Source organism: Euphorbia lathyris, chromosome 7 (assembly GCF_963576675.1).
Source record: "Euphorbia lathyris chromosome 7, ddEupLath1.1, whole genome shotgun sequence".
Classification (NCBI taxonomy): Eukaryota; Viridiplantae; Streptophyta; class Magnoliopsida; order Malpighiales; family Euphorbiaceae; genus Euphorbia; species Euphorbia lathyris.
In genome coordinates this window covers 44,436,689-44,580,867 of record NC_088916.1, presented here as the reverse complement: position 1 = coordinate 44,580,867, position 144,179 = coordinate 44,436,689, and the positions used below count along the sequence as shown (strand labels likewise).

Here is a 144,179-nt window from a genome sequence, read left to right as displayed (position 1 = left end):
CCGCCTACGTCCAGTCCGCGGAAGTCGTCCGAGCTTTTTGAATTCTCTACTGAGCTCTTTAAAGGTAGAGCATGAAACCTTTTACAATAGAAGCTGAGTATACAAGAGTACCTTCCTCTATACCTCTACTCACTCCTATATCTACCGCTGAGTACTATAATCGAGTACTCAGCCTCTCCTTTCTATTCTTCTAGAAATGATAAAGTGTTTGTCCTAAACAACAATTGCTAAGACACTTTAGATGATTGAAAATCACTCTAGACTTTTACACAATGATTGGAAATTGGTGTAAGGTTTTTGCTTTGCTTTTCTCACAGAACTTCGAGTATGAATTTGGATAGCGTTTTGGCTAATTGAAGATCTGCATCGAATGAAGCAAATGAGAGGCCTATTTATAGTGACACTTGAGGCACCGGTAATTTCGAATTTCGAAATAACCATTGGAGGGAAACGGCTTCCTGTCGTTGTCACTCAGCACGTGCTCAGTGTTGTTGGCCAATGAGATTCTTGCATCTTCTATCCACGGCAGTGCTCGGCAGCTTTTCGTCTGCGCCTTCTGAACTTTACCCAAAGTAGAAATACTTTGTCTAGAAGTTAGTTCTTGTCTGCCGCTGTCTTGTACTTCTTGTCGTTCCACTCAGCAGCTTCATCTGGAAGCAATTGAGAGAAGGCTTCTCGATCCTTCTTCATGCTGAGCTTGTGCTTTGTACAAAACGACCGCGTTTTGAAATCTTGGGCCGTAAGCTCTTGATGTGTTGACTTGGGCTTGACTTCCACTTATGGGCTTTTGGACTTTTAATCTTAATGTTTTATAAATCAATAAACTCAACATTGAACAAACACATTAGTATGAATAAATCAAAACATTTAAATTTAATGTGTTAGAATATTTTTTATCAATTTACTTAAATAATTTTGTCAAATCAAAATCACGTGGAAAGGTGTTTCAACAAACTCCCCCATTTTGATGTTGGCAAAAATATTCAGTTGAAGAACTCATTGTTGAGCTCCCCCATGATAGTTGACCTTATATTACTCAGTATACTCCCCCGTAAGGGTTGAGCCACTGACTTAGTTTTACTTTAAACACTTCAAGGTTTAATCAAGTAAGTCTAAGGTCAGTTTTTAGAAATAGGTCCGCTCATGGAACATATTCTATTTAACTCAGTTTATGCGGAAGATTTAGATATCAGAGAGCGCTGAGTATTTCTTTGTTCAATGTGTTTAAGAAGACATATAAAAGAGGTCAACATATTGATCAACACAACATACGGACATAGACAATTGATTTAATGAAGATGCGTTAACTATTCAGTACAAAACATAAGTAAGCATCACATAAGATTGGTCAAATTTGGAAAAGGATAGATGCATGCATAGTTTTGTATTCAGGGTCAGCATAACAAAAATACATAAGGGAAAGACTACAAGTTTAACAAAATTGAATCTAGTCAATCCTAGTCAAGCTATTTCTTCTTGTAGTTGAGTTGAGCTTCATGCTCTTTAGCTTTACCCTTTTCCTTGAATTTTTGCTGACTACCTGAAGCTTCCTCTGAATGGTGAGTTCTTTGAACTTGTTCTTTCTCCCCCGTTTTTCCACCATCGGCAGGAGGAGGAATGAAGGTGTCTTCAGTGGCATCTTGAGTTAGGCGTTTAGAGAATGCCTTTAGCTTTCGTGTGCTTTCATTTATGCCGTCCAAAATTGGAACACCATCATCCAAAATAGCTCGTGGAATCCTGATAGCTGTGGCACTCAGCATACTCAAAATATATGCTTGAGACTTACCAACCTAGTGTATACTGTCAGTAAGTATGGCAAATGCTTGATGAAACATCTTCAGCAAGGACGTGTCAAAATACTGACGTTGAGCATTTGAGTGGCGCACGTGGTTGAAAGTAACTCTAGAGTACTTCAGGATTTCATTTGTCTTAAGCTGGTCAGTTTCCATCTCTTCCTTGCTTAAGTTCAGCAGACGGACAGCCTCACTAATTTGCTCAATGGAGCATTGGGAGGAGGAAAAGAGTTGGTGATTGGTTTTCTCTTGCTCAGTGTGAGGCTGGTGGAAGAGTTGATGAACTTCGGCAGAAGTTGCATACATTGTGTTCGCAGCTGACAATTGATGAAGTTGACCCTGTAGAGAGTTCATGTGATTAACCATGGTCAGCTGGAGTTCGGCCAGCTTCATTATTGATTCCTGCCTAGGCTGTTGAGATTGTAATGAAGTCATGACACTCAGAAGATCCTTAAGACCTTTGATCTCTGTAAGAAGCTGAGTGACAGATGAAAGCTGAGTGGGCTCAACATTAATAGACCCAGCAGCATCGGCGTTTGTTTGATGAAGGTCCTGGAGAAGGGCTTGAGCTGAGTCAATGATTCTTCGACCAGACTCAGAGACAGTAAGATAACTGAAGGATTCATCATTTGTTGGCCCAGATGCCGGAAGAGGAGTAGAACCGAATGGAGGCGGTGTTTGGTTCTGCTCAACATTAGAAGTGCCAGCATGATCAGTGGCTGGTCTTGAGTTCACATTTCCAGTTGAGGCTGACTGGATTAGATTCTGTACTTGGATTTGTGGAAGACGATGATCGACAGAATGTGTTACTTGCTCAGAGTCAGGCTGAAGTTGACTGGATTTGGGAAGCTGAGAAGGTTCCGTACTGACCTGAGCAGGCATTTCCTTAGCTTGCTCAACATGTTGAGGAGCAGGATCTTCGAGCACTTGCTCGGCATCATTTTGGCTGGGGGAAGCAGCTAAGTCGGCATGTTCCTTCGGCTGAGAAACAGAGGCTTGATTTTCTTGTTGCTTTGGTGGATACTCAATAGGATTAGAGAAGAACTTAAGGTGTATATGTGTTAGGTCAGTGATCTCATCCCTCAGAGGTGAGTCACCCATGAGGTCAATGACGGGGGATCGATATGCCTTCTTCTTAAGTCTTCTTAGTCTCTTTATCTTTGGAGGAGTAGGGTCAGCAGGAATGGACTCAATAGAGTCAATAGGTGAAGTTTCCCTTTGAACAGCGGGATGATTTGTTGTTGGCTCATCATATTCTTCGTCAACCAGCTCAGTGTTGGTTGGTTCATATTGCTCATCATCAGCTGTCTCCTCAGTGTCAACCTGACCACCCAGTTCTTCTTCTTTTTCAAACTGACCACCCAATTGGTCTTGTTCTTCCTCTTCTTCAAACTGGCCACCCAATTGGTCTTGTTCTTCCTCTTCTTCTGACTGTTGTTCAGTGTCAATGTCTTGACTCTGTACATATTGTGAGTTAGGAGGAATGACAACGTCAGTTGGAAGGGCATCGATAGGACTTAATTCAGAAGAGGTCTTTTTCTTCTTTCTTAATGGTTGTTCATCAATATCCTCTCTTTCTTCTACCTCAGGCTCAGCTTGCCTTGGTCTTTTCTCAGCTGACCTAGATCCATCCTGACCTTGTTGAGGTTGAGGCTTAGTTCCTCTGGATACAAATTTAAGCTTCTTTGGTGCAGAGACAGCTTCTTTAGAGGTGCTTTGAACAGCTTTCCTCTTTCTTTCCGTCCTTCCCTTTCGAGTCACCATCCCCTCAGTTTCCTAGACAGCGACAACTTTCCCTTTCTTAGGCACAATAGGTTGATCGTAGAATAGACCAAACAGTGCAGCTGCAGTTATCTCTGTGCCTATAGTGTGGATTTCCTCAACTAAGCTCACCTTGTGGTCTTTGAGGATTCTGGTAATTATGGAGCCTAACCTAAGGGTTCCAGTGCTTCTTTGAAACCCACTGATTATGAAGACAGACATGTTTATCGACGTGTAGGTCAGCATGTGCCAGATGAAGCACTGCTCAAAATTTGTCGTTGAGTTGGTGCAGTTGATCTTGGGAAAGATGAAATTGGTCAGTATGTAGTGGGCCATCTTCTGATTCTGGCCCATGGAGGTACTCGAAATTTCTCCTACATGACCAGGAGGTTTACAGAATTCAGCGGAGTAGTTGGTTTTATCTTGGTCACCAGATTTACGAAGTATTGCTCCTTCATTTTTTAGCTTGAGTAGTGAGGCAAGATAAGCGGGGTTGATGAAGATATCCTTCCCTCGAACCTGGGTGACCATATAGTCCCGATTATCATCCGCAACTTTTAGGTTAGCGTAGAATTCCTTCACTAACTCAGGATAGGTATGTTCGCGAACTGAGAACAGCTCGGTCCAACCGTTGTTTTTGATCCACTCGCAGAAGGGTTGCTCAGCTTCCACAAAACCCTTTGCAAACCATCTAGAGTGGTCAACCTTATACCCCCTCACACTCTCGTAGACCGGAGAGTAGGTGCGTTCAACGGGTTTCTTCGCCTTATTTTGCTTTTGCTTTCCTCTTGAAGAGGCGTCTTGGTCAGCCTGGGCTTTCGTTCTTGGGGTAGTGACCTTTGAATGGTCATGTTGACTTGGTTCTTGAGACTTGGTGGGAGTCTCACCGTGTTTCTTCTGAGCAGGGAATTGAGGGTTTTCATCGGAGCGATTAACGGTGTAACCGACACCGGAGACCTTCTGAGAATCTTTTGCCATGATTCTTAGAGAAGTTTTGAGAAGTTTGGGAGATTTTAAAGAAAAGTATTTGAATACCAGAGATTTCTAAGCGTAAAGAGGTAAGAGTGGGAAATCATCCACTATTTATAGAGGTCTCGAATTGATCCTAAGCGTTGAGGTGGCCGTTTGACCTCGAGATACTCAATCGAAAAGGATTCTGGCATTTATGACACATTCGGCGCATGTATATTCTAATTATTGCGCTTACGTCATCCTAGGTGGCTATTTAATTCGCGTGTTTTACATTAAGTTTTACAACGGATTTTTACTCAGTGTTAAGAATTTCAAACGCTTAAAGTTCTGAGCAGTCAGTGTTACGCAAAGGAATAATTCTTATGCTTAGTAGCTCAGCTTAAGATAAACACTCAGCATGTATATCTACTCAGCATGTGATAGTTATTGATTTAGCATAAATCATTCAGCATGGTAATTCACTCAACATGCATATATCACATATTATACTTGGAATTTATTGAAGATGATTAAACATACCAATGGCTTCTCTAAGTATGTCGAATTGCTCACGAGCCAGTGGCTTTGTGAAGATATCAGCAAGCTGCTCATCCGTTGGGACATAGGTCAGCTTGATCTCTTTCTTGAGTACATGATCTCTGATGAAGTGATGTCTTATGCTGACATGCTTCATCCTACTGTGCTGGATTGGGTATTTGATAAGTCAATGGCACTCTTGTTGTCACATTTGACTTCAATTGTTTTAGTCTGAACGCCATAATCTTCAAGCTGTTGCTTAATCCATAGGACTTGAGCAACACAGCTTCCAGCAGCAATGTACTCAGCTTCAGTGGTTGATAGGGCTACTGACGCCTGCTTCTTGCTGAACCAGGACACAAGACAGCTTCCAAGGAAGTGGCATCCTCCCGAGGTGCTTTTTTGTTCAAGCTTGTCTCGTCCGTAGTCAGCGTCAGTGTATCCAATAAGTGTGAAATCATGAGTATTGGGATACCACAAACCTGCATTCACTGAGCCTTGCAAATATCTAAGGATTTTTTTACAGCTATGTAATGGGATTCCTTAGGGTTAGATTGATATCTAGCACAATAACATACTGAGAACTGAATGTCCGGCCTACTAGCAGTCAAGTAAAGTAGAGAACCAATCATACCTCAGTACAATCTGCTGTCTACTGACTTACCACTTTCGTCAGCGCAAAGGACAGTGTCAGTGCCCATAGGGGTAGATATTGGCTTGCAATTTTCAAGTTCATACTTCTTCAATATCTCCTTAGCATACTTAGTTTGACTGATGAAGATGCAATTTTTCCCTTGTTTTATTTGAAGTCCAAGGAAGAAGGTGAGTTCTCCCATCATTGACATTTCAAACTCAGTTTGCATCTGCTTACTAAATTCCTTGCACATTGACTCGTTAGTGACACCAAAAATAATGTCATCAACATATATCTGAGCCAATAGGGTATCTTTACCCTTTCTCTTAATGAATAAGGTTGTATCAGATTTACCTCTGACATAATTTCTAGTCAGCAGGAAACTGGTTAGCCTCTCATACCAAGCGCGTGGTGCTTGCTTAAGACCATACAGAGCCTTTTTGAGTTTATAAACGTGGTTTGGGAACTTGGGATCCTCAAACCCTAGAGGCTGATTAACATAGACTTCCTCGTTTATAACTCCATTAAGGAATGCACTCTTAACATCCATTTGAAACAATTTAAAATTCATAAAACTTGCATAAGCACATAAAATTCTTATAGCCTCTAGCCTTGCTACTGGGGCGAAGGTCTCACCGTAGTCAATACCTTCTTGCTGACTGTAGCCCTGAGCTACAAGTCTTGCTTTGTTTCTGACCACGTTCCCTTGTTCATCCATCTTGTTGTGAAAGACCCATCTTGTTCCTATGGTCTTCTGGCTTTTTGGTTTTGGCACTAAGTCCCATACTTCATTTCTTCTAAACTGATCAAGTTCTTCTTGCATTGCATTCATCCAGAACTCATCATACTCAGCCTCAGCGAAGTTCTTTAGTTCCTGAATTGAGACGAATGCTACATTGCTGAGGTATCTCCTGAGTTGATTTCTTGTCATCAGGGTGTTCTCAGCGGCATCAAGAATGGCACTCTCTGAGTGTCCTCTTGGTATTCTGATCTCTTTTGGTAGATTGATGTCTTGTGCTGGTTGTGTTTCAACAATCTCTGCAGGTGTAGATTGGTCAGTGAAAACAATTTGAGTTTCGCTTTTACCTTTGGCCAGCCCTTGAGGCAATGACTCAGCGGCTGTTTCTTGGTCAGCGGGAGCTGAGTGGGGATCATCCTTAGTCAGGTGCATGTCTCTTCCTGTAGGGTTAGTTTCATCGAAAACGTGTACTGACTCTTCTAAGACCTGAGTTCGTTTATTGAAAACTCTGTATGCTTTGTTGTTTGTTGAGTAGCCTAAAAAGATAGCTTCATCAGCTTTTGAGTCAAACTTAGCTAGGCTGTCTTTGGTATTTAGAATAAAACATTTGCAACCAAAGGCACGAAAGTATCCAATGTTAGGCTTTCGTCCTTTCCAAAGTTCGTAGGGAGTCTTCTTTAATATGGGTCTAACTAGAGCCCTATTAAGTATGTAACACACTGTGTTGATAGCTTCTCCCCAAAAGTACTTTGGAAGCCTATGCTCACTCAGCATTGTCCTGGCTATTTCAACCAAGGTTCTGTTTTTCCTTTCAACAACCCCATTTTGTTGAGGCGTTCTAGGAGCAGAAAAATTATTGTCAATGCCATTGGCTTCACAGAATTCAACAAACTGTTGGTTCTTGAACTCTCCACCATTATCACTTCGGATGTGAGCTAACTTAAGGTCTTTATCATTTTCAAGTTTTCTTACTAAAGTTGAAAACGTCTCAAAGGTTTCATCCTTGCTACTCAGCAAGATGATCCAAGTGTACCGAGAAAAGTCATCTACAATGACCAAGGAAAATCTTCTACCACCCAAGCTCAGCGGCTGGACTGGACCGAAGAGATCCAAGTGTAGCAACTCTAATGGACGCTTAGTTGAGACAATGTTTTTACTATGAAAAGATTGTTTGGTTTGTTTTCCAGCTTGACAAGCGTGGCATAGTTGATCTTTTTCAAACTTAAGTTCTGGCAGTCCCTCAACTAATTGCTTTCTTGCTAATTTAGCCAGGAGGTCCATGCTTACATGACCAAGTCTCTTATGCCATAGCCAGGAATTTTCTTCCTTTGACACTAAGCATACAGTTTTTGAAAACTTCTTTTCTAAGTTCAGCATAAAGACATTATCAATACGAGGGGCAGTTAAAATCAACTCAGTTGTTTTACCCTCGAATATTTTACATCTAGTGTTATCAAATATAACTTTTCTCCCATTGTCACATAGCTGAGCTACGCTGAGTAAGTTATATTTGAGTCCGCTGACTAGGGAGACTGACTCAATAGTAGGATTACCACCAACGGTTCCTGACCCTACTATCTTACCCTTTTTGTTGTCTCCAAAACTTACACTTCCACCTCGTTTACACACAAATGTGATGAACTGAGTTTCATCACCAGTCATATGCCTCGAGCATGCGCTGTCAATGTACCATATCTTTGACTTCTCAGCACACCTCAGGCTTACCTGCAATATAGCTAGTTGCTTTTAGGTACCCAATTCTTTTTGGGTCCTTGTTTGTTAGGTTCAACAGGTAAAGCATCATATTTCATTTTATGACGACACACTTGGACAGTGTGTCCATTTTTCCCATAGAAGTCGCAGCTGACCTTCCGTTTAGGATATCTCATTGACTGGTCAGCACCCCAGTGCTGAGCGTGCCAGCACACCTTAGTGGTGTGTCCTTTCTTCCAACAGAAGTCACACTGGACATTCCGCTGAGGATTCCATCTCTGTTGACTAGTACTTCGGTACTGAGTGTTTAGAGGAATATTTCTTTTATTCGGAACCTTAAGTTGGTTCTGAATAGATGTGACATCCTTCTTCAGTTTCTTAGAATCTGATTGGACCTCAGAGACAAACTTTTGCATAATTTCTACGTTACTATGCAAAGTTGAGTTGTCTTGGAGAAGATACCGAAGGTCACTCAGCTTGACCTCCTTAATCTCATCACATCGCCTGCTGAGTGCTCTAACCTTTTTGTTACACTTTTTGACAAGTGTGTAGAGGTCACTCAAGGCATTAACCATTTCATTTCTGAGCAAGGGTAGTGATATTACCTCAGTTGAGTGTTCCTCATCGTCAGATGCAATGGAGGGGTCAGCATGCTCAGAAACACACGGCTCAGCAAACTCATCTGCCATGAAGCAGATCTTTGCTGACTCAGTGGCATCGTCTCCTGATGATGATGACTCATCACTATCACTCCAGGTTGCCACCATTGCCTTCTTGCCGTTCTTCCTTTCCTTCCTCAAGGTAGGACAGCTTGATTTGATATGGCCAGTTTGATGACATTCAAAGCATGTAATGGGCTTTGAGTTGTCCTTCTTGTACTTGTTGTCGCTTGACTCAGCTTTGTACTTATCAAACTTCTTGTAAGGCTTCTTGGAATATTTATCATTCTTTCTGAACAGCCTTTTCATCTTTCTAGTGAACATTGCCATTTCTTCATCATCTGTTGAGTTCCCATCAGTAGAGTCAGCTTTCATGACAAGAGACTTTTGCTTCTTGTCTTCAGACTTCTCCTTCACCTCAAAGTTCTTAATTGAGATCTCATGGGTCAGCAGCGAGCCAATGATTTCATCATACTTGTAGGTGGTTAAGTCTTGAGCTTCCTCAACATCAGTTTTCTTGGCTTGCCAGCTTTTAGGAAGACTCCTCAGTATCTTCTTGACTTGCTCTTCCTCAGTAAAGATCTTGCTAAGTCTCTTGAGCTCGTTGATAATGTTTGTGAACCTTGCGTTCATCTCAGAGATTCCTTCATCATCATTCATTTCAAACAGCTCGTACAACCTCATGTGCTGGTTCACCTTGGACTCCTTAACTTTGTTGGTTCCTTCGTAGGTGACCTCCAGTTTCTTCCAGATCTCCTGCGCTGACTCACAACCTAAAATTTTGTTGTACTCTGCAGCATCTAATGCACAGTGAAGCATGTTTATAGCCGAAGCATCATTTTGTAGCTTCTTGAGATCATCTTCTGTCCATTTAGTCTCAGCTTTAACAACCGTTTGGCCATCAATAGTTTCAACAAGAACAAATGGGCCTTGGACTATAGAAAGCCATGCACTCATATTTGTTGCCTGAATGAAATTTTTCATTTTGTTCTTCCAAAAGGTATAGTTAGACCCGAAGAACAGAGGAGGCTGAGTAATGGACAATCCCTCAGGTAAAATCTGAGTTGTCTGATTTCCTGGGAGGAAACGAGTGCTGTTCTCAGCCATTGTGGGGATCAGCTCAAGATAGTTATATCTTGCTCGGTGAGCTGTTAAGCTCTGATACCACTTGTTGGACCCTTATAACGTGACAAGTTTAGTTCCAAGGGGGGGGGGGGGATAGGAACTACTTAAAATTTTGTCCGTTTAGGCTGACTTCTTTTCTTAAGAAAAGGTTTACACATCGGCGCTAAGTAATTCCAAGACACAAGCTTAGTCAACTTGTGACTAAGTCTGTTTCTTTCCTTGAGTCAGGAGATAGCACTTAGAGTCTATTCCTGAACTCAGCTTCTTAGTGCACTCAACTCAGCGTGAGTTCGTTACTTAGTCAGTTTTATAGCAAGCAATATATAAAGGAGTTTAAGGGTTAGAAATATGTTACTCAGCAGACATATCCTGGTTCGGCCTCTCCGCCTACGTCCAGTCCGCGGAACTCATCCGAACTTTTTGAATTCTCTACTGAGCTCTTTAAAGGTAGAGCACGAAACCTTTTACAATAGAAGCTGAGTATACAAGAGTACCTTCCTCTATACCTCTACTCACTCCTATATCTACCGTTGAGTACTATAACCGAATACTCAGCCTCTCCTTTCTATTCTTCTAGAAATGATAAAGTGTTTGTCCTAAACAACAATTGCTAAGACACTTTAGATGATTGAAAATCACTCTAGACTTTTACACAATGATTGGAAATTGGTGTAAGGTTTTTGCTTTGCTTTTCTCACAGAACTTCGAGTATGAATTTGGACCGCGTTTTGGCTAATTGAAGATCTGCATCAAATGAAGCAAATGAGAGGCCTATTTATAGTGACACTTGAGGCACCGGTAATTTCGAATTTCAAAATAACCGTTAGAGGGAAACAGCTTCCTGTCGTTGTCACTCAGTACGCGCTCAGTGTCGTTGGCCAATGAGATTCTTGCATCTTCTGTCCATGGCAGTGCTCGGCAGCTTTTCGTCTGGCAAACAGAATGTTTCGACATATTTGGCAAAGTCTTCCAGACAGCTTCCTGCGCCTTCTGAACTTTACCCAAAGTAGAAATACTTTGTCTAGAAGTTGGTTCTTGTCTGCCGCTGTCTTGTACTTCTTGTCGTTCCACTCAACAGCTTCATCTTGAAGCAATTGAGAGAAGGCTTCTCGATCCTTCTTCATGCTGAGCTTGTGCTTTGTACAAAACGACCGCGTTTTGAAATCTTGTGCCGTAAGCTCTTGATGTGTTGACTTGGGCTTGACTTCCACTTATGGGCTTTTGGACTTTTAATCTTAATGTTTTATAAATCAATAAACTCAACATTGAACAAACACATTAGTATGAATAAATCAAAGCATTTAAATTTAATGTGTTAGAATATTTTTTATCAATTTACTTAAATAATTTTGTCAAATCAAAATCATGTGGAAAGGTATTTCAACATACACCTCTTTATTTATAACTCCATTAAGAAATGCACTCTTGACATCCATTTGGAACAACTTAAAATTTATAAAGCTAGCATATGCACATAATATTCTTATAACTTCTAATCAAGCTGTTGAAACATCTTTCCACATAATTTTGATTTGACAAAATTGTTTAAGTGTAATTAAAAAATATTCTAAACACACTAAGTCTAAATGCTTTGATTTATTCTACTAATGTGTTTGTTCAATGTTGAGTTAAATTGTTTATAAGACACAAAGATTAAAAAGCCCAAAGACCAATACGGAAGTCAAAGCCCAAGTCAAACAGTTTAAGGCAACTCGGCCCACGTATGTCAAAACACTGTCGTTATGTACAAAACGCAGCTCAGCGGAAGAAGGATCTAGAAGACCTTCGTGGAACAACATCGGGACGAAGCTGTTGAGTTGATTCGACAAAGAGTACAAGACAGCAGCTGGCCAAGAACAACCTCCAGACAAAGTGTTTCCACTTTGGGTAAAGTTCAGAAGACACAGAATGCTGTCTAGTTGACCTTACCATAAATGGAGAGACATTTTGCCGAGCTGACCAAAAGCTGACCGAGGACAGAAGATACTCAAATCTGATTGGCCGAGAGCTCTGAGCAAGACAGGATGACAACGACAGAAAGCCGTTTCCCTCCAACGGTTATTTCGAAATTCGAAATGATCGATGTCTCAGACGTCTCTATAAATAGTTCCCTTCAGTTTCTTCATTCAACACAGAACTTGATCAAGCCATTACGCTGACCAAATTTCTACGCAAAGTTCTGCAAGAAAAAGCAAAGCAATCTTACACTAAATTTCATATCTTTTGTGTAAAAGTCTAGAGTGATTATTCAATCATCTAAGATGTCTTAGCAATCGTTGTTTAGGACAAACACTTATCATTTCTAGAATTAGAAAGGAGAGGCTGAGTACTCGGTTATAGTACTCAGGGAGAGATTAGGATTGAGTAGAGGTATAGAGGAAGGTACTTTTGTTATACTCAGTTGCTAAGATTGTAAAAGGTTTGATGCTCTACCGTTAAAGAGCTCAGTAGAGAATTTGAAATCTCAAAACGTGTTTCGGGGACAGGACGTAGGCTTGGAGGCCGAACCTGGATAAATCTGCTGAGTAATATCTTTCTAACCTTAAACTCTTTTATTTATATATTGCTTGCTTAAACAAAAACTGACCAAGTAAAGAGTTCAAGCTGAGTTGTGCGCATTAGATATTTGAGCTCAGGAATAGACTCTAAGTGCTATCTCCTGACTCAAGTAAAGAAACTGACCTAGTCACCAGCTGACTAAGCCAGTATCTTGCTATTCACTCAGCGCCGCTATTAAAACCTTTTTCTCACGAAAAAGAAGTCTGCCCTAACTTAAAATTTTTAAATAGTTCCTAACCCCCCCCTTGGAACTATACTTGTAACGTTATAAGGGACCAACAAGTGGTATCAGAGCCTAAAAGCTCACTGTAAAAGGTTTAACCACTTTGAGCTGATCCCCACTATGGGCGAAAACAGCACTCGGTTTCTCCCAGGAAACCAAACAACTCAGATCTTACCTGAGGGGCTGTCGATTACTCGGCCTCCCCTATTCTTCGGGTCTAACTATACCTTTTGGAAGAATAAGATGAAAAATTTCATTCAGGCTACAAATATGAGTGCCTGGCTATCCATAGTCCAAGGCCCATTTGTACCTGTCGAAGTTGTGGCTGGCCAAACAGTTGTTAAAGCTGAGGCCAAATGGACAGAGGATGATCTCAAGAAGCTACAAAATCATGCTTCGGCTATAAACATGCTTCACTGTGCGCTCGATGCTGCAGAATATAATAAAATCTCAGGTTGTGAGTCGGCGCAAGAGATCTGGAAGAAGCTGGAGGTCACCTACGAAGGAACCAATAAAGTAAAGGAGTCCAAGGTGAACCAGCAGATGAGACTGTACGAGCTGTTCGAAATGAACAATGATGAGGGAATATCTGACATGAATGCAAGGTTTACAAACATCATAAATGAGCTCAAGAGACTTGGGAAGATCTTCACTCAGGAAGAACAAGTCAAGAAAATTCTCAGGAGTCTTCCTAAAGACTGGCAAGCAAAGAAGACCGATGTTGAGGAAGCTCAGGACTTAACCACCTACAAATATGATGAGCTCATCGGCTCGCTGCTGACCCATGAGATATCAATGAAAAACTTCGAGGTGAAGGAAAAGTCTGAAGACAAGAAGCAGAAGTCTCTTGTCATGAAATCTGACTCCACTGATGGGAACTTAACAGATGATGAAGAGATGGCTATGTTCACAAGGAAGATGAAAAGGTTGTTCAGAAATAATGACAAATATTCTAAAAAGCCTTACAGAAAGTTTGATAAGTATAAAGCTGAGTCCAGCAACAGCAAATACAAGAAGGACAACTCAAAGCTCATTACATGCTTTGAATGTCATCAAACTGGCCATATCAAGTCTAGATGCCCCACAATGAGGAAAGAAAAGAAGAACGGCAAAAAGGCAATGGTGGCAACATGGAGCGACAGTGATGAGTCTTCATCAACAGAAGCTGAGGCCACCGAGTCAGCGAAGATATACTTCATGGCTGACGAACTTGCTGAGCCGTGCATCTCTGAGCGTGCTGACCCCTCCATTGCATCTGATGATGAGGAGCAATCAAATGAGGTAATATCACTTTCCCAGCTCAGAAACGAAATGGGTAATGCCCTGAGTGACCTCTATACACTTGTCAAAAAGTGTAATAAGAAAATTAGAGCACTCAGCAGGCGCTGTGACGAGGTTGAAGAGGTCAAGCTAAGTGACCTCAGATTCCTTCTTCAGGACAACTCAACTTTGCATGATAACATGGAGATCATACATAAGTCTGTCTCTGAAGTCCAATCAGATTCAAAGAAACTGAGAAAGGACATCACAAATATCCAGAACCAACTAAAGGTTCAAAACAAAAGAAATATTCCTCTGAACGTTCAGTACCGAAGTACTGGTCAGCAGAGATGGAATCCCCAGCGGAATGTCCAGTGTGACTTCTGTGGGAAGAAAGGACACACCATAAAAGTGTGCTGGCATGCTCAGCACTGGGGTGCTGACCAGTCAGTGAGAAATCCTAAACGGAAAGTCAGTTGTGACTTCTGTGGAAAGAATGGCCATATTGTTCAAGTATGTCGCCATAAAATAAAATAGGATGCTTTACCTGTTGAACCTAACAAGCAAGGACCCAAAAAGAATTGGGTACCTAAAAGTAACTAGCTACAATGCAGGTAAGCCTGAGGTGTGCTGAGAAGTCAAAGATGTGGTATATTGACAGCGCATGCTCGAGGCACATGACTGGTGATGAAACTCAGTTCATCACGTTTGAGCGTAAACGAGGAGGAAGCGTAAGTTTTGGAGACAACAAAAAGGGTAAGATAGTAGGGTCAGGAACCATCGGAGGTAATCCTACTATTGAGTCAGTCTCCCTAGTCAGCGGACTCAAATATAACTTACTCAGTGTAGCTCAGCTATGTGACAATGGGAGAAAAGTTATATTTGATGCTACTGGATGTAAAATATACGAGGGAAAAACAAATGAGTTAATTTTAACTGCCCCTCGGATTGATAATGTCTTTATGCTAGACTTAGAGAAAAAGTTTTCAAAAACTGTATGCTTAGTTTCAAAGGAAGAAAATTCCTGGCTATGGCACAGGAGACTTGGTCATGTAAGCATGGACCTCCTGGCCAAATTAGCAAGAAAGCAATTGGATGAGGGACTGCCTGAACTTAGATTTGAAAAAGATCAATTATGCCACGCTTGCCAAGCTGGAAAACAAACCAAACAATCTTTTCATAGCAAAAACATTGTCTCAACTAAGCGTCTGTTAGAGTTACTACACTTGGATCTCTTCGGTCCAGTCCAGCCGCTGAGTCTGGGTGGAAGAAGATTTTCCTTGGTCATTGTAGATGACTTCTCTCGGTACACTTGGGTCATCTTGCTCAGTATCAAGGATGAGACCTTTGAGACATTTTCAAATTTGGTTAGAAAACTTGAAAGTGATAAAGACCTAAAACTGGCTCACATCCAAAGTGATAATGGTGGAGAATTCAAAAACCAATAGTTTGTTGAATTATGTGAAGCCAACGACATTGACCATAACTTTTCTGCTCCTAGAACGCCTCAACAAAATGGGGTTATTGAAAGGAAAAACAGAACACTGGTTGAAATAGCCAGGACAATGCTGAGTGAGCATAGGCTTCCAAAGTACTTTTGGGGAGAAGCTGTTAACACAACGTGCTATATTCTTAATAGGGCTCTTGTTAGACCTATACTAAAGAAAACCCCCTACGAGCTTTGGAAAGGACGAAAGCCCAATATTGGATACTTTCGTGCCTTTGGCTGTAAATGTTTTATTTTAAACACTAAGGATAGCCTATCTAAGTTTGACTCAAAAGCTGATGAAGCTATCTTTTTAAGCTACTCAACAAACAGCAAAGCATACAAAGTTTTTAATAAACGAACTCAAGTTTTAGAAGAGTCAGTACATGTTGAGTTCGACGAAACTAACCCTGCAGGAAGATATCTGCCGCTGACCGAGGATGATCCACACTCAGCACCCGCTGATCAAGATACAGCCGCTGAGTCATTCCCTCAAGGGCTGACCAAAGGTCAAAGTGAACCAAATATTGTTTTCACTGACCATACTTCACCTGCAGAGATTGTTGAAACACAGACAGCACAAGACATCAATCTACCCAAGGAGATAAGGATTCCAAGAGGGCACTCAGAGAGTGCAATCCTTGATGCCGCTGAGAATACCCTGATGACAAGAAACCAACTCAGGAGGTACCTCAGCAATGTAGCCTTCGTCTCAGTTCAGGAACCTAAGAACTTTGCTGATGCTGAGGAAGATGAATTCTGGATGAGCGCAATGCAAGAGGAACTTGACCAATTCAGAATAAACGATCTATGGGAGCTAGTGCCACATCCAAGGAGTCAGAAGACCATTGGAACAAGATGGGTCTTCCGCAACAAGCTGGATGAGCAAGGAAACGTGGTCAGAAACAAAGCAAGACTTGTAGCTCAGGGCTACAGTCAGCAAGAAGGTATTGACTACGGTGAGACCTTTGCCCCAGTGGCAAGGCTAGAGGCAATTAGAATTTTATGTGCATATGCATCTTACATAAACTTTAAATTATTCCAAATGGATGTTAAGAGTGCATTTCTTAATGGAGTTATAAACGAGGAAGTTTATGTTAATCAACCTCCAGGGTTTGAGGATCCTAAATTCCCAAACCACGTTTATAAACTCAAAAAGGCTCTGTACGGCCTCAAGCAAGCACCAAGTGCTTGGTATGAGAGGCTGACCAGTTTCCTGCTGACTAGAAATTATGTCAGAGGCAAAGCTGATACAACCTTATCCATTAAGAGGAAGGGTAAAGATACTCTGCTGGCTCAAATATATGTTGATGATATTATTTTCGGTGCTACTAATGAATCAATGTGCAAGGAATTTAGCAAGCAAATGCAGACTGAGTTTGAAATGTCGATGATGGGAGAACTCAACTTCTTCCTTGGACTTCAAATTAAACAAGGGAAAAATGGCATCTTCATCAGTCAAGCTAAATATGCCAAGGAGATATTGAAGAAATATGATATTGAAAATTGCAAGCCAATATCCACTCCTATGGGCACTGACACTGTCCTCTGCGCTGACGAGAATGGTAAGTCGGTAGACAGCAAATTGTATCGAGGTATGATAGGCTCTCTACTTTACTTAACAGCAAGTAGACCGGACATTCAGTTCTCAGTATGCTACTGTGCTAGATATCAATCTAACCCTAAGGAATCACATTACATAGCTGTAAAAAGAATCCTTAGATATTTGCAAAGCTCAGTGAACGCAGGTTTATGGTATCCCAACACTCATGGTTTTACACTCGTTGGATACACTGACGCTGACTATGGTCGAGACAAGCTAGAACGGAAAAGCACCTCTGGAGGATGTCATTTCTTAGGAAGCTGTCTTGTATCCTGGTTCAGCAAGAAGCAGGCGTCAGTAGCCTTGTCTACCACTGAAGCTGAGTACATTACTGCTGGTCACTGTGTTGCTCAAGTCCTATGGATTAAGCAACAACTTGAAGACTATGGTGTTCAAACAAAGACAATTGAGGTCAAATGCGACAATAAAAGTGCAATTGATCTATCAAAGAACCCAATTCAACATAGCAGAATGAAGCATGTCAGCATAAGACATCACTTCATTAGAGACCATGTACTCAAGGGTGAGATAAAGCTGACCTACATCCCAACGGATGAGCAGCTTGCGGATATCTTCACAAAGCCACTGGCTCGTGAACAGTTCAGCATACTGAGAGAAGCCATTGGTATGTTTAATCCTCTTCAATAAATTCCTGTTCTAAATGTAAATTTATGCTGAGTGAATTACTACGCTGAATGATTTATGCAAATGCATGCTGAGTGATTGTTATGCTGAGTACTTAACGCAAAATATATATCAATACTGAGTAAATGTGCACACCGAGTAGCTACCTCAAACTGAGAAATCATCCTTTTATATACTACTGACCACTCAGAATATAAAACGCTTAGTATTCTAAACGCTGAGTGTTAGATCCGTTGCATTAAATGCAAAAGCACGTGAATAGCCACCTAGGATGACGTATGCGCCGAATGTGTCATAAAAGCCAGGATCTTTATCGGTTGACAATCCCAAGGCAAAACTGACACATGGATTCGATAAGATCCACTCCTCACCGCTATAAATAATGGGTAAATCCCCATTTTTATTTTTTTTACACTTAACGAAATCTCTAGCAAAGCATTCTCTCTCTCTAAGATTCTAAAAGCTTCCCAACCTTTTTCGGAAACAATGACTAGAGTTTCCGTCAACATCTCCGGTGCCGGTCACCCTAAGACCAGTTCCGATGAACCCTCCAGGCAAACTACTTTACCTGAAACCACCAAGGTCACTACGCCGAGCAAAGGCAAAGCTGGCCAAGCTACCTCCTCTAAGGGTAAGCCGACCAAGGTCAGATCCTATACTAAGGTATTCGAAGACGTTAGGGAATGGAAAGTAGACTTCTCACGATGGGTCTCAGAAGCCTTCGTAAAAACTGAGCAACCCTTCTGCGAATGGATATCGAAGAATGGATGGGCCGAGCTGTTCTCCATTTGAGATCACACCTACCCTGACCTAGTAAGGGAGTTCTACCACAACCTCCGAGTTGCCAATGATAACCAGGACTATCTGGTAACTGTGGTAAAGGAAAAGACCATTTTTATAAACCCTACCTATCTTGCTAACTTGCTAAAGTTAAAGAATGAGGGAACAAAACTGAGGAGATCTGGGGATCACGAAGGAACTGGGTACGATACCACCTTCTGCAAGCCCGCTGGCCACTCTGGAGAAATCTCCAGCACCTCAATGGGTCAGCACCAAAAGATGGCCCACTATCTGCTGACCTACTTCATTTACCCCAAGATCAACTGCACCACCTCAGCAACGAATTTTGAGCAATGCTTCATATGGCATATGCTGACATATAAGTCGATCAACATGCCAGTATTCTTGATTGCTGGCTTCCAAAGGAGCACTGGAACTCTCAGGCTGGGATCGCTCATCACCAGAATCCTCCTAGATCATCAAATTGATCTATTTGAGGAAACTAAGGTTAGAGGATCTGAGATAACCGCTGCTTGGCTGAGGGCTTTGAAGTTCAATCAGCCAATAAAGAAAGGAAAAGCTGCTGCTGAACAACAAGCTGAGGAAACAGCTCCAAAGCAAGGCAAAAGGACAAAGGCTCCAGCTGCCCGCAAGAGGAAAGCTGTCGGGACTCCTTCAAAGAAGGCTGAGCCTATGACTAAGAAGCACAAGTCAGCTGCTGATCAAGGTCAGGAAAGACCTAAGTCAGCTGAAAAGAAGAGCAGGCAAGATGAGCCTGAAACAGAAGAGCATCCCCTGAAGAAGAATAAGTCTTCAGAGCTGACCCCTATTGATGCTATCCCCACTGACATCATCGTTCCTAGTGATTCTCACTACACTCAGTGTGAAGGAACTGAAGCTGGACATCAAGAAGATGATGTGCATCTGGATGATCAGTTCATTGCACAAGTTGAGGAAGAGTTAGATGGCGATAGTGAAGAAGATGATGAACAAGAAGAAGCAAGCGGTCAGGATGACGCTGAGGATGCTGAGGAGATAGCCAGTGAGGTTGAAGCTGAGCCAACCAATACTGAGTTGGCTGCTGGAGAAGAACAAGAACCTTACCAACCCAATGTTGATCAAGAACAAGAACAAGCTGACCAGCTTAATGTTAATCAAGAAGAAACTTCTCCCTCTCACTCAGGAGAGTCTATTCAAGCTGACACTCCTCCTTGCAGAAGAAGATTAGTCAAGGCAAGTCAGAAGTCTGTTATTGACCTTCCTGTTCAAAAACCAACTGTCCCTGACTTTGTTATTCAGAAGCTGACCAAGGATCCTTCTGCACTCAAGCTGAAATTTTTCAGAAAACAACCATCTTCTACTCCATCGGCTTCTCTTGAAAAGCAAGCCTCTGTTTCTTCACCAAAGGAACACGCCGACTTGAATGCTTCTGCTAACTCTACAAGCCAAATGGAGCAAATTCCCATCAATGTTGCTACTACAAGCATTGTGCTGACTCAGGACATTCCTGCTCCAGTCAGCACAGACAGCATTCGAATTACTTCTTCTCCAATCAACACTTCTGCCGATCAATCAGCTCTACCCGAGACTCAAGTGCAGATTGTAAACACACTTCCAGTCACTGACCATGTTATTCCTCTGACTCCTCCTCCAACCGGTCATACTGAGGAAACTAGGCAAGTTTATAAAGGCTCTCTCAGTTACCTGCATGCCACCGAGTCTGGTAAAAGAATCATCGACTCGGTGCAAACATTAATTAAAGACCTTCATCAAACCACTCCACCTGCTGCTGGGTCTTCTACTGTTGAGACAACTCAGCTCTCCCATGTAACTCAGCTTCTCAATGAAGTTAAGGGATTCAAGGATTTGCTGAGTGTCATAGTCTCCATTCAAGCACAACAACCTAAGCAGGATTCCATCACAAAGCTGGCTGAGCTCCAGCTGAAAATAGTTCAACATCTCAACACTCTTCAAGGTCAAGTTCAGACCTTGTCAGCTGCGAACACGCGATATGCAACTTCTGATGAAGTCAAAATGCTCTTTGCTCAGCTTCACACTGAGCAAATCAAGACCAATGAGCAAATGGTCTCCTATTCTCAATGCTCAGTGGAGCAAATTGGAGAGGCTGTTCGATTGTTGAATTTGAACAAACAAGAGATGGACACTGACGTCATGAAGCAAAATGAGATATTGTCTGTCACAAGACAAACCTTCAACCATGTACGACACAACAACATTAAGCGTCAATACTACGACACATCCTTACTGAAGACATTTCATCAAGTCGTTGCTGGTCTGTCCGATGCACTTACCTGGATAGGTAAATCTCAAGCTTTCATAGTAAGCATGATCAGCGCTACTGAACTCAATATACCCACCGAGGTCTCAGATGATGGAGTTGATATCTTTGACGGCGTCAATGAAAGCGCCGATAGACTTAAAGCGCTGTCTACGGAACTAACCAGAGCCATCTTAACCAACGCCTTTAGGATTCCTCCTCCCGATGCTGACAAAACGGGGGAGAAAGAACAAGCTAGAACACAGCATGAGCCTAAGAAAAAGAAATATAAATTAGGCTAGCTCAGTTATGCTAAGTTTGTAGTCACTATGTTTTTTACTTATCTTTTGTTGTATACGCTGACTACTTCTATTAATATCAATACTTGCATCTTCTTATCCAAAACCTGAGTTATTTTCTACGATGTTGTGTATTAAGTTATTATGTATCTTCAATTACATCAACGCTGATAACATGTTTGACATTGACTTGTATGTTTATAAAACATTGTCTTATAAGACTCATTGAACAAAAAATTACTCAGCGCCCTCTGAATGTTAAAACTTCCGCTTAAACACTGAGTAAAATAGAATATGTTTCATGAGCTGACCTATATCTGAAAACTGACCTTAGACTTACTCGATTAAACCCTTAAATGTTTAGAGTAAAACTAAGTCAGTAGCTCAACCCTGACGGGGGAGTTTGCTAAGTTATATTAGGTCAACTATCATGGGGGAGCTCAATACTGAGTTCTTCGCTGAATAGTTTTGCCAATATCAAAATGGGGGAGTTTGTTGAAACACCTTTCCACATAATTTTGATTTGATAAAATTGTTTAAGTGTAATTAAAAAATATTCTAAACACACTAAGTTTAAATGCTTTGATTTATTCTACTAATGTGTTTGTTCAATGTTGAGTTAAATTGTTTATAAGACACAAAGATTAAAAAGTCCAAAGCCCAATATGGAAGTCAAAGCCCAAGTCAAACAGTTTAAGGCAACTCGGCCCGCGTATGTCAAAACGCTGTCGTTATGTACAAAACGCAGCTCAGCGGAAGAAGGATCTAAAAGACCTTCATGGAACAACTTCGGGATGAAGCTGCTGAGTTGATTCGACAAAGAGTACAAGACAGCAGCTGGCCAAGAACAACCTCCAGACAAAGTGTTTCCACTTTGGGTAAAGTTCAGAAGACACAGAATGCTGTCTAGTTGACCTTACCATAAATGGAGAGACATTCTGCCGAGCTGACCAAAAGCTGACCGAGGACAGAAGATACTCAAATCTGATTGGCCGAGAGCTCTGAGCAAGACAGGATGACAACGACAGAAAGCCGTTTCCCTCCAACGGTTATTTCGAAATTCGAAATGACCGATGTCTCAGACGTCTCTATAAATAGTGCCCTTCAGTTGCTTCATTCAACACAGAACTTGATCAAGCCATTACGCTGACCAAATTTCTACGCAAAGTTCTGCAAGAAAAAGCAAAGCAATCTTACACTAAATTTCATATCTTTTGTGTAAAAGTCTAGAGTGATTATTCAATCATCTAAGGTGTCTTAGCAATCGTTGTTTAGGACAAACACTTATCATTTCTAGAATTAGAAAGGAGAGGCTGAGTACTCGGTTATAGTACTCAGCAAGAGATTAGGATTGAGTAGAGGTATAGAGGAAGGTACTCTTGTTATACTCAGTTGCTAAGCCAGTATCTTGCTATTCACTCAGCGCCGCTGTTAAAACCTTTTTCTCACAAAAAAAAGTCTGCCCTAACTTAAAATTTTTAAATAGTTCCTAACCCCCCCCCCCCCTTGGAACTATACTTGTAACATTATAAGGGACCAACACAAGCTACAGGAGCAAAGGTCTCACCATAGTCAATACCTTCCTGCTGACTGTAACCTTGAGCAATAAGTCTTGCTTTGTTCCTGATTACGCTCCCTTGTTCATCTAACTTATTACGAAATACCCATTTTGTTCCTATGGTCTTTTGGTTTATTGGTTTAGGCACTAAATCCCATACTTCATTTCTTTTGAATTGATCGAGTTCCTCTTGCATCGCATTTATCGAGAATTTATTGTTCTCAGCTTCTGAGAAGTTTCTTGGTTCAAGAGCTGACATGAAAGCTACATTGCTGAGATATCTCCTGAGTTGATTTCTGGTCATCAGGGTGTTCTCAGCGGCATCAAGAATGCTACTTTCAGAGTGTCCTCTTGGAACCTTGATCTCTTTCGGCAATGTAGTGTCTTCAGGGGTAGGTGTTTCAACAATCTCTACAGGATTATATTGGTCAGCAAAGATAATTTAAGGTTCGTTTTTACCTTTGGTCAGCCCTTGAGGTAGTGACTCAGCGGCTCTATTTTGGTCAGTGGAAGCTGAGCATGGGTCCTCTTCGACAGGCCGACTTATCTTCGCTGCATGGTCAGTTTCATCGAACTTAATATGTACAGACTCTTCTAAGACCTGAGTTCGTTTATTGAACACCCTATATGCTTTACTGTTTGTTGAGTAGCCTAAGAATATGGCTTCGTCAGCTTTTGAATCAAACTTAGCAAGGTTGTCTTTAGTATTTAGAATAAAACATTTGAAACCAAAGGCACGAAAATATCCAATGTTGGGTTTTCGTCCTTTCCAAAGTTCATAGGGGGTTTTCTTAAGTATAGGTCTGACTAGAGCCCTATTGAGTATATAGCAAGCTGTGTTGACAGCTTCACCCCCGAAATACTTTGGAAGCCTATTCTCACTCAGCATTGTCCTAGCTATTTCGACTAAGGTTCTGTTCTTCCTCTCAACTACCCAATTTTGTTGAGGAGTTCTAAGAGCAGAAAAATTGTGGTCAATGCCGCTGACTTCGCAGAATTCATCAAATTGTTGATTTTTGAATTCTCCGCCATTATCACTTCGGATGTGAGCTAATTTTAGGTCTTTATCATTTTCAAGTTTTCTAACCAATGTTGAGAACATCTCAAAAGCTTCATCCTTGCTACTCAGCAGGATGACCCAAGTGTATCGAGAAAAGTCGTCTACAATGACCAGGGAAAATTTCTTACCACCCAAGCTCAGCGGCTGGACTGGTCCGAAAAGATCCAAGTGTAGTAACTCTAATGGACGCTTGGTTGAGGCTACATTTTTACTTTGAAAATATTTCTTAGTTTGTTTTCCTTGCTGACAAGCATTGCATAATTTATCCTTTTCAAACCTGAGTTTGGGCAATCCCTCAACTAATTGCTTTCTTGCTAATTTGGTAAGGAGGTCCATGCTTACATGACCAAGTCTCCTATGCCATAGCCAGGAATTATCTTCCTTTGACACTAAGCATATATTCTTTGAAAACTTCTTTTCTACGTTTAGCATGAAAACGTTGTCAACACGAGGTGCAGTTAAAATCAACTCGTTTGTTTTACCCTCGAGTATTTTGCACTCAGTGGCATCGAATACAACATTTCTACCGCTGTCACACAGTTGAGCTACACTCAATAGGTTATATTCAAGTCCTCTGACTAGGGAGACTGACTCAATAGTAGGATTACCACCAATAGTACCTGACCCTACTATCTTACCGTTTTTGTTGTCTCCAAAACTTACATTTCCTCCTCGTTTATGCACAAGTGTGATGAACTGAGTTTCATCACCAGTCATATGACTTGAGCATGCGCTGTCAATGTACCATAGCTTTGACTTCTCAGTACACCTCAGGCTCACCTGTAATGTAACTAGTTATCTTTAGGTACCCAAGTCTTTTTGGGTCCTCGTTGGTTAGAGTCAACAGTGTTGGTCCCTTATAACGTTACAAGTATAGTTCCAAAGGGGGGGGGGGGTTAGGAACTATTTAAAAATTTTAAGTTAGGGCAGACTTCTTTTTCGTGAGAAAAAGGTTTTAACAGCGGCGCTGAGTGAATAGCAAGATACTGGCTTAGTCAGCTGGTGACTAGGTCAGTTTCTTTACTTGAGTCAGGAGATAGCACTTAGAGTCTATTCCTGAGCTCAGATATCCAATGCGCACAACTCAGCTTGACCTCTTTACTTGGTCAGTTTTTGTTTAAGCAAGCAATATATAAATAAAGGAGTTTAAGGTTAGAAAGATATTACTCAGCAGATTTATCCAGGTTCGGCCTCCAAGCCTACGTCCTGTCCCCGGAACACGTTCCGAGATTTCGAATTCTCTACTGAGCTCTTTAACGGTAGAGCATCAAACCTTTTACAATCTTAGCAACTGAGTATAACAAGAGTACCTTCCTCTATACCTCTACTCAATCCTAATCTCTCGCTGAGTACTATAATCGAGTACTCAGCCTCTCCTTTCTAATTCTAGAAATGATAAGTGTTTGTCCTAAACAACGATTGCTAAGACACCTTAGATGATTGAATAATCACTCTAGACTTTTACACAAAAGATATGAAATTTAGTGTAAGATTGCTTTGCTTTTTCTTGCAGAACTTTGCGTAGAAATTTGGTCAGCGTAATGGCTTGATCAAGTTCTGTGTTGAATGAAGCAACTGAAGGGCACTATTTATAGAGACGTCTGAGACATCGGTCATTTCGAATTTCGAAATAACCGTTGGAGGGAAACAGCTTTCTGTCGTTGTCATCCTGTCTTGCTCAGAGCTCTCGGCCAATCAGATTTGAGTATCTTCTGTCCTCGGTCAGCTTTTGGTCAGCTCGGCAGAATGTCTCTCCATTTATGGTAAGGTCAACTAGACAGCATTCTGTGTCTTCTGAACTTTACCCAAAGTGGAAACACTTTGTTTGGAGGTTGTTCTTGGCCAGCTGCTGTCTTGTACTCTTTGTCGAATCAACTCAGCAGCTTCGTCCCGAAGTTGTTCCACGAAGGTCTTCTAGATCCTTCTTCCGCTGAGCTGCGTTTTGTACATAACGACAGCATTTTGACATACGCGGGCCGAGTTGCCTTAAACTGTTTGACTTGGGCTTTGACTTCCGTATTGGGCTTTGGGCTTTTTAATCTTTGTGTCTTATAAACAATTTAACTCAACATTGAACAAACACATTAGTAGAATAAATCAAAGCATTTAAACTTAGTGTGTTTAGAATATTTTTTAATTACACTTAAACAATTTTGTCAAATCAAAATTATGTGGAAAGGTGTTTCAACAAACAGGTGATGCATCATACTGAATTTTGTGACGACATACATTTATAGTGTGGCAATTTTTCCCATAAAAGTCACAATACACTTCCCTTTGGGGGTATTTCCATTTTTGGTCAGCACGTTGGTGCTGAGCATAACAACACACCTTTGTGGTGTGTCCTTTCTTTCCACAACAGTGACATTTACCATAATGCTGAGTATTCCATCTTTGCTAACTAGTACTTGAGTACTCAGCTTTTTGATAGAACTTTTTCTTTGCCGATGAACTCAGCTGGTTCTGTATGGATGTGATGTCCTTTCTCAGTTTCTTAGAATCTGATTGGACTTCAGAGACAAAATTATGCATGATTTTTAAATTTTCATCTTGCCTGGTATTGTCCTGGAGAAGATGTCGGAGGTCACTGAGTTTGACCTCTTCAATCTCATCACATCGCCTGCTGAGTGCTCGTATTTTCTTGTTACACTTTTTGATAAGTGTATAGAGATCACTCAGGACATTTATCATTTCATTTCTGAGCAAAGGTAGGGACATTACCTCAGTTGAGCGTTCCTCATGGTCAGACCCACCAGAGAGGTCAGCTTGCTCAGAGTGGCAGGGGTCAGCAGATTCGTCAGCCATGAAACAGATATTTGCCGACTCGATGGCATCAGCTTCTGATGAGGTTGACTCATCACTATCACTCCACGTGTCCACCATTGCCTTTATACTGCCCTTCTTGTCTTTCTTCAGGGTAGGACAACTTGACTTGATGTGACCAGCTTGATGGCATTCAAAGCAAGTAACGGGCTTTGTGATGTCTTTCCTGTGTCTGCTGTCGCTCAACTCAGCTTTGTATTTATCATTTTTCTTAAATGACTTCCTGCTGTATTTTTCATTCTTTCGAAACAGCTTTTTCATTTTTCTGGTGAACATGGCCATTTCCTCATCATCTGATGAGTCAGCATCAGTTGAGTCAGCTTTCATGACAAGAGATTTTTGCTTCTTGTCTTCAGACTTTTCTTTTACTTCGAAATTCTTCATTGAAATCTCGTGGGTCAGCAGAGATCCAATGAGTTCATCATATTTGTAGGTAGTCAGGTCCTGAGCTTCTTCGACAGCTGTCTTCTTAGCCTGCCAACTTTTGGGAAGACTTCTTAGAATCTTCTTCACTTGTTCTTCTTCAGTGAAGTTCTTGCCGAGTCTCTTAGGCTCGTTGATTATGTTAGTGAATCTTGCATTCATCTCAAAGATGTCTTCATTGTCATTCATCTCAAACAGCTCGTACAGCCGCATATGTTGATTCACCTTGGACTCTTTAACCTTGCTGGTTCCTTCATAGGTTACCTCCAGCTTTTTCCAGATTTCTTGTGCTGACTCACAACCTGAAATCTTATTGTATTTTGCAGCATCTAAAGCACAGTGAAGCATGTTTATAGCCGAAGCATTATTTTGCAGTTTATTAAGGTCATCCTCTGACCATTTAGCCTCGCTTTTGACAGTTTTTACTCCGTCAATGATTTCATAGGGAACAAAAGGGCCTTGGACTATAGCTAGCCATGCACTCATATTTGTTGCCTGAATGAAGTTTTTCATCCTGTTCTTCCAAAACGTATAATTTGACCCGAAGAACAGCGGAGGCCGGCTAATAAATAATCTCTCAGGGAGTATCTGAGTTGTTTGATTTCCTGAAAGGAAACGAGTGCTGTTCTCAGCCATTATAGGGATCAGCTCAAGATAGTTTTATCTTGGATAGTGAGGTGTTAGGCTCTGATACCACTTGTTGGTCCCGTGTAACGTAGTAGAGTTAGTTCTAAAGGGGGGGGGGGGGGTTAGGAACTATTATAACTTTTTGATAATTAATGCTGACTTAATTTAAGATTTTATGCTTTAACTCAGTTTTAGGTCAGCACGGCTGAGTATGGTGTGAGACAGATTTAGACAGACACTGACTAGAGCTGTTTTAATCGTGAGTTGGGAAGTAACACTTAAGTCGGTTTCCAACTCAGCACTCAGATTACTCAATTTCAGTGTGTACAGATTATTTTACTGAGTGATGTTAAGCAAGCAATACATACATATATATATCAAGAGAAAGGGTTAGAAGTTACTCAGCAGACTTATCCTGGTTCGGCCTCTCTGCCTACGTCCAGTCCCCAGAATCCTTCCGAGCTTTTTCAATCCTCTACTGAGCTCTTTAAAGGTAGAGCACAAACCGTTTACAATAGCAACTGAGTATGCAAGAGTACCGTCCTCTATTCCTCTACTCAATCCTATCTACCACTGAGTACTATAACCGAGTACTCAGCTTCTCTCTACCACTGAGTAATATAACCGAGTACTCAGCTTTTCTAAACTTTTACAAATGATACAAAGCTTGTTCTCACTGAGTGAAGAACACTTTAGATGAATAAAATCACTCTAAACTTTTACACAATGATTGGAGTTGGTGTAAGAACTTGCTTTTCTTTTTGACAGAGCTTCTAATTTGTATTCACTCAATAGTTTGACTTCATGAAGATCTGCTCGTCTGTCTTGTTTTTCTTATTTGATTCAAGTGATGGATTGGTCTTTTTATAGTGATCTTTGGGGTGCCAATGATTTGAATCCCGATATAGCCGTTGTGGGGAAACGGTCTTCATTCATCATCACTTGGTCAGCATTCAGTGCTGCATGCCAATCCTGTCTTCTGTATTCATCAGGGGCCAAGTTTGTCTTCTTACGCCAGGTTTGTCTTTTAGTAAATGTCAGATGGTCCATGCTCTTTCTCGAAAAAATCTTCCAGACAGATTTCTGAGACTTCTGATTGTTTCAGAAAATTGTCAGACCTTGTCTTCCAAGTTGACGGATCATTGACGCTGACCTGACGACTACTCAGCTTGATTCAGCGGCTTCGCCTTCAAGCTTTTCTGAAGAAGACATTTCTTTTCTCAAAGCTGAGTTGCATTCTACTCAGCTCCAGCTGTGTGACTCGCATCTGCTGACTTTTGGTTTTCTCTTATAGATAATCAATTCATGTTCTTGTTAATTAACTTACTCAACATTGAACAAACACATTAGTACAATTAAATCAAAGCACTTAAATTTAATTGTTGGGATATTTTAATCATGGGATTAACTTAAATAATTTTGTCAAATCAAAATCATGTGGAAAGGTGTTTCAACACAATTCCACTCTGCCTGCTCTCCCTAGCCACCGCCCCATCTGTTCTTCGAAGCACGGTTTTAGTTCGTGGATCAACGGTGATTGTTCTTCTGATGTAGCAGTCTCGTGGATTGGTGATACGGAGCCAACGCCAATTTCTTCCGCTGCTATTCAATAGATCTGCGCTATAAGAAGTAATCTTAAATCTGTTGTTTGTTTATTGATTGTTCCAGGTTTATTACCCGTCCCTTTGAAGTTAGAGATAATACATAACGACTATTAGAACCTTCAGTTATATTAATTGAAAAGATTCAACCAATGTTAAATTAATAATATCCTTTTGGATTGACTTAAATATGACCTAACCTTTATCTTGATGAAGGGATTGAAGGTTTGGGGCTTAGAATTAAGGTTGAATTGATAGGCACATTTGATATAAGAGAGGTAAATAAAGAGAAGGTTGTACAATATATGTATGATTTAAGAAATAGGAGAAGAATGGAAATGTAGTTATAAGAATGGAGTGGTTGCAGCAGGAATTACGGATATGATGGACTGGCAAAGGGCCATAAGCTAACAAAGAGAGCATGTGCACATATTTGTAAATGGGACCATATATATTGATTCAGAACAAGATCCTAATATGGCCCCCATCTTCGATCTTTTCTTTTCACTTCACTATTAATTTAACTATTTTTCTTTCTATATAATCCTCCTCTTCATTTCATCTACTAACTATCCATGCATATGCCTTCATTTATTTGGATATTCAATCTATACCATGCATTTTGATTTTTTTTTTTTAAGAATGCATTTTGATTTCTAATAAATAAAATCTTCTTATCATATGAATAAATTCCCTAGCAACTCTATACTAGGACAGCTCCAACATTTTTCGACCCTAGTTTTTATACTCTAGTTTTCTTATAAATTAAAATTTAATTTTTTTACAAAACCAAAAAAAATAAAAATTAAATATTTGGGAAAATTTGTAAAAAACGAAGCGCTATAGTTATATTATTGTTAGGGTCAAGTATACAAAAAAAAAATATGTGATTTGGTTTTTATTTTTCACAAACGCAGTCATGTGCATAGTATATGCAGTTTGGAAACCCAAATATTCTGTCAAAATTTATCATCGTGATTTGGAGAAATTAAAAAGGTCTAATTTTACAAATTACTCCATAAATATGGCTCGATTTTACAAATTAACTAAATCACAAATATTTTTTACCGAAAATTTGACTCACAAATCTTTAGCTACAAACTGCATAAACTTTTAGTGTTTTAAGGATTGAATCCCTAAACATTTCTTTTTCTACATAACTCCCCCTAAATGTTAATTTTTATACCATTGATTCATTCACTAACAGTTCCGCCAACTAAACTCTTAGTGAGAGAGCTCAATATGTGTGACAATTAAAATTTAGAGACTAGATCCTTAAAATTTAAAACTTTCAAGGGTTTAATCATGTTTTTTTTTGTTATTATAGATATGAATCATATTTAAATTTCTGTTTTTTTTATTTAAAAATTTTATTAAGTTGTTGATCTTTATAATTTTTCTTGATTAAACTTATGGTCTTTATAATCGACGTGGTTGAATTCTGTAAGTTCACTTATAAATCTGCAATTGCACATAAACAATGTCAAAGGGGGGCCGAAGTCACGCTAACCTACTCCGAGCGAAGTCAGTTTTGAGGGAAGACTTGCGGATAAATACAATAATGAATCAAAGTTATGATATACCTTAATGAATGAATGAATGAAGTATCATACATTGAATTGTCTTTACTCTGTTTATACTGTGATCGAGTTGTAGAAGGCAGTTATAAGCTTAGGAGTGGGATGTGCCACATGTCACTATTGCCAGATGAATGAGCGGCCGTATATCGGGTTCTGATATCCCTTAAACCCACTAGATCTGTGATTTACATGATGGAGCACGATTGTTGTAACTAGTGGATCTTTGACGAAGTCGCTAGAACTTCTTGGGTCAAAACTTTCAAGACGGGGTCATATCGAGCAGCTTTGCTATGGTGACTCCACGAGTTATCTTTCCTGGGTGATGGTCTGGGCTTCGTAAATACCATGTGGGCGAGTCTATATTCACTTGATATCATATATCCCCTGGGTCTAATTTATCGTTTTTTATGATGAGAAAGTATCGGCCTCAGGAAGGCATTGTGCTTGTTGATTCCTGATAAGTTGAAATAGGAGAATTAATCTTGATAATTTTGTGATTTTTTTTAAAAAAAATGAGGGACAGATAAGGAGGTCATACAGAATCTTAACGGTTGATTTTCACATCGCTTGGTCTACTATTAAATGCAGCTGTTAGAGTATGTTTTTTCTGTGTTTTAGGCGTCTTTTAAGTTGATGGTGGTTCGTCTCTGTTCACCATGTGTTGCAGTTCGTGCTCTTTGAGGGGGCATGTTAAGAGTAGTTAATTCTCTCTAATCATTAGTTGTTAGTAATGATGATGTCCGTCGTTTCACTTGCTTCTCGAATAGTATAAAAGGAGGAAAGTATTAGATGAGTTTTTTTCACTCTTTGCTTTCTACTTTCTTGTTGCTTCTCGTTTTTCTTCTCTTTTATGGTGAATTTGTTTTAAAAGTAAGTACTCTTGATCTTTTCTTTCTTTTTTTAGTTTTTCTTTTTCTGATTATGGATCCTAAGAAACCAAATCCTAAGAAGCCTTCTAAGACTGATAAGTCTGCTGGGAAGAAGAAGGTTTATCCATCTGCTTTAGCGATCAACTTTTGAGCTTATCCAAATTCTTTTTATATTGCATCAAACTTAGCCTCGGAATCCTCGCCCTTTCCACGAAGGTTCCTTTCCTTGGGCACCAATCGATCCCGAGTCTTAGGCTCGACCACCTTTTCCTGGCTGGAACATTGGGACTCAGATTTGTGTCAGGTCATTCTGCAATTTGAGTCCATGGTCCTCCTCTTTAGGGAGGGTCGTGTTTCTTCTTTTACTCGAGTGGGTCCCTCGAGGGATTTCTCATTGGCCTTCCTTACATTTCGCATAGGGGGAGTTCTTGATATGTGGCGCCTTATTGGGGAGTCTTCTCTTCCCCTTAACTGGGTTATAGATCCCCTTAGTCGATTTCTCGGTGATCCACCCCGATGATGACGATAGCTTTAAATAGTGTGGTGTCCGGTAGTGCAAGCTATATATATTCTCAAATTTGTTCATATATTTCATAGTTTCTTCTACTATCTCCAACTTCTCTTTAACTTCTACTATTTGGATGGTGTGTTCTTATCGCATTATGTTGACAACGTCACAAACAGATCCAAGGTTTTATGCCAACAGTTGAGAGATTGCGCATAAGAGCCTTTGTTGTTGCAGATCTAAGGCTTCAGTATCCTCCTCCATTTCTAGAGCTAGGTCATGATCATCTTGAAATTGTTGGTGTGTTTCCTTTTCCATCGCTCTTTGGACTCCTATGCATTGATTACACTGGATGATGGGAGTTTGATGGAACGCATTAAGCGAGACATTGTTCTATTTGTCCACGCTCATCGCATAAATTTGATGTGGTTGAATCCTGTAAGTCCACTTGTAAACCTGTAATTGGACATATATAATATCAAGGGGGACAGATCGCCTAACCCGGTCTGATGCCTAAGTTAGTTTTGAGGGAAGACTTGAGGATGAATACGATAGTAAATCAAAGATGTGATGTAAGCTTAATGAATTAATGAAGTACTAGATCTTGATTTGTGCTTACTTTATTTGTATTGTAATCGAGCTAAAGAAAATGGTTATAAGTTTAAGAGCGAGATGTTCCACGTGTCACCTGTTAATAGGTAATGTGCGCATGTATATCAGGGTTTGATATCTTTAAGCCCACTAGGTTTGTGATATACGAGATGAGGTGTGATTGTTGTAACAAGCAGATCCTTGATGAGGTCGTTGGGACTTCATGAACCAAGACTTTCAAGACAGGGTCATATTGAACATCTTTGATATGGTGACTCCATGTGTCTTCTTTCTCAGATGATGGTTCGGACTTCGTAAATGTCACAAGAGCGAGTTCATATCTGCCTGATATCAATAAGTTTTCTTGATTATCACATATTTTTAATTTTCATATGTATTGAAACTTTCACTAACTATTCAACTAAAAGAACAATCAAGTTACAAGTTATTTGTGAGACACACATTTAGATATTTGTATTGTGGTTCCTAATACTTGGAATTTATATCTAGTATTGGCATGAAGATTGACTTTATATATAAAAATATATATATTTAATTTTGATTAAACACATGCATAGAAAGAGGTGGTCGGAGTTGATGATATTTGTTGAGAATGAGAATTAATGATTTATTGAAAAGTAAATAAAAGAGAGAGTAAGTAAAGAATTGAGAGAAATATATTTCCGAAAGTGAAAGGATCTGAACAGAAGTTAATTTGTCTTCATTGCTAAATGGTAGTTTAGATTGATATATGGGTATGGCATCATTAATATAATAAGAAAAAGAATCCACCAACATTATTGGAAAAGGGAGGGTCCCTTAAACAGCTATATTGGATGTACGAGGCTCCTTTTCTACCTTAAAATAGGAAACTCTTTTGTCCACTAACCCTATTACCCTTTCTCATGCTTTCCTTTTTTTAACACAAACAACAAACACCCATCTATCTTCTCTAATTCTAATTATTTCTTTAACACAAATACAAACATAAACCCATCAGACTATAGAGTTAAAATGGGTACGATATTTTATATTCTAAGGATAAGGGTGGAATGATTATCAGTAAGAACGAATTTAGTCTCAACGCATAACTAAATTGTATAATTTCAAAATTTATTAACGAAAAATTAGTTTTTTCCTTTATTAACAATGTACGTGTAATTTTAGATTTTATTGGGGGAAGAAACAATGAAACTAAGTTATAGAGGTGTTTGATTGCCATTTTTATTTTATCATTTGTCTTTCCATTTTAAAAATTAGAGTTTTAAGTGTTTGATTAGACACGTTCAGTTTGTTTTTTATAACTAAAAGGTAGATTTTTACAAAGCACAAAATCTTTATAATAACTTGTAACAACAAACAATAAAACAAATGGGTGAGAATAAAAATAAAGTTATATATATTTGAGTGTAAACTGAAAAAAAAAAAAAAAAAAAAGTGAGAGGCGTAGGAAGACCCAAGTCTCCCCATCAGAAAGAAAGAGGAGTCAAACACTTGGTGGTGGTGGATAAGTGTTGAAAAGCAAAGCACACGTAATTTATTCAGTGGGGTCGCCCAGGGAAAACTATAATATTATTAAACAAAATAAAATAGTAATAGAATTTGTTGTGTGTACTCATTGAAATCTGGGAAGGAATGATGAGTAAGTATTCTCAAAAATTAACTACTAGTAATGAATTATAGGCTACTGTTGAATTTTGCTTCAAATATATTACTCTCTGTTCCGTAATACATGTCTAACACACTGATTAAGAAATATAATTAATTTTAAATAAAAGACTTTGTTATCCTTATATTAATTATATCCACTAGTAATTTTATCTATTTTTAAGACAAAAAGTCAACTTAAGGGGGTGTTTAGTTCACAAGGGGTAAGGGAAAATGAATCAAGAAAGGGAAACTAAAGGAAAGGAAAGGAATGAGCATTCATACCCCTATGTGTTTGGATATGTTTAGGAAAGAGAATGCAATTCCACCTCATTCTCTTTGTGGATGTTTGGTTCAAATATGGAATCAAAACTATTTTTTTTAATTTCATATATAATCAAAAAAAAATTCAACTCTTTTACTATAGTTTTCATAAAACGTGAAATAACTTCATATATAATCCCAAACAATCCAAAATGTCACTCACTTGCTACCTTTATTGATAATAATATAAATTTCATAAAAGTTAAAATTAATCAAAGAAAATACATAAATATTATATTTAAAAAGAAAATAATTATTTTAAAATAATTAAAAATAAATATTAAAACTGAATAATATGATAAAAGAAAAAAATTTGGTCAAAATTATTTTTCAAGGTAAAAAGGTAAAAATAAATAATTATAAGGATTAAAAGTGAAATTAATCTAGTGATAAAAAAATATAAGGATTAAACAAAAATAAAAAAAAAAGTAAAATTTAGTCAAAAAATATTTTTTGAGTAAAAAAATAACAAAAATGAAATTATATTTAATTTTATGACGACACACTTGGATAGTGTGTCCATTTTTCCCACAGAAGTCACAGCTGACCTTCCGTTTGGGATATCTTACTGACTGGTCAGCACCCCAGTGCTGAGCATGCCAGCACACCTTTGTGGTGTGTCCCTTCTTCCCACAGAAGTCACACTAGACATTTCGCTGAGGATTCCATCTCTGCTGACTAGTACTTCGGTACTGAGTGTTCAGAGGAATATTTCTTTTATTCGGAACCTTGAATTGATTCTGAATAGATGTGACATCCTTTCTCAATTTCTTAGAATCTGATTGGACCTCAGAGACAAACTTATGCATAGTTTCCAAAAATAAAGAAATGTAAAAATAAAAAAATATAGAGACCAAAATAAAAATAAAAAATAAAATAGGGAGTAAAGTAGAATTTTATAAGGATTGTAGGTTAGAAAGAGAGGAGAAAAGGAATAGAAAACCTTAGAGGGAAGTGGGGAATGAGTTAGATGAGTTAGGGGGTAAACCCAAAACTAAAAAAGGGCAAAGAGAATCATTTAATTAGCAAAACAAACACCAACAAAGGGAATGAAGCCTCCCATTTTCCTTACCCTTCCCTGAAACCCCCAAACCAAACGCCCCCTAAAGTAAAATGTCATGTATTGTAAAAAAAAAAAACTTCTCTAGAAAGACATGTATTGTAGAACGGAAGGAGTATCTTTTTCTTTTTTTCCTTTTGTTGCATGCATCGTAGTTGGGGAGAAGCATTCCAAACATGAAAACAAGAAGCATATTATATACAGTGGCGAAGACTGAATTGTTCAGTTGGAGAGGCCGATTTTACACGTTGCGTGTAAAAAAAAAATTTTGCTGAATTGAACTTGTTCAAATTTTTTTCGTATATATACGTGTTATAGTTAGAGAAGTCAAGAACCAATTTTTAAATAATAATGTAAAACTTTTTAAAACTAAGCTATGTGTATAAAAATTTAACATGTAACAAAATTTGTGTCTAACAGAAAAAATCGGATTTAGGGGCCTAATAGGTAAAAAAAAAATAGAAATTTGGATTTAAGAAATGCCTAGCAGGACCTGAGCCAATTTTGGGGTGTCAATTCAACACCCGAACATTATTTCTTCGAAAGAGGAGGCCGGAACCACCACAACCTCAAATTTCGTGGAGACAAAGAGCCGAAACTATTCGTGGTCATGATGGTTTCGGCGGCCGGAGGGGCCCGGGCCCCCTCGGGCCCTCCCTTGTCTCCGTCCCTGATTATATATACACACACCAAGACTAAATTTTACACTAATGTTTTAAGAGAATAAAGATTTAATCTCAATGTACGAAATTGTATAATTTACAAATTTGTTTGGAAAGTCCAATTCGACAATTAAAAAACAATTAAATAAGTCTTTTTAAATTTTTGGTAACACAAAGCTAAAATTTTAAATTTACACAATTTCATATATTATGACTAAATTTGCATTTTTGAAACGTTACACTTAAATTTTACACTTATCTATTATATATATACTGGGTGCCTTTTATGATTATTTTGTTTTTGGCAAAGTAAAGTTTACTTTGTTTTTTTTCACTATTAGATGAGGTAGACTTTAACAAAGTAAGTGCATCAATGGTGGTAAAAATAAATAATACTTACTTTGTCAAAAATAAAGTAAGCATAGCCTAGCCCATATATACTAGCCAAAGAAAAAGAGTTTATTAATCATGATTAATTAATAATATGAAGTTTATTTCTGCTTGATTAGCTGTAGGGTTCACTTTCTTACCCGGTCAAATTTTAGATTTATAATTAGTATAAAATCTTCAAAGCGACATATCTTGTGTATAAGAATCAGTTTATCTATATCAAATTTGTTATTTTTCAAATACTATAATTATTTTCTTAGACTTTTATATATATATTTCATCATCAAAATATCAATTGTTTTGTCTTTTTCTTTGATAGGTGGAGGGAGAGAGGTGCAATGTGATCATTCATATAGGTAGTTAAGAGAATATCATTAGCAAAGCCATTCTTAAGAATTTCAGGTTGGTTGCGGAGGTCCATCACAGCCCATATATATAGTGTGGGGGTGGATCAAGAGTGTAGTTGAGTTGAGGGTGAACCAACGATGCAAGGGGCCGATTGCCACTAGGGATTACCAATATGAGGTTTATTGTAATGTCTTGGACATGGATGCATGTCATTTACTCTTGGGGCAACCTTGGAAATATGATCAAGGTGCTACTCATGCCGGGAGGAGAAACACTTATCAGTTCGTGAAAGTAGGGGTGAAGTACGTCCTCACCGCCATGTTGAGGGAGCCGAACCCGAAGAAGAAGACGACTTTGATTATATGCCCAACTCATAAGTCATTTATCAATGAGTGTGAGGAAAGCCAACTCATCTATGTAGTGATGGTGAAAGCGAGTGGAGGAATGAAGAGCAAAGAGGAGAGAGAAATGTTGGGGGAAGTTAGTCCAATGCTTAAAGAATATAAAGATTTGTTTCCTGAAGAACTTCCATACGGATTATCGCCATTGAGGAAAATCCAACATCATATTATTTTGGTGCCCGAGGCCAGCTTGCCAAGCCTTCCATATTACCGTATGAGTCTGAAGGAAAGCGATATCATGCAAGAGAAGATAGATGAGTTAGTGGAGATGGGGTACATTCAAGAAAGTATGAGTCTGTGTGCGGTTTCGACCCTAATCACACCAAAGAAAGACAACTCATGGCATATGTGTGTTCATAGTCGGGCTATCAATAAAATTACTACCCGATATAGGTTTTCGATATCGCGGCTTGATGATATGTTGGACCAACTTAGTGGGTCGAAAGTCTTCTCCACGATTGATTTACATAGCGGTTATTATAACATTTGAATTAGATGCGGGGATGAGTGAAAGACGGCATTCAAGATGAGAGACGGGTTATATGAGTGGCTAGTGATGCCATTCAGGATGACAAACGCTCTGGGTACCTTTATGAGGTTGATGAACCAAGTGTTACGTCTAGTGATCTAGAATTTCGTTGTGTTCTACTTCGAAGATGTCCTCATCCGTAACCAAACTTTAGAAGAACATGTTGAGCACTTGAGAATTGTTCTAGACTTGTTGATGAAACAACAATTATATGCAAACTCCAAGAAGTGCGACTTTGTAATGGAGAGCCTGATCTTGCTTGGGTATGTTGTGAGTGGCGATGATATTCGGGTAGATGAGGAGAAGGTTCGGACCATCTGGGATTAGCTAACACTAATGTGGGGGATATACGTAGCTTTTATGGGCTAGCAACTTTCTACCGAAGGTTTATCCGGAACTTCAACTCTACTGTGGCACCCCTTACCGAGTGTTTGAAGGAGGGCATATGCTTTAAATGAGAAGATAATCAAGAGGGAAATTTTGGATTAATTAAGGAGAAATTGAGTACGGCTCCAATGCTTTTTTCCAAATTTGAGAAGATTTTCGAGGTTGAATGTGATTCTAGTGGTGTCGGGGTTGGTGGAGTTCTCATGCAAGAGAAGAGACTGGTGGCATATTTTAGTGAGAAAATATACGAGTAAAGTAAAAAATGGGCCACCTATGACAATGAATTTTACGTCATGTGAGAGCATTAAAGACATGTGAGCATTATCTCGTGGGAAAAGAGTTTGTGCTTTACATCGACCACCAAGATTTGAATTACTTGGGGAGCCAAAAGCAACTTTTTAGCTCCATGCATACAAGGTGGTCCGCTTATATGGATAAATTCCCTATAAACTTATTCACAAAGTCGGACAACAAAATAGAGTGGTGGATTCCTTGAGTCGGAGAGTTGCACTTCCCAAGACCATAGCTTTTGAAATGGATTGTTTTGACCATGTGAATGGGGAACACAAGGAGGACTTGAAGTTTGGGGCTATTTGGGAAGCTTGGATTGACTCTTGAAAGTGATTTGGAGATGAAGATTGTATGTGTGTATTGTGTTGTTTGTTATATATATACGAAGACTATTTTTGGAAAATATATAATGGAATAGTCTAGTTTGGTAGTATACATCTAAATGGGTATAAATATGTAATGAGCTTCCTTATTGCGTCAATTTTATAAATTTCTCAAGTTCAAATCCTACTATATATTTTTATTTAATTAAACATCACTGAAAAGCTAACAGGATCAAATCCCTCAACCAAATCGATTTGTGGTTAATCCGATCGATTCAAGCAGTTCGATTCGATTTAATAGCCATTTGAGAACCAACACCAACCGGATCGGAAACCTGACCGACTCATGGTTATTAGTTCAAATCCCACCTATCTCATTTTATTTTTATAGAGTTTTTATTTATTTAAACTTTATTTTTTAAATAATTATAAACTATATTACCATTATTAATTACATTTTGAACTCATTTTTTATTATATCTCTTTTCAATAAAAAAATAATAATTTTAATTCTTTACTTTTAATACTCAAATAACTTAATTTCTGAATTAAATTTTAATTTATGAAAATTATAAAAAAAAATTATAACTAAAAATCAAATAAAGTGTAAAAATGTTATCATTTCTAAGAAATTAGTGTTGAATTTATAGAAAATTAAATATGTCTACTCTTTTTAAGTTGAACACATTTAATTTTTTAGTCGACCGACCAAAAGGATAAAGTTTTAGACTTCAGCATCCTCCACCATTTCTAAAGCTAAGTCGTGATCGACCTGAAGTTGTCGGCACCCTTCTTCTTCCGTCGTTTTTTGGATTCTAAATGTAGGGAGTGTACTAGAGGAAGGAAGTTGAATGAAACTATTTAAGCGAGTCGTTACTATGTTTGATCCATGCTCATGGCACCAATTTTATGTGGTTAAATCCTGTAAGTCCACTTGTACACCTGCAATTGCACTAAAACAAGGTCAAAGGGAGGCCGAAGTCCGCTAACTCACCCCGATGCCTATGTCAGATTTGAGGGAAGACTCGAGGATGAACACAATGGTAAATCAAAGTTACAATATAAGCTTAATGAATGAATGAAGTAATGTACATTGAGCATTTCCTTACTCTATTTATACTGTAATCGAGCTGTAGAAAACGGTTATAAGTTTAGCAGCGGAGCGTGCTACGTTTCAACTCTCAGCACGTGAACGTGTGCCCATATATCAGAGCTCAATATACCTAAAGCCCACTAGGACCATGATTTAAGGGATCAGATATGATTCCTGTAACGGGTGGATCCTTGACGGGGTCTTTGGAGACTTCCTGAGTCAAGACCTTAAGACGTGGTCATATTGAGTAGCTTTGTTGTGGTGACTCCTTCTCTTTCTTGGGTGATGGTGCAAGCTTTGTAAGTGTCATGTGACCAAGTTTATATTCACACGATATCAATAGGTAAAAATCATCTTGAGTCCATGATAATTCTAATTTTCATAGATAGAGCCATTATCTTTCACATACAAGTTATTCACGTACAATTTTTTTTTTTTGTGTCAAAGTGTCTAAAATGCATATTGTATTACTAACACAGTTACAAACAATTTACCAAAATGCATGAAATTGTTTTATTTTATTGATAAACTTGTTTGTAAGATTCGATATGACAGTCAAACAATTGTCAAACCTGGTAGGTTTCACCTGGTCAGTGACTGACCAAGTGAATTTGGTCAGTCATCGTTAGATTTAGAAGGTGTAAATCTGAGCCGTATGATTGTTTTAATCTCCATCATATGATTGTAATAAGTCCATATCTAACGGCGATCGACCAAATTCACTTGGTCAGTCATTGACCAGGTGAAAATTACTGTTGTCAAACCAGTCCGTTCAAATTTCTCATTAGATATGAATAAAATTGACCTTACTTATAAACTTAAGGGGATAAATTTGCACAATTAACACGTTAGGAATAAATCGACATTTTCTCAAATATGATAGGGGCAAAATTAGACTTTATGCTACAAATAAATAAATAATACGAGGTCTAAAAAAACAAGGGCGGCCCGATCCCGGTGCATTACGCATCCCTGCTAAGCGAGGGTCTGGGGAGTGGTCCCACCAATTGGGGCAAGCCTTCCCCTACCAATTTTTTTTTGTAAGAGACCGCTCCTAAGAGTCGAACCCGTGACCTCTCGGTCACACGACAACAACGTTTACCGTTGCGCCAAGTCTCGCCCTCAATATGAGGTCTAATATATTAAAATAAAAGATTAATTAGAAACTCAATAGAACAAATTACAAATTAGAAAGATAAGGAGCATGTTTTTTTGGCATAATTAAACTAAGATGGGTATGTTACAGTGTGATGATACATGAAATAATGACAGTTCCCACATCAATAATGTTTACCTATCTATCTATATATTGTTGTTGTTTGCTTTCTCTTTCTCTTTCTCACACATATGCATATATACACACTCAAAGCCAACTGGCAACTTTGATTGATTCACATACAGATAAAAATAAGAAGGAAGTAAGGACAAAATAAAGAACTACCTCTTCTTTTTCTTCCTCATCTACACTACTTATATACTACCCAACCCAACCCATTAACCCAACAATTCATCATTTCATACAATTTCTTCTCTTTTCTACTGTTCAAATTTCAAAAACAGAAATGGATATGTCTGCTTCTCAATGCACTAGTAGTGGATGTGAGTCTGGTTGGACATTGTACTTGGATCAATCTTCTATCTCCAAAAATCAATACCATCATCATCATCATCATATTGACAATGCCAGATTGGAAGATGATGAAGAAGAAGAAGAAGAGGATTTATCTATGGTTTCTGATGCATCTTCTGGACCTCCACATTATTCTGAATTAGATTATGGAGATTACTGCTTTGATCCTCATAATAAGAAGAAGATTCATAAAACCAAAAACAAGTCCAAACACACAAATCAACACCAATTTTCCTATCTTGATGATACTGCTAGTTCTCATGTGTTTACCAAGGTAATTTTATTTTATTTCCAATTTAATTAGTATTATTCATATATTAATTATTGTCTAATCTGTACATATACAGAAAGAAGCTTCCATGGAGAATGTGTTGGAATTTTCACAAGGTTTTTCTGCAACACATTTCAAGGGCAAATCTTCACTCAAGAATCACTTTGGATTCTTTAAATCAGAAAAACCACTTTCAAAGGAAACAGGTAATTCAAATTAACTTTGATTACGGTTTTGTTTTTTGCTATCTTAACGAAATAAGTTAACCGAATTAGAATTTATTAATCTTATATTTCAGGTGGGTATCAAGGGAGAAAATGGAAATGAAAAAGAAAAAGACTTGCCTCTGCAATTTCAAGGAAAAAGAAAATTGATGAAAAACAAGAGAAAAGGGAATTAGAGTTTTCTTTTTACTTTTTGTTTTTTTGTGGAAATTCTACTCCTTTTCTATGTGTGTCCTGTCAATGCAGAGGGAAACAACCTGAGAACATAGATAAATAATTAATTTCTGTCTTTAAGACTCCATTATTATTATTTTTACAATGTTTATATTTGATTTAGGATTCGATTTGATCATGTTACAAATAACAAGTATGCCCCATAAACATAATCTACAAAACAACTCTTAAATATTCATTAAATTTCACATAATCAAATCAAAAGTAAATTGACCAAGCATGAAATTAGTTGCATAAATCTAGAGAATATAATAGTACAGTTGATAAAGTAGGAGAGAGGGAAAAATGGCTTATATTTATAGAATTTTCATTTTATACTCAAACACAAATAACTACCTAACAGTTATTCATTTATAAAAACGGGTTGGGTTTTATCATGGGTGACCAAGCCCATACTCTCTATTTTTTTTAACAGGGATAAGGGATAAGGTATAAAAATGCCCCCTAACGTTTATAGTCATGAATAATTTTATTCTTAACGTTTAAAATAATGCAATTTTACTCTAACTTTGGCAGTCAATAGCAATTTTATCTCTAACATTGGCAAGTTTGGTCAATTTCAAACATTATTATAAAAAGTAAATAATTTATTAGTCCTCGTATTTTTACCCGACACACCGTTAGTCCTCTTATTTTGAACAACACATTATAATGTTTCTATCTTTTGTCAATATTAACCATTTGGTCTTTCAGGACAGCCATAGTAGATACAAAATGGTCATGTTACTTTGTTATTTTCTTTCTGACTGTTTATGCAAAATATAATAGTTAAAAATCTAAAAAAAATAGACATAAGGACCAAATGGTTAATATTGACAAAAATATGTATCTTATAATTTGTTTTTCAAAATAAATGGACTAAACAGTGCGTTAAGTAAAAAAGATTGGACTAATAAATTATTTACGCTATTATAAAAGACAAATATTTTGTTCTGTCTGCACCAATTGCATATCAGTTCGTTTAAAAAAATTCATAATATCCTATAAATTCGGTGAAATAGTTTGAATTTTTTTATCCAATTTGTACAATAGAGAGTATATTTCTTTTTTATTTTTTTAAAAAATTTCATGTCTAATTATGTGTTTATAATCCGTTACTAATGAGCGATAAAATGACCCACATATGAAGTGTAGATGATAAGATTCATGACCGAGAAGACAGTTTGATGAATTATTTCTCAAATTGATCCAATTTAGATGTTAGAGGTAAAATTGCTTCTAACTGTAGATGTTAGGGGTACTTTTACACCTTATCCCTTTTTAATATTAACATTATCTATATAGAAGTTAATTAAAAGGAAAAAAACATACCGAGGCTCTTAAAAATTATAATTTGGATGGAATGAGTAGTTAATCTTTTATTTCAACGTATTAAGACCCTTATATTTTATTTTTTCTCACATTAAGCTCATGACAATCTGAAATTCGGTTAATAAAGCTTATTCATTTTATCTGTGTTCGAAATTTTTATTTTTAACAGTTAATTTTTTTTAATATGTGCAATATGGTCATATAGAAAGACTATAAAAAATTATTTCGAACTATAAAAAATATAAATACACAAATGAAATGAGTAACCTATTAACTAAATTAGATGTTCTCACAGCTAGTTATAATTTGGTAAGCAAAAACGACAAAACAAAATATATATGATAAAAAAAAACTAGGGACCAATGCACCACAATCAATAAAATAAGGTTGACTTGAATAGTAAGGATCTCTAGTTAATTAAATTAGATCTCGAATTCAATTTCTAATATACGTTGAAAATCCTAATCATGAGATGGCGTGTCGGAACAATATCGAATCGATTAGTCAAATTAATTACTGAATGTACCAAAATGGAAATGATGATGGTTTTTGGGTAATTGAAATGGCAAAAGAAGAAAAGGTTATGGTGATTTTGAAGGAGGGAGTAAAGCATTGATGATAGACACATGGAGAACAGGTTGGAAAAGGGAAGGGGGTAGCTCAAAAGACCAGGTAGAGTTGGTGAATTAGGGTAATGTATGGCTTTTTCTAGAGATGAAGAGAGACATACCTTTTTTTTGCTATGGAAGAAACCAAATGGGTATGCCTTCTTTTTCTACCTAAAGGGACCATAAGCAGCTAGCTCACACTCCCCACCACCTTAATCAAATTCATGCAATTATTGTTTTCTTTTTGTTTTTCTATAATCTCAAAATTAAATTAGTACCCATATCTTCGAAAACGACTTTGATTTTCGCTATATGACAATTTCTTCACATCTGTCTTCTCCTCTCCCTCAAAAACAAATTTTAATTATTTAAATAGTACTACATTACATCAATCACTTTATGACATTACATTACAACAATATCATATACTATATCAATGAATCAGATTAATCCCTCCTTTCCTTTGATTATTCATATGAAATGACATTAGGTTCTTATCATATCTTGGTTCTTGTTTTATAAGATAAGATTAAGAAATAACTAACTATATATTATAGTCACAATCTTTTTCTTTAGGGCCTACTACTCTTTCATTCACTCAACTAGTGTAGTGTGTGTATTATGGTTAATTGGCATATATTATATATAATGCCTAAAAGAGTTTGGATTCATGCTCTTATAATATATTCCCAATCAAACCCACCAATAATTGTTTATGACTTGAAACTAACTTGTCATCTTCTCATCTTATTTATATATAAATTTGTTGCAAATTAAATAATAAACACTTGGATTTCTGAATCATCATCTTATCAACACTTTTCTATCTAAACCCTTGGATTGTAACATCTCACCTTATAATATATATATATATATATATATATATATATATATATATATATAATCACATTGAAAAATAAAAACAAATTGATTGATCCAAATCTGTAATTATTTGGGTGATTTCGGCCATGTTTAGCAAATAATTAGCTGATTACATTAGCTATTAGCTAATTACTATTTTAGTTAGCTGATTGTATATTGTTTGGTAAAACTTAGTTGATTGCTAATAGCTGTTTGCGTAAAATGACAAATAAAGACATGATAAGCCTTTATTTAGGGTTAAAAAGTAGTAATTATGTGTAAAAATATCATTTAAAAGAAATGGAGCAATAAACTAATTGTAAAAACTCGTAAAACCAGCTTTTTCAAAAATAGCTTGTTGGATCCAACAACCTCTTTTAAACATTTCTTCACCGAAATTTGACTAGTCAAAATCTCTAAATGGTTCAAACCTCTAATTTTATCCAAAAAAAACATTTTACTAAACAGGTATTCATTAAATGACCTGTTATTTAACGTTGTAGTACAATACCAGCTCGTCTAATTATCTCTAACTTGATTTCTTCTTCAACCAAACTTGAAATTCGAAATGAGAGAAATAGAAAGAGGGGAAACTTTAAGTTTTCTTTAGTAAAGCAGGAAAATTTCAATTATATGATGTATATTTGGATGGGTTGTTTTTTGAATTATAATTCTTTTGCAACTTACAACTCATTTTTAGATAAAATATCATGAGAGTAAGAGGGTGTTTGTTTTAACTTTTCAAATGAGCGTTTAACGTTTCACTCCAAACCGCATGAAATATAGCGTTTGGTTAGGTTTATATAACCGCATCGTTTAACATTTTTTTAGAATACTGCAGCGTTTTGGAGCTTTTCACGAAAAAATCATTTTTAGAGCTTTTCACGAACAACTGTTTATAGTTATTAATTATTGACAAAATTATCCTTCTTATTTTATAATTTATTTGTTGATTAATTTAAAACATGTCTATATTAGACATTTTAAATACTAACAACAACAGTTCAATATAATTTTACCAAACACTAATAATTAAACAACTAACAATAAATAGATAAACAACAATAGCAGGCAGCTATACAGCAACCGCAACAGCTATTAGCTAACAGCTGAACCAAACAGACTCTTAGTGGTATTAATGTGTCGCTTCAAATGATTATTGGATCAAAAACTAACAATTAAGAAAGACATTTATGGATTGGTTGTTAATATTAACTATACTTCATATATTAGATTGAATTAATTTTGGTTTCGATTGGTTATTAATAACCAATTCGTGGATTAATTTCACCAACACCTATTATTTTAGCTAAATTAAATAATTCAATCAATTTTATTCGAATTCAAACCAAATCAATTTTTTTTCCACAAGAGAAATATAAAAACTTGCAAACGTACAAACATGAAAGAAACATAAGAGCATTGCTAACGACCTCTTAGTTTGACTATTAAGTTAAAATTTGAGAAAATAGAGAAATCACTAAGAGTTTCTACACACCATCAAATCAAAACTAAGAGTTTCTACATCATATCTATTAATAGATAGCCTTTTTCCACTCTTAGTATATCCTTATTTCTTTTTTATTAATAATTTATTATTGAACAGTCTCTCTTCTTTCATTATTGGTAAATATAACAATAATTAATAATTTTAATGATAAAATAATAAATAAAGAGTGAATTAATATGGGAGTATTGTTGGAGATGATATGTATTAGCCACTCTTAAATCACTAAGAGTCAATTATTTATGTTATTTTTAGAGAGTGAACTAAGAGTTTTTTGGAAATGATCATATTGATGTTTGGTGTTTAGAAAGAGAATGAAAATAACTTAAAGTGATGAGTAAGAGGAGGAGGAGATGATGAATTTGATATTTTATTTTTGTTTTGGGGTTTGTTTGTGATAAGTAGATAATAAATTGGTTAATTTATAAAATAAATAAATATAAAGATCAAAATAGTTTTTTACCATTTGACTTTTGACTTTTTTTAACACCGTTAGTCACATTGGACTGTCTTTGCTAACAGAATGAATTACAAAGTACCAGTTTGCAAACTTTTAAACCACGTAGTTTATATTTGAAAATGATCAAAACCAAATGGTTTGTTATTGTACATTTTCCTAAAAATAAGGGATAAAGTATCAAAATAGGCCTAAGATTTTTAGAGAAGTACCAATTTAGACTCTACGTTCAAAATAGCACCAATATAGGCTTAACGCTTACAACATAATATCAATTTAGGCTTAACGTTTACCACATAGTATCAATTTATGAACTACTAACATAACGTGACACGTCATCCGTTAAATCTGCCAACTCAGCATCACGTCACATAAGGTACCAAAATAGGCCTAAGATTTGTAGAAAGTATCGATTTAAGCCTCACGTACAAAATAACACCAATATAGGCTTAACGTTTACAAAATAATACGAACTTAATCTTAGCGTTTAAAAATATATCCAATTTAAGCTGTGGTAAAAACATAATTTTATTTTTCTAGTATGGTACAAATTAAGGAACTGATATTAGACACTTTGGATTTTGTGTGGCTGTATGATAACATTTTGGATACATTTTGCATGAGTTGTCAGTTGACAATTGATATTTTGTGTGCCAATATGGTCATATATCAATATCATTTTAACTAGTGTTAATTTTATGGATATTCAATTACTTTTAGTTTGCATATATTACATGAGTCCATGAAATTTAGGAGTTATGGAATCATTGATGAAAATCAAATATAATGTCTTAATGGACAAGAATAATAATTAATTGTATTATAATAGATAAGAAAATAGAAATAAATAAAAAAGATAACATATAAAGTTAATAGGGAAAGAATATAATATGATTAATTGTGACGTTTGATTTAAATTGGATATATTTTGTAAACGTTGAACTTAAATTCATATTATTTTGTAAACGTTAAGTCTATATTGGCGTTATTTGTACGTGAGGCCTAAATTGATACTTTCTACAAACCTTAGGTCTATTTTGGTACCTTATGTGACATGGTGCTGAGTTAGCAGACTTAACGGATGACGTGTCACTTTCTGTTAGTAATTCCTAAATTGATGCTATGTTGTAAACGTTAAACCTAAATTGATGTTATGTTGTAAGCATTAAATCTATATTGGTGCTATTTTGAAGGTGGAATCTAAATTAGTACTTCTTCCAAAACCTACCTTAGGCTTATTTTAGTATTTTATCCTAAAATAATTCTAAAAAATTAGACTGATAGACACATCAGCATAGCTAGATACCTAAAATTTAAAATCACTCCATAGGTCAGCGAAAGGAAACGGCCTAAAGTTAAAAAGAGCCCACGAGGCCCAATATCTTGACGTTGCTTGAGAGAAACGTATGATCCAATTCTCAAAATCGGAAAAAACGCCTGCTTGTTTAAGATCTAACCAGTAACAAATACAATACAAGCACTGTCACTGGAAAACGAAATGGAAAAACACAGCAATTGCTAACAATTCTCCCAATTTCAAAAGATCATTTCTATTTAGTTCTATCGATCTAACTATTTTGTTCCTACGATGGATGATGCCTATGCCAGATCCATCTCCGAGGTAATTTGCGTTTCCTTGTTCTATTTGCATTGCAGATATCGTGCAATTATTAATGCCAGTTGTTCAGTTGATGAGAAGCTTCCAAATAGGAATTTCCTTCTTTAATGCCTTTCTGTTATTGGCAGGTTTTGGATTATTTTAGAGTGGAACCGGCGAAGGGTCTGAGTGATTCTCAGGTACATATATATTGTTATGGTTAAGCTGACTAGACTGCCATTGTAGAGGTGTTGCTCGGTTGAGTGTGCTTGATTATGTTGATCATCGGGGGTTTGATTTTAAGTTACGAGTTCTGTCTTGCAGGTAGCTTTGCATGCGAATATTCATGGTAAAAACGGTACGTTTGTGTGTGTCCTGCACTTCTATTGCCATCGGCTTGTTTTCCTCTTTTAGGTGATTGGATTATCTTCCTTGAAATTTTGAGAATGGCATCAGGCATGCATAGAACCAGTCAATTTGCTTCTGATTTATTTCTTTGTGCGGGTTTATTTTAAGAGCCTTTGAGTACTATTAGCTCCCGCTGTATGAAGTCATTTTCTTCTGCTCCTCTAGTGATAAAATTGATCTCCATGCTTTTGTAAATTGTGAGTTATATTCCACACATTTTTCTGTAATTGTGTGGTTATAACCGTTATACCTTCTGGAATTTAATTGCAAAGTAAGGTTAGTTCCTTCACATTTTTTAGGAACTAATTAGAAAGGTATTCACTCATATTGAGATGAATGAGATATATCTGATGTGCTGACATGACTGTTAAATGCGAAAGGCTAGCCGAGACGATAAGGGCAAAATATAGCCTTAAGGCCATCCGCCTCTCGCACTTGAGGGGTGACAAACAAATTAGAAAAACAGAAAAATTAAATTAACTCAAAAAATTAAAATACATATAGATTTTATTTTTACACAGCTTATACACTAGACTCATAGAACTATTATTTAAGTGTGATTAAATCCTCCATTACTGTTAACACCTGCCACTGTTAAATTAACTCAAAAAATTAAAATACATATAGATTTTATGTTTTATACAGCTTATACACTAAACTTGTAGAACTATTATTTAATTGTCATGAAATCGTCCACTACTGTTAACGCTTGGCACTGTTAAATCCAACCACCACATTGTCACCACTACGGGTACCTCCACTACTACATACTCACCACACCTATTTTAACCCACAACACATCATAACAACAAAAAATAAGGAATCAAGATTAAAAATTTACTGCATGGCAAAAAAATTCAAAATTCAGAGCAGGAAATAATATGTTAGAAAGTAGAAGAGAAGCTCTTGAAGTAAAGCAACATGGGGCACTTGAAGAAATAGATGTAATAGAGATATAACAACAAAATTCTGTTGAAAGGCAAGGAAGTTTACCGAGTATTGGAAGCTTTTATTGTTTCTTCTCATTTATTTGAAATCTCACCCTTAAATCTTTTTTTTCTTCTTAAAGTGGGCTAAAATACCTCAGATGCAAGAGGCGATCGCCTCCACGCCTTGATCGCCTCTTGCCTGGTAAGGTGAGGCGGTCGCCTTTAGCAACTTGCCGCCTTACAGGGCATGGAGGCGATGGAAGGATCGCCTCAGTTGCCTCTCGCCTCTCGCGACCGAGGCGATCGCCTTTCACAACTATGTGTGCTGATATACTGATGTTTTGTGATTTTGTAAATTCTGTCTTCCCTTCATTTTTCTCCATAATTTTATTAATGCAAGGTAAGACTCTGTTTGTTTGTCAGAAAATATTGGGTAAGGAAATTTTTTGTGTTGGAAAATAAAATAATGTGTTTGGCTACAACACCAGAAAACGAGAAGAAGTGGTGGGTGGCTACTATTTTCAGAAGGGTAAGAAGGAATGGATTAGGGTTCCAAAAGTTTAGGAAAATGTTTTACTCTTGTCAAAAGTGTCCAACATTTTCCTCACTTCATAAATTTTCCTGTTGACTAACCTAAAATTTTCCGTGCACTTATTTTCCTAACTAAACATACACCGGAAATCAGGAAAATATTTTTCTGCACAATGTTTTTTGGCAAACAAACGGGGCCTAAGTTTTCTTATTTATTCTATCTTGTCAAATCTGTGATGACATGCTTAATTATGTAAATAGCTTAAAATAGAATGTCTAGTTCTTCCATTTTGCTCTTATCATCATTGTACTGTGAATTTGTTTATTTATGTTACTCAATTATTTCCTGGACAATATTAATATTTTCTTCTTCTTTGTGTGTGTTATTACTTTGGCTGTATTCATTCAACATCTGCAGTGCTGCCTGAAGAGAAACGTAAGTACAAGGCGCATTTCTCTCATCCCTCAACAATTTTTAAATTTGGATCACTTCTTTTACTTTGAAGCTTATTTTCTATTGTTTTTCCATGCCATAGTTAAAACAAAAGGTAATGTGTTCTATCTTACTTATCTACTCTATGTTGGACTGTTATCATTTTCTTTTCTTTGGTACAGTCGTTAGCTTTAGTTTGGTTTCAGGCTTATCTAAGTTGGTTATCATTATACTGGCCATCCTATAAATAGTGCACCAAGATTTAGTCAACGAGAAGTGATAAATTCTTGAAGTAAAATATAATTTAAGGGGAGCGAAGGGGAAATTATGCAAAAATGGTGCTTACATTACATAGGATATGTGCTTTCACATTCCTAGCACTAGAATAGCCCAAATTCATAAATAGAATATGGTTATTTAACTAACCAACTAAACTATTATATAGACGTTCACTTATCCGACTAACTTTGAACTTGCTAAAGGATATGGTTAAATAGTTAAATGAATGTGATTGCAGGGGTACAGATAGAATGCTAAGATTACATACTGAATTTGTGGTCATAGACCCATAACTAAAAAGGTATTTATTACTAAGCAAATTACCAAAAAAGATTAGAGCTGGGTCAATTTGTTAATGAGGTCTATCCAATGATACAGGTGCAAAAACTTGATCCAATTTATTGAAATCGATTGGTTAACATGTTATGTTGGGTATCCATATTATAAACTGTGGAAAAAAGATATAGAATGATCTAGCCATGATAAAGATTCAATAAATAAATCTAGACTCTCTTAGGACTTGTGAGTGTCTCTAATAGAGGAGAAAAAGCAAGATCTGTGGGCTGATTGACTTGATGGTATTTGAAGGTAATTAACTGTGTTTTTGAATTGATATTCAGTCAAGGAAATAAAATGGAGTTCTGATTACTAAATGGATGCCTCAGGTCGTACCATGCATTTGGCAGGTTGGGAAAATTTGAAATTTGATAGTCTGGCGGAAGAGTTTGGCAAATAGTATATTTTTTTTTTTCTGTATTGTATCGAAATGCTTCACCTCCACTCTGAAATTTGAATACTGAATATTTCTTCTGCTAAATATTTATTTGATCATCTTTAAAAGATTTTTGGCTTTTGTACCTACTTTCTTACTGGCGGTCTTTTCTATGTACAAAGTCATTCTAGTTTATTATATATTGTCAAAATCTTTCTGAATACATATTTGTACAATGTCTGTTAGTGGTATGGTTTAGAGTGGCTAGCCATAGGAAAAATTCATACATTGGTATTTCAAATCGGAGGATGGGGACATTGGCTTGAGATTATGGTTTCTTCTCAGGTAACTTGGGGCAGGTATGAGAGAGGGAATGATATTAGGGCTTGGAGTTATCCTTTTGTAATATGAATGGTTTGTATGCTATAAATTACTGGAGGAGAAATGATTAAGAGGGTTTTTTTGTGGCAGTAAGATGGCATTCCCGATAACTTTGTATCTGATTAGAAGTTTTCTCAAAGTGCTTACGGATATTTAGAGATGTTTTCCCTATAGAGATTTGATTTTTTATTTTTTAGTTTTGGTACCCAGCTCTTTTTGCTTCAAAGGTGCAGAGCTTCCATATACTTCTCGTATTATTTTAGTTTTCATCTTTTTGCACTTTTTAAGATAATGGCAGATCAGCTATTGCCTAGACAAATGGTTTACAAAACTGATTGCTTTAGGTGAAACCATTATAAGTGGCTTGAGGGTGGATTTTGGCACAGTGGCCTGAGCAGCCCATGATTCCTTTTTTTTTTTTTTTCCTACTTGGGCAAATAAGATTTAGGTGAAATTATAAATGACTTCTTGGTGAGTTTTGGAGTAGGTCTTGGAAGTTTCCAGTTCCATTAATTTTTTTCTTGCTACCAGTAGCTTGGGATAATTTGCTTGCTTCTTATTTACATTAGTTTTAACCAGTGATGGTCTTGTTGGTGTTATACAAGAAATTAACATTACGATAATTTCTTAAGTTGCTCATGTTTCGTAATTTAATCAAATGCAGGGACTCCCTTCTGGAAATTGGTTCTGAAACAGTTCGATGATTTGCTTGTTAAGATATTAATTGCTGCTGCCGCTGTTTCTTTCGCTTTGGCTTTGATAAATGGGGAGACTGGATTAACAGCTTTTTTGGAGCCTTTTGTAAGATTTGACATCTTTTCTGCTTGAATGCTTGAATTCTTGTTGCCATTTTGTGAAATGAACATAAGCAATAATTATCTGAGTTCTTTTAATAAATTTGCTTTCTGAAGCTATTTATGGCTACATTAATGTATGTATGTATGTTCTGAAGTCTTTTTTGAATAATATCTTTGATGTTCATGGAGCAGCAGCATTCAGGTTAGAAGTTGGCTTACCTTAGTTGCTAGATGGCCTTAGGGGGTGTTTGTTTAGGTTAAAAGACACCATGGAATGGGAATGGGAATGGGATAATCCCATTCCTAATGTTTGGTTTCCTAATTTTAATCATGGAATAGGAATTGATTCCAATAAATCATGGAATCAACCATTCCCCTCTCACCCATGGTAATCAAACTAATTCCTACGGTTATTTTACATTTGTTGGTTTCTTTTCATTTTCTTTGTCTTCCATGTTTCTATCAACCACAATTCTTTATGTTTTATTTTTGAAAAATCTTCATATGTAAACGTTAGTTGATATTAATAATATATATTTTTAATTTAACTTTTTTTGTTAGAAATTTTCAATGTTGTAGATGATTAAATTGATTTTTATTTTTCGGTTTCTTTATTATCTGTTAAATATATTATTATTATTATCTAATAAATTTCAATTTCGTCGCATGTCGATTCCGAAATCGAAATTTGAACCAAACGCTTCTGGTAGTTGGATTCCAATTCCGGATTAAACCAAACAAAAGAAATAAATACATTCCGATTTCGATTCCGTAACATTCCGATTCCGATTCGGAAGTTTAAACCAAATGCCCCTTTAGAACTTTGGCTGGTCCATTCCAAGAGTAAAAAAAAAAAAAAAAGGCGGCCCGGTCGCACTACGCGTCCCTGCTGAGCGAGGGTCCGGGGAGGGGTCCCACCACAAGGGTGTACTGGGGCAAGCCTTCCCCTACCAATTTATTTGGCAAGAGGCCGCTCCTAAGACTCGAACCCGTGACCTCTTGGTCCATTCCAAGAGTCTTTTCACTAAATAGGCAGGAGTCTGCTGGAATACAATCCTAAAAATGACTTTAATATACATTAAGCTATTATTTTTAATGTCTTTATATTCAGAGATGATAAGTTATTCCACTTTAAAGATAATATTTCTGAAAATTTATTCTTGAACAACCTCAATCAATAATCAATACAATTGTCATGAGGCATTTACTCTATTATAGGCTTGATACTTCAAATAACTTATAAATTACTCAAATATGGATACTAAATGGATTCGTATCTGTTTACAATGTTTTTACTTGTGCACACCATACTGTTTCCCTGGTGTCTTGTGTTTCTATATCAAGCACAAGAATATAACAGGCTTGGCAATCTCTTGTGCCAGGTCGAGCATGGTATGTGTGGAGCCTATAGTTAATATATTGAAGTAATGATGGTTACAACGTGTCTTTTTTTACATATCCATTTCAATAGTTTTCAGTGCATGCAACTATTTATGTTTGCTAATCGATCGTCTTTTTTGGAAAAAAAAAGTTTCATAACATTGCAAACATATCTTATTTGTGATGGGCCCAGCAGTCCAATATATGAACTTTGTCTCCTGCCAAGCTGGAAAAATAATTGATACTTCAGACTTAGAAGTTTCTGAAAATGTTTTCCGTTTGTGTTTCATTTGGCTGAATGAAAGGCTGTATTTATATGCTTATGTTGCAAGAAAACATACTGATCTTACATGGGATGCGTATTTTAATGTTCCAGTGTTCCTAATAGTATCTTCCAGTCATTTTTCTGTTTGTGCTGGGCGTGGCATGGTGATCCCTACATGGGACTCTATGCTGCTGAAAGTTCAAGTCTACATGTTTGATTTATTCCCATTAATATCTTTTCATGTTTATTTCATGACTTGATAGGTCATCCTATTAATTTTAGCTGCCAATGCAGCAGTCGGTGTAATTACAGAAACAAATGCTGAAAAGGCTCTTGAAGTAAGTGTTCACTAGTTCTAATAAGTCAACTATACACTTTGAAATATCCTATTAAGAATTTGCTTTCTTGTTCTGGCACATGATTTCTAATTTTCTTTTTTTAAAATTTTTAATACTTTCCCCAATTTGTCACCCTCCACTACCTGCTGCTTATAGAATGCTATGTACTTCTTTTCTTATTTGGTTATATCTTTCCTATGTAGGATTCTTCTTAGCTCAGAAGTATTGCAATTCTTGTTTTTTTTTTCTCTTTTCTAAATCATGCCAAGGATTATTTGAGGTATGGGGTGGTGAGTTGGAGTCGCACTGAAGTTGTTCCTGTAGAATAGGAAGTTTTTTAAATATGTTGTCTTCAACTATAAAATATTTTACTGGTAGAAATTTCTTTGGAGGTAAATCATACTTTATGATCTACTCTTTTCGGGTGGTTGAAAATTTTGGTACTGAAGCATCAGAGTTTACAGCTTTAGCTCTACCAGCTACACAAAAATCGACAGCATCACGAACACCATCTGTAGCACTCAAGGCACCTGAGCAAGAGCAGGCTGCCTCGAAAAAACGGTCGGGCAGACAGAAGGTTTGCCCTCTGTCACCACTTTGTAGTGTGGTGAAGGGAGGTTTAGGAAAATCCTATTGATTGCAGCTTTCTCCAGACCTCCAGGAAAAGTATGAAAAAAAAAATGGCTCGAATGGTATGATCCCTCCGTCGCCCCAGAATGAAAGGGGCGATCTTGAAAAAAATCTTTCTGATTCTTGAAGAATGAGCGGGCAAAGAGATTGATCGAGAAAGATCTCTTGTTCTTATTATAAGATCGTGATTGGATCCGCATATGTTTGATTTGTTCGTCAATCAATTCTATTAGCACCCACCTTCGGATCTGGAAGTGAGGATGTTCTAGTCTAGTTACAGATGAATGGAGTGGGCTGCTGGCTGGTAGAAAATAATAAAAATGTAAAAATGAGGAATTATATCTCATTTTATTGCTGTCAATTATGCCATGGAATGATTCAGTCTTTTGTCTGTTATCTCGTTTTGGTTATTGCTTTGGATTTTTTTCTTGTAGGATCTACGTGCCTACCAAGCTGACATTGCAACTGTTCTTCGAAATGGTAAAGACAAAGTACAATATCAGATAGTTACTATTGTCCTGTTTCCCTCCCTAATGTATTTAGTTAGCTTTTTCAGTTGCTGTGGTGAACTTTTTCTGCTAAAATTTTCAGCAGAAGGACTTATTCTCCCATCTGTTTTAAGAATGGTTTATCCTTTGGTCTGATATAATTTGTTGAGAAGAAAGAAAATAGTTGCCATTGTAGTTGGTTTGCATTTGTCATTATTTGAGCATTGTGATAGTTTCTGCTCCTTTATTTGAGCAATTATGAATTCATTTGCATGCAGTTTGAAGTTCATAGATGGTGTAAAATAATTACTAAAACTGTATATATATTTCATTGCAGGCTGCTTTTCCATACTTCCAGCAACAGAGCTTGTTCCGGGTGATATTGTGGAAGTCAGTGGTAAGTTGATAAGTTTTCAATGTTCAGGTTTGGATGATTATTGTCTATTTTATCATGATTCTGGAGCAGTTAATGTCAGATTTTGTGCTCTGAATTAGTGGGATGCAAGGTTCCAGCTGACATGAGAATGATTGAGATGCTAAGTGATCAGTTACATGTGGATCAAGCAATCCTTACTGGTACATATACTTTTTTGTTATTTACTTTTAATATTGTATTAATAACTTATTCAACACTGATCATATTTCAAGAAAAGGGGAAAAAACAACTGAATGCTTCCTAATTCACCAACGACATGTACGATACATCTTATTAATTTTCAAGTTTTGGTTGAACATGCATGTGGCTAAAGCAAGTGCATTCTTTCTTGAATCATGAACTCTGAGATTCTAAATTATTCTCCATGTTAATTAGTTTCTTGAATCTCGCTATCAATTTCTCAGCCATAATTATTTCAGAGACCCTACACTTGCTTGCATTCTTGTGTGAACCCAATACTGATACGTGTGAAATGATTGTTTTCATATTCGGTTGTTATGAATTCACCTTTATGATCACTATTTCCATGCACATGATCAGATCCAATTGAATGGTTATGTTTGATGATGATAACAGGTGAGAGCTGTTCTGTGGAAAAAGAACTCAAGTCTGCCCCTGCAATAAATGCTGTTTACCAGGACAAGACAAATATTCTTTTTTCGGTAATAATTCTACAAGATAGTTTTGAAATAACATTCTTTCATCATGTACCATAAATAGTGAATGCAATCATTTGCTCTCAAAGTCATTTTGTTTGAATATAATCTGGACAACACAAGTATGGTTAATTTTTAACGTCTGACTTAAGGTGAAAATTATTATGAAGATCTCGCTTGGCATAAAGCTTGCGTATTTGAAAGAAATTAGTATGGTACCTGATATTTCTTTTAGTTAATAAGTAGACGAAAGAACTCAAAACAAGATTGTAAAATAGGTTTTGCAGACCCAAGTAGTGTGTACGTTGGTGGAGACTAGACCTATATGTAGTTACTTGTTCTCATTATAAACGATAGATATTTGTATAGGTGTCTAATCTCATAATGTGAATCCATGCGATGCTGTATCTTTATATTCGAATAAACTTATGTTTACATGTATCCCAACTACCAGGGTACTGTAGTAGTTGCTGGTCGCGCGAGGGCTGTTGTTGTTGGAGTTGGTACTAACACTGCCATGGGCAGCATACGTGATTCCATGCTGCAAACAGAGGATGTAAGCATTCTAAACCGTTTCTATGCGCAATCTGCAAAACATTGTGTTTTTTAACCTCTTTTCTAGATATCCAATACGCTTTTGTATTTGTTCCCAATTAAATTAGATGGAGCCAATTTTGGGACCATGATGTTTAAAATTTGTTACTGTATAGGATCTTTACTAGGGTATTAAAGAATCTATGGCAAGATAATATTGCAAGAGGTGCTAGTTCCTGAATTGTGCCTAAAAGTACTTGTCATATGCATTCCACATGTTTTGTAATATTGAACTATATGCAACTATTTCTTGTTCTAACTGTTCTGTGTCCCTTGATTCAATCTTTCCATTCAGAATAATCTTGTTGAATGCCAATTTTTATTTTTATTTATTTTTTACTTTTTTGCAGGAAGCAACACCATTGAAGAAGAAGTTGGATGAGTTTGGTACTTTTTTGGCTAAGGTAATTGCAGACCATCTATCCGTCTTCTTATTTAGTGTGCATATGCTAGGATAATGTTATATCACAGAGATATGCTGTCAGCAATAGCATTTGCCCAAGTTATCATTCAATAATTTATCGAGTTGTAAGGCTAGATAAAAAATGTGCTCATCTATTTCCACGTCCATATCACGAGTCTGAATAAATTAATGTCTAACAGAAAGCTTGGAGCTTAGTTTAGGTTTAGTCATAATTGATTAGGTAGCATAATGCTTTTTACATTTTAAACTTTAAATTATTTTTATACTGGTTCACCTCCAGCCAGTTTTCCTTGCATTTTCATGCTAAATCACAAAATTTGGCTTAGAAGAGTTCTTGAAGATTTTTTCGCGACAAGGTCCTTGAAATTGTAACTCTTCATAATATTGACTGAAGGATTCATGTGCTCTTGAACATATGTGGTAGTTCTTTTGCTGGAATTAACTGTTTGCTTCTGTTCACTAGTACCCATAGTTTTTAAAGGCGAAAGGCGAGTCGAGGCAATAACGAAAAAATATCGTCTCAAGGCGAGGCGACAAACAAAATAGAAAAACGCAGAAAATAAAACCATAACTCAATTTGACTAGTTTAACTTCTAAAGTTGTAAAACAAAACAAAATTTCTAGTCTAATAATAAGATCCTAATTCCTAATGACATATCAAACATCATCATCAGAATTACTAATACTTCCCTGCCTTGACATCTTGCACATACTTCCAACAAGGATCCATTCTTGTCGTTGCTTTTGATGTATTAGAATTACTAATGCTCATGTCTAAAAGCCTGCAAAATTTGGAAAATTAGACACTAGTAAGCTACTGTTTCACACACTTTCATAAACTTGCATAAACTTATAACCTCCATAAACTTTCATAAACATAACAAGAGTAATAATAACAGAAAAACAATAGCAGTACCATCATCAGCAGAACTTTGATATACAGTTTCATCAGTAGCAGTAGCATAATCAGCATAACTTTCATAAAAATCCCAAAAATTGGGAAGCATAACAGTAGCATCAGTCATAATAACAGAAAAATAAAGAAGAAAATAGAAGAGTAGAAATTTGGGCAGCATACGGTAGCATCAGTAGGATAAAGAAAATTAAAAAAAAAACGAAGGAGAAGAGTAGAAAGAAGAGTAGAGAAAAGTAAAAAAGAACAGTACCTTAGAGTGCAATGAAGTAGATCGGTGGGATGGTTGGCCGGCTGCAGAAGATCGGCGGTGGTTGTGGTGAGAGTTTCTGTCGTGGAGCAGTTTCTTTCTTTTTTCTTTCTATCGTTAACTTACATAAAACAACATTATATATTTCTTTTCTAATTTCTTTTTTCACTGAACAGAGACAAAGAGGTGACCTACTGCCTTAACTACAAAGAGGCGACTGCCCCTCGCCTGAGTTGGAGAGGCGGTCGCCTCTTGTTTATCACCCGCCTTCCAGCGCCAGATGCACTAGAAGGATCGCCTGGGTCGCCTCTCGCCTCAGGCGACGCAGGCGAACGCCTTTCACAACTATGCTAGTACCTTATATAAAGTACATCTTTTAATGCTTTGTTTGGTATTAGGTTATTGCAGGGATTTGTATACTAGTATGGATTGTAAACATAGGCCACTTTCGTGATCCTGCCCATGGTGGATTCTTTCGTGGAGCAATCCACTATTTCAAGGTATTATTGAGGTCCTTTCTATTTTTTGCTTTGGTTTGTTATTCTCTTTACTTTTCTAGGATATGTTCTTCCTTGGAGATTCCTTGCTGTGTAGAGGAAGGCTACTTTAACTGTTAAGGCTTGTATATGCCATTTTTCACAGAAAAGGCAAATAGTAACAACTAATAGGATACTAATCCCATAATAATTACATGTTATATTGACTTTTTTTTTTTTTTTTATGAACCATGAGACCAATCAATGTCCATAAACATATAACTTTTGAAGGTCTGCCATTTAGAATTTGTTCAAATCTTGAACTGACAACACCGTTCTTTCCGAGCTCCTTCTCTGATTTCTCTGTGGTTGTGTTATTATTTTTTCAGTTAACCTAATTATTAATGTGTTGTTCTCTTTCCTCTCGAACCTTCTATTAATGTGTAGATATTTCTTTCTTTTTGCTTATGTTATCATCTTATGCTGCTTTATGTGTGGTGGTGTGGAATTAATGTTACTTTGCATAGCTAGATTGCAGTTGCTCTTGCAGTTGCAGCAATTCCTGAAGGGCTTCCTGCTGTTGTTACGACGTAAGCTCTATTTTTACTCAAATTTTACTTGAATTGTTTTTATTAAAAAGTGCCTGTCTGTTACAAGGAACCCAACACCCCTTCCTTAAAATCTGAACAGATTCAAAGATTGAAATGGAACTTGATATGAATAGCATATGTTTCAATATTTTGATTGAAGAAGAATTTTCCTTCCACATAGTTTGATGATTTATAAGTTCATTAGTGCAGAGACTTCACCTGGTCATCGTTGTCAGCATGTTTTTTGTCAAATTGATTTTTGGTTGACAGATTTTTGTTTGTTTCACATTTGTTGTCTAGGTGTCTGGCTCTTGGAACAAAGCGCATGGCTCGGTTGAATGCCATTGTTCGGTCTTTGCCATCTGTTGAGACATTAGGCTGCACAACAGTGATTTGCAGTGACAAGACTGGAACATTGACGACTAATATGATGTCTGTCTCAAAGGTATTACCTTAGAACATATAGTTTTTGAATGGTGTAAGATGAGTACTTTAGTCATATACCTTCTGGGCAGTGGTCTCATGCTTGATTGAAAGCAGAGCCAGACTCTGTTTCTGCTTTGTGAGAGGTTTAGTTGCACCATATTGCTGACTACTGTATGTTGGTGCATATGAGTTAGTTACCTGGAGTAATACAATATTGGCTTCTTTATACTCAGATATGTGTTGTTCATTCTCTTCACCACCAACCCTCGATTGCTGAATACAATGTCAGTGGAACAACCTATGCTCCAGATGGCACAATATTTGACAGCAGCGGGATACAGGTATGATTTGTTCTGTTATGTGTCTTAATTCATTTGGGCTATTTTTGTGAGTTATTTTTCAATCCCTGTGTGTGTTTTTGCAGCTGGACTTTCCAGCTCAGATGTCTTGTCTTCTTCACATGGCAATGTGTTCAGCCCTTTGCAACGAGTCTGTTTTACAGTATAATCCAGATAAAGGGAAGTATGAAAAAATCGGGGAGTCAACTGAAGTAGCATTGCGTGTTTTAGCAGAGAAGGTTGATATGTCTGCTATTTGCAATATTTTCTTCTTTATGTTCTTTATACTCTCCTTTCTCTGTTTTTCCCTCTCAAATGTGAATTTTAATCATTTATTCTGTAATGTTTTGTCTACATCTTTCCAGATTGGTCTTCCAGGTTTTGATTCTATGCCTTCTGCACTGAACATGTTGACTAAGCATGAGCGCGCATCTTACTGCAACCACTATTGGGAAAACCAATTCAAAAAGGTTTGCTTCAAACATTTGGTTCTAGATTTCTTTTAGTCTTATAGATGCCCAAAATTATATGGTATAATTTTCAGGTTGTGAGATTGTCTACATGTTCTCTAGTGGTAGGCATTGTAATTATCAATTGTAAACATATTTGCTGAATGCCTGAATGTATGCATACCATTTTGACAGTTTCCCTTTATGCTTTTTTTCGCTTTTGAGCATTAAGTTTCTTGTTTTCTTTGTGTTTGTGGTTTTTGTAACAACATTTTTTTTGAGTATGAGATGGACAAAAGGCAACTAATTGTAAAAGAATTTAGGCTAATTTGTATGGAACTGTTGAGAATCTGGTTGCAAGTTCACAAACTGGAACTTTGGAAAATTGATTCAAATTAAATATGTTGATGATTCATAGGTTTCTGCTTTGGAATTTTCGCGTGATCGGAAAATGATGAGTGTCTTATGCAGCCGAAAGCAGACAGGGGTTATGTTTTCAAAAGGTGCTCCTGAGAGTATTATCTCTAGATGCTCGAACATCCTTTGCGACTATGATGGTTCCACAATTCCATTGTCTACTGTAATGCGAGATGAGATAGAGTCAAGGTTCCACAGGTTAGTGGCAACATAGAATCTAATATGATTCTCAATGAAAAGTTGTGAGAAATTGTTCTTCAAGTTTTTTTTTTTTTTTTAAAGAATTTTGAGATGATGTGTAGCACTAACTTTCTGTTATAGCAGAGTGTGTTTCACTTTAAAAGATCAGTTTGCAATATGTTGTTTTCTGTCGTAATCTATGTTTTTATTCCTTTCAGCACAATAAAAATTAGCAGTAGTTAGTGAAGCACGGACAGGGAATTTCCGGAGTTTCTAAGTCTTTGATGGAAACTCAGTAAACTGATCTGGAATGTTCCTGGGAGGTTTCTGTAAATACAAAAACTTAGAAATGTGTTTCTAGCATCAAAGTTCTGTGTAATTTGAGTACTCTGTTTGCAGCTATTTAAGCAGAGCCCGTTTTGAATATAACATTTTTCCTTTGCAATTGTTGTGTCAACAACATCATGGATTTACGAAATTGTATAGTGTCTGTGATGCTTTTACTGATTCAGATCATTGGATGCACATTGTTTTGATAATTGGAATATCATGAAAATTATTTGCTTAAGGTGTGCAGTAAGGATGCAAGCATCTCTCCATGCCTTTCTATATACTGGTGAAATAAATTACCTCAACTTGTATCAACTTTTATCTAATATGAGATATTGTTCCCCAATTAGTGCTCTTACTTAGACTCTAGTATCTGCAATAGTCCAATGTGTAAATTTTCTACTGCTTCCCAAAAGCAATCCGTCCCCCATTTCTTAATACTATGTTGTTATCCACCAATAGTGTAATTGTGCAAATTTTCTCATTTTTTCACTCCTTAAAGCTTCTTAATGTGGGCGTAACTATTATTACTAGCTCAAGTTTTTCTAAGATTGTGCTCTGCATTTTTCCTTAACATTCCATCAAGTTACACATACTGTGGTAGTTCTTGAGATGATAAATTAGAGGTTACTTTTTATGAACATTGCTTTTATTGTCAGTTTTGCAGGAAAAGAAACATTAAGATGCCTTGCTTTAGCTATGAAACAGATGCCCATGGGCCAACAAAGCCTCTCCTATGATGATGAGAAGGATCTTACATTTATTGGGTTGGTATGCTTTCTATTCAAGATGGCTTAACTCTCATGTTATCTATGTATCCAATGGTATATTCATATGGATTGTCTCTTCTTTCTGTTTATACTTTTACATATGCCTGGCAAAATCCATCTTAATTGCAGTTTTTTTTCTTTCTTTCTAATGTGCTTGTGTGGGCATGTGCGTACATGTGAATGTGCTTCTAATTGCCTTGCATTCGTTTATTCTGCGTCCCTCTTTGAAGTTATTGCTTCCACGTTCCATGCTGTCTTTTATATTTTTTACTTGAAATTATAGGTTGGAATGCTTGATCCCCCAAGAGAGGAAGTGAGGAATGCTATGGTTCAGTGCATGACTGCTGGTATTCGTGTTATAGTTGTCACCGGGGACAATAAGGTAACCTAAATTGTGCAATATATGTCTTATTGTCTTTTATATATCATGGTTTTATTTCTTTCATAATTCATAGTAGCCTTATAATATGAGATGCTGCTTCAGTCAACAGCTGAATCACTTTGTCGTAAGATTGGTGCTTTTGATCACTTGGAAGATTTTGTTGGACGCTCTTATACTGCCTCTGAGTTTGAAGAGCTTCCAGCTTTACAACAAACACTGGCTTTGCAACGTATGGCATTGTTTACTAGGTAAGTATATTTACCCAAAATTATGCTTTTTCTTTTCTTTTTCCCCATTTCATGGACTGCTCTGCCATCTTCCTTTAGGGTTCCTGATTAAAACTGTTGTCTTGTTGGATTTCACAAGTTCTTTTATTGACATGCATCTCTTTTATTAGGGTTGAACCTGCACATAAAAGGATGCTAGTGGAGGCTTTACAACATCAAAATGAAGTGGTACGCCTATCATTTTTGTTAGTAGAATGTCTTGCATTGTAAATGCTTGCAAATATATGCTCACTTTGGATGTCATCAATAGTTCAAAATGGAAGATAATAATATTTGAATTTGAAGTAAATCGTTATTATCTATGGGGTCAGCAATTAAGAAAAATTCTTGAAGTCATGTGATTGATTGATCTAACAATCTGGATTTATGAAGGCACGAAATATTTAAACTTCATTAAATTAGTGGTTTTTGTTATGAAACCAATTGAACTAAAAGCTCAAGCTGATAGTTAATGGTCCACTTAATATTAATATCTGACAGTTTTCAAAAATTATCTAAAATAGAACGGTAATTCTTTGTCTAAAAGTTGTTAAAGGACCATCCATTTATTGATGGAATAGTTTTGTAATATTTTTGAAGTTGTTGAGTTTGAGTGGGTTTTATATAGACTTCTAGCCAGAATTTAAATTATTTTATTCATGATTCATGCATAGTGATGGAGAACTGTATAGATGTATTAAGGTTAGGTTAGGGAATATAATGACACGTGGTTTTGGCTCATAGCTGGGGTTAATTACATATAGGGACTGGTGATAGAGATTGGAGCTCGTATGTATAATGGTGAGAGACTGAGAGTGAGAGGTAGCTTTCTGGGAGAATTCTGTTTTAAGTATCGACTTCTTGCTTGGGAAAGGGGAACTGCTTTATGGGAGCAGAAGGGAATTCTATTTTTTCATTCTATTGATCTTTTTATTCTTTGTTCATTGTTTCCTTCTTGCTTGTTCTTCATATTTTTTTCTCTTTCTTCGCTGTTGAGTTTGAATGGGTTTTATATAAACTTGTAGTCGACATTTAAATTATTTTATTTTTTATTCATCCAGTGATAGACAGATGTATAGATGTATTAAGAGTAGGTTAGGGAATATAAGGACACGTGGTTTTGGCTCTTAGCTGGGGTTAGTTACATATAGCGATTGGTCATAGAGGTTGAAGCTCATATATATTATGGTGGGAGGTAGCTTTTTGGGAAAATTTTGTTTTGACTTCCTGCTTGGGGAAGGGGCATTGCTTTGTGGGAGCAAAAGAGAATTCTGGTTTTTCATTCTATTCATCTTTTCATTCTTTGTTTCTTTGTTTCTTTATTTTCTTTTTCCCTCTTTCTTTCTTGAGTGTGATTTTCACAGTAAGAAGACTGCATTCCTGAAATCTATTTGTATGTTTTCTAATTGGTTTGACGTATGGGATCCAAGAAGGGAAAAGTGAAGAATCGACTTCAAGCCAGATTTGAAGCAAATAAAAATCAGATCAGTGGACTTGAAGTTCAAGTGCCAAGAAGTCACTCAATATGTTACCACTCTGCAACATATTATGCAATCGCATAATTAGATTTAGGAGTTTAAGAGAGAGCATATGGATTTTATGGGGTTAGTAAAATGGAATTCCTCCATATACTCCGCATCTCCCACCTTTTAGTCCCTTGAATGAAGAACGTTGGTGGGGACAAATTTCAAGGGAACATCAACAGTTAGAGATAGGGCCTTCAATAAGGATGGGACAAGAGGTAGAAACTTTCTTGCAGTCCTTAGTGGGCAGTAAAATGGATTGAGTTACCTTTTTTTCAAGCAAGGATCCTTGAGGTTGGCTCACTTGTGTTGTGCCCACTAAGTTCCCTGTAAACAGTGGTCCTGGTGTAATTGACCTAACCACTAATACGTTGCTATGTGCATAATACGTGGGTTGATATGTATTTAGAAGTATTTCTCATTCATAACTGCCTGTATTTGTTTACAGGGAAGTACAATGGTCCGGTCCATTGGATTAGGACCATTGTATAATTGATTTCTCATGTTTAAATGAAAATACATGGAACTTATTGAAGTTTATTATGAAACATCAGGTTGCAATGACTGGTGATGGTGTCAATGATGCACCAGCCTTAAAGAAAGCTGATATTGGAATTGCAATGGGATCTGGAACAGCAGTTGCAAAGGTTATTACAATTTTTTTCCTTCATAAGATTGTTTTACATCATTTTTAGTTTTATATAGTTTATTTCAAGTATGGCAGGCTATTTCTTATAATTGTCACGTCCCTCAGTCTTTCTCTTTTCATGTGGACATATATGTATTTCAAGTATGGCCTGGTATATTCAACTAGCTAACTAGTTGAGCTTTGTTGGTTCAGATTAGTGTCTGATCTACTTTTTTGGCATGGGAAGTTTTGTGTGGTCTTCTTCTCTTATATCATTGATCTTCCCTATTAAAATTAAATTGTAATTGTCAAGGAACCATTTGACTTAAAGTTTAAGTCAATTGGTTCCATGCCATGATATCAGAGCCTCTTAGAGGTCGAGAGTTCAAAATCTTGGCACCACCATTTATTGTTGAATTCCAACACATGGTAGAGTGGACATGTGTTGTACACATTTTAAGCCCAATAGGCATTTGTTTACAGGTCTGCCAGAGATAATAATAAAAACTATTGAGAGAGGCTTTATCTATCAGCTTAAGCTTTTATAGGTCAGTTGGTTCCATGACAATAATGAAAAAGAAGCTTCATGCAAAAACAAGAAAAGATTGTATGTCAAATTCTCATTTATATAAAGACAAAGTTAAGATGATGACAATGTCTTATCATTCTATTAAACAATATAAAAGAACAAAAATTGTCATTACTGACCTCACTGTTCGTCAACTTATCTAGCTGTCATTTTAAAATGTAACTTGCGTCATGGTCATAATTTTTTCTCCTTTTTTTTTTGGGCTGATGATCTGTGTCCTTGCAATTCCAGAGCGCTTCAGATATGGTTTTGGCTGACGATAATTTTGCTTCAATTGTTGCGGTACAGTAGTCTCTCCACTATTATTGACTGTAAATCCTTGCTATATAGATATAGTTATATTTACTCTGTGATTTCTCACTGCTCTTTTTTTTTTTTTTTTTCTTTCATTTTATTATTGGAATATCTACTTGCACCTTGTTTAAGTACACAAGTCTTGCATCATTTTTTTTTCTTTTACAGTAAACAGTTTGATAAATCAGCCATGGGTTGGATTACCATGAAATTGGTCATTGATAGAAAATAGAGATCACCAACAAGATTAAGCCAAACAAATGAAATAGATTAAGGAGAATCAGAGTATTTTAGTGATGTTCAAGCAGGAAAAGTAAGGTTACAATAGCCAAACAGAAAAGATAGGAAAATACAGTAGAAAGCTATTCTATGGAATCGTCTCAGTTTTATCCAAGCTCAAGATCTGAGAAAACCCACATAACAATTCTCGTACCCTACACTAAATGACCAACTCTGGTTCCCTCACACATTCCCCTAGTGTCAGATATGAATTGGGCCTTTAACTATCAGCTTAACTTTTAGTTGAATTGATTCCATGGCATGGTATCATAGCCTTTTTGACCAAGCGATCAAGGGTTAGATTCCTCGCAATCCAATTTGTTGATTTAATTTTAACACATGGTAAGATGGGCTTGTGTTGTTCAGGCTTCAAGCCCAGTTGGCATTTGCGTGCGTGGGTGTGTCGAATATTAATATAATTGGGCCTTTAATACCAGCTTAACCTTATTGGTTCCATGACGCCTAGGAATAGCTAAGTTCCTTTGAGATCAAGCTCCATGTGTCCCTGCCTCAAATTCGTCCTGGAATACACTTTCCAGATCATGGGACGATGAGAAATCTGGTCTAGCATCAGTCATGCTCATCAACTTTTACTTCTACTATGGAATATGCACTCCATAATATATGTTGGAGCAATTGTTTTATAATCATACCGTGATAGTTCAGTTTGAAGAGGGATTTAATTGGAATTTTCATATCTTATCAGTTTGATTAGGCATTTAATTGAGCAACTGTGATGGTGGCAGAAGAATTGTTATTGTCAGTCAACTTGTATTTTGATTCTATTTCTGTGCAGGCTGTTGCAGAGGGAAGAGCCATATACAATAACACAAAGCAATTTATCCGATACATGATTTCTTCAAATATTGGTGAAGTAGTTTGCATCTTTGTTGCAGCGGTACTTGGAATACCTGATACCTTAGCTCCTGTAAGTTCATTTAGTCCAAAAAGCTCTTATCTTCTAATGTAAACTTCTTATGCTTCAAGGAAAACTTAAAGATAAAACCGTTCATCATAAATGTGTCTTCACTGTTGTGGTGCCTAAAAGGCGGGCAATATGCATCATGGAATCTTCCATGGGGCCTGCGAGTTCACATAGTCCGAAGCATTTCATCTCTCAGTAGTCAACTCCTTAAGTATGAAGGAAAATTAAAGGCAAATTGGTCTATGATAATTATGTCTTCTGTTGTTAACTTTGTTATTAGTCTATATATAGGCGGGAACTCTTTATTAGAGCATGTTTATGAAGGCCCAAAATATATTTTGAACCATCTTACTGCTTTGTGTCATTGCTATCTTCCTGATGTTGATTGGAACTAATGCATCCTGATGAGCCAGAACAAGTGATACTTTAATATTTTGTAGGATTATTTTAGAAGTGCAAGGCATGATTTCATTATTTTTTAACTACATTCAGGTCCAGTTACTCTGGGTCAATTTGGTTACTGATGGATTGCCAGCCACTGCTATTGGTTTTAATAAGCAGGACTCTGATGTGATGAAGGCCAAACCTCGCAAGGTATTCCTATAATTATTTGGTTACTATTGCACACGTCTAATGCTATTCCGTTTGTCCAAGGAGCTTTCTTCCTTTTATACCCTCATCCCTGAAACAATAGTAAACAAGCAATAATGTTAATTTGGCTGGACGGTGGGTAGCTTTGGACTTAAGATTCTAGTGTTAAGATATTTATATGCCTAAAGGGAATGGAGCTGGAATATTTGCAATCATGAATTCAAATGGTTGTTAATGCCTTCTTGATAAATATGATTTGGTTCGTCATGCCTTGTTTGCGAATAGCCTTCCCTGTTAATGATGATGTACCATGTGAAGGTTCAATGGGTTGTTAGTCTGATTCTATTCTGGTTTTCCTTTTAACAATGACCCAGGGTTGGGGTGAGGGAAAAAACTTAGCAAGTATTTCAGCTTTCTTTTTATGTACAGTTTTCCACGAAAAGGTCCCCTCTGAGAACTTCTGTTATAGTTTGTTTCAGTGCCATGAAGAAACTGCTGTTCTGAGCTACTTTATCTGTGTATGTATTGATTTAAATTACTAGCTTTTGAAGTAAGTTCTGTCAAAAGATGCCTAGGGACAAAAATATGAAAACTCTTTCAGATAAGATGACTTTAGCGCAAATCAGTGTGCCTGTGGAAGCTGCTGACAATCTAGATCCAGTAGAAAAGAGGTTCATCCAATCTTGTAATGCATATAAAATTAAAAATTTACTGATTGTTGGTTGAAACATGTACTATCTGATTGCCTTTTCTGTTTATTTACTTTTAGCATGTGAATTCTTTTGTGATAGATAAGTTTCACCCGTTCTATATTATTTACTATATTTTTAACTCAATGCACAGGTTAATGAAGCAGTTGTTAGTGGGTGGTTGTTTTTCCGCTATTTGGTAATCGGTGGTAAGAATGCATGCTGCGGTTTGATAGATCTTCACTACTTTTTGCTTATTTTGTTAACATTTCCTGGATTTCTTTCATATTGTGCTATCCTATGTTCTACAATGAGATGCAATATAGGTGGCATCCTACATATAGCATAATATCTAATTCAATCTTGTAACTCAATTTGCATCCTTTAGTGGAAGTCATTTGGCTGGGTACTTTCCACCAAAATACTTATCTAAACGTTGTTGTCGTGTGACCGAGAGGTCAGGGTTTGAGTCTTAGGAGCGGCCTCTTGCCAAAAAATTGGCAGGGGAAGGCTTCCCCCAATACACCCTTGTGGTGGGACCCCTCCCCGGACCCTCGCTTATTGCACAGGGCCGCCCTTTTTTCTATTGTAGTTCGTTTCTTGGCATCATATTCTTTTCTATAATTGCCTTTGTCATACACAAATATCTGCATGCACTGCAGCATCTCTTGTTTCTTATTCTAATAGTGATAACCATCTGCTTTTACTCATTGAGTGTTATTATTATTTGAGAAGTGTTTGATACTCATGCACTCAAGTTGCTTATGAATAATTATTTTGAAATGATTCTAGGGTAAAGTCAACTTTGATTAGATGCTTTCAGAGTTCTGTTCTTGGAAATTTTAGCATTTATATTTTTGAGGGTCTTTTTAGTGGTGTAATAAAATACTGAGCACCTCCTTAGGTTGAAATGTTCTAAGAAGTTGAATCACTTTCATAAAGACTTTTTCCTTTTGTTCTGTAATATAAAAATTCATGTTGATCTTTTTTCATTTTAATAAAATAGTTTTGTTTGATGTTTTGTGTTTTAAGGTTTTTCTTGTTTTGGCATGTTATGCTTTAAACGAGGTCTGTGATATAGTATCTGCTTGATGCAGCTTATGTTGGCCTTGCGACAGTTGCTGGGTTTATGTGGTGGTTTTTATACTCTGATACTGGTCCCAAACTACCATATAATGAATTGGTAAGATTTAATTTTAAGTGAATTAGTGAGCCTTGTAATAAGCAAATAGACAGAAGTTTTGTTTCTGGGCGTTATTTCTCATATTTTGACTTAGAGATTTAACATGCAAGTTGTAAAGTGTATCAAGTAAAAAATATAGCTGACATCTCTTTTAGATATAATTAATGTGTTTTTATTATATTGTTTGTGTTCTTGGAAGTTGCTACTTTTCCAGCTCTGCTCATTATATAGAGTTTTGTACATCTCTTTGCAATGCTGTATATCCTATATATGCAACCTGGGCATAACCGCACTCCTTATGCTTCATGACTAGAGCTTGTATTGGAGAGGATCTAGTCATTGTTATCAGTTTTCCTTTAATAGTAAGAAAGTTTTGTAATTTTAGGGTTGGTTTATTTTGTTTTGAAAGGACATGATATCTGCAAGCAAGTAGTGTATTTGGTTGAATAAAAATATTTCAGTATGAGAACCTATTGCCTCTGACAAGCTTGGTGTTTATGATATCGCCTAAATTAACATCAGTCATTCATCTTCCAAATTCATTCTGATGTATTTTGAATCTGTTTTGAATCTATAATTATTTTCAACTCCTTGTTTTCTTCCACAAGTTGCTCTTTTCTTTCCTTTATTGTTTTCCAATACTCTTCCCTTGTATTGTTATCATTCCTGCACTTAGATTCCTAATATCCAATCTTCGTTATGACAGGTGAATTTTGACTCTTGCTTGTCAAGAGAGACAACTTACTCATGCATCATTTTCGATGATAAACATCCATCAACAGTCGCCATGACGGTTCTTGTGGTGGTTGAGATGTTTAATGCTTTGAACAATCTCAGTGAAAATCAGTCGCTTTTGTGAGTACTCGTTTTGATTCAGAATTCTTGTGTATCTAGTTAATAACTTTCTTTCTGTCTCTGATCTTTCTTTGTTATTTTTATATTTTTTTTTCCTTTTTCCCTTTCCCCCCTGGCTTACAACTGATTTTCCTCCCCCATTTTTCAGTGTTATCCCTCCATGGAGTAATTTATGGCTTGTCATTTCCATAGTTCTTACTATGATTTTTCACATGCTAATTTTATATGTGCAGCCACTATCTGTTCTTTTTTCTGTAAGTGTTCTCTATCTTTTTAGCTTCCATTCCTTTTGTATATTTATTGATCAAATCCTTTATCCCCATCAAGGGATCTAAATATATTACAAAATATAATATGTTACAGGTAACACCATTATCTTGGGCTGAGTGGACCATTGTCTTGTATCTTTCCTTCCCCGTACGAATCTTCACCTTAATGATCTCCTAATTTCAACTATATTGGTTATTTTGATGTAAATATGCAATTAGGATAAAATAAATAAATTAGTGTGGTATCTTTAATGATATTTATTTGGAAATGTGTTCATATTCCTAGTCTTGCTGATGAAGTAGATGTTATTAGGGTGTAAATTGGTAGGGATTTTCTGCCTTTTTTTGCTATTTAGATGTGGCCATTTTTGTCTATGATGTAAGAGGGATTTTTGGGCATATATTTTTCTCTATTTTATAGGCCTTGCCTAGTTGTGGTTTCTCAAAAACCTTACACAACTTATTTATTGGGGTTTCTATCCTTATTTTGAAGCTTCCTTTGTGCAGTGTTTCTGATAATGTCTATTGGGTGTAGGTTATAATTATTGATGAAATCCTGAAGTTCTTTTCGAGAAGTTCCAATGGTAATGTTTAATCTGACTTCTGCAATAAGCACAAATGTTGCATTTCCTTTTCCTTTTTTTTTTCTAGAATTAGATATGTATATAGAACAACTATGTCTACTTGCAAGCATTTATAATTTGTAAATGCACTAATAGCACATACAAGATTACATGCATATATGACATTTCGGAAACTAGTAAATTCCCTTCCCATTATGCATGACTGATAAATTCCCTTCCCATTATGAATGACTGATGTTCGACTTCCTTTCTCATTGTTAACAGGCACAAGGTTCCGGTTCAGATTCAGAAGACACGATTTACTTCCCAAGACGGAATTGCACGAGAAGTGAGAAGGATAAGAGGCCTAAGTGATTAAAATTCTGCACTAACACAAATCTTACCCAAGACAAAATCTTTCTCCCCCAAGTATAATCAGCCTTCAATAGTTATCGAAATTCCATTCTTGGGACTCTTTTCAGTCATATTCTGCAAAGATGGAAGTTACTGAGCACAAATTATGATCTCACTTTAACTATAAACCTCCTCATAGTGCTGTCATGTTGTAACAAAAGTCCAGAAGGCCTGATTATACTTGAGGTATAATAAGAAAACATCACGAAATAGAAATGGTAGTTTTTTTGTTTCTTTTATAAGTTGTTATTTTATTACACCTTATCAATTTTTGATAGTGTGACAAATCTTACATGTTGAGCTGCAACTGTTTTTCTCCATTTATTCATTTTGAGTACTGTCTATTGCTTTAGCAGATACATAAAAGTCTTAATGACAGTCATTTTCTAAAGCAAGTCTTTATGTTGAGCGTTGGATTTTATTTCTGCATGCACTGCCTTCGAAGTGACAACACTATTTTTGTGTTGCTAATTTGATGTTGGGATTTTGGATGCAAGTAGTTACAAAGGGTCCTGATCAATCCACCTTTTAAACATGGCAAAACATTCTCTAGGCTTGTATTCTGGAGCTGTGTGGCCTCCACCCTACAGAGAAAGCATATAATTCTGAGCAGTAAACTCTAAATATAAAGCAAAAAGATTGGGTGAAATTGCATACCTTAACAGTTGCAAATGTCATCCTGTTGGAGTAGCTTCTTGTGTACCTATCCAAAATTCTCAATTTACTTCCTTTGAATTATAGCAAGCGAAAAAAGAAAATCATATGTAGGAAAATAAAAGGGTAAAATACATTTATGATTGTTAATCTACAACGCTATTAATATCATGGTCGTTAGACATAAAAATATTTTAATTTTACTTGATATTAAATTTCAAATTAAAGAAATCGGTTTGAAGAAAAAATGGCTTGAATTAATTTGATTACATCATTGATTTTTTTTTTTTTTTTAATGAATCTCACCACAAATTATGATCAATTATTTATTTTCAGATTATCTCTGTTAGTTTTTTAATGTCACGAAATAAAATTCAAGGATCATAATTTTAGTAGTGCTATGGTTAGATGGCATACCCTGCAATCTGGCCTTCAACAACCCATGGTCGCCAGTCATCAAGAATTGAGTAATTGAGAGATCTTATCCATCCTTGAGTTCCCAAAAATGGCACAACAATATCATGATCTCCACTGTTGATCCCAATTGACCAGACAAATGATTTGGCAGCCCAATATGAAACAAGAACAACATTGTCATTGAAGAAAACAGGTAGCTAACCTATAGATTAAAGAGCGGTAACCTTTGTTCCCAAGGTAAGCATGATACTTAATACTGCTTGGAATATCAAACATGTATGGTAATCCATAGTTGCATCTTAACCACTGCTTTCTACTTTGCTGCATTAAACACTAAGCTGTGTTATGTTTTTATACTTTCCCTTTCAATTTTGCTCTTTCAACTGTGTCTCGTACCTCTCGAATGCCAAGTGCATGACGAACACTCTTGTCGTCAGCCCAAATGTACGAAAGCACGTATCCATAAATCTATAGGCATGAGAAAAAATGTTAATATCTAGAAAACTTCCTAAAAATGACGTATGCACAACTATGAGATTTTGAAAGTACACGACAGCCAATTGTAGGAAATGATGGATCTATTTCAAGTAATTTCAAAAATGGGTTCTGAATGAGAGATCTTCTGTTATGAAATATTTGAAATGGCTTTGGGGAAGCAAATCCACAAATGGGTTCCAAAATTTGTGCTGGTTGGAGGCCTGAGATGCACTGAATGATAACAGAAAATTTTCAGGCTATATAAAAAGACAAAACATTATATTAAATGAGAGAGAGAGAGATATATATATATATTCATGTATTTATACCTTGTTAAATTCTTGCATATCTTTCAAGCACTTGGCATTTGTGGGGTCAATATTCACATAATCCTCTTCACAAGTAATCTTCAATGACTGAAAGAAATTGAGGAGTAGTTAGTGAGGCATATAATATTATATATTATAAGGTTGCAATTAAGAGAAATAACCTGATAGAGTTCATCAGAAATAAGACCCATTCCATGGGCAAATGGGATTTGTGCATTTCCATCAAAATTTATATCTGTAACAGGATTTCCAATTATGTATCCCTGAAGTCACCATGCATCCCCCATTGTATTATTCCAAAATTAAATTAAAAAAATTGTACAACAAAGCCACTTATATTATTATTTACTCACCTTCAAATTTATCAATGGTTCCATCCGTTGTTCATTTCCTGCAACATTAAAAGAAGTGCAAGAATTGGGATAATTTTGAATCTAAAAAGCATGTACTTCAATGGAAATTAAACATTTTAGTTTTCAATTTGTCACAGTTAGGTCTCCATCAATTATAATCACTAACATTTAACTCTTGACTAATGAAGCAGTTAATTGCGAATATTAAACTTGGCTATATATATATATATATTATACCCTTTATGATGCGATGAACAATAGCTGGAAGGGTAATGCCAGAGTAGGAGTCCCCAGCTATATACACTGGATTTGTTACAAATTCTGGATGACCCCTTAGCCACTGTACTATCAAATTAAGGCCAAAATTTGTTATTATATATATGGAGGGGGAAAAAACAGTAATAGAGAAGTGAAAAACGTACCTTGGTAAAAAATTGGTAAGCTTGTTGGACTTGGAGTAGATCAGTAGATAGAGAAGCAAATGAATTAGTAGCATAGGAAAATCCAGTGCCTACTGGAATATCTATAAATATTATGCTCGCCACCTGATAATTTAATTTGTCATCCACCTTTTACTTGTTTTTTTTATAAAGAATCTGATGTACATGCAGATGCAGTTGAAGATTTAATAATATGAGCTGACCTGTGTCCATGTGTGTGGATTCAATATTAATTTAGGTAAGCTCCCATTGTATTCCACTACCTCAAAGCTTATTGGTCCTATCATAAATTACTCAATTATAACACTGCTTTAAGGAAACATCTGTGGGTCATTCTATTCAAGTTGGTTGAATTTGAGAGAGAAAGGAAAAAGTTACCAATTTCATAGAGAAGAGCAGACAAGGCAGAGCAACCAGGTCCACCAGTTAGCCATAGTAAAAGAGGGTCCTTTTTGGGATTTCGTTGGGATTTGACGAAGTAGTAAAAGAGCTGCACATCTTCTGATTTATCAACTCCGATATATCTGATTCATAACACTAATTAATTATTCATCCATAACACTACTTTTATTAAATTATACTAAAACTGAATGAAGGACTCACCCAGTTTCAAGCTGGAAAGGAAGTGGTCCCTCAAACCCTGGAAGATACTTTACAGTTGTGTATGAATCTGCAAACTGTAATAACAGAATAAGAAGCGCAGACAACCAAAATCTTACCATTTCTGAGGATAACAGAATTAATTGGATTGGATGTCTTAATTTATAAAACAATTAAGGGAATGGAGACGTAGAGCAGTTGGATATTGAATTGAATTTAAGGTAGACAAATTAATAAAGCCTTTCAATATTTAGTAAATTGACAACTTCCTTAAAAAGTGGACCCCAAAAGACAATGAGCCATTTCTCTTCATTGTTAGGACATTTAAGTCCTTTTCAATTCGATTGGGTCCATAAGAGAAATCCAAGGAGAATAACTGCTGAGTTCTGGGGTCTGTTTTTTGGTATCCCATTTCTCTAGTGATGTGTCGAATACCTCAACTGAACCTGGACCAGCGGCTCATACCCTCAACCCTAAACAGCTCTCTGCTTCACGTTTCCTCCTAATCCCTCCACAACTCCTCTGCTGTCACCAGCGTCAGTATCCAAGCAGTTCCGCTGCTAAATTTCGTCCATCCAGACCTCCTCCTTCCCGTCACATACTGGATTCAACGTGGGCAACGGTCCCAGTCATGTTTAAGGTGAGAGTTCGATCATAGCAAACTCAACCCATTGGCAAAGCTAGAAAGCTTCGACAAGGTGTGTCTTTTTTCTTTTTCTTTTTTTTTGGTGAGAGGAAGAAGGCTTAGACGCCCGAACAACAAAAGGACAAAGGAAAAAAAAGGATAGACGAGGACAAAGTCAACCACGAACAATGTGATTGAGACTCGTCCCACAAACATAAGCAAATAGAGGTATGCAGGAGGCACACGTGATGACCTAGGAGAACAGAATCTGCGACGCCATCCGATCAGCTGTTCTGCGCGGTAGATGTGAGGGAAGGTGAGCTCCCAATCTTGATCGCGAAGAGGGCGACAACCATTAATTAGCCGGGCAAGGGGGTGACAAGTCTCAGACGTATCTTTCATATAAGAAAGAGCAACCTTCGAGTCCATCTCCACAATGATCTGTTTTTATCCCATTATTACAAGCAAGGCGAAGACTAAAATATAAACCCCAAAGTTTTGACATAAGCGCATTACAGATACCGATATTATCCACAAAGCCACCACGGTACCCACCATTCGACAAGATGTGCTGAATGGAACATATGGACATGAACTACTGACAGTCCATGGATTAAATGATCCACCCTAGTCCACTAGGGACTAAGAGAGCCGGGAATTCGGCTTTGGTGAAGGAAGACGAATGTCTCTGAAACTCTATGGACACTATAGGCTCCGGAGTTAGCTCGTAGTGCGTATCTCTTTAAGAGCGAAGTTTAAACACATGGAGTCCATACGGAATACCGACAGACGCATCGATGAGATGTTTAAAGGGGATAGACACTTTCAATAGGAGTTGGCTGACCGAGACTTGGGAAAGTCTTGACGCTATAAAAGGTTTTGGTCTGGCTCAGACATGGTCCTATAAAATTTGGTATCAAAGCCTAAACTAAGCAAAGGCCTTGCAAAGTGGACGGTTGTGCTTTAGTAAGCAAGCTCTTTGCAAAGTGGGCGAACGAGCTGTAACTAAACGATTTCTTCGTAATCTGAGCTTGCCAACTTTAAGTAAGCGAGTTACTCGTGGTGTGAGTGAACATTGTTTTAACTAAACAAGTTCTTTATGATGTGGGCCAGCAATACTAATGATACTAAATTTCCTCCAACGAATTGATGGATGGAAATTTACGATGCTTTTTGGTTTGATTACCAGAGCTATTATTATGAGACTTGTACCAATGTGTGAGAGCGCGAAAATAGCAAAAGGAATTGAGATTGCTACTGTATGTGAATGCTATAAAGTGAATGCATACTTCCCTATGGTTGTAGGCGATGGAATTCTACTAGATTCAATCCCTTTAAAGGGGGAGAATTCGTAGTTGATTTTCGGAATACGACGATCATGTGAAGTAGAACAAAGATGATCTAGTGAATTGATGGTTGTCACAACCAAATTATTGAGGTCTAGTTTATGCTTGAATCATTTTAATTCAGTTAAACATTGCTTGTTCTCTTTCATGAATCGAGAAAATTCAGGCAGAATTTGGCGGCTTGTGCGAAGTGTCATAGGAGTGGACTGTTGGATTCTTGTTTGGAGATATAGGATTATTGAGGCGTAATCTGAATTCCTCCATACCCGAATTTAACGAAAAATTGCATGTGCCTTCTCAAGAGTCGAGGAAAACTCATTATCGAGTTACCTTTGAATTAAATGGACACTGCCCATCGTATGAGAATAGACCCTTGTGTAGAAACTTGTGGGTATTCTTAGGCGTGTTTGCATAGTCTATCATGACAAAGATAGACATCAGAAGTAATTGCGGATATCAGGTGGGAAACATCCGATTAAGAAATTCAATGGTTATGATATGCCTTATGTGGGTAAATTTATGGAAGTTATATCTGCCCGAAGAAGGTCGTGGAATAACGTTGCAGAAAATTCATTCAATCGAAATTTGGTCGTGAGATGATATTGTGAAAACTCATGGGCCAACGAGCAGTGTTTTCGTGATTTGTGGTGACACCTCGGGGTCCGGTCCATGAGGATGACCGACGGATTGATGAAAGAAAAGAGAAATGAGAAAAAAGATGTGATCACTCGTGAAATATCTTGGCAAAGGCCATTGTAAAAATAATGATGTTTTTGGTTGAGATAACCCATGGTCGTAGATACCCTTGAAGACCTCTCAAGTGGAGATGAAAATTTCTGATTGCTATGAATGAATTGAGGCGACACCTGAAATAATTCATTGGCGTTGGTCCTTGCTTGTAATGAGTTTTAGAGGGGTTGTCCAAAACAACTCATGTACAAGAATGGTGTACTTTGTGTGCTCCAAGAAGTTTGAGAAAAGTGAAGAGTCCCAACGATAAAAGAGTGGGGGATCACATTAAGAGGAATGAAGCATGAGAAAACATTCAAACTCAACGACAAACTTTGAGGAGCCTAAAATTTGTACGAGAAAATACAAGGCAAATTGAAATGGTGGCATAAGCAAATGGGAATGATGGTTAACAAGTCGGCGAGTAAGAGTTTTAGCAAATTGTGGACAAGAGGCATTCTACCACAGAGCTCAAACATGCGACAAGCAAAGAGATCCTATTAGAACCCATGAAAGAAAAAGATAGGCGAAACAAGAGCATGATCAAAACTGAAAGAGGAAGAATTCAAAACCATCGATGGAAAACTTCCGGGGTTTTTAATGTTGGATTCATCTTCAACTTCAAACTCATTTTGAGGGAGAAGGAAAAGCAACCAATGTAGAAGTCGGAGACAAAGATTTGTGAACAGGTAGTGGGTTCTACCTAATTTCGGTAAATCAAAGTATTTAAATATTTGATCAATCATGTAAGTGGGCTAACTTTTGTCTCATGAATAATAATTGACATATTATTTACTTGGTGTTTGGTTTCCATTGTGAATGTTGGTTTGGTTGCATTAAAATATATTTGGGGTACCAACATTCACATTTTTAAATGGCAACTACTATGGTACTTCATTTTGTTTATTTTGCAAGGTGCAAATTTGAAAGAGATGTAGCGTGAAGTGGAAAACTCAAGGTTTGAATAATGGTCATCAGAATTGGTGAAGGTGTTAGTGGAAAGTCGACTCAGAATTCTTTGTCGATGTATCAACCCCCTTTAACCCGAGTAAATTACACTAATGATACCCGAATTATACCATAGTTCACACTTTGATACATACATGTATTACATTTACTATGATAACAAAACAAATATCCACATTTTATGAGAAAACTAAATCACATTGTTAGAGAATATTTGGAAGTTGGTTTTCTCAAATTGTTGATTTGGTGACAAAGCAATGAAAAGGTATTTGCATAGTCTAAAATGAAGTTGATGAATATAGCAGCTTCATACATGATGATATAGATGACAATAATGAATGAGTAATTAAAAGGAAGCACAAACAGAGGATTATATATACATTGTAAACATTCACATTAGAATTAATTTTACTTGACTAGATCCAAAGTTGATGGTTTTTATTATATCTAAGCAGGAGGAGCAGGTTGTAGTTAAAAAATACAATTACAATTTAATCAGATAAAATTACAAAGGGTCTTCCCTTGTCCACCTTTTAAACATTGCAAAGCATTCGGCAGGCTTATACTCTGGAGCTGTGTGTCCTCCACCCTGCATTGCATTTTATTCCTATTTACATATTTTCATTTTAAATTAAGACATTAAAATGAGAAAGATGAGAGTGAAATAATTAACCTTGACAGTAACAAAAGTGATGCCATTAGAGTAAGTCCTGGTGTACCTATATATATATATATATATATATATATATTATAATCATTTCAAAATAAAACTAAATTTCAATTCAATTCTAAGAATTTTTAAACCAACCCTCCAACTTGGGCATCCAGGAACCATGGTCTCCATTCATCCACAACCGAATAATTCAGAGATCTTATCCACGCCTCCGTTGATATAAACGGCACTACCATATCGTGATCTCCACTGTTTCAATTCATCCATAATTAATAAGATTCTCTATCTTTTCGATTTTTATTCACTATTCAATCAATTATAATCATAATGGAACACGTTAAATTGTGTTGCCTATTTCTAGACTTGCAATTTTAATTAAAAAAAATGAAAATATAATGTTTGATAAGTAAATGAAGAAATAAACATAAACCTGTAGAGTAATGAGCGGAAGCCTTTGTTCCCAAGATACACATGATACCCAACGCTGCTAACAATGTCCCTACTGTAGTTTATTCCATAATTGCATCTTATCCATTTTTTTAGACTTCCCTGCATCATATTTAATTATTATTTGTATTTTAATTAATTCCTTAATCATTCTTTTTCAACTAACTCTCTTAATTACCTTTTGTATATGAAGAGCTTCCCTCACCTTCTTGTTGTTGGCCCAATTTTGGGAAAGTAAGTAATCATAGTCCTGCACTTAATCAAAATATATATACAGTTTAATTTAATTTAGATACTTTTATTTCAATAAATTTTGGTTAAAAGAAAAATGGATGTGAAATTACCCGGCATTTCATAACAGAAGGAAAATAACAAAGAGGCTCCAAAACATGTACAACATTAATTCCTGTTACACACTGCCAATGCAAAATTTATCACATCAAATTATATTATATTAATTAAATAAAGTAGATGGAGTGACAGAATTATTTTATTTACCTTATAATAATCCTGCATATATTTTAAACACTCAGAATTGGTGGGGTCTATATTTGTATATTCTCCCCCACAACTTGTCTTCAGGGACTGCAATCACTAACTAATTATTAATTAGACATAGAGTATTCATTAATTAGTGAAGTAAAATTAAGAATAAAAAAAGACCTGAAAGAGTTGGTCAGAAATAAATCCCTTTCCATGAACATAAGGGATTTTGGAGTTGCTTTCAAGAACACCATCTGTTCCTGCATTCCCCAGTATACACCCCTGAAACCCCCCAACACACGATATTATCAGTTAACTTTTAACCTTTTAATTTTTTTTGACTTTATTTGCTAATCTTTCACTTACCAAAAAACAAAAAAAAAATGAAATTGAATCATCCAGTCTCATTGAATTTACTATTCCAAAAGGCAAAAATAATCTTGAGGAGATGATTTTAATGGATTGAGTCACTTATCTTTCATTTCAATATATTAAATTTCTCATCTTTTATTTTTTGTCATACTAAATCTTAATGACAAAAAAAATCAATTTTGAAACATTAATTATTTATTTCATATGCGTTTTTAAATTTATATTTTTAACCGTTTAGAAATAGTTTTTTCCTACATGTGTTATAGTAATTAAAAACCATAAAAATCTTAAAACAACAATTTCAAACAAATGCTTTTATAATTGAAGTAAATGTTTATATTTAACTAATTTGATATATACAGACGTTTAATATGACCAAAAGTAAATTGAACAACTGTCTAATGTATTAAAATAAAGTTTCAAAAGCTCAATTCATGAAAATCAAAATAATAATGTGTCTCAGTGATGCTTTTTGCCATTTGAAAACAAAACATGAAAGCAAATAGGGAGAACCAAAATTGCATGCCTTGAGATTTATTAGTGGTTTTTCACCTTCTTCATTCCCTGCATAATAAAAAACAAACTAATAAACTATTGCAGGAAACCTCATGCTTCAAATACAATATAAATTAATAACTTAATGGTTTTTCTTTAACCTTCTGAAACCTTTTGAGCTATAGGAGGAACAGTAATGCCAGAATATGAATCTCCAGCAATGTAAACTTGATTTGACATGAATTCTGGATGATTTTCTAACCACTGTCACAAAAAAAAAAAAAAAAAAAAAAAAAAAATTCAAAACTTTTCCTGTTTAATCTTACAATTTGTCACCAAAGGAAATTTGTTACCTGTCTAAGAAATTGGACAGTTTGGTTAATCTGTATAAAGTCACCTGAAAGAGCACCTAGTGAGGTTTTGGCATATGAAAATCCAGTGCCAATAGGAGCATCTAGAAATATTATGCTTGAAACCTGAAAAATCAATTCTCAGGCATCTGACATATGATTTTTGTGGCAGGAATGAATTAAACATGCTGACCTGTGTCCATGAATGTGGATTCAACAATAACGTAGGTAAGCTCCCATTATACCCCTCCACATCAAACTTCAACGGACCTGATTACATCAAAAGGGTACTTAATTCATCCAAAAATGGGTCTATTTCCATAGCTTAAATTAAAAGTTGGAAATTTATGTTACCCATTTCAAAAACAAGACCAGAGAAAGCAGAACAGCCAGGGCCACCAGTTAGCCAAAGAATAAGAGGATCATCTTTAGGATTCCCTTGTGATTTTATGAAATAGTAGAAAAGTTGTGAATCATCTGGCTCCACACCAATATATCTAGTAGTGCCCCCATTTCAATTATCAGAATTATGATATTCATTATTCATACTAACATTATGTTCCTCACTTACCCAGTTTCAAGTTCAAAGGGAAGTGACCCCTCAAACCCTGGAAGATACTTCACACTCCGACGAGAGGCGGTCGTCGAAACCTGTAATAATAACAGAAACAAAAGAAAGCAACAAATTTTCATTGCTTTGGCTTGTTCTTCCATTTTACATCTATTTGGTAATCCTTTCCTTTTAAATAATTTTCTCAAAATTGGCTGCTATAAAAGAAATTTATTGGTAAAAAGCTGGGACTCAATTGTCTTAGGTATATTATGATACAATTAAAAATGACATTTGTTTGTTTCTAACTTTGACTAAGCAGGGAAAAAGATGAAAAGCAAGGACAACAAATTACAGGTTTTTCTGTATTAGAAATTTCATAGTAAGAGTTATTTTATTGGTCACGTAACATATATATATGTCAACATTATTGCTGAATCTCTTAATCAGAAAACAACAACAAGGTCTTGCTAGCCTATATCATAAAATAGACCTTTTTTATTTTATACTATTTCAATCGTAACATATATTAAAGAACAAAAAATAAAACATCTTTTGCTACTCCACAAGTACAATGATGGGTTAATTTGAAAGATACTCCTAATGTTTAATTTGGGGTAGACTTACCATTTTTGAGATTGCAATTTCACCCTTTTCCTAACATACAATTTTGCATACCGACTAATTTCTGGCAGGTTTTAGCCGGCCCTAAAATGTTTCCGTCAGAAAACAATATAAAGATGTGTGCAAGTCTTCAACCTGGTGGCTGATGCAGTTATGCGATATTATCCACCCTAATTAATGTATGTGACAGTTTCTATGCAATTTTGTATGAAGGCTTAATACATCATTTGCATCCTTGTACAAAATCTTTGATTAGTTTTTGAACTTTCTCAATAGCTCCCATCAACCTGCATAATATCAATTTGTCTCTGAATTTACGTAAAATGTGATCAATTAATAATACGGTTGTAAAAAAAGTAAATTCAATTCGGAAGATGTATTGCATGTATCTTAAAATGTTACTACAGTAAAACCTCTATAAATTAATACTCGAAATATCTTTATATTGTTTTCTGACAGAAACATTTTAGGGCCGGCTAAAACCTGTCAGAAATTAGTCGGTATTCAATTGAAAAATGGCAAAATTGTATGTTAGGAAAAGGGTGAAATTGCAATCTCAAAAATGGTAAGTCTACCCCAAATTAAACATTAGGAGTATCTTTCAAATTAACCCATCATTGTACTTGTGGAGTAGCAAAAGATGTTTTATTTTTTGTTCTTTAATATATGTAGCCTAAAAAATCAGGAAACTGCGGGTGGGACCAAACCTATAATAAAATGAGTAAAAGAATATATGGCTTTCCTTATAATCTTGTCCTTTTAATGAAGCTCGGAACGATATATGCCTATGGCAGTACATATGAAACTATGAGGATAACAAACTTTGGGTAAAGTGGATGGGCATCATTGTTTTGTAGTAGGTCAAAAAGATTCATTCTAACAAAATGTTATTCATTTTATTGGGGTTTGAAATTTGTATTGTTACAGTTTGAAAATTATTTGTTGTATGTGTGATGTAGCTATAAAAAAAAAAAAAAAATGTAAAAGTCTTATTTCCAACTATAAAAAATGTAATGGTAAATAGAAATGAAATGATTAATTGAATTGGACGTTTACAACTAACTAATTTGAAATAACATAAGACTTATTGTGATAAAATAAAAATAATAATTAGAGACTGATATTTGTTTGAAATAAAAGATTATGGACTCAATCACTAGCGGAGCCACAACTAAATGCTTTTGGGGTTAATGGGCAAAAAAATTAGTAAGAAATACAAATGTTTTATTATGAATTCCATAATGATGTTAAAATTGATTGCATCACCAAAGAAATTTAATCTTTAACACGGTAACTATAATTTTTTTTCATTTTCTTCCAGATTCAGAGGTCGACAAATCCTCCAATCTGTACGTCCACCCTTGGACCGAAACAACCAAAAATCGGAATGGTGAAAGATTTTTTTGCCTTCTAATTAATAGTGTATGATCCAAATTTACCCCAGTTGTTTCTTTTGGTAATTGCAAATTTACTTCTAACATATGAAATTGTGCAATTTTAATTCCTAACGTTACCAAGCAAGATCAATTTTATTTCTACGTAACAAAAAATTTAAACGGACTAATTTTATAGTTATTCGATTATCACATCGGACCTTCCAAACAAGTTTTCTTCTATCAATACATCCAATTATTTCTCGCTTTATAAAATTATGAATATCACGATCAAAATACTTAGTTGTGGTTTTGATAAACGTACAAGTAGTTTAGGTAATAGTAATTAATGTGTATTGTATATCCACTTTCAATTCAATAAGGATTTACAGCTTGTCTTACCAATAACAATAACAAAGTGGGAAATATAACCTCAAAGCTGATGAATAAATAAAGATATCAACTCCTTAACACTTGTTGATTTAATGTTAACACCATGATATAAAAAAAAAAAAAAAAAAAAAAAAGATCCGGTGTTAGATTGTAATTATAACATGTGAGACCAAATCATATTTTAATTATTGCAATGAGCATTGAGTTCAATTATTTTACAACATTTTATTGTTTAATTAGTTGATAAATATATGGTTTTGCCTAACTGATCAACTCATCTGGTAGTTACAGATGTTCTTCACTTATCCACCTTTTGAACATTGCAAAGCACTCTGCGGGTTTGTATTCAGGAGCAGTATGTCCTCCGCCCTGAAAAACAAAATATTCACGCATATAACACCTACAAAATTGTATTAACTGAAAATATCTTGTTCACATACCTTAATTGTAGCGAATGTCATCCGATTCGCGTATGTTCTTGTGTATCTACACAACAGTACTAATTCAAAACTTTCATATACTTAATCTTTAATACAAATTAAAAAAGAGACAACAACAAAGTAGAGTACCCTGCAATTTGGAAATCGAGGTGCCACGGTCGCCATTCATCAATGATGGAAACATTTAGAGATCTTATCCATGCTTCTGTTCCCACGAATGGTATAAGCATGTCATGATCCCCGCTGTTTAAACACATTCTGTTAATTAATCATATGTTCAAGCAGTAGCGGAGCCATAACCAGATATTTGAGAGTTCGATATATAAATGGATAAAAATTTAGAAAGAAAGATTTTTAATTTTGGGATTAAGAATCAGCGGCGAAAACAATCGTCGCCAGTTTTGTTAATAGTGTCAAATTAGGTGGAACTAACGAAATTACGACAGATTGTTTATTTTTAACGACGGAACTGACGTCCGTAAGTATAACTTTTTTGTTATTTTCTCCGAATAGTCGATTGACGGACCCTCCATAACCCCTTTAGGTTCACCCCTGTATACCAGCAACCAAACTACATTAATCAAAATGTTGTAGAGGCATGTCTAACCTGTAGATTATCGAACGGTAACCTTTGTTCCCTATATTCAAATGATACTTAACACTGCTAAAAATCTCATGCTTATATGGTATTCCATAGTTGCACCTCTGCCATTCCCTTACTGTTCCCTGCACAAAGTAAAACTAAATTTATTCTGATTTCTTATTATCTTCAAGTGTGTAATCACTCCAGAAAATCCAAGATCTACACGGAATATGCCGTCAGAAATCGACATATTTCTGTCAATAAAAGCGTGGGTAAAATGATCTTGACGCTAATTTTTCAATTGTTAATCTCATACCTCGCGGACGTTGAGTGCTTTTTGGACACTTTTATCATCCATCCAATACTTGGAAAGTAGATAAGAGTAAGTCTACAGCCATCAAACACAAGCGATTAGAAAGTAATTAAGAGATAATTAGAGAGAAGAATTAGTGGAATAATTACCCTGCAGCCGATTGTTGGAAGTGGTGGATCAGAATCTGCAAAGTTGTTTAAAAATTTCTGATTAAGAGATCTTCTTTTATGAAATGATATCTCTATTGGCTTTGGAGAGGCAAAAACGCAAAAGGGTTCCAAGATGTGTGCTGCATCAAGTCCTGAAGTACACTGATAATTCACTAATTAGGATCATCTCAACAACCTAATTAATTATTCTTATCAAATATATATGCACCTTGTGATACTCCTCCATATGATTTAAACACTCTGAATTTCTGGGGTCTATGATTACATATTGTCCTCTGCAGCTTTTCTCCAATGACTGAACACAAGTAGTGAGAGCAATTATATTTTTTCTTTTCTTTTCTTTTCTTTTTCACCGGTTCTGAATTAATGTAGGGATTATAAGGATTTAACCTCATAGAGTTCGTCAGAGATAAGTCCCATCCCATGAGCATATGGGATTGGTGAGTTTCCGTCGAGAATAACATCCGTAACAGCATTGCCGACAAGGTACCCCTGGAACCATTAACTACTTTACAAATTTCCAACGTTTAAATTTGCGTGTAACATTTTTGGGGAAGTACATATATAGCAGAAATGGTAAAACGATTCACCAATAAATGAAATAAGAAAGTTGTAATTGCGGACCTTAAAATTTATAAATGGTTTGCTACCCTCTTCATTTCCTGCAGCAATACAATCATTATAGAACAGCTAGATAGGATTAATGCTAAGAGCATCTCCAAAAACCTTTTAATTTGGCTCTTAAGTTAAAATTTAAAAAGTGAGAGTTAAAAATTAGCTATAACAGCTTCTTAGTGTTTCCTCAAATCACTAAGAGCCTCTCCATCCTCTCTATTAATAGAGAGCGTTTTTTCCACCTCTTAGAGAGTACACTGAGAGTCTCTTGAAGATGCTCTAAGAAATTAAAAAACTATTTCCCAGTATACCATTTATGATCTTTTCAATTAAGGCCGGAAGAGGAAGGCCAGAAAACGAATCCCCTCCGACATAGACTGGACTCGAGACGAACTCTGGATGATCTGTTAACCACTGTATAGATCAAAATAACAAACTAGGGTTAAGGAAAATAAAACTATATGTATAAAGAGCAGTTACAAATAGATTGTAATTACCAACAGAAATTATACATTTAGCAACAGAAATTTCCTTCCGTAATTATAATTTTTCCTTATTTCTCCCTAAGTCATGGGGATCAACGAACCATCTGTAACCCCTGTAACTAGTATAGAAAGAGGTTGTTATTTACCTTTCTAAAAAAGTCATCTACTTGGTTAATCTGCAAGAAGTCTCCTGACAAAGAAGCAAGTTGTGTTGTCGCGTAAGAGAAGCCGGTGCCAACCGGAGAATCAACAAAAATTATGCTGGCCACCTATAATTAGTCCCCAATTTCACGCATCATGATTCATCTCAACATAAAATTAATTGGTATAAACTACAGATAAGTGTGTATAACCTTTGTCCATGAGTAGGGATTCAATACCAATGTGGGTAAGCTCCCATGGTACTCCACTACCTCAAAATTTAATGGGCCTGCTCGCATTCAAAAAAATTAGTCATTTATTAGACGGGTGCATTAGTAAGTATTATAAAATTTCTGTGCCTAAAACAATACCAATTTCATAGAGAAGACCGGAGACGGCAGAGCAACCAGGTCCTCCGGTTAGCCAAAGCAAGAGAGGATCTTCTTTGGGATTCCCTTGTGACTTGACAAAATAGTAGAATAGCTGCACATCTTCTTCTTCACCCAGACCAACGTATCTGATACATACACCCATACCCATTAATCTCCTCAAAATCAATTTTATAAAGATTTACACTTTCTAAATTGACTATAGAAAATATACTGACCCAGTTTCTAGTTCAAAAGGAAGAGGTCCCTGAAAGCCTGGAAGGAACTCCACTTTTGACGACTGAGAAACTGCAACTTTTGAACAACCTTGAAATACCAGAAGAAGAAGAATGCAGAATAAGGCATACACAGCTTCCATTACTCATTAATTAACCCTTTGTAAGACTCATTCAATCTATTAATTAAATTGTGATTAGTAGTGTATAAAGATGCGGGTTTGGTATGATAAGGAAGGAAGAAATTTTGTATAAAATGGTTGGACAAGAGTAGAGACGTGATCTTGTATTGTATGGTACTGTCGGAGATAGAGACGTTAATCTTGTTTATTTTTGTTCTATAGCAAATCAAACCGAATCAGGAAGTTCTGGAAAACGACAAGCAAATGTAGGAGAAATTTTACATTTAATGACTAAGATGAATGGAAAATTAATTAACGTAATGACAAACTTGTATGAGAGTTCATAATTGGAGGTTTCCACTTTTTTGGTATGTTGCCCATGTCCCTCCCAGAAAATATAAAAAGGTACATATCCGGCAATCAAAATTTGTATCTTGAAAAAAAAGTTCATATTAATGCGGTCCATGGTGACGCAGCAAGTACTGATTAGCGGGTCCATTTAGGATTCTAAAATTTTAAGTATGAACAAGGATTTAGATCTTGTTTGCTTTTGTTTTCTTTGAAGATGAAGAAGCTGCATGCCTATGCTAACTGTTAATTGCTAGTTTATGGTCACCTGAAGATAAGGGGGTTAAGGATTAATTATGGTAGTTGTTACAAAATCATGATTTGTGGTAAACAATTTTCAATTCATCAAACCATGAGTTTGACTCCCGGAATGACAGTCCAGGTTTTACAAATCCACACAGCTTGAAAATTACCAAGTTTTCTAAGAAAAAAAAAAAACTTTCTCTAACTAACGGAAGATATAAACCTACTAAGTGTCAAATTTTTTTGACAAGTTATACAATATGGCCTCAAATTTGGACTTTCATAGGGAATTATTCTCATTCTAGGGATGGTGGGTAAACAATTTTTTTATAAGAGGTTGTTGTTAACCGGATGCTTAAAAATTACCTCTTAAAATGAGAAAGAAGAGTTCAGGTGCAATTGCACCCAAAATACAAGTTATGCTCTCTTCTTTCTTTATTCTTTTTTTTTATTTATTTATTTTGTAAATTAACTTAATTAGATATGTAATTGATTTAATTTTTTAGTTTTTTGTAAATTATTTTTTTGAAGAGTTGTATATAAATATATATATATATGGAATTTATTTTTTTAAGTCCTTTAGTTTCTAAAATTATGTTATAAACTTGGATTTTTTGTAAAATTAATTTGTGGTGAGTCACATTCATTTGCAATCTAATTATTTTACATTATAATCCAAACAATACATATCAATGTCATGTAATCCAAATACATATTCCAAGAATTGTTTACTCAGTACTACGCTATGTTTCATATTGGTCATTACAAATACATTCTCTGTAACAAGGCTCAGCAACCATTGCTATTCTCGAAGGAACCACAAGTATCACCAACATTTTCCTTTTCCATTTCCATCACCATGGCCTCTTCATCTTTCTTCTCTTCCTCCGCTTTCTCAACCTTCAATTTCTGCAGAAAAAATTCAACACATTCATTTGCCACTCATTAACAAACCATGCCATTCCTCAGATTACCAGAATCTCTACAAGGTATTCCCAAATAGCTAGGTTCCAACCATGTAATAGTTAATAACATCATTCACCTTTGCCGCACTAGATGTCGTCATTCGTGCAAACATGTTCGAGTAGAACTTCGCATCTCTCTTGTTGCTTTCTGCTTCATGTTGTTTTAGTGTCTTCTGAAGTGACTTCACCTCCCTGAAAAGAAACTGGTCAGTAAATGACTGAATGTAGAAAACGCGCTATTGTGACTTCATTTTTTAGATGGCGTATTACAGTACCTGTTTTGAGGATCAACCTCGAGAGCTTTCTTGATGTCTAGTTCAGCTGAGACCAAATCTGCAGTTTGAATATATGCTTGCGCTCTCCTATATAAAGCTTTTACATTGTTGAACTCGATATCTAGTACCTATCTCAAAGATGAAATTTTCAATATAACATGATATTTTGTTTCAAAATAAACATGCCAGGGCATACAGAATATGCAAGGTACAATGGTTACTGTTTATCCTTAGCAAACTCACCTTTGAACATAACTTGATTGCTTCCTGAAAATCATTAAGTTTGAGGCTACATGCTGCTCCATTCAGCCAGCAAGAGCCACTTAATGATTTAACTAGCTTTTGCTCATCATCTCCAAAGGATCCCTCTTCTACAACATAGTCTGCAGCCTAATTATTAGGTAACAAACAGTTACTATAAAATTAAAAATCTCCAAACATGATCTTAGGTCTATTCATTCAGTTTGATGCTAATCATTGAGCTACCTTATCATACTTCTTTCTCGCTCTTTGGTACTTTCCACTTTTAAATAGTAGATTGCCTTCCTCTTTCTTTCTATTAGCAGCTTCTATTTTCTCCTGATTATTCATCTCCCATGGCACTTTTTCCTACTTGATGGAAAACAGAGAAGTTTGGCATCGCATCATCACAAATTCGAGCAAAGAAGACAAGAACTGCTCAGGAATTTCCTTGTTCTTTTCGTAGTAAAAAGTGAGCTGGGGGAAGATTTTGAATGTTTCATCATTAGTTCAACATCATTATCACTACTGTTACCTTTATAAAATCCAACATTTCCACTTCATAGATTAACTTTGAAAAGGGGGGTACAGTAGCAAGATCTCGCTTCGCTTCAATGCTTTCAAAACCATATTCAGGATTTATTGTCAATATGGCTCGCTCTCCTTTTCTCATTGTTGATGCTCCACGATCTAAACCAGCAATCACTTGTTCTACACCCATAATTGCAAGTAGTATGGTTTCAAGTTTTCCCCTGACCATAAATCCACAATTTAACGACAATACAAATTAAATCAAATCAGCTGCACTAACCTTCATCTGTAGTAAATTGCAAAGGCTGCTCCCCATCAAGTCCTTTCTTCTCAAATACAGTCCCATTTTGTAGCCTAGCCAGATAGCTAACTGCACGAACGATGGGCATTTGGCATCATTTCATAACACTGGTCAAGAAAAAGAAATTTAAAAAAAAAAAAATTCATCAAAGTGCATCCCAATCACATAATTCTGAAGTCTGAACTCTCCCAAAATTTCTGAAGCACTGGATTTCAAGAGGCACCTTTATATGCAAAATGCTTTTTAGACAGCTAAAAGTGGCTGATTCGGGAATCTAAAAGTGCATACCAATTCTTCATAAGAAGAAAGGAGAAACTAATATATATGCTAATCTTACAATGGGAATACCAATTAACATTCGCTCTCCATACCCCAATTAACAACAAGGTGTACAAAGTACACTTGTCCCGCATTGAGTGGTAAAATTTTGTCCAACAGTTCGGCACTCATGAGTTGAAAATGTAAAGTCACCTCAAATATCAAATGTGCATCTATCAATACATCCTTAATATTCAGATGAAAAAACCAATCTTACCAGTTACAATGGCACCTTCATCTGCAACATGGGTGCCATCCCCTTCTTTCAGTATCTTCTTGAATACCTTAGCATCACCAGTAACATCAACAACAGGCTTGAAGGACACCAATTCCAAATCCAATTTCAGCACCGAATCCGGTGGGACTGAAAGGGTTCCATCACCAGCATCCTTGCCCTCCTTGCCAAAACCATCTGCATTTTTCTCTTAATTCAGGTGAATGAAATTAAATTATATTTGAGATAATAGGATTAAATGCACAATCAAAATTGAACTCTTAAAATGAACTTCCATTGCAGTCATATAGATCATAGTGTCGTAATTAGAAAGAAGCAGTTCTACTAACTTATCAACTTATCTTCCTGCAGCATCAGTATTCCACTTCATTGGGTCCAAAAGGATGGCTACAGGTACATAGACCTTTTCCTGTCAGGGATCTCATTTGGTACTGGAGCTCCTACATTTTCAGCCCCAAATTCTTAAAACAGGTACACCCAATCTAACTGCTGTAATGAGGATAGTATTCGACATGATAGGTCAAGACACAAGTATCCATGTAGGTATGAGTAAGAACAGGATGGAAAAGACAGCGGATCAACCTTTTTTTCCTTCGAAACAAGTAATTAAGGGATAATTTTAGTCATAAGATGAAAAGCCTGGAGCTTCCTCCTAGATAACCTAATCTCAGACATTAAAACAAATCACTAGATGCAAAGTAAATTTTGAATATAACACTCGCACATATCAACAAACATAGATATGCAGCACATAAATGTAAAGGTACATAGATATGCATATATATTGTCCAAGTAACCTAGCTAGGCAGTTCAAGAGGCATACTTATATTTGCAAAATCACTTAATAGAAAGGGGGTATAAGTTTCTCCAGCTTAATAGTTCCGGAAACTTTTATAGCACACCTCTAGATGGTGTTCAAGGAATAAGACCTACTCCTATAATAAAAGTTTTCAGCAATATGATAACAAGGTTCTTGCCATTTTAAGCATGTCAAATCACTTGCTTCTACAAGCATGTGACACAACATTCTGTGAGCATGAGCATCTCTCCAGCATAAAGCCCAGTTATGTTGCATTCTCCCAATATCAACTACGCCCCAATTTATATCTCATAATTAACAAAGAGACTCCATGATGCCACTTAGCTCTTCCATTACCCTAAAATAGGTAGCATAAAATGCACTTCAAACAGTCTAATGATTCCCTTCACCCCCACCATACACAGGTGCACAAAAGAGAAAGAGGATAAAGGAGCGGCGGCCGGCGCGGTAGCAAGAAACCCAAGAGAAGAGTGTTTTCTATAAAGTCCTTTTTTTAGTGCAACACAGGAAAGGACCTTTTTTGCTCATCCTAGGTTCAAAAAACAAACACCCCCCCCCCCCCCCCCCCCCCCCAAAGCAGAAAAGGGGGATACATGTAGCGATCAGGGGAAGCTAGCCACTCTGCTTCCTTATCTGCTATCCTTGGAGTAGCAGAGAGTTACTGACCTTGCACTAAGGTCTGCCGATATATCTTCTTCCATAAGAAGGGTTCCCAGCAACTAAAGTAAAAATCAGCACACGGAAAGAATTAACATCTCCAAAATGATTACATGTAAGATAGACTACCAATCTACAAGTATTTCCAAGTAATAAGAAACAACATACATTGAGGTTGGACAATTAGCTCAACTTTCTCCCCTCCTTTCATAGTTAAGATAGCTTTTGGCAATGCTGGGCATAGATGACCTGAAAAGGGAAACGTTCTTGATTAACAAAATTTAATGAAGAAAAACTATTTGATATAACCACTGTATCAATATTACCATCATTTACATGAAATTCAACTCCTCCTTCTGGTGTATTTGCTATAACAGTACCATCAGCGATGGCCACTTTATACTTCACTGCACTAACCAAAGGTCACGGACATGATTAAATTCATAACTTCAAGGTCAGTCATTATCAAAAAGGAAAAGAGAAGTCCACAAAAATGAGAAGTTAAAAGTACCAAGGACTTCATCTAAATCACCAGGGCTCTCCATCTTATGTCCCTTCTCCATAATTTTCTTGACGATTCCCCCATCTTTACTCACATCCACCACCGTGATCCATGAAATGAGTTCAACCTCAAACAGAACCACAGAATTTGGTGGGACACCATTTCGACCCGCAACTCCGTATCCCAACTCAGGGGGCATGGTGAATACTGCACATTCTCCCTTTTTCATGGTAATTATCGCATTATCCAACCCAGAAACCACTTGACCTAAGGAACCCAAAAATATAGAAATTATCAAAGAAATTAGGAAAAAGAAAACAGAAGATAAAAGGGATAAATAAGAACGCCACCTTCACCAAGTTTAAGAGTTACAGGTTCATCAGTATCTCTTGTAGAATCGAACTTTGTGCCGTCAAACAATGACCCGACATAGTGAACTGCATTCAATCAGCTCTAAATTTCCCTTTAGATCAAAATTTGAAAGAAAAATATCAAAAGGCGAAGAAAAAATGTAAATAGCACTGTACCAGTGACTTCGTCATTGAACTCAGGGGTTTCCCAGCCCACGCCACGCTTGAGGAGCTTCTTTTTGAGACCGGAGTTACTGAGCTCTCTCTCCTCACCGACCTTGAGAGGGGGAGCTGATTCGATCACCTCTCCTGGTTCTTCATCGAGCTCGTCCTCGTCTTCAACATCAGCAAAGCAGGGGCCTTTTTCCGTCACCATCCTGCTATTCGATTCTCCGCCGATCGACAACACTGAAATTTGAACTCTCTAGAAGCGACAATTGCAGCCGTGGCACTTTCCTAGGACAGATCCGTGAACGCCGATTACACGATAGGATGGAGATACACTTTTGTCTTCAGGAGCATTGTTGTAACTTACCGGAAACTGAAGCATGTGTTATAAATGGATTAATACACCTTCCGCCCATGAACTTGTCAAAAAAGACTGATTAGCCCTAAACTTTTTTTTTCATCCACCTCTCTTGTTTTTTTTTTTTTTCTTGGGAAGCTGAGGAAGGCACAAACGCCCGGGAGAACACAAGAAAAAGGAAAACAAATTAAACTAAAAATAAAAACATTAGCTTTGAATCATCCTAGTCCAAGTCTGGTCTTGCTGATCTACAAGTAGAATGGATTGAAGGCCTGCAGGAGGCACATCACACTCGTGATGACCCAGAGCTCTTGAGCCTGCAAAATTTGACATCCAATCAGCTACTTTATTACCTTCTCGGAACACATGTTGATACTGCACCTCCCAATCTCTGTCTTTGAATTTTCTGCACTCCCTTATTAACCAGCCCAACAGGTGGTGATCAACCGAGGAGTGGTTCATGAAGGAAATAACTGTCAATGAATCAAGCTCAACGAACACTCGAAGGATTCCCGCCTTCCACGCCAGACGAAGGCCAAAATATAATCCCCACAATTCTGCGAGAAGCGCCGAGCAAATTCCAAGCTTAACCAGAAAGCCCGAAATCCAATTACCCGAGCTATCCCGAATAAGACTGCCAACTGACGCCAAACCTGGATCTCCTTTACTTGAGCCGTCTGTATTCAGTTTTAACTAGTCCGATTCCGGTGGCAGCCAACCGATATGTCTCTCATCGCGGTGTCTGTGGGCCTGACCTGTTACGTTACTGGTCCTATCTGAAACGCATTCTCGAGCATGGAATTTAACCCAATCGGCTAGCAGCTCATCTGAACCATTTTCATTAAAAACGCTGTTATTCCTTACTTTCCAAATCCACCAAATTCCAATTGCAAAAATTATATTCCACTCAATACCCTCTACACGGTTGCAATTGTTTAAATTCTCATCAATCCAATTCTGACAAGGGAGGGGAAAAAACCAAACATGCGCCTGTGCTACCGTTATCAGCTCCTCCCAGACTTTCTTTGCTGCAGAACAGTCCCGTAATACGTGTAGAACCGACTCTTCTGCACCACACAACTTGCAGCTCGGATCCGTGGTTAGCTGTCGCCTGTGTCGGATTTGATTGCAGAGGATGCATTCGCGGCGAACGAGCCAAATGAACGTCCAGCCCCTAGACAGCCTTCCACGCCCTCGTATCAGTCGTCTCCCTCGGCAAACCACGCATCAGCATATAACAAGATTTCACTGAGTACTTCCTGTTGGGGTTTAGTGTCCTATAGACAATTGTTCTAGGATACACACTTAATGTAAATGAATTGTTCTTTATATCATTTGTTTAATGAGATATATGTTTTATAACTATATAAAGGCAATCCCTTTTAAGCACTAAATAAAGTCTAATAAAAGGAAATCCGTAAATTTATTTAAAGTGATTATAAAGTGTTCATACAAACATGAAGTGAGACAAAACTTTATAGTAAACTGATAAACTTAAAACCACCCCAAGTCAGGTGATATGTTTGGGATTGACATATCACTGTTGAGACTTGTATGTAACAATGTCTTCTATCCGACAGAAAGCTGATCTCACAAGCTTCACATAGATCCGATGAAACGTTGTTCATTAGGATTGAGGATCCGATTTGAGATAACAGGATGGGTAGATTCATCCTTGTCACCTGTTCATCTCATTGGTATTAATAGGTATAACTAATCCTCAGACTCAAAGGAATATTAATTGGTATTCTGGATTACGGAATGTGATGCTTTGACTCTGGTGTAACACGATCCTTAACAGAGATGACTCTGGGGTGTGAACAGTAGACGTTGGGTATCACAGGAAGTAATTGCGGAGTCGTTATATATTGGATTGAGCATTTATCACTCCCGATAAATGGGAGATACATCCATGGATCGCTTGTGGAAGACTCGATTCTAAATCCTTGCAAGGTGATAGCTTAAGAGTAAGAAATACAGATTTCACTTAACCTATCTTTTTGAGTTGACTCGGCCTGTACAAGTAAAACGAACGTCTCGCTATATGTGACTTGACATCACCCATAGTCATAAGATTCAGTTCAAGGATGTAGTTGATAAAGGATCAAATTATACTGTAACTAATACGAAAAGGTTAACGACAGAATCAACCTGTCTTCTTATAGCTCTGGGGGAATGATTACGGACTTGCTAATCACATACTCTGTACATCATTCCGTTATGCAAAGATTAAATATAATTCTTTGAAAATTAATTTAATAACGTTGCATACGGCTAGAAGCAATAAGAACCTAATGGATCACACATAAGACTTGGAACCTGAAAGAGAGATAGATGTTAATTAATTGATAGAAGCCCAATTGAGCCCAATAAGGCCCATGGACATAAGGGGGTCGAAATTCATGTAGTGACATACATGAATAATTAATTTGATTTTGTTAATCCTAATTAGATTAGGAATATGAATTAAATTAATTAAGAGATAATTAAGTTAGGAGTTTTAATTAGATTAATATACTCCTATTATTATCCAATGAGGTTATTATTATTATCATTAATATATTAGATATATAGTGAGATAATAATTAGGAATTCTATTCCGAATGGAATTCCTATTCAGTAACCTAATTCTATCTAACTAGGGATTAGATACAAGAGATTATAAATACCCCTTCCCTTGAGATTTTCGAAATCCAAGCAAGCCATACCCTACTTGTGATTTTCGAAATTCACCTAGTCTAAGTGAGAGAAAATTCGACACCCCTAGTTCGAGGACGAGATTTCTCTACGGCTTCGTTTCATCAATTGATTTTCATCTATTTCTTTTATCCTTGATCTTGTGTTGATTAGTTAGAGGCAATCTACTTTGGTTGCTATTCAACGGTTGATACTAAATTAATCTTCCCGTGTTTTATTTCGTGTTTGGGAACTCGAAGAAGAAAAACAAACAAAAGGGAGAAATTCGTTTTACTACTTCTACATCAGGCCATTTCACGATTTCGCGGATTTCCGGAGATTGAATCGTCGGATCGTCGCGATTTTTGGACAGGAGCTTCTAGACATATTCTTCCACGTTTCCACCGAAGAGATTGTCGTTCGGAGCTCTGGAAGGTCTGTTTCTGATAGGGGCAGATTGGTAGACAGTTTCTATCTCTTTTGAAGTTGTGGGCACTTCGTTTGCAACGGTAGATAGAACTTCTAAAAGGTATTTCTTCTTATTCTTCTTTATATGAAATAACGGTTAACGGATCTTGTGGTTAAATGGAAATAGGTTAAAATTTTATATTTCCGCTGCTATACCTTAGCCTAATTTCCAACACTTCCTAGAATTTTCCTCACGCCAATACCATGCGTCCTCCGCGTCATTGTTAGGGAAAATTACCAACGACGCTAATTCGTACAAGGTATTTACCGAGAGGCGCGGCTCAAGCTCAAGCCAGTTCCAGCCATTTCCTTCGACCCAATAGTCACTAACCGTTCGAATAAGCTCCACGGGCTGAAGCGGGATCATCGCACGAGAGTGAAGAGTAACATTACCGCACTAAACGTCGGTCCAAAACGCAGTTTGCCGGCCTCCTTCAATGAGTTTACATGCTCTTCTTTTTACCGCTTCTACGCCCTCCATAATTCCCCTCCAAGTTAGGAACTGGCAATTCGTTTTCCGGAAGATATCCAAGCCCGACCTTCTGCTGTAATACTTCGCATGGATTGCCTCCACCCAAAGCGATTCATTTTTTGTCAGGAGCTTCCAACTAAGTTTTCCTAGCATAGCAATGTTAAACTCATGGGTCAATCTTATTCCAAGCCCCCCAATTCTTTTGTCTTTGCAAACTTCATCCCACTTGACTAGATGAACTTTTCTATTTGAAACTGACGAACCCCATATGAAGTCTCTGTTGCAAGCATCTAATTTCTTGCAGACGCCTACTGGGAGAAGCGTCGTCTGCATAACATAAGAAGGGAGAGCCGAGGTGACTGATTTGACCAGCGTGATCCTACCTGCAAAAGACAGGGATTTTGCTTTCCAGCCCGCTAGGCGATTATTAACTCTATCAACTACATATTTAAAAGTGTCCTTATTAACTCGTGTGTGGATCATCGGCATGCCCAGGTACTTTCTTAAGTTTTCTATCTTCTCAAAGCCCAGGATATCGCAGATTCCCTTGCTTACAACCTCAGAAACTTTAGGAGAAAAGAAAACCCTTGATTTTCCTAAGTTCACTTTCTCACCCGAACAACTGCAGAACTGATTCATGATGTTGTTGATTTCAATTGCTTGGCTCATATCCGCCTTTGCTAGGAGCACAATGTCATTCGCGAAGAAGACATGGGTAAGGGCAGGTCCTGTTCTCGATAACTTCACTAGCTTTCAAACCTTACATTGGACTGCATCGTTTATCATATGACTGAGACGTTCCAGACATAAAACAAAGAGATATGGGGAGAGTGGGTCCCCCTGACGGAGGCCCCAAGAAGGAGTAAAGCCCGATAACTTTTCGCCATTCCAGAGAACCTGCATATTAGATGCTGCTACACATTGCAAGATAAGGTCTACCCAGAGTTGATTAAGACCGATTTGAGAAAGAGTGTCCCTCAAAAACTGCCAGCTTATACGATCATAAGCTTTTTCTAAGTCTAACTTGAGGATCATATCACCGAGCCTTCCCTTTTTACGATTCATAGAATGCAAAGCCTCTTGAACCAGTATCACGTTATCACCAATGCTTCTGCCCGGGATGAAACTACTTTGGTTTGGGCTAATTAGGTCCCCTATAATCTCTTTCAACCTGTTCACTATACATTTGGAAACAATTTTGTAGAGCATGTTACATAGGCTGATTGGATGGAATTGCGAGATGTATTTAGGACTCTAAGTTTTGGGGATAATCGAGATGAACGTCTCTGAGCATCGACTCGGGATAATTCCATAATTTAAAGCAGATAAAGCAAACTTATAGGTTTGAGGACCCACTACATCCCATAGCCGCTGGAAAAATACAGCTTGAAACCCATCAGGACCTAGAGCTTTAAAAGGATGCATTTCAGACAGAGCCCGTCGAACATCAAAATCATTAAAATTCGCATGAAGCTGTAGCAGAGCCGCTGCGGACATGGGTGGGAAACTCGCCATAGTGAACATTTGAGCCCGAACTAGTTCCTCTTCTGTGTACAGATGCTGAAAATATTCATTTACCATCCCACACACTCTGTGTTTATCCCATTGCCAGACACCATTAGCATCCCTGAGCCCTTCCACTTTGTTTCGCCGTCGACGGATCAACGTTGATAAGTGAAAAAAAGATGTATTGCGGTCTCCTAGATTAAGCCAGCTCACTCTAGACTTCTGAAATCACATGATTTCTTCCTGTTCCAGAATGGAATTCAACTCAGTCACAAGTGTTTGTTTATGGTACCTAAGTTTATGGTACCTAAGTTTAGATTATTTCATGCAATAACATTAACAATCATCAATCATTTAAACTCCTAACATTAAATAGTGCAATTTACTTCAAATATTGACAATCAATAACAATTTTACTTCAAATACTAGCAAATAGGATCGGTTTCAAACATCAGCTTAAAATACAAATACTATTCATTGTTCTACACTGGTTACATATCAATTTGTTCTTAAAAAAAGTTTCACTTTTTTGTTATTTAATAATAGAATTAGAAATTAATATTTTTATTTACCGAAAAAATAAATTAATATTTTTAAATTCAAATAAATATTTGGATTTTTTTGTCCAACTCGTATAAAATACAATACAATTTTTTTATATTTTTTTCACTTGTATTCATATATTTGTGATGTGTTGCTAATAAATGATAAAATAAAGCTCATGTGAATGTAGACGAAAAAATTAATGATTTATAAAACGTTTGGTAAATTATTTTTTAAATTGACCCAACTTATCAATGTTATAGATAAATTTTCTTTTTATTTCCAATATTAGAAGTAAAATTACACTTGACTATCATTGTTCAGACGAGGGATAATCTCGAAATGTCATCTCATACTCATACTAATTTCCGAGACCTTTAGCGTTTATATCTTGGAGGTTGCTGAAAGGAATCCTTCCTTGCTCAACGGAATTGTTCAGATGAGGGATGAATTGCAATTGCAACTACTAGGTATGCCTACATTATGCTGAAACTATGTATCATATTTTTGTATCATGTACAGCGGCGAAGGAGGTGTGGAAGATGGCGGAACTGTCTGTATGAGTAGACAAGATCCTATCTGAAGATTTTCGGAGCTGGCTGGACATTTGTCAAAAGGGGCTACCTGCGGTGGAAATCAAATGAGTGGTGGTCATTGTCTAGTGGTTGTGGTATCGGCGGAATAAATTTCTTCACTAGCACAAGTGGACTGAATCAAGGATATTACTTAACAAGGTTGATGCCTTTATTCAAGAATGCGGAACTGGTATAATTGCTAGTTCTACAAACCGATAAATGACCCGCTTTCTAATTCACTAACTCATGGATCTACAAGAGTATAGAAGCCTCCTCCGAGTGGCGTTATGAAAATCAATTGTGATGTCAAAATTGGAATGAATGGCCATGCGTGTAAGGCGGGGTTGGTCATTAGAAATACGGCAGGTGAAATTATGGCGTCAGCTGGAGTTTCGATTGATGGTTTCACTTCAGTGGAGGAGACGGAGCTTCAAGTAATTCTTGAAGGATTACTACTTGAAGGGATTGTTGCTTTAATGATATCATTGTTAAATTTGACGCCCAAATTGTCGTGCAAACTCTAAAAAAGATGACTTCCTGAAGTGCTATCTCTTTTTCCTGTACGAAGATGTTCATAAATGGAGCTCTATTTTTCATAGTTGTACTTTCTCTTTTGTTCATAGAGAAGGCAATAGAGTAGCTCATTCCCTTGTTAAATGAACTGATTGTGTTTATGGAGGACTGTCCTACCCCAATTAGACACCTTGTATGTAATGATGTCAGACTTGCTTTTCATTAATCTAAGATCACTATTAAAAAAAAATTACTTCAACTTAAGATGACGGGACATAATGGTACATTGACCTAATAATAGAGTTTATACAGATATTACATAAATATTTAACCATTTTCCAACATAAAATATAGGTTGACTAAATAAATAAATAAAAGACACATCTAAGTCATTCTATTCCTCTCATTCACTCTCTTTGGTTTTCTTTATAATCTCTTTCTAACTTCAACTGATTCACTCATTTCCTTCTAATTTTCGTGAGTGAATTTTAGGTTTTGGATCCATAAATAACATGCTTATGATATAATAAATATTAATAACTTTATATTTATTTCATTTTTTCATTGCAAGTTTTCATAAGAATAGAATAGATTGAGATTCAAAAGATTTTAATCCCAATAGATCAAGATTCAAAAGATTTTAATCTCAAAGACAGGAAGAAAAAATATTAAGTCTTGAGGGCGAACATTCTTCCTGAAAGATAGGAAGAAAACCATTATGCCTTAACGACAAACCTACTTCCTCAAAAAAGGGAAGAAGAAACTTAGAGAAATAAAAGACTGGCCACCTACATATATCCTAAAATCTCTTCATCCGAAAAGGTTTGCAAATACTAAAATAAAAATTGATAAAAAAATCCATTGTATGTTACACAAAGAGAAATATACGCCTATTACAACAGAAACTGCTTCACTTTAAAACCACATCTGCATCCATTTGAGAAGAAGCAGTTCGATCATCTAGGGAGTTTGCCACACCCGCGTCCTGTTGGGAAGTCACCATGACCTGTTCATCCCTAAGGGGACCTACATCCATCTCAACATCCAAAGTCCTTTTCCTCAGCAACCAGCGAATCCTTAGCAACCTTCGTTGAAGGCAAGGAAACCCCAAATATTTCACCTTGGATGGTCGCCAAAGCATCCGCCAAAGTGTCATAATAGCGTGTGTCGCAACCAGATTGTTCGGGCGCGGGCGCCGAGCGTTAAAATTTATTAATAGTTTTTCCATTTTGAACTATTTTTTAGAGTCGCCACCAAACAAAATTAAGGTGTGATTGGACACCGAAATTGGGTAGATTTTAATGGATAAGGGGGTCTGCGAAATTGAGATTTTAGATTCGTTTGTCGGTTACGTGTAAGGAAGAAAACTTTGAGTAATCACCCAACCAGCCCAAAATTGGTACTAAAAATTGTGGTTTTTATATTAAACTTATTTTGATTTATTTGATTCATTTATCTTTATATATATATATATATATATATATATATATATATATATATAGATTATAAGAAAGGCGTATATTTTTTTTGCAAGATTAATATTGTAGATGTTTAATCCGTATTTTTATAACGGGAAATTATGAATTACAACTTTTAAACTTTTATTAATCTCGGTAATGTTTAATCTCATTATACCAGTCCTATAGCGACAAACAGATAAATTGGGTCGTTGCAGGTTCCTTGAATGCACAGTTGGGGAGTCTTTAAGTGATGCAGAAAGAATATAGTACATCCTCCCCTCTCATTTAAAGGCCTTCCAAAAGAGAAAAGTCAGTTTGTCCCTATAGCATAGGAACTCTTCAACAATTCTCTGAACTATGTTTCTTAAGGACAATATAGATGGTGAAGAAATTTCACCTGGAGAAAGTGATTTTTGTCTGCAAGGTAGTCTTAATGCTTTCCTTATCCTTCTTTCTCTCTTTTTTCGTTTGTCCCTCTTGCTCACTGATTAGGGTCCTCCTATTTAAAGGCTTTTCTTGTGGATATAATTCATCCAGGCGGAAGAAGGGCTTGTTACTACTTTTTACTTGCTCTACTGTAATTAAAGAGGGTATGTCACCCCTTGTTTTTTTTACTCTCCATGTGTACTGTGTTGTTTGTATATATTTGGCTTAATTAAAATCCTTTCTTTGTATAATTGAAAGGCTTTTTTATATTTCTTGTGTCTTGGATGGAAGACCTTAATTGTAATGCACTATATATATTCATGTATTTATTGGTTTAGTTATATAAAATAAGGAAATTGCATCCCCAATCTTGAAGGTTATATTCGGTTTATGATAAATGAGTTTATATCAATTAACTTAATTAATTTGAAATAATAATATTGGTAACTGTTAACTGTCGTGAATCGAGTACTTTTGTCGATCGAGCTATTAGTTTTAAATTGATTAATTCAACATTTACAATTTTTCCGCTATTGCTCATTTCTTTTCTAAGTTTAAATGAATTTGAACTCATTTCATATCCGCTTCATTTTTCCTGTTTTGTTTTTATTCTTTCTCCTAATAACCAAGAGTTATATTTGAGAAATTTGATAAATCGAACATAGAAAGGGGCGGATATATGGGAATTCCAAGGTGCCACCTTGATTAATAAAAGGACACAAAAAACGTGAATGAGTAGAAGGGCCGACAAAATAAGTGATAAACAAGAGAGTGACGATTATTATTCGAGTGAAAGACAAACAAAAGGAAAGAAAGATCATTTTTTTAACAAAAGGGTATTAATGTGTGACGACCACCTAAACTAAATCGATGTGGATGATTTAGTAACAAAATTTCAAATTAGCTTGCTAGCTTTTTATATTTTTTAAATGTAATTGAACTTTGTGAGACGTTTGTATATATTTAAAACATATCGATATATAAAAAACGAAAAAAGAACAAAAAGTTAGTCAATATCCCCGATTTGTGTAAAATTTAAACACAATCGATAATATTTAGCATAAAAAAAAGAAAGAAAGAAAAATTACACAAAATGTGAGGAGGAAACGGTTAAAATTCAAGACCTAAAAAAATTGATAAAATATCATAAGCGAAATAAAGTAAAAATAAGTAAAACATTTTAGGAAGAAATTCTCGAAGCATTCAATAGGTATTTTCGATCTGAAATGTTTGAGAAAAGGGTAAATTACCTCAGACAAAATGGGTATTTACATCGTGCTTCCTCCAAAGTAAGAACTTCAACTTCAGGATGGGTTAGATCTTACCCCGGATGATCCCTCCTGAAAGTCGGACAAATTCTTTCAACATAATAGTAGGAGCGAAGATCACATGCATACTCAAGGTCCTTCTTATCCTTCTTCTACTCCTCCGCAGTAGCCGCCAACATCCTTTTGGCTTCATCTAGCTCATCCTTAACCTTCTCATGATATGCCTTCTCTCTTGCTAAGTTACCTCTAGCTCATTATTTTTCACCACCTAGGCCTGAATAACAATATGAGCGGCGTTGTTGCTTGCTCCTTCCCTAGCTAGATCCATCTCCAACTCCTGATTATGGGCCTCGTGGGCCATGACTTCATTCAAAGCAGTTTTCTCAGCTTGGAGATGGTTGAAGAGCCAAAAGATCTGGTAACCCACCGCCAAAGACTTCCACATAGTGTAATTGATGTGGCTTGTATGGTGGTACTTGGTTCGGCTCTCAAATATGAATGGGATTTTGAGGATTTCCTCCTCAATATCCTCTACTACTTTGCTAGAATCCAGGGTGAGGGAATGGCCATATTTGGCATACTTCGCCAAGTTAGGGCTTGTCTGGCTAAATCAAAACAAATTATTAAGAAAATAACACAACAAACTACGAAGAAGCAAAAACAAAAGGATGCTTACGAGCTTATACGCCACCGGTTCTAACATAAAATATTGTGAATAGGTAGGACCCGAATCACCAGCCATATCAGCCAATGGCATTGATCCCGAACCGTCGGTGATGTTCGCTAGAAGAGTCAACGTGTGGCGTAGATTCGCCTATGGAAAGGTGATAGCGTGCCGTCTAGTGTAGTGTTTTCTACGACAAAATGTATATTATGATAAGTGCGTTATGACTATGGATGTGATCTTTCTAAATGCTCTATCTTTACTAGACGTCACTACTTAGGGGCAAGTGTACCCCGTCGTACCAAGTAATAATCCGGTTAAGACCGGGTATCGAATCCACGGGATTTATAACTGCAAGTATTAAACGACTCGGTTTTATATGTTATTTAAGCGGTGAATACTTTGAGGTTGATATGGGGACCAACTACAAACTACTCCTAACTACGGGTGAGGCGAAGTTATATAACAAAACTCTATGAAGTGATGTGGATGCGATAAGTTATAATTATGACAAATAACGACTTCTAATGTTTATATGGTTGATGGCTTGCTCTTGCAAAGACGACTACGTGTAATGTAACCGACCCGTGAAGTACTTAGACTATGTGGTTCCTAGTCAAGGCGTGTCTAATGCTTGGGACCAGAAATTAGGGCCCGTAAGTTCCGTGGCTTGTCAATTCCTACGGTTTCCGATTTGTCACTTCCGGTAAGGCAACACCTATATGAATCCCTAAAGATAGCCCGAATGGCTTCGGAAATCGCGCTCTCCTACACAATAATCAATTATGAATATCAAAACAAGTAACAAACATCAACACATATATAGAAAAGAAGATTATAAATCATAAATTATAAATATGGAGAATGTAGATATGAATTACAACCAAGCCTAGTACATAGGATGAGTTCAAGCTAATTAGCAAGTGTAAAGGGAAGAATCCACCCTCGGAACTAGCTAACCGGACTCAAAGCCGTCTCTTAGGACTTGGATGGTGGAGCTTTCGAGCTTGGTGCACGGAGATGGAGCGGAACTTTGATGGAATGCCGGAATCAACGAACAAGCTCTCATGGTGGAAGAGTTTGGCTATATAAAGCCTAAAACAAAATCTAAAACTACAAATGACAAGAATTACAAGGTGTAAGGTGTAAGGTCTATATATCTAATGTCTAAGGTTTTGAAAAAGTATGTAAATGAGTGCTAGTCACTCTTATTTATACATCAAACTGGGGGTAAGGTTGTAATTCCACAAGGTGCAAGCATGGAGGAACATAATTTTGTGTAGAAATCCCATAATACGCCCCGCGTATGGTGGTATACGCCATGCGTGTGTGCCCATTCCGTCAGAAATCTCCTGCATGTGGACCAATTCCAGATCTTGTTGTCTCAAACACACCCCGCGTAGACTGGGATGCGCCTCGCGTGTTTGAGGCTCTGACTTTTTATCGCTTGATTTGGTCCTTTTACGCCGTGCGTAGCTTGAGGCACGCCACGCGTAAATGAGTCTCTGAACGTTTATGTTGAAGAATTCCCTCACACGCCCCGCGTGTAAGGTAGTATGCCCCGCGTAGGGATAGTTGACTTAGGGAGACCATGCAGTTTGACTTTCAGGATTAGGCTAATCATTTCTGACATGTGTCATACGCCTCGCGTATGCTGACTAGATCCCACATGGTGCCTGTGGATAGGGCAATTATTTCTGACTCTATGTTTCACGCCCCGCGTAAGGAATGAGGCGCCTCGCGTATTGAGTGGATTTTCACTCCTTGCTCGTACATGACATACGAATCTCGAGAGCCGAGTTAGCTTGACGTTTTTATTTTCTAAATTAATAAAAAACAAGGAAAATTAACTGAAAGCACGGAATTTATTTTTATTTCGTTATTTTATTAAAACACTCTATTTTTATAATTAAACTTATTTATTTCTTCTAAAATTAACCCGTAAATCACGCTAAAAGATAGGGGTAAAATACCCCTATTAAACCTCCTCGGACTTTAAAGTTTTACTTGTCCTCAAGTAAAAGAAATCGAAAGACAAGGGATTGAGATTATTAAGAGACAAACTGTCGGTTGGTTTTACAAAGTGCGTGATTTCAAAGTTACAGTTTTATGCAAAGTTTTCGGTAAGTACCTACGCAAACAATCGAGTGATCAAAACTTGTTTGAAACCTCCATGATCAAAATTAATAGGCAATATCAACGGGGTTGATTATCTTTTGAGAACCCGATAGTATCTCACCAAGGGATTTCACTCTTACGCCCAAACTTTGGTGGGTCGGTGTTTTAGCACTCTTCTTTGCACTTACCTGAGATCACTTTGAGTTTGCATTTTCATCTGGGTTTTTCCTCCTATGTTATGGTTTAGACAATATTAAAAATGAACCCGGAGGAGGGTTGTAATGTGGGGGCTTTTTAGTGGTTAATTTTTTAGAACTCGAGTTCAAATACCATTTTGATGATTGCACCGCATTTTATTTTGGCCTTGGTAAGTTTGTAAAATATAACTCGAAATTGCTCGGGTGGAGTTTGAGAATGCCTTTTGCTCTTTATTGTGTTTTTCTTTTTCTTTTTGTTTTGAGAGCGACACAAAAACGATTTCGAAAGCTTATAGTGCTCACTTATTAAGGCCTTGACTTATTTCGGGTGCGAATTGATTTTGTTGGTATTTAAACAAGAGGAAAAAGAGGGTTAATTGTTAAAAGGGTATTGACAAGAAAAGTCGGTTAGTAAGCTCAAGGGGGTTTCCTAGAGGTTGATGAAAATGAGAAAAATAATTTAAGAAAATAATTAGACTACGTGGGTTCATTTTATCATCTATTGCCATTTTAACCAAGATAGATGTACTTAACTCGGTATTAGGTGCAAACTCTATGAGTCGAGTGAAGTCAAAGCTCTCGAAAAATTGTGAAAGGAATAGAGTTCTCGTACGAACTCCTTTAGGCTCAAATTACCTCACAAAATTTTGGGTTCAAATTGTGTACTATCGAGTCTTCGCTAAACTTTCAAACATCCCGTTTTTATTGCCTTTTTAGATTTCATTATGGAGATGACATGTGGGTTAGGACTCGATGCTTTTGTTTAGTATAAACCTAGGCTTTGCATAAATTCTAGAACTTCAAAACCAAGACTAAAATTTCTTACTAAAACCGATCCTTTGTGTTCCGTCTTTTTATTTTAAGGACAAATAACGGAACTTTTATTTTATTTCCGAGGGGGAGGTAGTGTGTCGGAAAAATTTTAGAATCGATAAATTAGTTCAATTATTTTGTTGTTTATTTGATTTTTATTTATTTTTGTTTTTGTTAGTGCAAAACAAACTGAAAGTGCGGGGTTGCACGGCCCTCTGCGTTATTAAAATGACGTCTATTCCAAAGACGTCGCAAAAGAAAAGAAAAACAAAAACAAAAATAGACATGGAATTAAAAATTAGGCCCTTCAAAGGTTTGGTCCTACGCGAGGCGTGCCCAAGGGGCGCCCCGCGTAGGCTTTGCGTTTTGAGCTCTTTTCTAGGCAGAGACTCAAATACGCGGGGCGCAGGAAGGGGGGTGCCCCGCGTGTTTGAGTTTCTGAGCATTTTATACATGAAAATGGGGATCACGCGGGGCGTAAAAGGTAGTACGCCCTGCGTGAATGTTATTTAAGGCATAGAAACTATGAAAAATAAATACGAAACATAAACGGAAACCACAAATATATTAAATAAACAAGGAGAGTACATTAAAAACATGAAAAGGTAACGAAAACAACAACGGAGATACCTAAAACGAAACACATATGAAAGAAGAAGAAAATACAAAACAAAGGAAAACCTAACAAAACAATTGAAAACTATGGTTGGGGCGGAGGAGGGTGTCCGTGGATGTTGAAGTGGGTATAGAAGGTGTTGGTGAAGGCTTCGAAGCTAGCCCTATCCGCTTGCCTTTGGGCCTCGGAGGCGTCGAGGTGAGCATCGAGGGAGTCGAAGCGGGAGTCAAAATGGGCCCGATCACGATGTTGGTTGCCCTCCAAAATGTCCAACTGGGCATAAAGAGCGTTGAAGTCGTGGAGGGGTGGAGGACTGAAATTGAGGCCCATGCTCGAGTCCGAGTCACCTTCTTCATTAGAGCGGGCCGCCCACGAAGTCTCACCCGGGCCGGAGGTCGGACGCTTAAGAGACTTAAAGGCGTTCTTCTCCACGGGCCGAGGCAAAAGGCTTGGGAGGCGATCAAGGGCAGCTTCACCGAGAGCGGAGGTGGCGAAGATGGTGACGAGATGGCCTAACCCAATCTTGCCACGTTTCTGGGTGGAAATGTGGTGGAGTTGGACGGCCACGAGATAGGAAAGATCGTAGGTGCGGTTATTGGCACAACAATAGAGTGCCAAAAGTTCGTCCTTGTTGACCTTGGTGGACTCCGACTTCCCCGAAAAGTAGAAGGAGATGAAGCGGTGGAGAAGTTGGAGGATCGGATCACGGATGAGAGATGGGCGAAGGTTGGAGACATCGTAATCCTCGGACCCGGTGATGGAGGTCCAAAAATCACGAGCGAAAACACCCTCGGGCCAATGTGCAATGCCCGCCTCCGCTTGTTTGGTGAAATGATTGCGGATCCATTGGGTCTAAATAGTGAAAGGTCGGTTGTGGAGGCGGAAGTTGAAGAGGGCAGCTCCCGGAACATTGTTGGATTCTAGGGAGGTGTAGAATTCCAAGACTAATGAAGAGTAGACGTGGTGGCGTGCCCGATAATGATCGAGCCAATTGAAAGCACGGAGGCGGTCCTCGAAGGCGCCCCTAAGATCAAAACAATCAAGAGTGCTACGCTCGTTGTAAGGAAGCTCCATAATGTGGGCGGAGGAAAGTGTTTGATAATTTTGGGCTTCCTCTTCGGTGAGGAGATGAAAAGGAGCCCGGTAGACGCGGGTGAGTGGTGGTGTTTGTTCCCGTTCGGGTGATGGTGGTGGTTGTTGGTTTTGTGCGGAACGGGAAGACCGGGCCCGAGTGGACCGTGGGGGATGCATGTCGGCAGTTTGCTTTCGCCTAACCATGGTGTGATTTGAGGGGTTGAGAGAGTGTGGAGGAAGGTTGTGAGAAGGTTGAGGGAGTTGTGAGGAAGAAGGAGGAGAAAAGGAGGGGTTTATATAGGGGAGAAGTGGGGAATCCAAGTAAAACTCGGATTCCTAGAGGGATACGCGGGGCGTGAAGGGGCCACGCCACGCGTATCCCTCCCCCTGACCTTTATTAACGCGAAAATGGCATGGTACGCGGGGCGTGAAGGGAAGCACGCCTTGCGTATCATTCCTCCTGCCCCTTTTGATGGAAAAAGGGGCGAGGACGCGGGGCGTACATGGGGATACGCCCCGCGTAAGAGGAGGAAGTTAAAGGATTTTTTTCGGTTTTTTAGCAGTTTTCTGATTTTTAATTTTATGGTTTATGAGTTTTTAATGAATTTTTAATTGGTTTTATGATTTTTATGTTTAATTGTTAATTCTTTTTAATATTTTTATGTTTTTAAATTGTAATTAATGGGGTAGTTAATACAAAATTTATTGTGGAGGGAAGTTGAAGATTTGAATTTGAAAAGATGGAGGTTGATTGGATGGAAGAGGAGGTGGAGTGTGGAAGTGGGAAAGGTATATGGGGAAGAGGAGTGATGGGAAGTTAGGAGAAAAAGCTACCATGGGGAGTTGTAATTCACAACTCCCCGAGGATACGCGAGGCGTACCCTGGGGCACGTCCCACGTGGCATTTATTCGAAAGAGTTTAATTTTCACAAATTACGTGAGGCGTGATAGGATAGGCGCCCCGCGTAATCGTGTCTTTTATTGAGAGAAATGGGCCAGAAACTCAAATGCAAACCCACGTGTTTAAGAATTTTTGGATTATCAATGGGATTTGTTTTTCTTTTAATTTATGAAAAATAAAAATAAAAATAGAAAAATGGAAATAACATGCAAAAGCAGAAATAAAAATAGAAATAAAAGTGAAAATAAAGACTTAAAATTTAAAAATAACATTGACTCAAAGGGGAAAGACTAAATCCACATAAAAGGGTAATTAAACGAAAACAAGTTTATGATACATATAAACAAGAGGTTCGAGAAATTCAAACCAATGCTACGTTTAGAGTCGAAGTAGCTCGACTTTCTCGTACGACGGCTCAATGTAAGTTGTCCGTGTTGGAACTTGACGGGTCCAAACTTCCACTATTCAGGAGCATTATCGCCTGTCCGGATTCCCGATTTTTGCCCCGCGGATTTTGTTCGGTGTTCGTCGGGAGGGTTCCTAGTGGCCTTTCTTGTTGCTGACGGTTCAGATGGGCTACTTGGCGGCTAAGATCCCTGCAAAACACCTCGCTATCGGAAAGACGGGTTAATATATCCTTCAACAAAGATGTGACCGATTGGCCATGTACATTGTCGGGAGGTGGAGCGTTCCGATTACCGGGTATGGCTTGTGATTGCCCGAGCCCATTTTCCCGATATTCTTGCTCAAAGCCGGATGGGGGGCTCAACACATTATTATTATTGCCATATGACAAGTTCGGGTGTTGGTACCGAGGCCGCCAACCGCTGTTATTATTATTGTGGTGGTGATAGGAGTTCGGATTAGGATTATACCTTGGATTGCCTCCTACATAACTTACACTCTCGATGTCGCCAGCGAAAGGGCTACCGGCTTGGCATTTGAGTCCGTTGTGGTCTCCACCACAGTGATTGCACATCAGGACCTGTGCACTTTTGTTGAGGCTCAACTGGGCAATTAACGCGTCAAGTTTCTTATTCATCTCCGCTATGGAACTTTTCGGAGCCTCTTTCTCCACAACGAACATTTGATGTCGTGATGGTCCGGCAAGCCGATCCACTTGCCACTGCACGCTTTTTCTCGTGAGCTCGTGAATGAGCTCGTAGGCCTCACTTGCTGACTTCCGAAATAGATCCCCACCTGCAGCGGAATCAACAGTCGCACGATTAGTGGGGGTTAAATCGTGGTAAAAGGTGCTTACCAAGTCGTGCTTTGGGATGTCATGGTGGGGGAAGTTTCGGAGCAACTTCCGGAACCTAGCCCAAGCTGCATGAAGGGCCTCGCATTCCAGTTGCCTAAAAGACGTGATATCAATCCGTAACTTGACCGTTTTGGACCGTGGGAAATAGTAGGAAAGGAACTCCTTCTCGAGCTCCTCCCATGACGTGATGGATCCCGCCTCCAACGAGTGTAGCCACTCCAATGCCTGTCCTGTTAAAGAAAAAGGAAACAACTTTAGTCTCACAGCCTCAACGGGAACACCGTTTTGTCGAGAAGTGTCGGCACACATAAGGAATTTGTCGAGATGTTCGTTGGGGTTCTCATAGAGTTCCCCTCCGAATTGACCGCATTGTTGTATCAGCTGGATCATGCCGGTCTTTATCTCGTACGTGTTGGTCGGTATCGTGGGGGTGACAATTCCGTTACGGTGTTGGGGACGACGCGGAGCAAGGATCTCCATCATCGAACGTGTGTCGTTGCCCCCGCGGATGTTGTTCACATGCGGACTTTGGTTTCCTTCGGGCTGGTTGACCTCGGCGTTGGGGTTTGCCATTTTTCCTCTCCGAATCCTACAAAGAGTACGTTCAATTTCGAAATCAATAGGAACGAGAGGGCAACTTCGAGATCGGGTGTGCATAAAAAGAATGAAATAAAATACAAATCAACAAGAAAGAATGATGTTAGCAAACGTATATATAAACAATTTATACAAAAAGAATGCTTAAACTAACAATAAAACGTTTTTGTCCAATATTGCAAGAAATTATAAATCCCCGGCAACGGCGCAAAAACTTGATAGCGTGCCGTCTAGTGTAGTGTTTTCTACGACAAAATGTATATTATGATAAGTGCGTTATGACTATGGATGTGATCTTTCTAAATGCTCTATCTTTACTAGATGTCACTACTTAAGGGCAAGTGTACCCCGTCGTATCAAGTAATAATTCGGTTAAGACCGGGTATCGAATCCACGGGATTTATAATTGCAAGTATTAAACGACTCGGTTTTATACGTTATTTAAGCGGTGAATACTTTGAGGTTGATATGGGGACCAACTACAAACTACTCCTAACTACGGGTGAGGCGAATTTATATAACAAATCTCTATGAAGTGATGTGGATGCGATAAGTTATAATTATGATAAATAACGACTTCTAATGTTTATATGGTTGATGGCTTGCTCTTGCAAAGACGACTACGTGTAGTGTAACCGACCCGTGAAGTACTTAGACTACGTGGTTCCTAGTCAATGCGTGTCTAATGCTTGGGACCAGAAATTAGGGCCCGTAAGTTCCGTGGCTTGTCAATTCCTACGGTTTTCGGTTTGTCACTTCCAGTAAGGCAACACCTATATGAATCCCTAAAGATAGCCCGAATGGCGTCGGAAATCGGGCTCTCCTACACAATAATCAATTATGAATATCAAAACAAGTAACAAACATCAACACATATATAGAAAAGAAGATTATAAATCATAAATTATAAATATGGAGAATGTAAATATGAATTACAACCAAGCCTAGTACATAGGATGAGTTCAAGCTAATTAGCAAGTGTAAAGGGAAGAATCCACCCTCGGAACTAGCTAACCGGACTCAAAGCCGTCTCTTAGGACTTGGATGGTGGAGCTTTCGAGCTTGGTGCACGGAGATGGAGCGGAACTTTGATGGAATGCCGGAATCAATGAACAAGCTCTCAAGGTGGAAGAGTTTGGCTATATAAAGCCTAAAACAAACTCTAAAACTACAAATGACAAGAATTACAAGGTGTAAGGTGTAAAGTCTATATATCTAATGTCTAAGGTTTTGAAAAAGTATGTAAATGAGTGCTAGTCACTCTTATTTATACATCAAGCTGGGGGTAAGGTTGTAATTCCATAAGGTGCAAGCATGGAGGAACATAATTTTGTGCAGAAATCCCATAATACGCCCCGCGTATGGTGGTATACGCCCTGCGTGTGTGCCTATTCCGTCAGAAATCTCCTGCATGTGGACCAATTCCAGATCTTGTTGTCTCAAACATGCCCCGCGTAGACTGGGATGCGCCTCGCGTATTTGAGACTCTGACTTTTTATCGCTTGATTTGGTCCTTTTACGCCGTGCGTAGCTTGAGGCACGTCCCGCGTAAATGAGTCTCTGAACTTTTATGTTGAAGAATTCCCTCACACACCCCGCGTGTAAGGTAGTACACCCCGCGTAGGGATAGTTGACTTAGGGAGACCATGCAGTCTGACTTTTAGGATTAGGCTAATCATTTCTGACATGTGTCATAGCCTCACGTAGGTTGGCATATGCCTCGCGTATGCTGACTAGATCCCACATGGTGCCTGTGGATAGGGCAATTATTTCTGACTCCATGTTTCACGCCCCGCGTAAGGAATAAGGCGCCTCGTGTATTGAGTGGATTTTCACTCCTTGCTCGTACCTGAAATACGAATCTCGAGAGCCGAGTTAGCTTGACGTTTTTATTTCCTAAATTAATCAAAAACAAGGAAAATTAACTGAAAGCACGGAATTTATTTTTATTTCGTTATTTTATTAAAACACTCTATTTTTGTAATTAAACTTATTTATTTCTTCTAAAATTAACATGTAAATCACGCTAAAAGATAGAGGTAAAATGCCCCTATCAAAAGGGTGCTAGATTTAGGCCTCTTGGAGAGAGGCGCCTCTTCAACATCAGTGGCATGGTGTTTACCCGCCTGTTGATCATGAGCAGCCTTGGCCTTTTTCTTATTCCACCGCTCTACAATCATAAGAGATACATTAACCTCCTCCCTTCAAGGGATAGAAAAATTACATCAGATAATAGTAATAAAATACCTTTGAGAAATGAAGAATATAAATGATAGTGAAGGATGTTCTCATGCATCTCCACCAAAGGAGCACCCGCCTTCATAAACTCTAAGACTTCACTAAAAGTCCAAAAATGATTCTTAAGGGACCTAAACAACTTCACCATCATCGCCTCCTTGGGGTTCAAAGTGAACTTCAAATTTTGCTGTCTTTGGATTCCAATTCCAAGATCTAAGGAATCCAAAATACACGCCATCCGGCTCCTAGATGAAAAAAATATTCATTTACAAACCATGGACGTTGGATTCTTTCCCATGGAAGGGTTTGAATCCTTTCTTTCTCTGGAAGGAAAGATGGTCCTCTACTTACCGCTTGGTTACCGCGTGAAGTGAACGAAAGGCATAAGGGCTCAGTTGAACCCCAAGATTCGCCGCCATATATGAATCGCACAAGATATCTAGCCAACCATTAATATATCCTAAAATAGTCCAAGATGTTGCTTATCACATTGGGGACCGGGTATTGGAATCCCCTCTCTATATGAGTCATATAGATCGTAAAACATCTGTTGGGTGGTTAAGTCGGACGACGTTGAGGACCCGACACCACACATTCCAAGTCTCTTAACAAAGGGTACAAAATCTTAAGGATGTCGATAAACCCTTGGGTAACTACAAACCCCGTGGTCTCCATCCTTGGGGCCTTTACCCCTTTTCTCTTAGGGGCCAAAAACTGGCTTCTTCCCCTTCCCAGAAACTAGGTTGAGAGTCTCAATGGTGGAAACAAGAGTGGAAGTATGGGGAGGCACCAAATGGCTATGTAAATGCATTTGGGTTTCCTCAGAACCTTCCCTAGATAATTCCCTAGTACGATTTTAACTCATAATTGTGAAAATGCTTAAAGGAACTTTCATAGAGGCTAGGGATGGGAGCACTTACATGAAAGAACTCGGAGTTTGCAAGGAAAAAAACTTCAAGAAGTAGGAAGAAAACTCTTAAAACCAAGAAATAGCCAAAATAAATAGAGAAACAACGTAGAAGAGAAGTCCCCAAATTGAAAAACAACCCCCTTTTTATAAGAAAGAGAGCCGTTGGTGCTTTAGAAGATGAGCCAAGTCGGCCACATATTGGCATTTGAGTGGCAATGGAAATCACGCTTGACAAAGCAATAAATTCCCTAGGCACGCCTTGAATATGAATAGCCCTAAAGGGCTTACATGACGTTTGGAAGGTGTTATCTTGCATTTTCATATAGTTTTTAATATATTTTAATTATATTAATCATACATTTTAAGATATTTTTTAATATTTTATAATTGTTTTATGTTTAGTTTTGTGTTTCAAGAACTAATGCGTGTTCCATATGTTTTTAGGTATTATTTGGGGCAAAAATGCAATTATGGAATCATTATTCAAGTAAATAAAGTTGCACAGTTAGAACTCCTTCTAGTTGGTGACCTCGTAGCAGTTGAAGAATGAAGACTCATAACTCTTTAAATAAATCCTTATTGTCATAAATTCCTAAAATAACTATCCAAGGAATGTTATGAAAGTTAAAGAGTCTTTTGAATGCTCAAGAAGGAGTTACACTACTCAATGTTCCCTTTAATTACATGAAAGTTAAAAAGTTGCAAAGAAGAATTCAACTCTCCATATGTTTAAGAAGTTAGAGCAAAGAATTCAATCCTCCATTAATCTTCTCTTTAATAGCATTAAAGTTGGAGGTTACAATGAATGCATGAAGGCATGTGCAACTATAAATACCTACATTGGGAAGCATGAAACCAGACCTGGAACAAACATGGAACAAGCCTCACCACCTCTTTTTAGCTCTCTCTTTTAGACTTTTTTATAGTTTTCTTTTTGTTCTTTTCCTTTCTTCCTTTGTAACCGATTCTAGCTTCTATTTCAAAGCTTATTCTCTCTTCATCTTTTCTTTTCTTTTCTTTAATTATGTTTTCTAGTTTGTTTTCTATTAAATTTCTTGTTTTCTTTCCATCTACCATGAACTAACTCCTCCATAGCTAGAGTTATGGAGGATCCTAATCGAAGTAGATGATTTACTTGGAATCTGATTTCAAGTTCATAATTTATTAATTAGAGAATTAAACTATGGAGCTTAATTTCCTAGTTAGATATCTGGCCAATATTTAGCTAAATTACAATTAATTATTTTGGTTGACCGACACTAAGATAATTAATGGAACTACATAGTTTAGACATGTGTCTATGCGGTGCGGTTTTTCAGGGTTTAGTTTCACGGCTTAACTTTGGGGTTATTTCAGAGAGCTTAATGCTTTCATTATACCTTTATTCTTGACTGGGCTAAAGCTAGGATAATTGTATGTGAAATAGGATTAATCTTGACTGGACCAAAGCTTGGTTAATTACTTTAGGAAATAATCACTGTCTCTAGATTAAAACTTAAGAACTTGGATAGGATTGAGTGTGGATTATATACATTAGGTTAGGTGAAGCCTTGCTCTAGTGATTTACATCATATTTAAACTCAATTTATTTCTTTGTTTACTTTATTTAGTTGTTTTAAATTCATTAGTTTAGTATCTCAAACAATTCAAGTTTTGATTGCTTAGATAATAGAAATTCACACATATCAATAGATATAAATACAATCCACGTGGGAACGATACTCTACTTACTATTTATTACTTGATAACGATAAGGTGCACTTGCCTTTAGTTTTGCACGATACACATTTCGTCCTTCAAGTTTTTGGCGCCGTTGCCGGGGATTGTTTGTTTTATACTTTTGATTTAGTTGCAGTTCTGTTAATTTACGCGTTTTTTTATATTTTGTTCCTTTTTACTTTTTTTTCTTTTATGTTTATTTTGCAAGGTGATGGACCAAAATAGTTATCCATGGTGGTTGAATGCTCCAACATTCAACAACCACTTAGAGATGCAAGCTCAAGCCAATGAGGATAAATTTTTTATGTTTATGAAGGATAACTTTCCGGATGTCTCTCTTCGCGATGCGGCATGTATACATTGCGGGGGTTTACATTTTGAACTGGATTGTCAATATCAAAATTCAAATCTTTATACTAATTCTTGCTATATGGAAGATCAATATGGGCTGCCTAGAGAAGAAATTTCAAGCACGTTTTTCCCATATTGGGAGAATGGTTATGGGTGTCATCAATATTCTCAAACCTTATCACCAAATTTTGAGCATGAGGAGGAGCCACAATGGAATGAAATAATCAAAATGGTTGAGCAGATAAACAATAAATTCTCTTCATTCGAGACTTCTTACAAAAATATCGATGCTTCTCAGAGAAATATAATGAAAACTTTAGAAGGTATGATTGCAATTACGTCAACTGATGAACCATATTCAGATTTTTCGAGTGAAGCATATAACTTGATTGAACCTCAACATGAAGAAGTCCTTGAGGAATGTTCAGATATATGTTTGGTGATAAGTTGTGAAGATAAATCAATAGAGGAAAAAGAGCTGGAAATTTCAAATAAAGTGGAAAGTTCCATCACCCGAATAGATGAGAAGACCACACCCGAACTTGTGGTGCAGAAATCCATGATTGAAGAGTTTGAAACAACCCCGACTGAAGAATTTTACGTGTTATATGACTTACCAAAAGAGTCAAAAAAGGGAGACATCTAAACTCTTACATAATTTTTACAAATTTATGTCATGGATTTTATTAATTTATTTTGAGGCTAAAAATCCAATTTGCATTCATAGCATATTTATTAAAGAATTTGGATTCCTAATAATGCTTCATTCATTTACCTAAAAGGGAGGTTTGTAGTCGAGCTAAACGACTATAATCTTAGCGCTAACGGGAGACAACCCGATTTTTTTTTCTTATCTTAATTTATCTTTTATTTATAATATTTTTTTAAGTTTTATTTATTTGTTTATTTATTTTGCAGGTAAAAAAAGGGATAAACAAACAAATTGGCCCAGCAGTTGAATTGCACTATCCCATCTCCTCTTTCACCTTCGGTTTAAGGGAGTTTTTCTTTAACCTTTTTACTTTTTCACTTTACTTTTTGTCGTATTTTTGGGAGTAAATGCTTGCTCTAAAGTGTGAGGAAGGGTAAAAGGGGTTTTATCTATCTTAGTTTAAGTTTTTATTATTTATTGTTTATGTTTGTGTTTGTGTTTATTGTTTTTAGGATAATTTCATTTAGTTGCATGCTTCCTTACATGTTAAAATAATTGTCTTCGCTTTTCAAAGATTTGAGATGAATTTAGGAAGAAAACTCGTAAACAATTGATCCTTAATAGGATGAAACTTCACTATGGCAGTCATAAATTTTGAAATTACATTTTTTTTTATAGAATTACGAAACTAAGGAACTTTGGATTAAAATGGGAGTTCCGGAGACTACACTTATGAACTGAAAATAAGCATTGAACTTGTCATTTTGTTAAACTTTTTGGTACAAATATTAACCCGAACATATGTGAGATTTTGAGACTAATAATTTGAGCATTTTATTACACATTGCTCGGTTTATTTTTTGCTTGAGTGTGCTCATACTTGCTATTGTCTATAGAATTTGCATCAAATGCTAGTCGAAACCTCGTGCATCCAGTTGGAACTTGGCGTGATCAAGGCAATTAAGTGTAGCACTTTGTTAATGTTAGAACTTGTTTTTCCTTGTTTAAACCCAAAACCCTTTTACATCGTGTTTAGTTAAGCCCCGTTGAAGCCTACATATACCACTTTCTTTGTTTCACCACATTACAAACCCCTAACGTCTTAAATACCCTTTTCTCACCCATGAATTTACAATTATTGTGCACTAATAGGAATATTTTAGGGAGCTCAAAATTTATGGAAAATAGGAAGCCGATAATTATTTTTGCTACTTTATGTGCTTTTGCAAAGAAAAAAAAAGCTAAAGAAAAGAAAAAAAAATAAAACAGAGAAGAAAAAAAGAAAAAAAGAAAAAAAAAGAAAGCAAGGGTTGAGTCATTTAGTTTGAGGTGGAGATTCCAGCATGATTAATCTCAGAAAATTCATTTGAAGCAACGAACTGTAATATATAATCATAAGTTAAGAATAAGGATAAACAAATGAATACTCAACATTGTGAGACTGGTTGCAGTCTTGGAGATAGAAGTTGGTAAGAAAAGAAAAAAAAATTATTTTCTCATCAGTAGCACATCTTATGTTTCCCGGTTAATCTTTAAAGAGCTTTGAGTCTTATTGTATCTATTTTGCACAACTACTTGTTTATTCACTTCCCACATATTTTCCTTATCCAAACCTATCCTTAAACCAACATTACAACCCGTAAAAGACCTTGGGATCTTGTTTCTAACTAGATAAGCATAATGGTAACGACTGGATGACAATGCAAATTCACCGTAGCCAAAGCTAGTATAGGGCTTGAGAGACAAAATTTACACCTAAACACTTGAGTGAAATGAGTGACCACTGGTGAGGTACCAAAATAGTTTGCCTTTTGATTTTGTGACATGATTGAAGATACGTCTGCTTGTGTTGGTTTGCGGAGAAACGATTAGAATCTTTTAGCGTCCAAACATTTTGTTTTTCATCCAAACTTGTGAAATTGAGATCTATGAATGCCAAGTGAAGTAAATCGTGTTATTGTGTGAATTATTTATAGTGAGTATTCTAGAGTTTGTTTTGAGTCTAAGGCTTGCTTGAGGACAAGCAAGGTTCAAAGTGTGAGGAAGTTGTTATCTTGCATATTTTAGGCTTTTCTTTAATTATGTTTTCTAGTTTGTTTTCTATTAAATTTCTTGTTTTCTTTCCATCTACCATGAACTAACTCCTCCATAGCTAGAGTTATGGCGGATCCTAATCGAAGTAGATGATTTACTTGGAATCTGATTTCAAGTTCATAATTTATTAATTAGAGAATTAAACTATGGAGCTTAATTTCCTAGTTAGATATCTGGCCAATATTTAGCTAAATTACAATTAATTATTTTGGTTGACCGACACTAAAATAATTAATGGAACTACATAGTTTAGACATGTGTCTATGCGGTGCGGTTTTTTAGGGTTTAGTTTCACGGCTTAACTTTGGGGTTATTTCAGAGAGCTTAATGCTTTCATTATACCTTTATTCTTGACTGGGCTAAAGCTAGGATAATTGTATGTGAAATAAGATTAATCTTGACTGGACCAAAGCTTGGTTAATTACTTTAGAAAATAATCACCGTCTCTAGATTAAAACTTAAGAACTTGGATAGGATTGAGTGTGGATTATATACATTAGGTTAGGTGAAGCCTTGCTCTAGTGATTTACATCATATTTAAACTCAATTTATTTCTTTGTTTACTTTATTTAGTTGTTTTAAATTCATTAGTTTAGTATCTCAAACAATTCAAGTTTTGATTGCTTAGATAATAGAAATTCACACATATCAATAGATATAAACATAATCCTCGTGGGAACGATACTCTACTTATTATTTATTACTTGATAACGATAAGGTGCACTTGCCTTTAGTTTTGCACGATACACATTTCGTCCTTCAGAAGGGGGCTTCTGATAACATCCGTATGTTATCCTTAGGGCCAAAATATAATAATAAGAAGAAAGAAGTGCTTATCAACATAATGCCTACCCATGTGGCGTAGACTTAGACCCGCCTGGAATGGGCATACGCCAAATAGGGCATGGACTCAGATCCGCCCTTATAACTGCTTAGAACATCCTCCATGATAACCAATGGTTAATGCCATTAATGGCAAGAACAGACATATCAGAGAATGAGCAATTAACATGTTAAAGAGCATTAATAGCAAGGCTGTTCATATACTACACCATTAATAACCAGAGATTATAGAATCCTATATAAATACCTCAATCCCAAAGAATTCGAGGTATGCATTTTGATTTACTAAAGTGCTTTTGTGAATTATCATTATTCTCATACATCAATACTGACTTTAGCATCGGAGCTTCCCCCATTGATCCCAACGACACCTCACAAGGAAGGTCTCCGACAAGAGTTATATTTCACAAATATCAACAAATTATATACTTAATATTTTTTTTTCTCTCTAGGGGCACTAACTATGTATTCTAAAACCTAAGAGGAGAACACAGTAAAGGGCCAACCACAAAGCCAACCTTAGCTCTCATCCCTTCCGATATTGCTTCCTATCTCGCACTGGCCGACATTCGTTCTTGCACCATCGATGTTCGTTCTCGCACCGCCAACATTCCCTTTTGCATCGCACTCTCGACCGTTCGTATCGCACCCTCAAGCGTTGATTAAGGTATTTACTAATTAGACATGTATGGCGTTTGATAAAGTTATTTCCATTGTGTTTGGAAGTCTGTATTTAGGTATTAGACCAGAAATTTCTTATATTTTTCTTGATTTTTATGATTGTCCTTCTGCTAATTTACATTTAGGTATTTTAGAGTTAAATATTTCATTGGCTTTCTTTTATGGTCTTTTTCTCAAAATAAACATTGCATCACCAGCGAATCAGGTATTGTTTATATCATGGGTTATGAATTCCCTACTTGTCATACGTGAGCTTTTGCAAAAAAGTAGGCCTAATTTAAGTGTTTGTAAATTTTAGTTTATTAGGTGATGTTATATGGCCCAATATGTTGATTTGTTTTTAAGAAGCAAAAAGTGTGTGATATGGGTGGAGATTCAAAATCTGAATTGGAAAAGTATTTGGATGAAAACCGTGAGACAACTACAGCTTATTTTGAGATATTAAATTGGTGGAAGGTAAATGCACTTAGATATCCTACATTTGCTATGATAGCTCGAGATGCGTTGGCCATTCCTGTGTTTACAGTTGCTTCTGAATCTGCTTTTAGCACTGGCAGTTGTGTGCTTGATTCATTTGGGAGTGCTTTAACTCCTAGAATTGTGGAAGCTCTTGTTTGTGCACAAAATTGGTTGAGATGTTCAACTCAACCAATACATTTAGATAATATCTTGGAACAAATCGAGTCAATCAACCTAGATAACATGAATTTAATAAATTTATGTTTTTATTACTTTGTAATATCAAATTTATTTCAGTTTTGATATTTAATTTAACTATATTTTTTGTTTTGCAAAGGAATCTTGTATCATGGAAGATCATCCTCTTTGTACAATTGACGAATGATGATTGAGAAAATGTGATGAATTAATGTTGTAATAAATACTTTGATGTTTTGAGATTGCTAACGGTTTGAATATTTGAATTTCTTTATGTTTTAAATGTAAATTTGATGGATTGTTTATTTAATTAAGTACTTATGTTTGAATTATGAACTTTTATATGAATTCATTTCGTTTGGATATTTGAAATTATGTGTATTTTAATATTATTAAAAAATTTAGGTTTGAGTAAAAATTATGGTTAACCATTGATTTTTGGTTAACCAGTGAGAATTGGTTAAAAACCGTTAACCAAAAAACGTAACCGAAATTAATGGTTAATCATTCATACGGTTAATCGATATATATGGACCGGTTTCGGTTTGAATGGTTAAAAAACTGATAGTTTTGATTCGGTTAATTTTATTACCTTAGTGAACCAGTTAACCGAACCATGCCCACTCCTATAGAGCAGCACTAGCAGTGCCAAGTTTGTCTCGACTAGTTGCAGGAAAGGCACACCGGAGTTCTTCGGTGGAAGATTGAAGAGCGTCGCATGTATGAATAAGGCTACATCTTTGAGCACCATTAAAGAGATTGGGAAGTTGGAAAACGCATAAAACAAAAAGTTACGTCACCGGAGAAGAAAAATGAAAGAAAGGCACAGAGACGATTAAAGAAAGTTAGATCATCGAGAAAAATGTGTTATGGGGAATGTGAAAACAAAGGAAGAACATACGTGATTTTAGGATAAACTAAAACTGCTATTAATTAATATTGTTATAATAAAATTATTTTATTCTTTTACCTAATTTTGACTGATGTTATAAAATTAGTGGCTAAGGCATACTACATCAATGTTTGACACGGTATGCCCGACGTATCATAAAAATTCTAAAGAAAGGAATACAGAGTATTGCCTCTCAAATAGGAGTACAAATTGACAAGTATTAATCTCTCTAGTCCAAATTTAGAGCCATATGGAGAACGGGGCTCAATGAAAGAGTTCTCTATTTTAGAGAATTTTTCAAATGAGAAGACCAACGGATACTTGGGTCGGATGTGGAAGATAATTAGGGAGCGTTTGGCTCGCGCAGAGGTAACAGAATGGAATAAAAAAAGAGAAACAAGTAGAAAGGAATGGAATGACTATGAATTTCCTTATCTGCTTGTTTCAGTTCCACAAAATGAATGATATATTTCTGATTCCCTTTATGGCTATTTGGTTCAAATGAGCTAATAAATCAGAGTTGAGTTTTTAACAGTAATTTGCATACATATATGTGTATGTATTAATAAATTAATCACATGTAAATGTAAAAATAAAAATCAATTTATTCAATTAAAATCAAAAGATTATGAAACAAAGGAAACTGAAATAAAATAAATCAAGGAAAATGCAGTCATTCTATTTTTAAAAGGAAATAGTCATTTTAAAAATTAAAAATAAATACTAAAACTGAATAATTTGATAAAAGAAAAATATTTGTCAAAATAATTTTTCAGGGTAAAAAATAAAAACAAATAAGTATAAGGATCAAAAGTGAAATTGGTATATGGATAAAAAATACAAATAAATAAGTATAAGAATCAAAATAAAAATCAAAAAGTAAAATTTAGTCAAAAATATTTTATGGAAAAAAATAAAAAATATATAAGTGTAAGGATCAAAATTGAAATTAATCCAAGGATTAGAAAAGAAAATAAATAAATATATTGAACAAAATAAAAATAAAAAATAAAATAAAGATTAAAATAAAATTTTATCAAAATGATAGACATTCAAATTAATAAGAGGGGAAATGAAATGTCAAACCTTAGAAGAGTTGAGGAATGCTAATGAGGGTTGGTCCAAGTGGTAAGACGTTGAATTTCTGCTTGACAGGTTTGAGGTTCGATTCTCCATTTTGTCGAAATTTAATCATCATTGGTAGGTGAGGAGACACCAACAAAAGAAATGATATCTTCTCCCCTTTTCTGAAATTCCCAAAACAAATCCACCCCTTAATGCATGGTGACAAACAGAAAAGTCGAGATGTTTTTCGTACTCCGATCTGTGACGGAAAATTAAGTTCTGGTCGGAGACCTTGGAAATGTGATAAAAATCTAATTTATTGAATTTGGAGTTATGGCGATTTTGGGCTTGTACTTACTGGACATGGAAAAAGAGAGCCTTGAAACTGAATTAGAATTCAACCCAGTTTTTTTTTTTGTTTTGTTTTTTAAGAAATGAATGTGAATAAAGTTTCCTTCAAAGTGGTTTATTAGATTTTGCTTTTTATTGGCAAAAATGTCATTTAGTCCTTCTAAGTTTTTGAATTATTCATTCTATCAACATATGTATGTTTATTAATTAAATAAAATAAAAACATGGGGGTAATTATTACACCTATATTTTAATTGAACCAATTTTGTACTTACTTTTTTTGTTCTAATTGTATAATTCGAGCAATTGAGCCGGTTTTATAATTAATTAATTTTTCAGATCTAATTTTGTAATTTTGGATAATTGGGCCAAATTGATAGATCATTGAATTTCATGCCTAATTAAATATTTTAGTTAAATTGATTAATTGGTAACTAATTAATTGATTTTTTGAGTAACTATGTCAATGTTATCAGAACCGGACCGGACATCAAACCGGATTGGTGACTGGATCACGGGTCACTTGATCGAACCGAATGATTCGGATTGGTTGAACCGGATGACGAAATAAATAAATAAATAATATTTATATATTAAATATATATAATTAATTTAAAATTATTTTTATAAATTATATATATCCAAAACAAATTATAAATAACTTTCGGTTTGTTATTTTTTGTCAATTTGAGACTTAAATATATAACGGATAAATAGAATTTAGAATAACTTGAAATATGTAAACGTATTATATGAAATGCGGTCTTTTTAACGATATATTATAAACTCAAAACGGACAAGTGAAGCCCGGTCTCCTTTTGCTAGATTTTATCTCGTTTTCTTTTTTAAACTTTCCATTAAATTTTTTTCCTTAAATTGTATTTTCCTTTCTTTCCATTAATTTTTTTTTCCTTAATTTTTTTTTTCTTTTTCTTTCCATTAAATTTTTTTCCTTAAATTTTATTTTCCTTTTTCTTTTCATTAATTTTTTTTCCTTAAATTGTATTTTCCTTTCTTTCCATTAAATTTTCTTTTTCTTTTTCTTTCCATTAATTTTTTTTCCTTTTCTTTCCATTAACTTTTTTTTCTTTAAATTGTATTTTCCTTTCTTTCCATTAAATTTTTTTTTCTAATAACAACCGGTGTGAACCGGGTTGGCCGGTTTCCGGTTTAGCCACAGGTCGAACCGGTCCACTGCCGGTTCACACCAGTTTTTAGAGGGTTCATCAACTTAGATATGTTCAGACCGGACTGCCTACCGATTTCCGGTCGAACCGGTCCGACCGTCCGGTCCGATCCGGGTTTGATAACATTGATCATTATTTAGTTATCTGAATTAGTTAATTTAAATTTTTCATACGTGGGAATCAAAGAAGAAGTTAATAGGAGAATTTTATCCAAAAAAAAAGTTAGTAGGAGAATTTTTTAAACGAGGGAGGATAAGCATTTTCTTTTTCATTATTGGAGAACCCTTTAGAATGTTGTTCATGGCCTGAAGCGTGTAATTTTTTTTTTTAATAATAGAAAAGCTTTCAATAAACAAAAGAACCATCAGTTCTAATACAAGCAGATAGAAATTCTGGGAATTTCCCCGGCAGGATACATGGTTCAAGCAAGTTATGCTCCAATTTTGCTAATTCGTGTGCTGCACGGTTTTGTTCTCGAAACTCATGGTGAAATGAAGCTCTGAGGCGTACTAAGGAGAGCCTTTTAATTTCATGCACAATCACATCTATATAGGACACATCTTTTCCCAGATTTATTGCATCAATAGCTAACTTGCTATCAGAAACAACAATCACATCCTGCACACCTAATTCTTGTACAAAGTTGAGTCCGTTAAGGACAACGAGCAGCTCGACATGCACTGCAGATCAGCATTTCCCCAGTGGACTTGCACCGCACATCAGCACTTGACCATTGTGTGCCCTCGCGAGGAAACCAGCAGTTCCCTGTCGACTCTATGGATCATACCTTGCGTCACACTGTAATTTTATCGCCTCGGGTGGGGGAGGGTTCCATGACTGTGGACAACGCACGGAGACTGCAATGGCTACAACTGTTCGAGGGTTCCAAGCCACTGCGCTTTGAATTCCTTGGAAGAATTCCCTCTCTGATATTAACCCTCCCGTATGCCAGAATTTATTATGAGCAAACCAGGCCATCCACAAAAAAGCACAAAAAATTCGGAATTCATCCATTGTGAGTGACTGAAAAACACAACTCATCCATTCTAAACAGGAGCTACCACTGATTGAGCATACTTTAACTGTAAGTCCCGCTCCTTTCCACCACTCTTTGATCTTGCTGCACTGCTTAAACAAATGGAGTAGAGAGCCATCAGGAGATGCACAAAGGACATAATGCCTCGCTTCCAGGACTTTTCTTCGAGCCAGATTAGCTGGTGTAGGCAGAGTATTGTGACAAGCCCCCCATAGGAAATGCAGGATCTTCGGTTCTAGACTCATCCTCAATATTTGATTCCACATCCTATCAGGTCCAATTGAGGATTCCGCCCTGTTTGCATCCACTGCATTTATTCTAACTGCAGCCCCGTATCCTTCCTTCATAGTATACTCACCTGATCGGGTGTCAATCCAAAACAGACTATCCTTGTGTCTCGACGCCCTTAGCGGGATCTTGAGGATCCATTCTGCATCCTCCTCAAAGCAGCAGTGACGAACCAGGCTCACATTCCATCTCCTCGTTTCCTGGCCAATTAGGGAAGAGACATATTCAGTGGGGGTTTGATTTCTGAGCGTCAGCGGGTGAAGACAAGGGATTCCCGGAACCCATCTTGACTCCAGTATTCTGATATCGTCCCCCGATCCCACTCGCCACAGAGCACTCTCAAGTAGGACCTTCCTGCTTGTCAAGAGGCATCGCCATACATAACTATCCCCCGGCCTTGCTTGCACACTAAAAACCGTCTGATGTTTTAGATACTTGGCGTGAAAGATTTTGGAGCAAAGTGAATCGGGCCTTGACATGATTCGCCAGATCTGCTTAGCCAGTAGTGCTTGGTTAAAAGAGAAAAGATGGCGAAAGTCTAATCCTCCCTCCTTTTTGGTCTTACAGAGTCTGCCCCATTTCATCCAATGGATACGTTTTTTCTCATCTCTTGACCCCCACCAGAAGGCTGCAGTCAGCGCCTGGAGCTCCTCACACAGGGTTTTGGGTAATAGGAAGCAGCTCATTAAGTATTGAGGGATAGCTTGGGTTACGGCTTTAATTAGCGTCTCATTTCCTGCTCTCGATAATCATTTTTCGTTCCACCCGCTCACTTTCATCATAAGCCTCTCGCAAAGCGAACTAAAAATCATATTTTTGGATCTTCCTATGACTGTGGGCATACTAAGGTACCGTGGAAAGGCTTGAACCTCTTTGACCCCAAGGAGTGTTTTGATAGCCATCTTTGTTTCTTCAAGCACATTAGAGCTGAAATTGATTTCCGACTTGTCATAATTAACACATTGTCCCGACGCCCGCTCATATAGGTTCAGGATTCCCAACACGGTGGAGCACTCCTCAGGGGTGGCTTTAAAGTACACCAGTGAGTCATCCGCGAACAGTAAATGAGACATAGTGGGTGCATTGTTGCTTACCCTTAGCCCGTGCAAGACACCATCTACTTCTGCTTTCTTAATCAATGCTGAAAAACCTTCCGCGCATAATAGAAACAAATAGGGTGAAATAGGATCTCCTTGGCGAAGCCCCCTACTAGGTTTAACGAAACCTTTTGGCACCCCATTTATAAGGAAAGAAAAAGAAGCTGTAGATATACATCTTACCACAAGACCAATGATTTGTTCCGAAAAACCCATAGTGCGCATCACCTTTTCCACAAAAGACCATTCAACTCTATCGTAAGCTTTGCTAGGGTGACCAGCTCATCATTTGGCCTGATTGGGAGTGCAGGAGAGCCCAGGTCATAATTAGTGTTGTCCCCCTTTTGAGATCTCAATGCAGCCTTCTCACTGTTAGATACTGAAAAAGTAGGCCCATATGCCCCTGCAGTTGCCTCTATTGTTTTGACTTTCAGGATTTCTTCTTTTTTCTGGCTGTAGCACGTGGTAGTAGTCTCATTGGAAATTGGCTTGTTGTCATTTTGTGGGTTACTTTAGCCTATACTTTGGTATTTAGCATCGTTGACCTGCCCGATTAGCTGCCGGTCATCAGCCATAACTGTATCTTCATCACCTTCGCTCGCACCTTCATGGGAGACCAGGTCTATCTGATTTCGTTCAGCCTGCATGTCTGAAAATAGTTTCCGGTAAATGCCTTTGCATCCTTATAGCGTTTCGGTGATGATCTTTCTTGCAGCGGAATCCACTCGGAGGGAGCGCAACTTTAATGGGGTGGCTCTCAGGGATTGGTTGTATGGCCATTTTGAGCCATCAAAATCTTCTGGGATGTCGCTGCATTCCTCATGGACGTGTCCGAGGCGGCTGCAGTAGTAACAGAAATTGGGGACTCGTTCGTATTTAAATGATACCCACACAACTTCCCCACGTCCATTCTTGATTTTTATTCCCCTGAGGAGGGATGTTGGGGTTTATGTCCTATAGACAATTGTTTTAGGATATAAATATTAATGAATAAATTGTTTATTTAATCATTTGTTTAATAAGATATATAACATTAAAATGTAACTATATATAAAGGCACAAATCTTTCATAAAGAAAGTAACCCTAAGTTTATTTAAGTAGTTATAAAGTGTTCATACAACCATGAAGTGAGACTGTACTTTATAATAGACCAATAAACTTAAAGTAAACCCAAGTCAAGTAATATGTTATAGGGGTTGGCATATTACTGTTGAGACTTGCATGTAACAGTGTTTTCTGTCGAGACAGAAAGCTGATCTCACAAGCTTTAGATATTCAGATATCTAGACAGTTACATGGATCCGGTGAAGGAGTTCATTAGGATTGGGACCCGACTTGAGATAACAGAATGGATTGATTTATCTAATGTGTCAACTGTTCATCTCATTGGTATTAGTAGGTATAACTAATCCTCAGACTCAAACATTCGTTAATTAGTGATTCTGGATTATGGAGTCTGATACTTTGATTTTGTGCGAGCACGATCCAACAGGTGAGAGCCTGGGGTGTGTGAGAGCAGGGTTGGGTATCACACGAAGTAATTGCAGAATAGTTAATGTCAGATTTAGCATTCGTCACTCCCGATAAGTGGAAGATATATCTAAATGGCCGCTTGTGGTGAATTGACTGAAATCCTTGCAAGGTGATAGAGTTAAGAGTAGAAATGAACATTTCACTTAACTTATCTTTTCAGAGTGAATTCAACCTGTACAAGTAAAACCGGACTCTTCGTTATATGTAACCTTGACACGTTCCATGGTTATAAGGAATTGACCGACATGATATAGTTGATGAAGGATCGTATTATATTGTACCTAATATAGAAAGGTTAACGTCAGTTATCAACCTGACTTTTTAATTGCTCTAGGGGAATATCATAGGTTCTGCTAGTAACAGCTCGCGACAGTATTCCGTTATATATATGTTGGAATTAATCGTGATGAATAATTTCAAATGATATATACGGCCAGTGGCAATAAAGGACCTAATGGGTCGCATATGGGACTTGGAATCGGAGGACGAAAGTGTAAATTAGTGAGACACAATATATGGGCCGAAATTCATTAATTAAATAGGGATATTAATTTGATTTAATAATTATAATTATATTATGATTATAAATTAAATTAAAGTATTATCTGATAATATTAATTAGAAGTTTTTATGTGATTGAAACTCTAATTAATTATTCCTAACAATAATTAAATTATTAATTTGATTAATAATATTATCTAGATATAATTAGTTATTATTTAGATAATAATAAAGTGTTTATTTAATTATCTAATTAGTAATCCTATTCCGAATAAGATTCTAATTATTTAATTACCTAACACAACTGGGATTAGGATTTTGAGAAGTCTATAAATAGACACCCTAACCCCTAAATTTCGACCAACACAATAATAAAGGAGGAGGAACCGTTCCGTCTTCGTCTTGGCTAATCTACATTATTTCTTACTCTCTCTTTGATCTCGTATCGATTTCTGTTAGAGGCAATCATTGCGATTGCTATTATTAAGGTTGATTACTGATTAGTTATCTTTTCTGTGTTGTTTCTTTTGTTGTTCGTGATACACAGATTAAGAGTTGTGGGCACTTCGTTTGCAACCGTAGATAGTTCTTCACCGAAGGTATTACTTTCTATCCCTCTTTATATGAAATAAAAATTAACAGATCTTGAAAAAAGAGAAATAGATAAAATAGATAAAATTTTATTATTCTGCTGCGCCTATGCTTGTCTATTTTCCTTTCAGGGTTTACCCACATCCACACTGACTCTAGCTCTCACGTAGTTGCACCAGGACCCAATGGCTTCTTGATCAATGCTCAGGACTTCACCTGTACTGCTAGCCACCCTCTTAATTGATTCCTCATCTCTACGGTTAAGAGGCAGATTAAAAATACGCAGCCAGAAGTCACAATGATCAAGTCTCAGCTCGGATGGTTGTTCATCACCTTGCACACTGTGGATTGTGATCAAGTTTCTCCCAAAATGACATGGCCCATCTCGTAGTATTATATCCTTATCGCGATTGGAGTCAAACTCGCATAGGAATGTCCCATTCCCAAGTTCTTTCAGCTGGAACGTCTTGAGCTTCCAAGCCACCATCAGGACCTGAGCCATGGCTCTTAGGTTCAGTGGTTTTGTGGAAAGGACCCTCCCAACTAGGCTGGGTCTGGTTTGGATACTCTCCTGGTTTACCAGGCCTTCAGACAGGTCGATCACCTTATTTTCATCATCTTGGAGCGTAACTCTGGCCAGTTGTTCTTCCAGCAGCAGTGCCATGCTAAAAGAGGGGATTAAGCCTTTGTTTGGGAGTTTGGAGGTTAATGGAGGGGAAAGTTAAAAGAGCTAATGGAAAGGGAAGGGAAGTGATGAAATGGAAAGTTAACAATTAACATTGTTTGTGAGTTTATAGGATGTAAATGAGGTTAAATGTTTAACCTTGTTTGAGAGTTTAAATATGGAGGGGAATAAAGGTTAAATTTACTCTGCAGAGACAAGAAATTTTAAAAAAGTTTACGTTACTCTCATTAACCTCCAATTTGGAGGTTAGGGTTTGGAGGTTAGAGGAAGTAAACATTTAACCCCATTAACCTCCATTTACTCTCAAAAAATAACTTCCAAACAAGGTTAACTCAATACTTAACATTCCATTATTCTCATTTACTTCCATTAACCTCCTCCCAAACAAGGGCTAAGATGGAAAAGCAGAGAATGAGATGAGGTTTTAAGAGGAAGAGTAGAATTAATTCCCTACCGAGGAGAAAGTAGCCCTATCACAGAACTAGGCTTCCTAGTTGGGGAAAGGAGAGAAAGTCCACTCAGGGAATTAGATTTTATTCCTGAAGCGTGTAATTGAATAGAGCAACCACAATATAAATTAAAAAGGTACATAAGGGAGAAATATACAATAACAACATATAAACATACTCAATTCTAAAATTTAAAATATCAATTTAGCTTATTATGTTAATTTTACTCTTCCAATAATTCTCCTTATTATTATTTTCATTTCTTGAAGTTCATTTCAGTACAATTTCTTCAACTTATTTTCAAATTTCAGTCTATTTCTAATTAATTCAATTTGTTTTGGTGTATGGTTATTTCAATTAATCTTGTTTCTTAAAATTTGGCTTTGTACATAAAAATTATAATTACTTATTATATTACAATTAAATCATACTATCAAAATTAATTTTCAATATGTAACTATTTTTTATATATCACAGATAAAATATGCTTTTATCCTCTAATTAAAAAATTCTAGACTTCAATTCATAAATTCCAAACCTTAAAAAATATATTATAAATATATTTTATTATAAATTCTACACTCCTAATTTATAAACCACATTCTTTAAAATATATTAAAAATAATGAATTACTTAGTTTGAGATAATTCAAATTATTACTTAACATAATTATAAATAATTTTTTAAAGCTGAATTTTTATATAAATTTTCAGAAAAATAAATTGCGAATTTGAAGTTTTTATGTCCTTTCGATTTTAACACAATCAATTTGGTCTATAAAATTAAATTTAATAAATTTTTGAGGTTTCTTTTACAAAATCTCCGGCACATTTGTGTTACCGTAGTAAAAAAAAAAAAGTTAAAACAACCTGAATGTAGGAATATTTTCCTAAATTGGGATATAAGAAAAGTCAGGTTCTAAATTGATGAAAGTTTAAAAGTATAATCCTAATTTGATGGGTTAACCTATAATAAAATAAAAAGAGGGAAATTTCTATATCTAAATAATTGACTTCAAAATGTATGTAATAATAGCTGGTTCAACAGATTTGATGAAGAGACTGGAATACTTGAGAAATTAGAATAGCCGACACATAAATTACAAGTGTGTTTTTCAAAAGGAAGGACGGCTAATTTACACTACGTACTTGATTGCTAAGATGCCAATTTGACTTTTATTGCTTCCACGTTCGCTTACTTATCCATACAAATTTATTTTCACCATATTATTATATTAAATCTGTATATTTATGTATCACTAAAAGTCTTATAATGGAATATGCCAATCGCACTTAATACATTTTAATAATTTTAGGGTTAAAGAAAAATATTCCTAACGTTTTGAGTCATTAGTAATTTTACCTTTAACCTCTAAAATGATGCAATTTTATCCATAATGTTGATAAATTGGAAACCAATAGTAACTTTACCCCTATCGTTGATAAATTGGATCAATTTGTAAAATAATTCATCAAACTGTATTCCCGGTCATGAATATTGTCATTTACACTTTACATGTGTGTCATTTTATCAGTAACAAATCACAAACATATATTGGGATGTGAAAATAAAAATAAAAATATACTATTTTTTTTTTGTACAAATTGGACAAAAAAAATCCACCAAATTTATAAATATTAATCTCCAATTCTATTATTTTTTGAAACGGACTAAAATTAATGAGCCACTAAAGGGCAAAAAGAGTTAAGTACATCAATTAATGAAATTGGTAATGAACCCAAAAAATGAGGACAAGAATTTAAGCGAGAGCTCCGAGCCAAAGCATGGGTGATCTCGTTAGCTTGTCGCTTTACAAAGATGACCTTGAAAAAGTCATTTGAAAGTAAAAGAGATTGGCAATGATGAATAAGATCTCCAAACTCGTTCACGTCATGTCTCGAAGAATGAATAGCATCAACAACAACCTTTGCATCAGATTCAATATGGACTTGTGTATACCCAGAAGATTGCAACCAATTAATTACTTCATAAACGGCAGTAGCCTCGCACTCTAAAACAGAAGGGATACCAGTAAAAACATTGGTTCTAGCTATCTCCAATTCTATTATTAAATTATAAAAAAAACGTGAAATCTTTTTTTAGAACGAATTGATATGCAATTGGTGCAGAATAAGGAATAAAAATATTTGTGTTTTATAATAGGGGTAAAATTGACCCAAATTATCAACGTTAGGGGTAAAATTGCTCTTGACTAACAACATTAGGGATAAAATTGTTTGACCCAAAACATTAGGGATATTTTTGAACCTTAACCCATAATTTTATGGTATGGGGCCTTAATTTTATTGCAAGCATGGCTCGTTCCTTTGAAGTGATGGATGTTCGTGCCCTCTTTGATACGAGCTCCTTTAAGGCTTTGGGTCTAAATGTGTTTCACATTGGTCTTTTTCAAAAGATATGGGGAAAGACTGGTCTCCAATTGTGCACCTTTGTTCTATAAGCTCTTAACTCGGGTAAGTTTGATGTTTCTTGAAACAGAACTCTTATTATGCCGATCTCTAAAGTCTCTTAGCTTGAATTCCTCAGTCAATTCCGACCTATAAGTTTATGCAACGTCGTCTACAAGATGATCACTAAAAGCATCATGAACCGACTGAACCCTTTTGGGTCAGATAATCAGCCCCTATCATAGTAGCTTTATATCGGGCCGTCAGATTTCTGATGACATTATTATATTGCAGGAGGTGATTCAGACGTTCTCTCATCGGACTGGTAGAAAGGGTGGCATGATCCTTAAACTCGATCTATAGAAGGCCTACGACCGGGTAAGCTGATCCTTTCTCTGAGAGACGCTTCAGGTGGTAGGTTTAAGTACGCACTGGCTCGACTTGATTATGCATTGTGTTTCCACTTCCTCCATGAGCATGCTTTGTAATGGAGAAAAGCTCATATCCTTTCATCCGACTTGTGGTCTGTAGCAGGAGGACCCTCTCTCTCCGTACCTTTTTGTTTTGTGTTAGGAGCGACTTGGCCATCTCATTATGAACGCCGCACATGATGGGGATTGGGCTTCAATGAAGGCTTCTCACTCGAGACTGGAACTTACTCACTTGTTCTTTGTTGATGACATCGTGCGCTTTGCTGAGGCTACAACTGACCAGGCTTGCGTTATTTAGGGTATTCTTGCTACTTTCTGTGATAGCTCAGGTCAACGGGTGAGCAAAGAGAAATCTTGTATCCTCTTTTCCTCGAACACTCCGGATTATATCAAGGGCCGTATTTGCAGTGAGCTTGGTTTCAGAGAAACTTGTGACTTGGGTAAGTATCTTGGCATTCCTCTTCTTCACCGACGGGTTACTAAGGATACGTACCAGTACATTGTTGATCCTATTAATGGAAAATTGCTTGGCTAGCACCCCAAATGTCTTTCCTTTGCAGGGTGTACTACCTTGGTAAAACCAGTTATATCTGTCATTGTTGGTTATGTTATGTAGACATCGGTCCTTCCATAGAGAATTTGCAAGGCTATTGATTTTAGGGCTCGAAGTTTCCTTTGGGGTAGCTGTCCTGGTGATCGAAAAATCCACCAACTCTATTAAGACGTAGTTTATCGGCCGAAGCGTTAGGTGGTATGGGGATTCGCACAGCTTAGCTGGCAAGTCCTACTATCGATTAAATCTCTTTGGGTCAGAGTCGTTGCTACTAAATATGGTAGAAAGCAAAAATCTCTAGGAATTTTCAATGCCACAACTGCTGACTTGTTAGCTTGGCGAGGGATCGTTCGCATCTCTAAAGTCATTATCTTAGGGGCTAGTAAGATAATAAACAATGGCCAGGAAACATCCTTTTGGCACGATAAGTGGTGTGATTCGCCTCCTCTTTCTCTGGCAGTGCATGGTCTGATTCATGTTGATCTCTCGGAAGCCACGGTTTTTTACTTTTGGATTGAAAGGGTTGGTTGGAATTGGCAGCTCCTCTCTCCCCTCTTGCAATCATCTCACCTTTTGAAGTTACCATTGTTCGTTATTTTTCAAGGAAACTTGGAGGCAGATTCATGGTTCTCGGCCCTCTCGGCATCGGGCTATTACACGGTTGACTCGGGCTATTATTACTTGCGTGCTACTTCGCACCAGACAGACATGAGCCTAGATTCTCATATTGCGGATGTGCGGTGGAAGACCTTGTGGACCGTCATTGCCTCGGAACGCATCAAGTCCATTCTCTAGCTAGCTGCTCATAATTGCTTGCTCTACAACTGGAACCGCAAGTGCCGTCACTTGGCTGATGTGAGTGGCTACAATCTCTACACTTCATAGGAAACTACTCTCCATGTGCTCCACGGCTGTTCATATGCGAGAACCATCTAGCTCCATTGTGTCCCTCCTTATTTGCAATCTGCGTTGTTCTCGGCCTTACTGTTATAGTGGCTTCACAGTAACATTACCTCTCATCTTTTTTTGTGATATTGATTGGTCGCTTTTCTTTGCTATGGGAGTTTGGCGGATTTGGAAGTGGCGGTGTGCTAGAATTTTTTACGGTAAGGATGAAGCTTGTGACAAAGTCGATTTTATCTTGCTCAAAGCTGCTAAAGTCCGTAGAGCTCAGCACCTCACTGTGATGTATTCCCCCTTGTTATCAGGTGGAATCGGTAAAATGGCAATCCCCAGACACTGATTGGGTTAAACTTAACTATGACAGTGCGTTAAAGGGGAATCCGGGTTGTGCTTCGGCGGGTGCAATTCTTAGGGATGCGAACAGTAATTGGCTTGGTGGCATTGGGATTAATGTCGAGATCTGCACTACTCTCCTTGCCGAATTGCCGGGGCTCTACTATGGCCTTGAATTTGCTTGGACGAAGAGTTACAGGAAAGTCATTTTTGACCTTGACTCCCTAAATGTCATCGGGTTTATGCAACATGACTCATTGATCACTCATCCATTTGCTTGGTTGATCGTACTCAAAAGGATATGAATTGGGAGGTGACTCTTATTCATGTGTATCATGCAGCTGATTGGGTGGCGAACTTCGTAGTGACTCTCCCTTTGGGTCATCACGAGTGTGGTTCACCTCTTGCAGGGCCTTGATATTTTGCACCAGGATCGACGTGGCTACAACCACATTCGACCCTCTTAGTTTCTTTGCTTGTTTTTGCTTTGTTCTCAGGGCGACTAGTCCTTCTTTTCTAATAAAAAATAGTGTTCACATGAATCCTAATGACAAAATGAATTTGGTCACTCATCGTTAAATTATTTGGTCATTAGGGTTCATGTGAGGCTTCTAACCTTTACAATTTATATACAGTAAAACCTTAGTTTTCAATTTAATACATTATATCATCCATCAAATTACAATTATATACACTAAATCGTAATTAATAAGACAATTAGATATAAATGTCATATTTTATTACCAATATGTGACTAATTTTGTATGCATCTAATATTAAATTTTTTGCTAAGTAGATAGAAAGAAAAAAAAACGTTTTATTATTTCTTCTTTGTAGTTAAATTAGACCTATCATCTGATAACGAATTATAAATGTAAATATGGTAAATGCAAATAAAACATGCGTATTTAATATTTTAATAAGTTTAGAAACTAAATCTATGATTATAAGGGGTGATACCTCAGTATGATAAATTTAAGAAGAAGAAAAAAAAATCATATGTTCTGTTAAAAGAAGATTCACGAAGTTAACAGTTAGTAATTGTTTAACAGTTTCCTAACTGTCTAACAAATTCTGGTGGAAAGGATTTTAGGGGTACCAACAGTTATGAGCTGTAATTGTTTATTTACCTTTCAGTCCTTTTCATCTGTATAAATATCGTTTTGTAATCCTTCGATTAATTCAATGAAAAACAATCTTCTTCTTCCATAAAATCTCAGTTTAACATGGTATCATAGCAGGCTAAGAAGAGCCTGGGAAATTATTGATCGGTTTTCTTATCGGAATGCGTCCAAAGAAAATGAAATCGAAACTATACTCTGAAGCGGTGCGTAATTCTGCAACTCTTTCAGATTCAGAGGATTCCGACGATAACTCCGACAATTCTTCTCACAGTCCTGTCCGCAACTCCAGCAATTCTTCTCACAATACTGTTCGTACTTCTTCCACCACTTCTGGAACAATGGCTTCATCACAACAGGTAACCTTTAATGATAATCCTAACATGATTTTAGTTTCTACTGTGTTGAATGGAACTAATTTCATCGCTTGGAAGAGAACAATGATTTTAGCCCTAAGTGCCAAGCGCAAGCTAAAATTCGTTCAAGAGAACATTAAACCTGCTGATGAAAGTTCAGATGAGTATTTCAAGTGGAAATGGGATGATGATCTGGTTTTTTCCTGGATTCGCAATTCTCTAACTAAAGAACTAGCAGATGTGTTTCTATTTGCCAAATCTTCTTTCTCTTTGTGGAAGGAGATTGAACAGAGATATGGAGAAAGTAACGGTGCCTTAATTTTTCAATTGAGGTGCGAGATCAGTGGATTAACTCAAGAAAACTTGAGTCTTGTTGAATTTTTCAACAAAATTAAGAGGAAATAGGATGAGTTGGCTGAAATTAAGCCCTTACTGAGTTGTACTTGTGGAGAGGCGTGAAAACAAGCTCAAGATCAATTAGAAGAGGAACAATTAATGCAATTTCTCTCTGGATTGCATAGTGATTTTGATCATGTTCGTGAGCAGATTCTAATAACAGAACCTCTACCTTCTGTCAACAAGGCTTATTCAATGTTAATGCGAATTGAAAGGCAGAGAAGCATCGGAAGTGAGGTGAAGGAAGAATTGGTGAATGTCTCTATGTCCAAATCTCAAGGAAGCAAATCAGGAGGCAAATATGGAGACAAGAAAGTAAGTGATAGTGGCAAGATGATAAATTTTGCAGGTATTGCAAGAAACCTGGCCATGAGAAGAATGAATGCTTCAAACTAGTAGGCTATCCAGAGTGGTACAAAGGGAAAAAGAGCAATAATCACAAGCAGCAAGCTCATATGTCCAAAGAGAATTCTTCTCCACTAGAAGATACTGATTCTGAAAGTGATGAAAAGGAGCATGTGCAAGCTATAGTGCAGAGGGAAGTACAGAAAGCCTTGAGAAACAAAACTATTTCAGATGGGAGTAAGAATCATGATGAATTTTCTGCATTTGCAGGAATAAGCTTTGCAGGTAACGTGTCTAAACTCAAAAGCAATTCTGAATTTGCTTGGGTGATAGATTCTGGTGCAACCACTCATATGTCTTATGATGATTGTTATATGCATAATGTAATTAAACTGTCAAAACAACAAAGAAAGGTGTTTTTGCCTACAGGAGAATCACAGGCAAAGAAAGGGGATATTGAACTTGAAAGTCAGTTCACATTGAAGAATGTGTTATATGTACCTGGATTTCATTACAATTTACTATCAGTAGGAAAACTGCTACAAGATCATAATATTAGCATTAGATTCTTTGCTAAATTCTGTGTTTTGCAGGACCAAGCATGTGAGAGGATAGTTGTTGTGGGATTTTTACAGCGTGGGCTTTACTATCTTACCAGGAAATCTTTTAATAAAGATGTGATAAATAAGTATAGTAGTAGCATGAATGTAATGGATTATGGTTTGATTGCTAAAGATAAGTGTGTTGATGATGTGCACATATGGCATCAAAGATCAGGACATCTATCCAGTAGTAGTATGAAGTTTGTAACAGCCATACAAGGCTTGAATAAGGTGCAATTATCCGATTTTGAACATTGTGATGTATGTTTGAGAAGCAAATCAGTCAAGCAACCTTTTTGTAACAGTTCTTCAAAATCAATAAAGTTGTTTGAGTTAGTTCACATGGATGTATGGGGTCCCTATAAGCAAATTTCTTTAACTAGAGACAGGTTTATCTTGACTATTGTTGATGATTTCTCCAGAGCTTTATGGGTGGTGCTGTTTAAGTCTAAAGATCATGTGCCTAAATTGATTGAAAATTTTGTCAATCTTGTGCATACTCAGTTTGAAACAAGTATTAAGTCCATAAGATCTGACAATGGCACAGAATTCACTGGTCAACATACACAATCATGTTTAAACAGATGGGGATTGTTCACCAAAGGAGTTGCATACACACCCCACAACAGAATGGCACTGTGGAGAGAAGACATAGAAGCTTGACCACTGTAGCTAGAGCTTTATTGAAGCAAGGAGGATTGTCACAGAAATTTTGGGGAGAAGCAATGTTGCATGCTGCAACTTTGATTATGTTCATCCTACAAAAATACTGAATTGGAAGACTCCATATGAAGTATTATATAAGAGAGAGCCTGATTACAAGAGATTGAAAGTATTTGGTTGCATTGCTTATGCAGTAAACACTAACACAAAGAGAGGGAAGTTTGAAGATAGAGCTTCAAAATGCATATATTTAGGAGGTTCAACTGGCCAAAAAAGATGGAAACTTTATAATCTAAAAACACATTCTTTTTGTGTTTCAAGGGATGTGCACTTTGTTGAGACAACCTTTGTTTTTACTAATGAATCCTCTTCTATGTTAACAGGCTCACAACATGATAGCACAATTTCACCTAATTGTGCAGGTGATGTGTCTTTCTATGAGACTTATCAACCGTCAGAAGAAATGCCCCAGGAGACTGTGGTAGAACCTGCAGAAGTGATTCACCAGGATCAAACTTCAAGTGATGCATCAGCAGGATCAGAACTTGAGACTTATACTCAGTCTCCTGATAATCAACAAAACAATGTATTGAGAAGATCAACTAGAAGTATCAAGCCTCCAATTTGGACCTCTGACTTTATCATAAATGTTGCAACCACTCACAACAAGATGGAAATGCCTGCATTACAAACAAACATGTTGCATTTCTGAGTAGCATAGCAAAGACTCCTGAGCCTAGTTCCTATGCAGCAGCTAGCAAAGACTCAAACTGTGTTCAAGCCATGAAATTAGAACTGGAAGCATTAGAGAAGAATGGGACTTGGAGGTCAAGTATAAACCAGATGGCAGTTTGGATAAATACAAAGCAAGGTTAGTAGCTAAGGGTTATAACCAGAAATGGGGCATAGATTATCATGATAGTTTTACTCCTATTGCTAAAGTAGTTACAGTTAGATTGATAATTGTTTTGGCTGCTCATTTTCAATGGGAAATATTTCAAATTGATGTGAATAATGCATACTGTTGGGGTTTAGTGTCCTATAGACAATTGTTGTAGGATACAAACTTAATGTAAATGAATTGTTCTTTATATCATTTGTTTTAATGAGATATATGTTTTATAACTATATAAAGGCAATCCCTTTTAAGCACTAAATAAAGTCTAATAAAAGGAAATCCGTAAGTTTGTTTAAAGTGATTATAAAGTGTTCATACAAGCATGAAGTGAGACAAAACTTTATAATAAACTAATAAACTTAAAACCACCCCAAGTCAAGTGATATGTTTAGGATTGATATATCACTGTTGAGACTTGTATGTAACAATGTCTTCTGTCCGACAGAAAGCTGATCTCACAAGCTTCATATATATAGATATCTAGACAGTTACATAGATCCGATGAAACGTCGTTCATTAGGATTGGGGATCCGATTTGAGATAACAGGATGGATAGATTCATCCTTGTCACATGTTCATCTAATTGGTATTAATAGGTATAAGTAATCCTCAGACTCAAAGGAATGTTAATTGGTCATCCTGAATTACTGAATGTGAGACTTTGATCCTGCGGTCCCACGATCCTTAACAGAGATGACTCTGGGGTGTGAACTTCAAAGGTTGGGTGTCACAGGAAGTAATGTCAGGGTAGTTATACATTGGATTGAGCATTTATCACTCCCGATTAATGGGAGATATATCCAAGGATCGCTTGTGGAAGACTCGACTCTAAATCCTTGCAAGGTGATAGCTTAAGACTTAAAATACAGATTTCACTTAACCTATCTATTTGAGTTGACTTGACCTGAACAAGTAAAACGAACGTCTCGCTATATGTGACTTGACATCATCCATAGTCATAAGATTCAGTTCAAGGATATAGTTGATAAAGGATCGAATTATACTGTAACTAATACGGAAGGGTTAACGACAGAATCAACCTGTCTTCTTAACGGACTCTGGGGGAATGATTACAAACTTGCCAATAACATACTCAATACATCATTCCATTATGCAAGGATTAAATATAATTCTTGAAGAAATTAATTTAACAGTTGCATACGGCCAGAAGTAGTAAGAACCTAATGGATCACACATAAGACTTGGAACTAAAAGAGAGATGGATGTCATTAATAGATGGAAGCCCAAATGAGCCCAGTAAGGCCCATTTAATTAGGGGAGGCTGAAATTTGTATATAATAAGTTAGGAATTATTTAATTCCCTTAATCCTAATTTGATTAGGTTTGTGAATTAAATTAATTAAGAGAGATAATTAAATTAGGAGTTTTAATTAGATTAATATGCTCCTATTATTATCCAATTAGGTTATTTATTATTATCCTAAATATATTAGATATATTATAAGATAATAATTAGGAATCCTATTCCGAATTGAATTCCTATTAAGTAACCTATTCCTATCTAACTAGGGTTTAGATACAAGTTATTATATATACCCCCCTAATGTGTGAATTTCGACTAAGCCTCTTCCTCCCCTCTATGTGATTTTCGAA

The 144,179-nt window shown here is 36.6% G+C and overlaps 6 protein-coding genes across 14 annotated transcripts; 2 read left to right on the top strand and 4 right to left on the bottom strand.

The window, feature by feature from the left end:
- Positions 1-41,498: 41,498 nt before the first annotated feature.
- LOC136200850 (protein SOB FIVE-LIKE 5-like) lies at positions 41,499-42,551 on the top strand. Its single transcript, XM_065991327.1, has 3 exons — positions 41,499-42,041; positions 42,115-42,244; positions 42,337-42,551. Exons 1-3 carry the CDS (start codon positions 41,700-41,702, stop codon positions 42,363-42,365), a joined length of 501 nt encoding a protein of 166 aa, XP_065847399.1. The 5' UTR covers positions 41,499-41,699; the 3' UTR covers positions 42,366-42,551.
- A 6,118-nt stretch (positions 42,552-48,669) lies between these two features.
- LOC136235416 (calcium-transporting ATPase 3, endoplasmic reticulum-type) lies at positions 48,670-73,427 on the top strand. Of its 2 annotated transcripts, XM_066025082.1 has the most exons (34): positions 48,670-48,861; positions 48,987-49,037; positions 49,162-49,195; positions 51,124-51,141; positions 53,175-53,311; positions 55,216-55,290; positions 56,355-56,400; positions 56,746-56,805; positions 56,904-56,984; positions 57,421-57,506; positions 57,955-58,056; positions 58,445-58,498; positions 60,080-60,181; positions 60,689-60,747; positions 61,048-61,192; positions 61,407-61,514; positions 61,598-61,750; positions 61,877-61,981; positions 62,379-62,575; positions 63,547-63,658; positions 63,941-64,039; positions 64,142-64,287; positions 64,437-64,494; positions 66,383-66,475; positions 67,277-67,327; positions 68,415-68,546; positions 69,036-69,137; positions 69,978-70,032; positions 70,921-71,006; positions 71,713-71,861; positions 72,010-72,115; positions 72,225-72,278; positions 72,666-72,714; positions 72,979-73,427. In XM_066025082.1, the coding sequence occupies exons 1-34, from the start codon at positions 48,829-48,831 to the stop codon at positions 73,044-73,046; spliced, it is 3,006 nt and encodes a 1,001-aa protein (XP_065881154.1). In that variant the 5' UTR covers positions 48,670-48,828; the 3' UTR covers positions 73,047-73,427. The 2 variants fall into 2 exon arrangements, with proteins under 2 accessions (XP_065881154.1, XP_065881155.1); XM_066025083.1 differs by lacking the exons at positions 48,670-48,861; positions 48,987-49,037; positions 49,162-49,195; positions 51,124-51,141 and having other exon boundaries at positions 56,885-56,984.
- Positions 73,404-76,569, bottom strand: LOC136235417 (serine carboxypeptidase-like 2). Of its 2 annotated transcripts, XM_066025084.1 has the most exons (14): positions 76,381-76,567; positions 76,156-76,301; positions 75,981-76,057; positions 75,760-75,882; positions 75,575-75,677; positions 75,338-75,375; positions 75,146-75,247; positions 74,985-75,071; positions 74,728-74,886; positions 74,575-74,646; positions 74,381-74,499; positions 74,179-74,292; positions 73,765-73,810; positions 73,404-73,691 (listed from the first exon to the last, which is right to left on the bottom strand). In XM_066025084.1, exons 1-14 carry the CDS (start codon positions 76,497-76,499, stop codon positions 73,608-73,610), a joined length of 1,389 nt encoding a protein of 462 aa, XP_065881156.1. In that variant the 5' UTR covers positions 76,500-76,567; the 3' UTR covers positions 73,404-73,607. The 2 variants fall into 2 exon arrangements, with proteins under 2 accessions (XP_065881156.1, XP_065881157.1); XM_066025085.1 differs by lacking the exon at positions 74,728-74,886 and having other exon boundaries at positions 76,381-76,569.
- Positions 76,570-80,400: 3,831 nt separating this feature from the next.
- On the bottom strand, positions 80,401-83,665 carry LOC136200656 (serine carboxypeptidase-like 17). The gene is made up of 14 exons (XM_065991081.1): positions 83,435-83,665; positions 83,218-83,360; positions 83,057-83,133; positions 82,867-82,989; positions 82,675-82,777; positions 82,545-82,582; positions 81,827-81,928; positions 81,662-81,748; positions 81,508-81,579; positions 81,342-81,413; positions 81,147-81,265; positions 80,852-80,965; positions 80,717-80,762; positions 80,401-80,632 (listed from the first exon to the last, which is right to left on the bottom strand). The coding sequence occupies exons 1-14, from the start codon at positions 83,575-83,577 to the stop codon at positions 80,549-80,551; spliced, it is 1,323 nt and encodes a 440-aa protein (XP_065847153.1). The 5' UTR covers positions 83,578-83,665; the 3' UTR covers positions 80,401-80,548.
- A 2,286-nt stretch (positions 83,666-85,951) lies between these two features.
- On the bottom strand, positions 85,952-89,388 carry LOC136201443 (serine carboxypeptidase-like 7). The gene is made up of 14 exons (XM_065992102.1): positions 89,158-89,388; positions 88,922-89,067; positions 88,763-88,839; positions 88,556-88,678; positions 88,236-88,338; positions 87,934-87,971; positions 87,700-87,801; positions 87,518-87,604; positions 87,289-87,450; positions 87,143-87,214; positions 86,851-86,969; positions 86,373-86,486; positions 86,244-86,289; positions 85,952-86,172 (listed from the first exon to the last, which is right to left on the bottom strand). Exons 1-14 carry the CDS (start codon positions 89,295-89,297, stop codon positions 86,089-86,091), a joined length of 1,413 nt encoding a protein of 470 aa, XP_065848174.1. The 5' UTR covers positions 89,298-89,388; the 3' UTR covers positions 85,952-86,088.
- A 1,121-nt stretch (positions 89,389-90,509) lies between these two features.
- On the bottom strand, positions 90,510-95,620 carry LOC136235844 (70 kDa peptidyl-prolyl isomerase-like). Of its 7 annotated transcripts, none has more exons than XM_066025906.1 (13): positions 95,239-95,620; positions 95,062-95,148; positions 94,721-94,978; positions 94,536-94,616; positions 94,378-94,458; positions 92,715-92,909; positions 92,159-92,248; positions 91,883-92,058; positions 91,594-91,716; positions 91,351-91,497; positions 91,108-91,235; positions 90,910-91,024; positions 90,510-90,776 (listed from the first exon to the last, which is right to left on the bottom strand). In XM_066025906.1, exons 1-13 carry the CDS (start codon positions 95,435-95,437, stop codon positions 90,657-90,659), a joined length of 1,800 nt encoding a protein of 599 aa, XP_065881978.1. In that variant the 5' UTR covers positions 95,438-95,620; the 3' UTR covers positions 90,510-90,656. The 7 variants fall into 7 exon arrangements, with proteins under 7 accessions (XP_065881978.1, XP_065881979.1, XP_065881980.1 ...); XM_066025907.1 differs by having other exon boundaries at positions 95,062-95,164; positions 95,239-95,360; XM_066025908.1 differs by lacking the exons at positions 95,062-95,148; positions 95,239-95,620 and having other exon boundaries at positions 94,536-94,621; positions 94,721-94,765.
- Positions 95,621-144,179: the final 48,559 nt, after the last annotated feature.

Excerpts from the sequence above, each read along its gene's own strand:
- LOC136200850 (XM_065991327.1), top strand. The coding sequence starts at position 41,700 with ATGGATATGTCTGCTTCTCAATGCACTAGTAGTGGATGTGAGTCTGGT. Across the intron at positions 42,042-42,114 it reads GTTCTCATGTGTTTACCAAG|AAAGAAGCTTCCATGGAGAA; the intron begins GTAATTTTATTT and ends GTACATATACAG. Across the intron at positions 42,245-42,336 it reads ACCACTTTCAAAGGAAACAG|GTGGGTATCAAGGGAGAAAA; the intron begins GTAATTCAAATT and ends CTTATATTTCAG.
- LOC136235416 (XM_066025082.1), top strand. The coding sequence starts at position 48,829 with ATGGATGATGCCTATGCCAGATCCATCTCCGAG. Across the intron at positions 56,806-56,903 it reads TGATATTGTGGAAGTCAGTG|TGGGATGCAAGGTTCCAGCT; the intron begins GTAAGTTGATAA and ends GCTCTGAATTAG. Across the intron at positions 72,116-72,224 it reads CACTATCTGTTCTTTTTTCT|GTAACACCATTATCTTGGGC; the intron begins GTAAGTGTTCTC and ends AATATGTTACAG.
- LOC136235417 (XM_066025084.1), bottom strand. The coding sequence starts at position 76,499 with ATGGTAAGATTTTGGTTGTCTGCGCTTCTTATTCTGTTATTACAGTTT. Across the intron at positions 75,678-75,759 it reads CTTACCAATTTTTTACCAAG|TGGCTAAGGGGTCATCCAGA; the intron begins GTACGTTTTTCA and ends TTGATAGTACAG. Across the intron at positions 75,248-75,337 it reads AACCATTGATAAATTTGAAG|GGATACATAATTGGAAATCC; the intron begins GTGAGTAAATAA and ends TGGTGACTTCAG.
- LOC136200656 (XM_065991081.1), bottom strand. The coding sequence starts at position 83,577 with ATGGAAGAACAAGCCAAAGCAATGAAAATTTGTTGCTTTCTTTTGTTT. Across the intron at positions 82,990-83,056 it reads ATCCACATTCATGGACACAG|GTTTCAAGCATAATATTTCT; the intron begins GTCAGCATGTTT and ends TTGATTTTTCAG. Across the intron at positions 81,749-81,826 it reads TTTCTGACCAACTCTTTCAG|TCCCTGAAGACAAGTTGTGG; the intron begins GTCTTTTTTTAT and ends TAGTGATTGCAG.
- LOC136201443 (XM_065992102.1), bottom strand. The coding sequence starts at position 89,297 with ATGGAAGCTGTGTATGCCTTATTCTGCATTCTTCTTCTTCTGGTATTT. Across the intron at positions 87,972-88,235 it reads AATTGAAAAGATCATAAATG|GAAATGAAGAGGGTAGCAAA; the intron begins GTATACTGGGAA and ends GTATTGCTGCAG. Across the intron at positions 87,605-87,699 it reads TCTCTGACGAACTCTATGAG|TCATTGGAGAAAAGCTGCAG; the intron begins GTTAAATCCTTA and ends ACTTGTGTTCAG.
- LOC136235844 (XM_066025906.1), bottom strand. The coding sequence starts at position 95,437 with ATGGTGACGGAAAAAGGCCCCTGCTTTGCTGATGTTGAAGACGAGGAC. Across the intron at positions 92,910-94,377 it reads GCTAATTGTCCAACCTCAAT|ATGGTTTTGGCAAGGAGGGC; the intron begins GTATGTTGTTTC and ends AGAAAAATGCAG. Across the intron at positions 92,249-92,714 it reads TGAAGGTGCCATTGTAACTG|TTAGCTATCTGGCTAGGCTA; the intron begins GTAAGATTGGTT and ends TCGTTCGTGCAG.